Source organism: Thalassophryne amazonica, chromosome 13 (genome assembly GCF_902500255.1).
Source record: "Thalassophryne amazonica chromosome 13, fThaAma1.1, whole genome shotgun sequence".
Lineage (NCBI taxonomy): Eukaryota > Metazoa > Chordata > Actinopteri > Batrachoidiformes > Batrachoididae > Thalassophryne > Thalassophryne amazonica.
Window position 1 is genome coordinate 24,978,440 of NC_047115.1, and position 144,179 is coordinate 25,122,618.

Consider the following 144,179-nt stretch of genomic DNA (forward strand, 5'->3'; position numbering starts at 1 on the left):
GATGTTGTCATATCGCGGCCGGCACAATGTCTGATACAAATAACTTTTACCAAATTTTTTTTCTTCTTTTTTTAGATGAGCACACACCTCCTGCATATTCTCTCAGGCAATAGACACTGTAGCACACACATTATTTATTTATTTTTCAGAATTGCTCGCCATCAGCTGCACCTCCAAAGCACACATCCTGTTGAATGTTTTATGAAATGAATATTAAACCTACCGTGAGCTTTTCCTTTGGTCTAATCCAGAGCCTGAGCCTGAGAGTTTGGTCAGAGTCCAATTGCAAAAAAAACCCAGTGGCTACAATGAGTTTTCTTTATAGTATTGTTTTCACATTTACATATCTGGCTGTCGTAGGAAGTCCAGTAAAAGGTGTTAAATATTTAATGTTACCAGTATGATGTTAAATTTGTACAGATAGCTTCTCATTTAGCTGCTTCACGTGAATGAGCCCACACCCACACAACAGTGACAGTGTTCCCAGATGCAGGTGGTTTCCAGCTTAAAAGGTGTTCAAAACCCACCACAATGTACACAAAACTGCCCAGAATATTAGATTCCCCCACCCCGGTATTTTAAGTGTTCTTGGCGGTTATGGCTTTTGGCGAGCAGAGCATTGAACTGTCTGAGCCGACAGCCAGTGCTGTGTCATATTTTGACAAATCTCATTTCAGCAAGGAGTGAGAAATCGGCAAGAATGTCTGCTGCCAGTGTCGTGTTCAGGGTGATTAAAAGCCGCTGGTATGCTGACATGGAATATCTCGTTAGTATTCAGAGCTAAATACTTTGGCATGATAATGTCCCTTTTTAATAAATTCTTCCACATCTGCAGGAAAATTGGCTGAAGTGAGCTGAGACCACTTCTAATTTAAAAACCAGGATATTGGGAAATAATACATCAAGTTGGCCATATTTTTTTCAAATGCTTTGTGTGATTAACATGTTGAGTGTTAAATAAATTTGCTGCATTTATTTTGACTGGAATTTTTTTGGACTCATGATTTGGTCGGAACATTGTTTCATTAATAAAAATATCATTCCACAGAGACGGCTCTCACTAAAGTGGTGAATGATCTTCTCTTACAATGGATTCGGACACCACTGCGGTTCTGTTGCTGTTAGATCTCAGTGCTGCATTTGATACAGTGGATCATCATATTCTACTTGATAGGCTGGAAAATTATTTTGGGATTACTGGGAGTGCCCTTGCATGGCTGACGTCATACTTGACCAGTCGTTCTCACTGTGTTTTGTACAGTAACGCTACCTCTAACCTTAGTGACATGAAATTTGGGGTTCCACAGGGGTCTGTCTTAGGCCCCCTGCTTTTCTCCCTTTGTATAGCACCTCTTGGGCACATATTGCGGCGTTTTGGGATTACCTTTCACTGCTATGCAGATGATACTCAGTTATACATGCTGATAACTGCTGGTAATCTCGTTCACATAAAATCCTTAGAAGATTGCTTTGCAGCAGTGAGAAGTTGGATGTCTAGAAACTTCCTACTTTTAAACTCTGATAAGACTGAAATGATGGTTCTTGGTCCAGTGAGACATCGGCATCAATTTGACCAGTTAACACTCAGCCTCGGCTCGTGTGTCATACATCACACTGACAAAGTGAGGAACCTTGGGGTAATTTTTGATCCTTCATTTGTATCCCTAAGGTGAATAAGAAGCCTGCGGGTCACAGAGCTTTCTCTTATCGTGCCCCTGTTCTGTGGAATGATCTCTCTGCGTCAATAAAACAGTCAGATTCTGTGGAGACTTTCAAGTCCAGACTTAAGACGCACTTATTTTCCCTTTCATATGGCTAGCATACTGGTACAGTTTTGTTTTACACTTTTTACTCTTTTAATTCATTTATTAGTAATTGGAGGGGGCCGCAGCCTCAACTTTACCTAAATTCTGGATCTTTTAGTGAAATTTAGGGCTAGTGGCTGGCGATCACCTTAGTATTTCTCTGTTTTCTTATTGTTTAATTCTGGCAAGTTATACAGTATTTTTATGTCTTTCTGATGCCTGATTCTGTTTTTTTCTCTCTGTTTAAGGTGCAGCTCCATCCAGAGATGGGAGTTGTATTCGTGTTGGCGATCCTCCTGTCCTGTGCGCCAATAGCATTTCTTGTATATTCGTCCGTGAATTGTTCTGTGAATTGTTCTGTAATTTATGGTTGTAGCATGGCCCAAGCAGAGGGTCACCCCTTTGAGTCTGGTCTGCTTGAGGTTTCTTCCTCAGATGGAGTTTTTCCTTACCACTGTTGCTCTGGGGGTTGGTAAGGTTAGACCTTACCTGTGTGAAGCGCTTTGAGGCAGCTCTGTTGTGATTTGGCACTATATAAATCAAAATAAATTGAATTGAAATTAATTTGCCTAAATAATTTTTCAAACATTTTCAGAACTTCACTGGTTAAAAACAATTGCAGAAATATTATTGTATAAAAATAAACTGTGTATTGTATACATTTGGCAAAAGTGGCTGAGTGAGCATGACTCATTGCTGCATTACAAAGCTTATTTTTATGTATTTCGTGTCACCTCATTTATGGTGTTTGTTTGTTTTGTTTTCATATTTTTAAATAACCCTCCAAATCATGATTGGGAATATAGTGTTAATCCTCTGCCATTGACATCAAACACATAAAAAGTAAAAGGTAAAATAAAAAGTATGATTTTGGGTTTGTTTGTTTTTGAACAATATGGCCCTTTAATAATTATTTCCAGATGACCAAAGATAATTTTTGTTATAAAGTCTGATCTTTGAACATTAACACCTGGAGGAAAAACACAGATAATCAAACATTTTTCCATGTTTAAGAGATTTGTAGTTTTTCTAAATAACAATCATCAGTCTTAACCACACTTTCAGTACAAAAGTCTGCTATGTAGCACACACACACATTTTACATAGATGTGTTTTAGTTATTAAAGGACATTACTTCTGTAGGAAACGTAATTAACAGTGTTTGACTTGTTTGCAGCAGTAAAAATGAAGGGAGCTCTTTGTCCACCCTGTTTGAAAACAACCTTTAACAGCTGATCAGACATGATATGATTATTGATTTCCAGAATAATGTTATTTGGCCTTATCCATTTCTGCCCTGGTACTGATGTTTACAGTAGAAAGAATCAGCGTCTCGGAGAACTTCCAGAAGTGTGATTTATTGAGCTTTAAACTTTTTTGACACATTATCGGGTGCATAATGAATTAATTTGTGTTATTTTGACAGCCAAAATTTTAATGACTTTGTTTGGAGGGGAAAAAATTAACTTCAGTTGGAGAGATCTGCTGTAGCTTTTCTCATCCTCTTTATGTCCTGAAGGCCTGAAGGGGGATTATGTTGTGATATCATCCCAAAAAGGGGTTTAAGCCTTCTGAAATCAACTCCTCTCACATTTTAGGAGGAATTTTGTGAAACATGGTACAAGTCCTTGTTATAGGTTGGTAATACACATATTGTATCATTCGAGTTGGGCCCATTTTACCAGAGTTATGGCCTTTGATTAACAAATCTAGACTCCGTCAGTTTCATGAGTGGTTGCCTGCATTCTGAAATCAACTCCTCTCACATTTTTAGGAAGAATTTCGTGACACGTGGTACAAGTCCTTGTTATAGGTTTGTAATACACATATGTTAATATTGTACAAGATTGACATTTTGGCAGAGTTATGGCCCTTGATTAAAAACCTAGATGCTGCCAGTTTCATGAGTCTGTGTCTGCATTCTGAAATCAGCTGTCGCATACTTTGAAATATTATCAGAGTGTAGCAAGCACATACCAAAGCAGCATTTGCCAGCGGGGGATATTGTGCTCTCAGAGCACTCTGTTTTACTTTTTATCTGAGCTCATTCTCAAATCTCATTTTGTTTTTGTCAGGCAACAGCAGAAGCCAATAATCTGACTGCAGTGGCCGGAGCCAAAGACTTGTACAGCAAGAACATGGAGTCGGTAGGGATTCACAGTCATCGGGGAATAATCATTTCTTTTGGGATAGTGGATTTTATCACCTTTTGGTGTTTTTCCGGAGCAGCTAGCAGCACAGTAATAGAACGCAAACTCTCTTATCCTCTTGTGCTTGTCAGATCTGCGGCGGGGACAAGCCCTACATCGCCCCGGCCGACCTGCAGCGCTGCCACGAGGAGTTTCGGGAACATTCTGTGCATCATTTCCGCTCTGTGAAGAAAATGGGCGGCGAGGAGTTCTGCCAGCGCTACCAGAACCAGCTGGAAGCGGAGCTGGACGAGACCTACACCAGGTTCTCCAAAAACAACGACGGCAAGAACATCTTCTACGCAGCGCGCACGCCTGCCACTCTGTTCGTCGTCATGTTCGTCAACTACATAGTGTCTGGCGTGACGGGCTTCATTGGTCTGAGCACTTTAGCAACACTGGCTAACATGGTGATGGGCGTGGCTCTGCTGGCACTCTGCGTCTGGGCGTATGTGAAGTATTCCGGAGAGTTTCGTGAGGTGGGAACACTGATAGACCTGGTGGCAGAGATACTGTGGGAACAGGTGAGTGTAACTATCAACAGTTAGTTACACCAATCTGCAAACATTATCACATTCATTACTTATCTAAATACCAGCCTAAAAGTTTAACTTTCAGTCCTTTGCACTGACTGTCCAAAAGGACCAATGCTGTCAACATTTGTTCCGGGTGTCAAAAATGGTGAAGTGGAATTTCCTGAAATTTGGTAGGCACATTCCTTGTGCCCCGGTCCAGTTATGGAAGTTTGGAGTGGTGTATTTAATCTCTCTACAGAAAAGGCAAAAAAAAAAAAAAAAAAAAATGGCACTTTTCATACGTATTAATTAATTGTTAAGAAACTATTCAATAACTTATTTTGTAATTTTGCATGATTTTTTTTTGGAGGCTGTCTACAGACAGGAAAAAAAATTCATCATCCCTGACTTGTTATAAAGCCCCCCCCAAAAAAAGGGGGCAAAAAAGGTGCTGTTTATCACACTGTTTATTGCAGAAAATATTTCATAAGATTTCTGAAATTTGGTACAACCAATCCTTGGGGGAATGTCTGGCCATGGTAAATTGGTCTTCCCAGTTCCGTCCTTGTGCCACCCTTCCTCCTAATCAAAAGGATAAACATTTTAAGGCGAATCCATACAAATGAGCAGAGCAGGTAACTTAGAAGATAAGTTGGTGGCCTACCAATATGTGGGCCTGGGTTTGAATCCTGCTCGTGTTGTCTGTGTCCTTGGACAAGACCCTTAACCTGCATTGTCTCAGTCCACCCAGCTGTACATGGGTACCAACCATAGATATTGATTGAATCACTAGATGGAGGGCTGTCTGACAACTAGACATAAATAGAAATCAACGTGGACATGATCAATGTTTTCAAAAGAGTTTCATGATAAATCTGCATTTTCTGTGCTATTGCTGTGCTGTTACATTCATTCAAACTCAGTCCCACATTTGTACTGCCAATATTTGTCAAAACAAATACAGCTGAGGATCAGACTACTTATATAATAGACTTGAATTAATTTGGTAGTCCCAGTCCAGATGTTGTGAAGGGTTCACCTGGAGTTACGAATTTTGTTGATACTATCCTGACCATTGGAGTCATTATCTTTATCAAGATAATGATATCTTGATCTATCTTGATAGATAGAAAATAATACCATCAGCTTGTCAGAAACCTTTATAAACACATTATGTCTGCCACGACATGAGATACTAGTCTGATCCTTAATTAATTTCATTATGAAGTTAAAGTTGGGAAATAATCAGGGGTGAAAGTAAGAGCTTCGCCCGCTCGCATCATATTAAAGATATTAATGTTAAAGGCTGCTCTTAACCCACCTGCAGCGCCGCTTTTGCGGAGCACTCAAATATGAATTGGCTAAAACGAAAGTCATTTGTGTATATTCTTATATTAGCAGCAGAATATAGCGACTGTCATGTGACCCACCAAATTGAGAGAAAAAACATTTCCATTCTATGAAATTGCTTTTACAGAAAATCTCAGGATGGAAAACCTGATTTGAAGAAAAATCCAGAGGCTAATTAAAAAAGGGATAAACAGAGACTTATGAGACTTCTAATAGAGTCGCTAAAGGAATGGTGCGATATTTGTCACGACAAAGCATTCAGGCAGTAAAACTGAAGTCACTACTTTACAGAATGCAGATCGACACAAAAATAAATAATTTTCTAACCTTTATTCAACAATTTTAGTAATTTCCCCACTCAATAATATTACAAAGATCACTGCACAATCTGTTGTCAGTTTGTTGCAGCACCTGAACGCTGCGCAAAACAGTATTTTCATATCACTTTATCCCAAGTTTAAGTAAACAAATGATTTCTATTTAATCTACTGACTGATGGCGCATAATAATGCTAAGCAAGATGGAGGCTGTCTGGCAACAGTTCACAGGGTGCATCCGCCATCTAGTGGATTAAATAGAAATCGATGGTACCAGCCTATGGTTGGGAAGTAACCTTTGATGGACTAGTGTCCATCAAGGTCAGGAGAGTCATGGACTTATGTCTGCTTCATGCTATGGAAACTGAGATGAGCAGCAGCCCACAGGATCCTTGAGGCCTGTAAGGACTTACTTTTACTTGATATCCAAAAGACTTACTTGTTATGACTTCCTCATATTTGGTTTAAAAAAAACTAAAAAAAATTTTTTTTGATTCTTTGTCCGAAAGACTTCAGGGTTTGTTATATTGCACACAGAACATTTTTGATATTTACCTGATTCTAGTACTGATGGTGTTTTGGTAGAGGTGCATGACTTGCAGTGAAAAATCTGTGTAAAAAGAAAAACACCCAGAAACTAAGAAAATTTCTTGACTTGTTCAAATGAACTGTCATATGTAAACAAATGTTTTTGTGATAGTTTTACACATAAACCCAAAAGTTGGTGGTTGAAGTTTGATCAATAGGGGCCAGACTGTGGAGGGTTTTTTTTTTTTTTAAAGTTCAGTTTTGTTTTCTTCCATGAATCATAAATGTGTGTGTGCATGTTTCACTGTCATTCTTTGATATGATTTTCCTGCCCCCCCCCAGGAATCTCCTCTAGGATTGTTCATTCTGTCCTATACATGCTGCTCATGTGATCACGTCCCATCATACATAAAGTGGGGAAAAAATTATTTCAATTACTTTGACATAATTTTATCTCCTTAATGTGCTTTTAGTTTTTCCCAGCATTCCCAGGTCATGTTGTTCCCTCAGCACATGCTTTTTTTTTTATGTAAAAAGTGTTTGTTTTGCCTGTTTGAAGATGAAATTTGAGAATGAAATAAGAGGAAGCGCGACTGTATTGGATGTGAAACAAAACATCTGTAAAGCCTCAGCCACACTAGGAAACGTATAAGGAACTGATTCTATATGTCCGTGTACGTTTTTCCACTCTGCAAAATGCGCACCGTGTCAGCTGATGTCCATGTGAACGTTTTGACATGTTCAAAACTGTAAGCGGATATCAGGCGGAGCAGTTTGTGTTTTTTTTTTTTTGTTTTTTTTTTGTATGTTTTTTTTTTTTTCTTTTTCATCATCTCCATGTCATTTATTTTGCCTGCTGTTGTACGACTGTTCATTCTGGCCTTCAGAGAAACATCTGACACATTAAGTGCAGCTCCATGTCTGGAAGAAACGGCGCACTCTCTCGCTCTCTCTCTCAGTGAGGTGATGCGGTGGAGTTGTTCGAGTGAGGAAACATAACTTCATGCTGCCAGAGCTCAAATGCAGAGTATTTGTCTGTAAACCAGGAAAATATTTCTGCTCAGCGCAGAACTCCGTGGAAATATGACATCATCTGTCCATTAGCATTCCAACTCCACGGGCGACTGACGCATTTGCCAACAGACAAAATATTTAAATACATAACTAATCCTTTTGCTCTGTCCGTCATTAGTGTGGTTAGGTCTTAAAGTCTAAATCTGATTTGTCCCTCTGTCTGTCTCCCTCGTCCTCTCCCCCGTCATTTCCTCCCCCTGGCTTTACAGAGGACCGTAAGACAGGTGAGAGGTGTCGCTTCGAATTCAGACGTCCTTTTCCTGCCTGCTTTTCCTACTGGTCTTGCTGTTCTTTTCTGTGGTTCTCTGTTCCTCTTTTCCTTGTCTGTTCCTGCTTGGAAAAACAACACTGACCACATTAAACTGCTTCAGTTCCAAAATACAGCTAGCATGTTAAAACAATGTGCACCCACCACAACTTTCTCAATCCTAAAACACACCAACAGGAAAACTTCAAAGCTAACTCCATGCAGCACTCGTTGAACCAACTAGATTGTCAAAAAGACTGGGGGTGGGGGAGAGCTCTCATTTCCTAACCAAAAGAGAAAAGAAAACTATTTTAATTTTCAGTTCAGCAGCCACATCTGATGTGTTGATTGAGGTTACACCTCTAGAGGCATAACCTCAGTTAACGGACTCCTATTGTTTTCTTGAAACGGTTACAAATGGATCACAAGGATGATAATCTGACCTCGTATAATGCAACTCCTTCTGTTTCCGCCGCTTCTCGATCAGCATTTATCCACAGCTTGTATTATTTTTTTTATAAACTTTGTATGTTGATAAAGGCCTTAAATAGAAAATAAGTGATCAAGTGACAATGGCCGTAGAAAATATTTTGGAATGTATCACAATTGAAATATGTTTGGGAATAGGTAAAAATATAATTATTTGTTGTATTTATAGAGCTCCTGGCTCAAAAATGGAAGAATTTCAAAATTGGATTGAGAAATACTTTTCACAGATGGGTAATAAGCGAGTATTTGTCTGTGGAGATATAAAAATTGATCTTTTAAATCTTCATCAACATAGTGACAGATGATTTCATTAATATCTTGTACAGCTTAAATTTATATCCAAAAATTACTAGGCCTTCAAGAATAACTTCTCAGTCAGCTCCCCTTATTGATAATATACTTATAAATGATACCGATACCAAAACAATAAGCGGTTTATTGATCAATGATATCAGTGACCACTTTCCCATTTTTATAGTAATGGAGTTGAATTTGAATACTAAATGGAAGGAGAAAATACAATATCGAAAACGTTTGCAATCTGAAGAAGCTATTACCGCCCTAAAAAAATGATTTACGTCTGCAGGATTGGAATTCCATTTATACAGAGAATGATGCTAATTTAGCAAATGTCGAATTCGAAAAAAAAAAAAAAAATATATATATATATATATATATGTGTGTGTGTGTAAATAAGTATAAGGCCCATCCATGGATAACAAAGGGACTGCAAAAGACATGTAAGAAGAAAAATGTTATATAGAGAGTTTATTAGAAGTAAATCGAGAAGCAGAGATTAAATATTAGTACTATAAACATAAAATAACCATTATGTGCAATTGTAAGTAATCATACTTGGGAAAAATTCTAAACGCTAATAAAAATAACAAAGGAAACACGAAAATTACTGAATAGTATTTTAAGACATAAACCCAAATCAAAGAATTACCCAACTTACTTTACTTATAATAATAAAGATTATGACATGAACCAAGTAGTGAACAGATTTAATAAATTTTTTTGCTAATGTTGGGCCAGATTTAGCAACTGACATTCTACGCACTACATGGGTAAACCAGCAATTAATTGAGAGAAAACCATATACAATATTTCTTGGCCCAGTTGATAGGGAAATTATGTTAGTCAGCACATGTAAAAGTAAAAATCCAACTGATCAAAGTGATGTACATATGACCTTAGTAAAGCAGATAATTACAGAAATAGCTAAACCATTAGCATATATATTTAATAAATTGTTTCAAACGGGAATTGTTCCAAATGGTATGAAAGTGGTAAAGGTGATACCTTTATTTAAATCTGGTGACAAACATCTTTTTACTAACTGCAGGCCTGTCTTTATTGTCACAATTTTCCAAGATACTGGAAAAACATTACAATAACAGACTGGATAGATTCATTGAACTACACAACCTGTTTGATGACAGTCAATATGGGTTCAGAGCGAAAAGGTCCACTGCTTTGGCTTTATGCAATGCAGTCGAAGAGATCAGTAAACATGTGGACCAATGGAATTATTAATAGGTCTATTTATTGACTTAAGAAAGGCTTTCGACACAGTCAATCATAACTTATTTCAAAAGTTGGAACTATATGGGATTAGAGGAGTGGCTCTGAATTGGATTTTTTGAAGTTATTTGCAAAACCGGAAGCAGTTTGTTAAAATCGGGGACTGCTGTTCTGCATATCTGGACATCGTTTGCGGGGTTCCCCAGGGCTCTGTGCTGGGACCAAAATTATTTATTTTATATGTTAATGATTTATGTAAGTTTCCAATGTGTTTAAAGCAGTTCTCTTTGCTGATGACACAAACCTGTTTTGTTCTAGAGAGAATTTGCAGCAGTTTGATTTGATGATTTGAGAACTGAAATGTTAAAGTCGAAGAGTTGGTTTGACATGAACAAACTGTCATTAAATTGGTCTAAAAGTAAAATGATGTTACAACCCTAATTCGAATCAAGTTGGGACGTTGTGTAAAATGTAAATAAAAACAGAATACAATGGTTTTTAAACCCTCTTCAACCTATATTCAATTGAATACACCACAAAGACAAGATACTTAATGTTCAAACTGATAAACGTTATTGTTTTTGTGCAAATATTTGCTCATTTTGAAATGGATGCCTGCAACAAGTTTCAAAAAACCTTGGACAGTGGTATGTTTACATGTTGTTTACATGTATGTTACATCGCCTTTCCTTCTAACAACACTTAATAAGTGTTTGGGAACTGAGGACAGTAATTGTTGAAGCTTTGTAGGTGCAATTCTTTCCCATTCTTGCTTGATGTACGACTTCAGTTGTTCAACAGTCCGGGGTCTACATTGTCGTATTTTGCGCATCATAATGCACCACACATTTTCAACGGGTGACAGGTCTGGACTGCAGACATGCCAGTTTAGTACCTGCACTCTTTTACTACAAAGCCACGCTGCTGTAACACGCGCAGAATGTGGCTTGGCATTGTCTTGCTGAAATAAGCAGGGACGTCCTTGAAAAAGATGTTGCTTGGATGGCAGCATGTCTTGCTCCAAAACCTGGATGTACCTTTCAGCATTGATGGTGCCATCATAGATGTGTAAGTTGCCCGTCCTATGGGCACTAACACACCCCATACCATCACAGATGCTGGCTTTTGAACTTTGCGCTGGTAACAATCTGGATGGGCTTTTTCCTCTTTTGTCCGGAGGACATGACGCTTTGCATGGTAGAGTTTTAACTTGCACTTGTAGATGTAGCGACGAACTGTGTTAACTGACAATGGTTTTCTGAAGTGTTTCTGAGCCCACGCGGTAAGATGCTTTACACAATGATGTCGGTTTTTAATGCAGTGCCGCCTGAGGGATCAAAGGTCATGGGCATTCAGTGTTGGTTTTCGGCCTTGCCACTTACATGTAGAAAGTTCTCCAGATTCTCTGAAACTTCTGATTATATTATGGACTGTAGATGATGGAATCCCTAAATTCCTTGCAAATGTTGGACTTTTTTTTCACGCAGTTCACAAAGTGGTGATCCTCACCCCATCTTTGCTTGTGAACAGCTGAGCCTTTTAGGGATGCTCCTTTTATACCCAATCATGACACTTGCCTGTTTCTAAGCAGGTGTTCTTTGAGCATTCATCAACTTTACCAGTCTTTTGTTGCCCCACCCTTTTTTGAAACATGTTGCAGGCATCCATTTCAAAATGAGCAAATATTTGCACAAAAATAATAAAGTCTATCAGTTTGAACATGAAATATATTGTCTTTGTGGTGTGTTCAATTGAATATAGGTTGAAGAGGATTTGCAAATCATATTCTGTTTATATTTACATTTTACACAACGTCCCAACTTCATTGGAATTGGGGTTGTATTTGGAAATTATAAACAGGATGTACAAATACAGTTAAGTATACTTGGGGTAAATATAGACTGTCAAGGAGAATAAGTTGATAGGTGTGATTATTGATGATAGAATTAACTGTAAAGCGCATATTCAACATATCCAAAAGAAAGTTTCTAAAAGTATTAAATAAGGCAAAGTACATTCTAGATGGTAAATCACTACACACTCTGTATTGTGCATTGATTGCAACTTACTTGTGCTGACGTTCGGGGTAATAACTAAAACTACATTACAATCATTATTCATCCTTCAAAAAAGAGCATTAAGAATAATTCACAATTCAGGGTTTCAGGATCATACCAATCCGTTGTTTATTAAATCAAAGATATTAAAACTTTTTGATGATTTCATTTAAGACTGTTCAGTTGATGCATAAAGTGAAAAATAAACAATTACCTTTCAGAATTCAAAAATATTTTATACAGAGAAGGAATGTATAATTTAAGAGGTTTGTATTATTTTAAAATTGCTGTGTCTCCATTTGTGGCCCAAAAAATTGAATAATTAACCGGAGAAACTTAAGCAATGTCCACATATCAAACGGTTCAAATATTTATACAGAGAAATTATATTTTCTAGATATGCATTAGATGAGTGTGGTTAAGCTGTGGTATATGTAGATGCTGTGTGTGTGGGTTTTTTTTTTATTTTTTATTTTAAGTTTTGGGTGCTGTCTGGAGAAATATTTGACTTCTTTTATCTGTAGCTATGTGCTGCTGTTGTTCAGATTGTTTGGATATAAAAGTCTACGATCAGGCATATATGCCTGGTTTGATTTGACTTTATGCAGGGGTGTAGGCGTTAAGTGTTGCTTGTGTCTACGCCTTTAGGCACCATGTATTTTGTGTATTTTCTTATTTCTTTTCTCCTTTGACTTTTCTCTTACAAGTTTGGTTGTTTGTATACGCGTGAATTTCTGTTATGCATGGGTGTCTAATAAATTCAATTCAAAAAATTATGGAAAAAAATACTTAAAACTAATTCAGCTTTAAAGATAATTTTTTGAAACGAGTTTAATGTGGACTGTGTGACCACTCCCGTTTTACAGACGTGTCTGTGGCGCTTTCTGTCTGTCTCTAACTCGTCCCTGCTGTCCTCTCAGGTCTTCTCTAAACTCGTGGAGCCCATCAGGAGCCGCCTGCTCCTCTCGTCTCTCCCGTCCGGAGCCATATTTGGCCTCAGGGCTCTGTCCCCTCTCAACAACAACTACAAGAAGACTAACTAGCAGCTGCCGCCAACCCACTCGCCGGATGTTGAACTTTACTCTCATACACAAACTTCTGCACTGTGCTGCTACTTCCTCCTTAGTCCTAATCTGGCAGCGCTGGTTTTAGTACATTAATCCTCGGCAGCCGCCCTCCCCTCTTCACTGAAAGTCTGACCACTGGCAGGCCACGCCCACCTCAAGATGTCAACACCTCGCAGCCTGCCAAAACGGTTTTTCAAAACCATCAGATTATTTTTTTTTTTTTGCTATTGTTTTTCTTTTCAGTTGGTGGAATGGGAAACGTTTTACTTTTTGTTTTGTTCAAGGTCTGGTCAGTATGTTGGCCTTTTTTTTTTTGTTTTGTTTTTTTACAATTCTTTTGGTTTCGTTGTCCCTTAATAGAAAGTGTGTCGTTAAGTTTTTATAGGAAGTCTGACATTAACTGGTTGTCGCGTTTTGTCCTCTGCTGCAGGTCTTGAAGCCGCTAACTGAACATTATATGGAAGACGGCGTCCGGCAAACGGTGGTTAACTCTCTCAAAGCCAGCTTGGCAGAACAAGGCTCACAGCACACCAAGTTAAAGACACCCTGACGCACCTCTTCGTCGCCCCCTCATGTTCGTCACCGCCCTGTCCAATTATTTGACTTTAAGCCCGGGAAATGTTAAACACCAAAGCTGACCTTTAACAACCCCCCTTCTCAAAGAAGCCCCTCATGAGACCTGCTCCTTCTGTTTACTGTAGCGGACCTGCAGGCTTGCAGTCTGCCCTGTTCTTCATCGCCCTCCAGTGCCTCAACGCCAATACTACAGCAGAAGATCTGGCACGACTTGAAACCGGACCTGAAGGACTGCCCTGCTCCCCCAGCGTGCCAAGCTGCGAGCGATACTTCGTAACGCGCACACACACATCTTCACTTAAACACATCTGAACTCCTGCTGGTAGCTGACAGCGCCCTCTTCAGGAATGGGCTATAATTCAGGGATTAACTGATACAGCTGGGGGCAGCTCGTAGTAACGATGGAGGAAAACTGAAACACTTTGTGCACATTGGAACTGCTTATTGGCCGTGTTCAGTTTTCCCTCGTCAGCCTGTCTGAAAAACAAAGTATAAATGATTAGGTTGGAATAAGTAAATAGTGCTAAGATATTAGTGCAGCTTTTTTTTTCTTTCATTCTTGCCACAGTGAAATCTGTAAACCGTTTTCCTGATTATATTTGATGGTTAAATGAAGGCTTAACTGTAAGAGACATGCCGGACAGCTTCGCCATAGCCAGGCTTCCTAGCGCGATCATAAAATCCAGGTGTTTCCCAAAAGCTTCGGAATGTGACGGTATCGTAATTTAACGGGCGCCTGCAGACTCCTCATCCGCTAAAACCTTCATAAGCTCTGAAACCTGGAGACGAAGCTACAGACTGAATCTGTCGGTCAGATTTTACTGTTATGACTTTCCAAGTAACGAGTTATATTCAGGACTGATAGGAAAAAATACATAGAATTACATGGAGACACTTGATTATGTGTGATTATATTCTGACAGATTTATTGGCAATTTGTGGGGAGCGTCTTTTTGTTTTCAGTAAACTGGAAAATGGTCCCGCTGCACATGTTGAGGAAAGGGGTTTTTTTTGGGGGGGGGGGGGGGGCATATAACCATTTGTTTTTTTTTTTTTTAATTCTGACAGCAAATGTGAAAAATTCATACATGTAAAATATTTCAATATTCAGTTATCAAAGACAACACTAATTTGCAACGTGGTCCCGATAAAGACTCAAAATAAGCAAGAAGCAAAATAAAGCCCAGAAAACAAAATGATGAACACGAGTATATAAAAAGCACCCCCCCCCCCCCAAATAAAAAAGCCCCAACAGTTTAAACTCTACAAATACAAAAGGTCTTAAAACAAATGCATGTTTGCTAATTTCTAATTAATACAGACAATAAACACAAGACTGTAGGGATGATAAAAGACGACCATGGCTGCTAGCTTTGTATTCAGCATAGTCATGAAATTATTTTTAATTTGCGTAAATGAGAAACTTTGGCGTGTGCTGCAGCTAAATCAATCATCATTCAGCAGCATCATAAAGTCAGAAGGCCGGCTGATACGTAGTCCACGAATAATTGGAAATTTGAAAATAAACCACTTCAAATATATCATTTCCAAGTTAATGATTTGAAATTGATCTATTTTGAACTAAGTGTGTAAAGTATGTTTCCGGCTCCGTGGAGAGCTGACCTTAAGAGCTGCTTTGGGAAATACCTTGATTATTTTTTTTTAAATTTATTTTAATCGTTTGGAACATTTCAGACATTGGGAGGTTGGTTGGCCTCGTTCCACTAATGAGTGCAGAATAACAAAACACTCAAACTACAAACCGTATCTTCTGCTAAGGAAGTAAATGTTTTACAGTGAAACTCTGGGCTTTGGTTTGTTCCAGATCTTTTACCGACTGTCTCTTTATGATGTAATCATGAATAGAATTATAGGAACTTTTTCTTCCCCCACTTCTTTGTAAGCTGTTGTATGTTTTCTGACTTTAATCTTTACTTGCGGCCCTTTGCATGGCGTTAAAGCTACTGTGTTGTAGCAATAAGCTATCTAAGAGCTCTTGCTGTAGTCTGGAAACTACAGGTTATTGTGAATCTTTCCGCTTCCACCACTTTTGATTAAAGCCTCATGAGCTCCTCCCCAGCGGGAGTTCTTCAGGACCCACATGTCCTCATTATGCCGGCTGGTTTTTGGGTCACACAGCTTTACCGTAACTCACTGCTGTAGGTGTGTGATAACTGCCAAACTCTTCTCGTGAGGATTTGGTTTGTACGTCTGTCACAGCTGGTTTCCACAAAACGCTCGACACTATCGTAGCAGACTGAGGAAAAACAAAAATCTTTTGCACCGAATCATCCGTTATTTCTCACCTCAAGCGCCAGTCTTGTACAGTCGTTCATGTTGCAAATCAGGCAGGTATGTCAGATTACATATTTAATTGAAACTTTTGTTTTATAGCGGTTCTGTTGAAGAATGTGAAGTAGCTGCTCAGTTTTCTTTCAGGAAGATGGATGTTACGTTGAGTACTTGGAGTTCCTGTTTTGATGGGGAACCTCGTGATGAGTGCGTTGGACATAAATGTCTGTCTGCCTTTTAAAGATTTTCAGTAATTTATTTTTGAATAAAATGTTTAAATCATCCCTACATTTAAACTGGCTCTTTTGTGTTCTTTAAATTATGAAGTTTGTATCATGTCAAGTTTCAGCAGAAATAATTTATTCTGCAGAGGTGAAGAAGCTGATCAACTGGTGGCTTCTTGTCATGAGAAAGACACCGCTTTCCAAAATGTTGTACGCAGAAGTCTGGAGATTGTCAGTCACCCAGGTCATGGTATCTAAAGAGGTTATGCTCTTCATCCAGATCAAGTGCAGTTGACCTGCCTCAACCTATGTGGACTGTCCACGAAACTACCCAAAATGACCAAAAGGTGGAGACAAATTCTTAAAAAGAGTGTATATTTAAGTCAAATAACTGGTTTAAGCTGCAACAATGGGAAAAAAAATAAAATTTCAAAGGTTCATGTCGACCCAAAAAAAATAAAAAGACCAACATTGTTTCTTCAACAAAAACTTTCCTGCAGTAAACAGGAAATGCTGACCTTATAAAGGCATCAGAAGGCCACAAAATTACAAACAGTGACATGTAGGTTTACCTTCAACAACTCCCCCCCCAACAACTCAACTACCCCCCCCCCCCCCATTAATAAAACAAAAAATGGGTATGAAGCCTCCTAAATCAGAGCTGACCCTCCCCCAAGTCAACATGCAGTTCAGTTTTATATGTATGGAAAGTCTGGGGTTGCAGTCAGAGCTGTAAAAGGCATTCCGTGGCAGATCTTCTGTAGTAACGATGGGAATGTTTTAAAAAATATTCCTGCATCACCTCAATTTACTCCCCCCCGCTAACTGACTGTTTAAAAATTAGACTGTTAGGTTGAGGAGCCGAGCTGTACTACTGAGCCCTTCATTTTTAATTTATTTTATTTGTGGCCAAATCTTCCTCATTCCGTCAATAAGTACTTTTTATCTTGTGCAGCAGAGCACTGTGCAGTGACGGCACTGAGTGGCATTTGTTTTGGCAGAATTTTGCAATCAGTGAAAGGAGAGTTAGAAAATGCACCGAATCTCTCCCAGACCGCACTACGGTCATCCGTACCGACAGGTACAGCTTAATTAGAGTCCACCTGGGGTAAATTCAGTTGATTAGACATGATTTGGAAAGACACAGACCTGTCTACTTAAGTTTCCATAGTTGTCAGTGCATGTCAGAGCACAAATCAAGCATGAAGTCAAAGGAATTGTCTGTAGACCTCGGAGACAAGATTGTCTTGAGGCACATTTCTGGGGAAGGACAGAAACATTTCTGCTGCTTTGAAGGTCCTAATGAGCACAGTGGCCTCCATCATCTGTAAATGCAAGAAGTTCAGATCCAGATATGTGCTGAAATCTCTATCCAGGTCGAACAGCCTGAAAATGACCACGCCCTTTTTCATCCAAAGTGTTACTTCAAATACAGCTGTATTTTCTATTTTGGCACATATTGTTATCCTCTCCTAAATGATGTGCAAAAATGTTTCAGTTAGGTCCTCTACTACTCTCAAGATCTGAAAATGGCTGTGCACCGAAAAAAAAAATGAATTTACTCAATTTTGGAATAAAGCTGCAACATAAAATATCAAAAAAGTGCAGCACTGTGAATACTTTCCAGATGCAGAGTGTGTGTATGTTTGTGTATATACACACACACACACATATATATATATATATATATATATATATATATATATATATATATATATATATATATATATATATATATATATATATATATATATATATATATATATATATATATATATATATATATATATATATATATATATATATATATGTGTGTGTGTGTGTGTGTCAGGATTAAATCAGTTGTATTTAAATATAAAGCAAATTCAAAAACTGGGTTGTGCACAGCTGAGGTTGCTTTCTTTTGCAAGTTAACACAAAAATTAAACCTTTACAGTAACTATTTACATGTTAAATGTGCCATGATAACAACTGAGCCTGAACTCCAGCAGCATCTATGGCGGCACAGAAATCTGCTGCAGTCATAAGATTCCAAATGTATCCATTCAACTCCCGAGAGGCTCCGTGCTGCTCCACCACCTCAGCCGCATGTGATAAGATGCTTTACCCTCTTTTATGAACAAAGTCATCTTAGTGCAGCAGATAAGAATATTTAGAGCAGAATCCTGTAAAGGGCGATAAAAGCATCAGTCGGCGTTCAGGTCAATTGAAGAATTACACAGGAGTCAAAACTTAAAAGATGCTCCAATCATATTGAAACTTATGCCACGTTATTTGATCATAAAGATTCCAAAAAGGTATGGTTTGGACAGTCTGTAACTGAATTCTATGGAGTTATGGGATGAAACGGCAAGAATGGTGACAAAGGTCAGTGTCGGTTTGTACAGGGGTCAAAAGTAAAAGTTGCTCCAATTATGGTAAAAAGTGATGCAAATTACTAGTTGAGTTAACACGGTTTTAAAAAGGAATAGTTTGGACCATGTATCATCCTTACTTATCACCTTAGGTGTAACATACAGTAGTGTTCAGCATAATAGTAGTGCTATGTGACTAAAAAGATTAATCCAGGTTTGGAGTATATTTCTTATTGTTACATGGGAAACAAGGTACCAGTAGATTCAGTAGATCTCACAAATCCAGTAAGACCAAGCATTCATGATATGCACACTCTTAAGGCTATAAAATTGGGCTATTAATAAAAAAAAAAAAAAAGGTGGTGTACACAATAATAGCAGTGTGGCATTCAGTCAGTCAGTTCATCAATTTTGTGGAACAAACAGGTGTGAATCAGGTGTCCCCTATGTAAGGATGATGCCAGCACCTGTTGAACATGCTTTTCTCTTTGAAAGCCTGAGGAAAACGGGACGTTCAAGACATTGTTCAGAAGAACAGCGTAGTTTGATTAAAAAGTTGGAGAGAGGAAAACCTATACGCAGGTGCAAAAAATTATAGGCTGTTCATCTACAATGATCTCCAATGCTTTAAAATGGACAAAAAAAAAAAAAAGACATGTGGAAGAAAACGGAAAACAACCATCAAAATGGATAGAAGAATAACCAGAATGGCAAAGGCTCACGCATTGATCAGCTCCAGGATGATCAAAGACAGTCTTGAGTTACCTGTAAGTGCTGTGACAGAAGACGCCTGTGTGAAGCTAATTTATTTGCAAGAATCCCCTGCAAAGTCTCTCTGTTAAAAGACAGGTGCAGAAGAGGTTACAATTTGCCAAAGAACACATCAACTGGTCTAAAGAGAAATGGAGGAATATTTTGTGGACTGATGAGAGTAAAATTGTTCTTTTTGGGTCCAAGGGCCGCAGACAGCTTGTGAGACAACCCCCAAACTCTGAATTCAAGCCACAGTGAAGACAGTGAAGCATGGTGGTGCAAGCATCATGATATGGGCATGTTTCTCCTACTATGGTGTTGGGCCTATCACATACCAGGTACCATGGATCAGTTTGGATATGTCAAAATACTTGAAGAGGTCATGTTGCCTTATGCTGAAGAGGACATGCCCTTGAAATGGGTGTTTCAACAAGACAATGACCCCAAGCACACTAGTAAACAAGCAAAATCTTGGTTCCAAACCATCATTAATGCCTCGCAGATGTGAAGAAATCATGAAAAACTGTGGTTATACAACTAAATACTAGTTTAGTGATTCACAGGATTGCTAAAAAAAAAAAGCAGTTTGAACATAATAGTTTTGAGTTTGTAGCGTCAACAGCAGATGCTACTATTATTGTGAACACCCCCTTTTCTACTTTTTTTTTACTAATAGCCCAATTTCATAGACTTAAGAGTGTGCATACCATGAATGCTTGGTCTTGTTGGATTTGTGAGAACCTAAGGAATCTACTGGTCCCTTGTTTCCCATGTACCAATAAGAAATATACTCAAATCCTGGATTAATCTTTTTAGTCACATAGCACTACTATTATTCTGAACACTACTGTACGTCACATGCCATAGAATCCAATAGACATAGACCTTGTTCGACCTTTACTTTGGAGACCAAGCATTCAACACTGTCAAAACTATTCCATTTATTAATCCTATTAGCTCAACCAATAATTTGCATCACTTTTTACCAAAATTGGAGCAACTTTAACTTTTGACCCCTGTACAAAATGAAACTGACCATTCTTGCTGTTTTTAATCCCATAACTCAAGATAATTCAGTCACAGATAGTCCAAACTATACCTTTTTGGAATCTTTATGATCAGTCAAATAATGTGGAATATTTTTCAATATGATTGGAGCATCTTTTAATTTTAACCTCTGTGTAATTCTTCAATTGACCCCTACCTGACCACTGATTGAAAAGTCAAGTGGCCAATCGTTTTTTTCAAAAGAGGAGTGTCTAAGGAGTATTTCTGCCGAATTTGATGCTTTTATCACCATTTGCATAATTTTTTCAGTTATCTGCTGCACTATCTGGTGATGTGCTGCAAAACACACACACACACACACACACACACACACACACACACACACACACACACACGGGGAAAGCCAATGAAATACTGTCACAGGTGCAAAGCTATTCCAGAAAACTTTTCCCAACATGACCCTTGAGGGAGCACTTTAAAACCTGATAATGGAGAAAGAAAAAAAAAATGCATATGTACATCATTTGTAAAAAGGGAACAGATTCAAGAATGCGTAACCAAATGTGTGTACTTGGCTTTTCACTGCAACAGTAGACAGTGATGGTATAATTTTGTTTGTTGCTTATGCACAAACACTTTTTTTTTACATTTTGCCCCTCAGTGTCACACTGAGGGTCAGAAAGGCTTTAAAATGTACCAATTTAACATCAAAGAGCTTCATTTATAAATAATAAAAAGATGTATTATCTATCTTGACATCAAATAAAATCACATTTTTAAAACCTATTCTACTTTGCCTTAAAAAAAAAAAAAAAGGTGCTGAGAAAAACAGAACTAACAGCCTTCATTTACGTAGTTCTGCAACATGGAACAAAGTATGAGGTCATTTCAAAGCAAACATTCATAAGCGTTTTTTTAGGATTTTGGTTTTGGATGTTTTGACGTCATCGACTTTCGCTGGAAAAGAGGACAGAGCGAGCAGTGCCATGTTTGGAAAAGTAAACTGGTTCCACATGTTAATGGTACATCTGGTTGAGCGGCTCCTCACTTCATTTCTGGAAGACGGCGGTTTGGTTCTCTCGTGTTACGGGCTGTCCAGTCAGGTTTGCCGATGGTCTTAATTGGTGGTTGAAATGAGAGCTGCTAGTCTGCTTCTTCAAAGGGCTCACCCACAATGCATCATGGCAGAGACGGTGTTTGAAAAAGGAGACTAGAGTACATCGACTGTGGGTTCTACTGGACGTTTCAGACCAGAGCTCTGAAAGCAAAGGAGACTGCAGCACCCAACGCCAAGCCGAGGGCCAGGAAGAAGGCCATGATGGCCCCCGCTGTCTCTGCTTCATGCTGCGGCACTTTCCTGTATGGTGACATTAGAGAGACAAAAGACAGGAGATGGAACTGAGTTATGAAACTACCCTACAAAACAACACCCGGATCACAATCACTTAATCAATGCCCTTTTGTTTGGTTACTATGTTTGATGCAGAGATGAACAGCAGGATTGTGAAGACTGCAGCAGTTATATCAAGACTAAGCCACTGAGTTTGGAACCACTCCAGCCTCACTGAGAAGACAAAACTGCACGTCCACCAGACCTGCGTGCTCAGCACACTCCTCTACGGTAGCGAGGCGTGGACCACCTACACCAGATATGAGGAAAAGCTCAACAGCTACCATCTGAGGTGCCTTAGATGAATTCTGCACATCGGATGGCAGAACAAGGTGTCCAATACAGAGATCTTGGAATGCGCCAACATGAGCAGCATGTTCAGCATTCTTGGCGAAAGGCGCCTTCGTTGGCTTAGCCACGTCAGGAGAATTAATCTGGGCCGCATTCCTAAAGATCTACTGTACGGTGAGCTGGCAGAGGGCACTTGCTTGGCTGGTCAACACACGCCTACGCTTCAAGGATGCCTGCAAGAAGGATATGAATGTGCAGCATCACTGTCAACATGTGGGTGCAGTGTGCAGTGGACTGTGCAGCCTGGCGCCTTACTGTCAGAACAGGTGCACAGAGGGCTGAGCAGGAGAGGAACCAAGGTCTTGCTGAGCAACGAGCTAGGAGGAAGGAGCGACAGCGGCAGCCTCAGCAGGCATCACAGTACACGTGCAATAAATGCAGCAGAGATTGTCACTCGCGCATTGGACTGATGAGTCATTCGCACAAGTGCAGATAAAAACAAAAGACAAAGATTTCCTGTATATTCACATTGTCAATTGTGTCGGTAGCATGACCCAAGCAGAGGGTCATGCAGAGACCTTACTTGTGTGAAGCGCCTTGAGGCAGCTTTGTTGTGATTTGGCGCTATATAAATGAAATAAATTGAAATTGAATTGAAAAGGTGTATTTTAAAAAAAGAAGCAAAAAACAAACTGGACGCTACACTATCGTCTCCCGGATGCCAGGAGGAGGAATGTTTAATGTCGGTGGAGTTAATGACCAGTTAAACTTTGGAAGAATTCTGCCTGGATTGAGGATTCTGGTGGCTACACCTACAAGTAACTATTCAAAAATCAAATCAGTGTTTCTCCAAGCCCAGGACAACATCCTCAGATATTTTGTCCAGAACTCAGATATTCAGATTACTGTCAGCAGTAAAGACACCAGAAAATATTTACATGTAAGAAGATTCAATCTGAGAATTTGAATATTTAAAAGATTCAAGGCTGAGTATCAAAACAGCTGAAAATAATAATCTAGTTTTCAGACTTGAGTTGATTTTTTTTTTTTTTTAGTCTGATTGGTGAGTGTTCCTGAAGCACCAGAGCCAAAATTCTTCATACCTTGCTTTAAAAAAAAATCTCTAAGATGAACTGGACAATCCAGGATCTTTAAACCTTGTTTTACAAATCTGGTTATGCAGCCAGTCTGCTTTGTGCTGATCACATCATATCTCAGAAGCCAATTATGGTAGATGCTGGTTAGTACTTGGATGAGAGACCTCTTGGGAAGAACAAGAGCTGCGTTTATCTTCAGGAAGAAAACAAACACAAATCTGGTAGATTCAGTTCTTCAAACCCAAGCAAAGCTATGATTAGATAACCTGGAATCTAAAATGACGCTCCCCACCACCACCACCAAACAAAAGGTCAATGTAAGTAACAAAACCAGTTCTCACTTGGGTCCAAAGCACATGCAGAGGCTGGCCAGATATCCATTGGAAAAGGCAAAGAAGACCATGAAGATGATGTACCAGGCGTCGTGGCCGAACAGCACTGGGAGATAGTTACGAGGCTGAACGTTGGTCAGCATGAAGAGTGGAATGAAGACTATCCGCAGACCCACCAGGATAGGAAGCCACTTGCTGTCTTTACCCGGCTAAAGGAAACAACACAATGATAAGGGGTGATAAGGACTACACTTAATCACCTTTCATTATAATACCCTACAGTCTCCCCTGACACACACACACACACACACACACACACACACACACACACACAGCAGTTGCCTTTGAGGGTGGACGCTAAAGGAGTCAAATATGATGCATATGATGTAATTTCTCTACTTCCAGGGGACCAACCGTGGCATTTTCAATGGGTTTTTAGGCAAATTACACACAAAGTGAAAATGCAAAGAAAAAGTGATGACGTGGTGGAAAGTGGACACGTGTTGCGGTTTTATGACCGCAACACGTGCTCAAACGTGTCGAGGTGGTTTTGCAGGCGAGAGAACGAAGCTACTCTGATTAGCTGTGTAGGCTAACACTTACCAACACCACGTCTTCCATCTGCCTCACCTTTTCTTCTCTACTGGGAACCGAAAAAATAAAAACTTTTTGCGACTGCTTTGGTGATTGCAGCCAAAAACAAAACAGTACACCATTTTTCCGTGTGAAGTTTATGCTGTGTATATAGGGTGTCCCAAAAAAATATACAACATTTAAAACACTCAGCTTGACCCTTAAATGCTACAAACTTAATCACTTATGTTTCTTTTTTACTTGCAGAGACCCTGAAATTTATGTTGATGCAGAGCAAGACTCAGGAAAATGCCAAGATTAACCATACTACAGCGAACAAAAATTGAGTTTTGGTACCAGACCAAGAGTGTCAAACAGGTGCAGCGACTTTATGCTAGACTGACAAAATGCAGGGCCAATATTGACATTGGTATGAAAAACTTCAACCTTTCAGCTTTCTATCCAGCCATAAATTTATTTCCGAGACATATGCTTTGACCATTTTCTTTGCTGATAAAATGTTGCATATTTTTTTGGGACACCCGATATATTGCACAATGGAGCGAAGGTCCCCATAAGTGGTTAAATCCCGTGATATCACGCAGGGTTCAAAGGAGACTGTGGTGCTCTAGAGACAGACTCCAGATGTAGAGATGCTGACTTGGTCAGGGGCAGAGAAAGACACTAAATAAGCATGTTTTTGATAGTGGGAGGAAGTTGGAGCACTCAGAGGGAACCCATGCATCGGGAGAACAGGCAGGCAGAACAGACTGCTGGGAAAACGGCACTACAATGACGATACTGACCCACATGCAGACGGCCGTCAGGCTCCTGCCAGCCCAATCCATCAGATTGAAGAGGAGAAAACACGACACAGGGATGAAGTAAGTGTCTGCAGATGAAGTCAAACAGACACGACGACTTCAAAGTCCCTGATGGTTCCAGATGTTCATACAGGGTTAATATGATTACAAAGCCTTGCTGTGGCTTGCTGGTCATCCTGTGTGGATATTAGAAATCAGACTCACCCCAGGCTCCTCGGTCTGCTACCGTCGACTTGACGTCAACCGTCACAGCTGGGAATGTTCCAATGGTGACGGCAAAGATGAAGCACACAGACAGAGCCATGGCCCAGATCTAATGGTACAGAGCACAGAACAAAAACACTTCAGTAGTCTGCTGGTTCTATAATGACACAAAATAAGTAAAATCTGCCGGAAAAGCACAGAACCGTGGGTGCTGCGCGTGAAGCGGTTCATACATTTAACCACGACTGACTCAAGGCTTTAACATGTGATTAGTGACGCTCAAAATGCTCTACGCCAATCGACAGTGTGTTCTACGAGCTTTTTCTGAATAACACACAATTCTTAATTTTCTCCCAAACATTCACAGAGTACCATCAACAAGACAAGAAGTTCACTGAGTGCAAATATTGCAGAAAGGACACCTTAAGATTATCCACACAACACATATTATACCATGTATTTGTAATAAAACGCTCAAAATGAGACATAACCCTCCATGGCCGCTGAGCAGGCCAATGCCATGAGAGTTGGAGGTGCTCAGCTCAGCAGCTGTCACTCAAACATGATCACACCCCCAAACTGTACATAACTTTATGGCTCAAGACATCTTACGGTAAAAGTTAGAAGAAGAAAAAATTCACTCCTTGTACATTTATCACAGAGTGGACAACAATCAAGAGAGGCCAAAACAGTTTGTGTACCAGGCTGTAAACATGTTTATCTCTGCTCTAAAAATTTGGACATTTTAATATGGACTTGAACTGGAACCTGCTTGCTGCTTGGATCCAACCTCAAGTGGCCAGTCAAGGAACTGCAACTTCCGGGTGGGCCTCATGTGAGACCATCAAAGCTTATCGTTTCCCACTGTGCCCTGAGCAAACTTTGATAAGTTTACCACTGATGAGTGACACTTTTCTGCAGATGGTGCTTACAAAACAAATTTCCGTGATTTTGGTCACGATTTTAATCAGTAGGCGTCTTAGGGTCACCATGCCTAACACACCAAGGGAGGTGATGACCAGGCAATCGGGACAGAAGTTACTTTGTTCACAGGAATTTTACAAAGTACGCTCCAGTGACCTTTACCTGACCTTCTGACCCCAAACTCAAGTTTATTGGGGTCAATACGCCTAACACTCATGCCACGTTTGGTGACAATTGGGCCATTTAAAAAAAAGAAGTTGCTGTACGCAATATTTTTTACAAGGTACACAAAAGTGACCTTGATCTTTTGACCCTAAAATCAATAGGCTTCTTGGGGTCAATTGTGGCAATCCCTTGGTGATGAGGAAGACTGTCTCTCAGTAGACTTCTGGACAGGATGGTGGTACATTCACGGTCGAGCTAGAGACACCTGTGCCCGAGTTTGTTTCATGTGTTACAGATCCTTACATGGTCCTTTACAGATCCTTAACCTGGTCTAATGGCTGGGAAATCCCAGACGATCTGGGTTCAAGGACCTGCTGTAACCTTCTGCCTTCACAGCCGTTAGGTTAGAAGTCATCATCATCTCCGTGTGATTCGCTGTTCAGGACTTCTTGTTTAACCCGAGCCCCATTAGCGGTCTTGTATTCACAGTTCCTGTTGGGCCTTTTTGGCTGCCGTAGCACACATGGACCCCACTATCTTTCATCCCAACAGCCAATGCCCTACTTGATCTGATACCAAGGTGTCACGATGCAGACGAGGGGTTGGATTTTGACACTCCGTGTAACACATATGCCATGTCTGTTGACACTCGGACCAGAACGACCAAAACAAACTCACCCAGAGGTGTCACACAACTGAGAAATGTCACATGGCTGACTGCATGCCTGAGTGACTCCCTGCACATTCACGTCCACAGGCTGCACCATGGTTCAAAAAGAACACAAAATAACTAAAAATAAAAAAGGGGGGGCATCTGTAGTGTTAAACCACAAAGTAAAATCAGCACATGGGTTAATTTATTATGCTGTAAATAACAAGGTGTGTCATGGGCAATAATTCTCTTGTATGTGAATCCCAACCAGCTGTGGGGAGGTGATGGTCTAGTGGTTTAAGCGTCGGGCTTGAGACCAGAGGATCCTTGGTTCAAATCTCAGCCTGACCGGAAAAATCACTAAGGGCCGTTGGGCAAGGTCCTTAATCCCCTAGTTGCTCCCGGTGTGTAGTGAGCGCCTTGTATGGCAGCACCTTGACATCGGGGCATTAGTGTATAAAGCACTTTGAGCGTCTGATGCAGATGGAAAAGTGCTATATAAATGCAGTCCATTTAATGTTTTCTCTACGAGCCTGAGACTTCATGGGTGTGATGTCGCTGTGCTTTCAGAGTTCTCTCAACCTAGTTAATATTGCCGCTTTTCCTTTTCCACTAATTTCAACTGGTAATAAATAAAACAAAGTAGTAGCAGCAAATGACAATAACGATAACAAAAACAGCGTCCATAACAGAAATAGTGCCGACTGTATGCATTCACAGAGTCACAAGATATACAGAGCAAATGTAAGTTGCATGAAGATGTGTGTATGAAAGCGATAAATATGAGACGTGGTGGAAGTGAGTGAATGTGAGGAGGTGCATCAGCATCACACTGCTCCCACACTGCATGTAGGCCCGCCTCGACCAAAACATCCCACATGCAGGAGGAGATCAGGCCCATGAACACAAGGTATAGGACACAGACCGCCAAGCCCCCAACACCTAGAGTCTACACTATTTACTGTTAGCCAGCATACTATGAGAAAGTGACTTTGTTACCTGTTTAAAGATGGTAAACACAGACACGCTGGGTTTGGCCTCGTCCTCCATCATGTTCACCACAGGTCGCTTCTCTGCTGCACTGTCTGAGAAAACACCAACACCGCTCCACTGTTACACCACGCTGGCCAAATGGCATGTTTGGACTCTATCCAGGCTACATCTGCATCTTTGTGTGCAGAAGACTTGAATTATTATATAACACACACAGACTTGCAAGTAGCTTCTCTGTGGGTAATCTGTAGTTAAGAGGTCAAACACGACACAAGAACCAAAAATAATCCAGATGGTACCACATGTCTTATTTAGATTACATCAACACATGATCCTAGGTACTGTACAGTTTAAATGCAACTTTGACAAATATTACCTTCAACTGTAAATTTAACTCCTAAGCTGTGGATGTGTGTCCATAGATCCATCCTCTGTATCTGCAAAGGCTTTTGTGCAAACCCACCTTTTGACAGCAGGTCCATCTTGTTCTCCTCATCTCCAGGTGGTCCAGAACTATTACTTTCCATGTAGTACTGAAAAAACTCCTGTTAAAGAAAGCAGTAATCATCAGCAGATTCCACTCTGGGACACTGACATGCGATCACCCCAGGATGTCCCTGAGGATGCTAGGAACTTTTGTAGAGCATAAGTGACCTTACCATCCTGGGTAGTGCGAGGTAGGACATCATGGCCAGGACAATCACAATACAGGCCGTGATAAAGTAACCAAAAGCACTGTCCTGTAATGCCGACCCAGCTACAGAGAAGAGGACAGTCAACATCAGGTACATCAAACTGCAATAGTGTCTCATTCAGCCGCCTCATTATCCACATTTGTGCCTTCCTTCCAAACAAACCAAAATACCAGTGCAGCTTTGCATTTGCTGCAAAAATGCAAAAACTTACCACCTATATTTGACTACTTTCTAGGAAAGTATGTAATCTACTCTTGATACAAGACACAATCGTGCATGGACTTGTTTTAAGGCAAATGCATCTTAAAAATCTTATAAAAATAAAGTTTTGGAAAAATGTCATTAGATGACTCAATGTTTAGGGGTTTTTTTTTGGACACTAATTTTTCAGCTGCTGTTATCTGAAAGATGTAACAATTCCTGATAACAGTAGAATCAAGCTCAAAATTAGTTTTTGCTGATAATTTCAAAATTTTATTTCAAGAAATGTTAAGTGAATTTTTTTTAACTTGTTCAGCAGATTTTTTTAAACTAAAAATCTGCCAATGGAACGTGTAAAAATTCACTTCACATTTCTTGAAATAAGATCATGAAATTACCTGACAAAATTCAGCAAGTTTTATTGTAATAATAATAATAATAATAATACTGATAACACTGCAGCTTAAAAATCTTACAAGTCAAAAAAGTTTGTTTCTCATCACATATGATTTAAAACTAGATGTTTCCATAACTTTTTCACCTAAGATTTTTTTGACATGTATTACCTAAAAAAGAAGTCCTTATTTTAGTTTAAGTGATTTGCCTGATATTAAGTGTAATAGATTAGATATATTTTGTCTGCAAATTAGACATTTGGTAAGAATTTGCATTTTTACAGTGTTAAACTGAATTGTGATTTTTGCAAACTTGTTACTTTCTCTAATGGACGAGTCTGTCACTAAAGAAACAAATTGTAGTTACAATTAATGCAGTTTTGTATTAGCAGGGAACCGATGGCTATAAATGGGAATGTAACAGTCTCATATTAGTGAGACTGTAACGATTCATGCAGTGTACAATTACAACAATATGCACATGGTGTCGAGTGTTACTGTCCACAACATATGTCAGTCACCAGAAACTTTTTTATCCTAATTTTAAGGGTAAAGAGAGGGCTGGTAAAGAAATAGAAAAGTCTATTTCTTCTGTTATAAAAAGTCACATTTTTTAAATCAACCTTTATTGATTTAAACAGACTTTATTCATTTTGATTTATTTCACTCTTCTAAATGAGACTATACAAATAATATCATTAGTTACAATCTTTATTGACATGTTAAAACATAAAGGTGCAGATACAACATGTACAAGGTTATGCCAAATATAATGACCACAACTAAAGGCACCTTGACACTTGCACACATTTAACCCACGTACTGCCGTGTAATTTGTCGTGCCATTGCCACCCACTTTGTTCCGCTGGATGCTGCGTTATATAAAATAATTATTTCATAGCAGATTAATCATTTGTTCTCAGAACTTGGCTGATGAAACCACCTGTAATTGCTTTTTAACTGGGCAGTCCCAGCGCGTTAGGGTGAATGGGCAGCTGTCAGATGTTCTTTTCTCCTCCACCGGAGCACCACAGGGATGTGTTCCGTCTCCTCTTTTATTTGTTTTATACACCAACGACTGTCAGAGTAAATACATCAATCGTCACATTGTTAAATTTACTGACGACTGTCATTGTGTCACTTTTAAATCAGGAAGACCTCGAGCATGGTCCTGTTTTATCAGATTTTATTGACTGGTGCAACATATCCTTTTTAGATATCAATGTGCCCAAAACCAAAGAAATGGTTAATTTTGGCAGGTCACTTTCTGTTCTCCCTCCAGCTCTCATAAATGACCAGTGTTTAGAGCGGGTCCAGGAGTACAAATACTTGGGGATCATCATTGATGATCAACTGTGCTTTGAGCCAGTGCATGTTTTTTACGGAAGCTTCTGAACTTTCATGTGGACACTTCCTTTATGAAAATATTTTATTCATGTTTTATCGAATCTATTTTAACCTTTTCTTACATTTGCTGGTTTGATTGTTTGTCCATCACGCAGCGAAATCGTCTTATGGACATTGTGAAGGTGTGCCGTAAAATCACCAGAGGCTCACTTAACGATCTTAATGAAATTTTTAAGGTTAGATGTCTTAAAAAAAGCTAAGGCTATTATAGCTTACCCTTCTCATCCTCTTTGGCATGAGTTTTCACTGCTCCCATCCGGCCGGCGTTATGTTGTCCCTCTGTGTAGAACTAACAGGTTTAAAAAGTCCCTGATTCCAAATGCTATTCGCTGTCTCAATGCACATTTGTAAATGTTTTAGTTGTACTGTTGTTGTGTTTGTTTGAGTTTGTAACTGCTGCTGCAAACAAATTGCCCCACGGGGACAATAAAGAAGCTTGAACCTTGAACCAGAATCACAGGAATTGTCCACAGCTGCAGCTTTTTTCCCTCCTCTGTCTTGTGCATTTCATGACATGGAGAACACATTTGGAATCATCTCAAAGGTAATTATTTGTAATATGTGTATTGTATGGCTTGATAAAACAGTTGCATTTTCATTTCTTCTTATAAGTATCTGTAAAATTATGTTTATTATAAATTTAACATCTCGTCATAATCGTTCAGATGAACTGCACTGTGATGTGCTGACACAATGACACAGTGTTTTTGGAATTGTTTGCACAATGTTCCTGTGTAGTTCACAAAAATGAATGCATGCCAGAGATTTTGAACATTTCAAAATTTTCTTTGCGCATGCAGCCTGACACTCCGTGTAACGTATATTCCGTGTCTGGTGACACTCGGGCCAGAATGACCAAAAGAAGCTCACTCAGAAGTGTCACACAACTGAGAAATGTCACATGGCTGACTGCATGCCTGAGTGACTCCCTGCACATAGTGACATCCACTGGCTGCACCGTAGTTCAAAAAGAACACAAGTCAGCTTGCAAACTGGTGGTTATTATGACTTGAGACTTCACTTGGGACTTGCTGATTCATGACTTGAGAGTGACTTGATGGTGACTTTGTCCCACCTCTGTGTGCAAGTACCCATAATTACCATTACTTAAATCATACTGATTTCATATTTCGGTGATGTTTTAAGTGCTGATTTCTAAATAAATCATTTTTGATGATTTTTTTTTAACAGTGATTAAAAATCAGCTGATTTAAATCATACCAGCCCTGGATAAAAATCGACTGAAGTAGCGTGCTGCAGTTGGGAGAGGCAATAATATCAAGCACACAGGATTTTTTAAATTACTTCCATCTGATCAAGTCCACGAGTCTGAATCATGTCTTGAAAACAAAGATCTTCTCAGTGCTCAGGAAATGTAACATCAAGACCTCTTATGGGGTCTTAATTTTGCACTAGCAGTCATTCCATTGACAAGAAACTAAAGGGTGGCTAATGTAATAAGCGAGTACTTGGCCGAACTTTCACCATACTATGAATTATCCCCTGAGAATGTTTACTACTGCACAACATATGTCTGACTGATAAAATTCAGAAAATAAAATTATTAACCGCAAAGCTTTAATGGCATTTTTAAAATTCTGTCATTATCAAAATTAAGAGTCACATATGAAAATCATTTTGCTCTAACAATCAAAGAATCTGCAGGTCGTCGAGCACCAGTGAAACAGTGAACGTACAATCTGGTGGGTTGGTGAGGTGTTTGCCTTTTTTATCCACCCCTGTACATGTGGCATTGGTATGACGGAGGAAGTGTGTGTGTTTTTTTTATGTGCAACATACAGGCCAGTGCGCAGATCATTGACAATGCAGCGAATGTCCCGGCGAGGCCTTGACCGCTCATGACTGGAGTGGTGTAGGAGGCTGGAAGCATCCCAGCCAGCCCAAAGAGACTGCTCTGAAGAATCGCCCCAAATGCTGATGAGAAAGAAAATAAGACGAAAATGTGCAACAATTAGTGCAAAAGGTCTGTCATATGGACAAATAAACACATTAACCACCAGAGAAACTCCAGCAGATAAAGAGAGGAGGAAAAACTAACTGAGAAATGAAAGAATTATGGAACTTATTTTAAAGGGTTTCACACATGCAAACCTGGATATACAGAACACCTCTGAAACTTAACTAACTGCAATATTTGTCAACATCCTTACAAAAGGAATTCACAGACAGTGAACAAAGTGTCCAAGCCACAATGTTCTCCACTTTTAACCAAAGACGACAGGCTGCTCCTCAAGTGGACCTCAGGGAGAGATAAAAGCAGCAGAGATAAAAGCAGGGGAGGGGTTTGAGCTTAACCCTCCTGCGTGACAAGTCTTTGTAAATAAACAGAGTGGCTGTATAGACGGGATTTTCTCAACGTAAAGAATGTCAATGATATCAAAGATTCAGAAAAAAAAGCCTTTTTTCCTTGTGTTTAATGTGGAAATTGAAATTGAAATTCAAAAAGACAACCAGTAGGGAACATTTTTTTCTTTTTAATATTGGTCTCATTATTGTTGGTCTACACAAGTTTTTTTCCACTTTCCCCTCAGCCTAGAAGGCCAAAGAGGAGAATGGTAATGAGAGGGGGTTACATGTCACCAATATGACCTGAAAATTGGTTTAAATAAAGCACTATATTTTCTGAATTACACAGTGGCTTCTGTTACTTGTTCAGTGTGTCCTGCGAGTTGTATTCCGAAGCGTCGTCAAAAATATCCTGCTTTATCATGTAGAATAGAATAGAATAGAATAGAATTCTATTCTATTCTAAATATACTGCATTATCATGTATGGCCATACGATGGCACCATCTACAAACATTACAACTCAAAGCTGGTCCTGATCTGAGAAAGGTATTGTCTGATCCACACTCCACCCTGCCGAGGACACTGAGTCTTCAAGACTGAGCAAAATTAGCAAATCTTGTTCTCAAACTGAGCGACCACACTCCTGAACAGAGAGAGGGAATAACCTTAAAATGATGGGGGAATAAACTTCATACTCTTCAGGAATGCCACTTTTGGTTTATTCTAATTTATGAAAAAAGTTCACACTAAAAGAATGGTATCAGATCACATCGTATCACAACAAATTGAACTGTGCCATAATAAATGGTAAATAGACTACATTTATATAGGTCTTTACAGTTATACCTCATATTCACCCATTCCGAAACAACATCGGGTGCTGCTCTGCAAGGTGCTCAAAACACACAGTGGCCAACCCGGGGATTAAGGACCTTGCCCAAAGGCTCAGTGATTTTTTTGGTCTAACAGGGATTTGAACAGAGAATCCTCTGGTCACAAGCCCAACACTTGAACCACTTAACCAACCCCTTGTCCACCTAAAAACCTTTGTCTCCGAACTGTATCTTAGCCCATGTATTTAGGTACAGTATGTAGTATGCAGTACACCATCCACCACTCACAGTTGATACAGACGATTTTGATCATTGTGAGAGAGAAAAACAGCACTGGAGCCATGTCCAATTTCACGAGCACAGCCGTCAACAGGAAAACCACCAGGATGGCCGCCAGACTTCCAGAGATTCTCAGCTTCTGAGGAATCCTGAAAAACGGAGTCAAACAACAGAGAACAACTGCCTTTAACATGTCAGCAAAACAATCAGAAAATTAATGTTTTCATACAAACTGAAGTGTTAAAATCACAAGATGCAATGATCTAATCAGAAAAGTTATGTTTTCATACAAACAACTGAAGTGTTAAAATCACAAGATGATGCAATGATCTAATCAGAAAAGTTATGTTTTCATACAAACAACTGAAGTGTCAAAATCACAAGATGATGCAATGATCTAATCAGAAAAGTTATGTTTTCATACAAACAACTGAAGTGTTAAAATCACAAGATGATGCAATGATCTATTTCAGTAAAAAAAAAAAATCTGAAGTATAAACAACAAAAAGAAAAGACTAACATGAATTCTGAAATTCCAACCTCTTGTAACCACTATGTAATAAAGAAGGGTATTAAAAACAAAACGGAAAATAAAAGATAAAGTGGAGCAGCAGGCAGGAATACTTTCAGGGCAAGTTAAAGGGACTGAAATATGAAAAAGTTGCAGTTACTCATTGTTAAAACAGGAAAATTAAGTTTTCCAAGGGTGTGTGTTTGGAGGGGTTTCATGGCATCATGTTGCCATTTTTCAGAGGAAGAGGACATCCTTCTGCAGCTGGAGAAGTCGTGCTCAGCCTGCAAACAAACTGAACAAATAAAACCCACGCCAGAGATATTTCCTACAATCCAAATGACTGATGACATTCTGGCAGCTGAAGCAAAACAAATGAGCTACATGTTAGAAAAATGTAGAGTTAAAAAATAAATATGAAGACTAAGTGCAACAAGGCTCAAATGAAAGCAGGAAAAAGTAGACCGAATAACAGATGGCTGATGGGAAAATAGGATGCTTCAAAAGGTTGGAGGAGCAACTGTGGAGGTGAAGAATACAGAGTGAGGCCAATTAGTATCAAGAGCATTCCTGAGAGTGTTTGTGCACGGGAAGACTCGATCACGGTTGGATCTGACTCAAAATCCCTTTCAGTCCATTTGTAATTAAAGCAAACATGCTGAACGTGCACACTGAGGTCTGGCCCCAGAGGCACCAAGACGGAGGAGAGAAGACGAAAGATTTACTATACACCCCAGATCAAAAGGGATCCATTTTACAACCTTTCACCAAGAAGGTCACCAGGTGTCTTGAAAACATTTACTTTTTGTCTTAAGACAGCACCAACACTGAAATCAGCATCTTAAAAAATAAATAAATAAATGAAATATGTTCATTTAGCAACCTATTTGTTGGGAAGGTGTCGTAGCACGGACCCACAACAGGGGGCGCAAATGAACGGACAATGAGTAAGCCAAAAGGTAACAATTTAATGTTGTGACAATACACAACTAAATATACAGAAATTGCAAAGTCAATTAACACCAGGTGACGTGTGGGCAGGCTCGAAGATAGAAGACCCCGACGAGAGAGAGGCCGCGTCCCACACGGCCTCCACCACCAACGGTCTGAAGAACACCGGAGCCGCCAAGTCCTGAGTCCCCAGGTGACCTCTGTCTTCGGCTGTCGAACCTGGTACTGCTGGCAAAAAGCAGAGACAAGATGAATGAGTGTAAGTCCTTACACTCAGTGGTCTACAGTCTGTACACAGTCAGGAGGAGGACCTCCACCTCCGAATCACACACTCGTGCAGCTCCTTGTGTAACCACTTATCTGTAGCGCAGTCGTCGTCGTCACGCCACACGCCAATTCCCCAGATAAGGGCGAACACCATAGGATACCGGCTGCAACAGAAGTTCAGAATTCACTCAACGATATGAGTCAGCAGAGAAGTTACCTCTCGGTAGTCGATTTCTCGGCGGGGAGGTGGAGTTGCAGTCCGGCTTAAGTACTGGTGTAGATGAGTGACAGCTGGTGTGATGAGTGACAGCTGTCACTTCCTCTGGGTCTGGCGCCCTCTCGTGCTTGGAGCCCGCACTCCAAGCAGGGCGCCCTCTAGTGGTGGTGGGCCAGCAGTACCTCCTCTTCAGCGGCCCACACAACAGGACCCCCCCCCTCAACGGGCGCCTCCTGGCGCCCGACCGGGCTTGTCCGGGTGACGTCTGTAGAAATCGGCCAGGAGGGCCGGGTCCAGGATGAAGCTCCTCTTCACCCAGGAGCGTTCTTCAGGTCCATACCCCTCCCAGTCCACCAGATATTGGAACCCCCGGCCCTTACGATGGACGTCCAGGAGCCTGCGGACCGTCCAAGCAGGTTCCCCGTCGATGAGCCGGGCAGGAGGCGGCGTGGGTCCAGGTGTACAGAGGGGCGAGGTGTGGTGCGGTTTGAGACGGGACACGTGGAAGACAGGGTGGATCCGCAGCGAAGCCGGAGCTTCACTGCGGCCGGGTTGATGATCTTGAGGATAGGGAATGGTCCAATGTATCTGTCCTTCAACTTGGTTGAGTCCACACAGAGGGGGATATCCTTTGTTGACAGCCACACCTCCTGCCCGGGCTGGTACGTGGGGGCCGGGGACCGTCGGCGGTCCGCATGGGACTTGGCCCTCGTCCGGGCCTTCAACAGGGCAGAGCGGGCGGTCCGCCACACCCGGCGACATCTCCTGAGGTGGGCCTGGACCGAGGGCACACCGACCTCTCCCTCCACCAGCGGGAACAATGGGGGCTGGTACCCCAAACACACCTCAAAAGGGGAGAGGCCGGTAGCAGACGAAACTTGGCTGTTGTGGGCATACTCGATCCAGGCCAGATGGTGACTCCAGGCCGCCGGATGTGCGGAGGTGACACACCGAAGGGCCTGCTCCAACTCCTGGTTGGCCCGCTCTGCCTGGCCGTTGGTCTGGTGGTGGTACCCGGACGAGAGACTCACGGTGGCCCCCAGCTCCTTGCAGAAACTCTTCCACACCTGTGAAGAGAACTGGGGACCACGATCTGAGACAATGTCCGAAGGTATCCCATGCAGCCGCAAGACGTGGTGAACCAGGAGGTCTGCTGTCTCCTGGGCCGTCGGGAGCTTCGGGAGGGCCACGAAGTGGGCCGCCTTGGAGAACCGGTCCACTATCGTGAGGATTACGGTGTTGCCCTGGGACGGCGGGAGGCCCGTGATGAAATCCAGGCCGATGTGAGACCAGGGGCGATGAGGCACTGGCAGGGGTTGGAGGAGGCCCGTCGTCCTCCGATGGTCTGCCTTGCCCCTGGCGCAGATGGTACAGGCCTGGATGTAGTCCCGGACGTCGGTTTCCAGGGACGCCCACCAGAAGCGCTGCTGGACTACTGCCACGGTCCTACGCACTCCGGGATGACAGGAGAGCTTGGACCCGTGACAGAAGTCCAATACGGCAGCTCTTGCCTCTGGTGGGACGTACAGTCTGTCCTTGGGGCCAGTCCCCGGGTCCGGGCTCCTGGTCAGGGCCTCCCGGACGGTCTTCTCCACGTCCCAGGTAAGGGCAGCCACGACAGTGGACTCGGGGATGATGGTCTCGGTGGGGTTCGACAGCCCCGCTTTGGCTTCTTCTTCGTGCACCCGGGACAATGCATCTGATTTTTGGTTCTTGGTCCCGGGGCGATATGTAATCCGGAAGTCAAAGCGCCCGAAGAACAGAGACCAGCGGGCTTGCCTGGGGTTCAGCCGCTTGGCGGTCCGGATGTACTCCAGGTTCCGATGGTCAGTGAAAACCGTGAAGGGCAACGACGCCCCCTCCAGCAGGTGTCTCCACTCTTCAAGAGCCTCCTTCACCGCAAGAAGTTCCCGATTGCCAACGTCATAGTTCCGTTCAGCTGGGGTCAACCTGCGGGAATAAAAGGCACAAGGATGGAGAACTTTATCAGCCTCCACGCTCTGGGACAGCACGGCTCCTATCCCTGAGTCAGAGGCGTCCACTTCCACTACGTACTGGCGATCAGGATCAGGCTGCACCAGAACTGGTGCAGTCGAGAACCGGCGTTTCAACTCCTGGAACGCGGCTTCGCACCGATCCGACCAGGTGAAGGGGACTTTTGTGGAGGTCAGGGCAGTCAGGGGGCTAACTACCTGACTGTAACCTTTGATGAACCTCCTGTAAAAATTTGCAAAGCCGAGGAACTGCTGTAGTTTCCTGCGGCTTGTTGGTTGGGGCCAGTCTCTCACCGCCGCAACCTTAGCCGGATCAGGGGCGACGGAGTTGGAGGAGATGATGAACCCCAGGAAGGACAAAGAAGTGCGGTGGAACTCGCACTTCTCGCCCTTCACAAACAGCCGGTTCTCCAACAACCGCTGTAGGACCTGACGTACATGCTGGACATGGGTCTCAGGGTCCGGGGAAAAGATGAGTATATCGTCCAGATATACGAAGACGAACCGATGCAGGAAGTCCCGCAAGACGTCATTTACCAAAGCTTGGAACGCCGCGGGGGCGTTAGTGAGGCCGAACGGCATGACCAGGTACTCGAAATGACCTAACGGGGTGTTGAATGCCATCTTCCATTCGTCTCCCTTCCGGATCCAAACCAGGTGGTACGCATTTCTAAGATCCAATTTCGTAAAGATTTGGGCTCCATGCAGGGGCGTGAACACTGAATCCAACAGAGGTAACGGGTATCGGTTGCGAACCGTGATCTCGTTCAGCCCTCTGTAATCAATGCATGGACGGAGTCCGCCGTCCTTCTTGCCCACAAAAAAGAAACCAGCACCCATCGGGGAGGTGGAGTTCCGGATCAGCCCGGCAGCTAAGGAGTCCCGGATGTAGGTCTCCATTGATTCGCGTTCCGGACGTGAGAGGTTGTACAACCTACTGGACGGGTACTCAACGCCCGTGACTAAATCGATGGCACAATCATACGGTCGGTGCGGAGGAAGAGTGAGCGCCAGATCTCTGCTGAAAACGTCAGCAAGATCATGGTACTCCTCTGGCACCGCCGATAGATTGGGGGGGACTTTGACCTCCTCATTAGCTGTAGTGCCGGGGGGAACCGAGGATCCTAAACACTCCCGGTGGCAGGTTTCGCTCCACTGCGTCACAACCCCGGACGGCCAATCGACCCGGGGATTGTGCTTCACCATCCATGGAAAACCCAAGATCACTCGGGAGGTAGACGGTGTTACATGGAACACTATCTCCTCCCTGTGATTCCCAGACACAACCAAGGTCACTGGTTGTGTCTGATGTGTGATTAATGGAAGCAGGGTGCCATCTAGTGCTCGCACCTGCACTGGTGCCGGCAGAGCCACCAGAGGGAGCCCTACTTCCTTTGCCCATTTGCTGTCCAGCAGATTCCCTTCTGACCCCGTGTCTATCAGTGCTGGGGCGTGAAGGGTTAACTCCTCACAAAGGATTGTTACTGGGATTCGTGCCGATCTGCGGGGTCTTTCCGCATGTGTGTTATGGCCCACCCTTAGCCCAGTTTCTAAGGACGGGCATTGTAGTTTGACCGTTCAGGGCAGTCCCTCTGCATGTGCTCACAAGAGCCGCAGACAAAACACTCCCCGCGGGCCAGTCTCCTTTGTCTGACATTTAATCTTACTTTGGCCCTGCTCGTGTCCATAGCCTCCTCAGCAGGGGGAGCTGTAGCCCCACGGGGCTCTCTGGCAGTGAAGCGTGGGGACGACGTCACCTTGTTGGAACCGGAAGGGGGAGGGACGGCTCGTGCCCGGTCACGCCCCCCGGCCTGCTCCCGACGATGCTCATTCAAACGGTTGTCTAAGCGTATAACCAAATCGACAAGCCCGTCAAAATCCCGCGGTTCCTCCTTAGCCAGTAGGTGCTCCTTGAGGACCGGTGACAGTCCATTTACAAAGGCGGCGCGGAGCGCAACGTTATTCCAGCCGGACCTCGCTGCCGCGATGCGGAAGTCGACTGCATACTCGGCTGCGCTACGGCGCCCCTGTCTCATCGACAGCAGCACGTTCGAAGCGGTCTCGCCTCTGTTGGGATGATCAAACACTTGTTTGAACTCCCGTACAAACCCAGTATAAGACGTTAGGAGCCGTGAGTTCTGCTCCCAAAGCGCCGTAGCCCATGCGCGTGCCTCTCCTCGAAGCAGATTAATAACATAAGCTACCCGGCTAGCGTCTGATGCGTACATGACAGGGCGCTGTGAAAAGACGAGCGAACACTGCATGAGGAAGTCCGCGCACGTCTCGACACAGCCCCCGTACGGTTCCGGAGGGCTTATGTATGCTTCAGGGGATGGTGGGGGGGTTCGTTGAACGACCAGTGGTACGTCTGATTCAGGCCCAGGACCAGCCAGAGGAGGAGCTGCAGCAGCGCCCTGATCGTGCGCTTCCACCCTGGCGGCGAGAGCCTCCACTCTCCGATTAAGGAGGACATTCTGCTCGGTCACTAAATCCAACCGAGCCGTGAAGGCGGTTAAGATCTGTTGCAGCTCACTCAACACGCCTCCCGCTGACGCCTGCGCCCCCGGCTCTTCCATTGGCCGTTCACGCTCGAGCTGACACCCCTCGGAATCCATGACGATGGCCGAGAAATCCTGTTGGGAAGGTGTCGTAGCACGGACCCACAACAGGGGGCGCAAATGAACGGACAATGAGTAAGCCAAAAGGTAACAATTTAATGTTGTGACAATACACAACTAAATATACAGAAATTGCAAAGTCAATTAACACCAGGTGACGTGTGGGCAGGCTCGAAGATAGAAGACCCCGACGAGAGAGAGGCCGCGTCCCACACGGCCTCCACCACCAACGGTCTGAAGAACACCGGAGCCGCCAAGTCCCGAGTCCCCAGGTGACCTCTGTCTTCGGCTGTCGAACCTGGTACTGCTGGCAAAAAGCAGAGACAAGATGAATGAGTGTAAGTCCTTACACTCAGTGGTCTACAGTCTGTACACAGTCAGGAGGAGGACCTCCACCTCCGAATCACACACTCGTGCAGCTCCTTGTGTAACCACTTATCTGTAGCGCAGTCGTCGTCGTCACGCCACACGCCAATTCCCCAGATAAGGGCGAACACCACAGGATACCGGCTGCAACAGAAGTTCAGAATTCACTCAACGATATGAGTCAGCAGAGAAGTTACCTCTCGGTAGTCGATTTCTCGGCGGGGAGGTGGAGTTGCAGTCCGGCTTAAGTACTGGTGTAGATGAGTGACAGCTGGTGCGATGAGTGACAGCTGTCACTTCCTCTGGGTCTGGCGCCCTCTCGTGCTTGGAGCCCGCACTCCAAGCAGGGCGCCCTCTGGTGGTGGTGGGCCAGCAGTACCTCCTCTTCAGCGGCCCACACAACACTATTCCTACGCATGTAGCTTTAAATGGAAAGGAATTGCAACTTGCCACGCCTACTCAACGGATGTGTCTTTGAGTAAACAGTCGGGCTGCAGCCAAGGTTTATCATGATAATCGAGCTGTTAATTTTCTCAATTAATCAGTTAGTTATTAGGTCCAATATCAGAAAATGGTGAAAAATGTTTATGAGCATCTTTCAGAGCTCAAGATAATTCCTTCAAATGTCTTGTTTTGTCCACAACTCAGATATTCAGTTTACTTCCAAAGAGGTGTAAAGAAACTAGTGAAATAAATCACAGAAAAATTCACATTAAAGTAGCTAAACTCAGAGATGTTTTTTTTTAAAGCCACAAAGATTCATCAATTATCAAAATAGTTGTTGATTAATTTAATGCTCGATTATTAACTGATTAATCATTGCATTTTTAAGAACCAGATGATCAGATGTAGAAGTCTATCATTTTGGTAACACAGCAGAGTCATTTAGTCAATCAAAGATCTCTGGGACTCTATTTAATGTGAGCGAACTGGTTTAACTAAACTTTGGCCCAGAAACTCACGATGTGGCAAATAAATCTTACACAATATGACCCCTTTAATTACAACATGCAGAAGAATACAAAGACTAATACTTTGTTACGTTACAAATATCAGGCTTTGCATCACAAACTAAGCTACTGTCTACAAACGTGCCTGAAAGTCTTACAGTGCATCCAGAAAGTATTCACAGCACTGCACTTTTTCCACATTTCATTACACCTTATTCCAAAATGGATGACATTTATTTTTTCCTCAACATTCTATACACAATACCCCATAATGATTTTTGCAAATATATTAAAAATTAAAAAAAAAAAAAAAAAAAAAAAAATCACATGAAGCTCAAAATTGAGCTCAGGTGCATCCTGTTTCCACTGATCATCCTTGAGATGTTTCTACAGCTTAATTGGAGTCGACCTGTGGTAAATTCAGTTGATTGGACATGATTTGGAAAGACACACCCATCAACATATAAGGTCCTACAGTTAAAGTAGACCTGCATTGAAATAAATGTGGTCAGATTTCAGAAAGAAATAGCTGATATGTATTTATAAGACCCTTGTGAATGCAGTAACGTAAATCTGTAAGCCCAAATTTGTAATTCAGCGGAGAAATCTTCATTTAAAAATGACAAATTTGCAGCTAAAATTTAGCCCTCTGTGAAAACAGTTTGTACAGCCGTATCATTTCCATGATGTCAGGGACAAGACGACGCGCTCCCGCCTTCAGTCCGATCCCGCATTGAAATTGATTTTATCTGTTAGTAATGTTACTTATACACGTCCTGGTTTCAACATCCAAAAGTAAGCTGCAATGAATGTGAGATACAGATCTGTGTGCTCAGATCAGCAACGACATCGACAGCGGGCGCCATTCTTCCTCTCCCACTCTCTGCCTCCGCTGCGCTTATTAAGTCTGCGGGCTCGTTAACCGCCGACGCGGACCACTCACGCCGCCCGTGTCTGCTTTGCAGCCGGTGTTGTGCCAGATTCAGCGCACAACACCGGCATCACCTCTCTGTCTACTGAATGGAGCTGCAGCACACTTGGCACAAGTCCTGAGATTACGCTCGCTGTTTTAATGCGAAGCAGCCAGTACACCTGTTGCTGCAAGGACAGCCTTCTTGCGGCAAAATCCACAGCACCACACGTCTCGGCAATCGGAGCCCCAGAGCTCCATGGACACTGAGAGAGGTTTATATATTTTTAATGACTGGGATTCTTTGCGGGTCTCGCCTCCATATCCCGCGATGGTACCGGAGGCGAAAGACAGTAGATTTTCATTGCGACACCACTCAATCAAACGGGCGTATGAAAAAGTCCCCCAAAATAATTTTCAAGCACAAATAAAAGAAATGTGTACTCACCAAACGTGCCGCAAGACAATATGAAGTTTTAAAAAAAGTAGATCCTTCCGTATAAGACAAGAAAAAGGTGCAGATGCAAACTGACGTAAATCCACAAATTACAATTGGCGCAATGCATGCTGGGAGAGGGTCTTGTCTGTGACGTCTCGGCAGCGTCCATGATGAGACGGACAATTTGCGGAGGGCTAAATGTTAGCTGTAAATTTGTCATTTTCAAATGAAGATTTCTCCGTTGAATGACAGATCTGGGCTTGCAGATTTACTTTACTACATTCAGAAGGATCTCATGTGTAAATGTAAGTCATTTTTTGTTCAAAAAATCTGACTGCATTTTTTTCAATGCAGGTGTCCTTTAACAGTGTATGTCAGAGCACAAACCAAGCATGAGGTCAAAGGAATTGTCTGTAGACCTCCGAGACAAGATTGTCTTGGGCACAAATCTGGGGAAAGGTACAGAAATATTTCTGCTGCTTTGACAGTCCGAATAAGCACAGTGACCTCCATCATCCGTAAATGGAAGAAGTTTGGATCTACCATGATTCTTCCTAGAGCTGGCTGCCCGTCTAAACTGAGTGATCGGGGGAGAAGGGCCTTAGTCATGGAGGTGATTATGAACCCGATGGTCACTCTATCAGAGCTCCAGCATTCCTCTGTTTTTCATGTTGTCATTATGGGGTATTGTGAGCAGAATTTTGAGGGAAAAATGGATTTACTCCATTTTGGAATAAGGCTGTAGGATGAAATGTGGAAAAAGTGAAATGCTGTGAATACTTTCTGGATGCACTGTACATGAGTTATTGTATCATTAGTTGTCCTTTACACTTTATTACCTGAGTATTAAAATAAAAACTCAGCATCTTCAGACACAGATGGACTGACCACTTTGTCTCAAAAAGCAGAACTGTTACTCTGATGTTTTCTCTGTAAAATATGCTCACTTTGCCATTTGCAGTTTAATGCCAAGTGTTAACCAATGTGTACAGTGAATAACTGAGAAAACTGTCAATCTGACTGACTGTGCATACATACCTCTGATGTATGAAGGAATTCAAGCAGGTGAAAATGAGCAGAGGCACCATGGCGCACAGTGTCATCACATTGCTGAATGTTGACTCCAAAACATTACGCACTTCTTCGTCCCCAGAAGTCCCATTAGTGGTCTGATTGGATGAAATCACTATAGGTGGGTCCTTCAGCCGACTGGTGAAGTACTGAGGAGAGAGGATGCAGGTGCACGGCAGAGATGGTTTTCAGTTCCTTAGTTTAAATAATAACACAACAATAAACTTCATTTATATGAACATTAGGTTTGGGCTCAATGGTAAATCTGTCAAATGTTGACAGAACTCAAAAAGTGGGTGACCATGCAAGAAGGAGACTCGTGAAGAAACCACCAAGACAGACCTATATTTGCCCTACGCACACTGCCGCCAATCACAGCCACAAACATTAATAATTCCACCTCTACTGGTGGTTGGCTCTCACTGCGGTATTGTATCACTTCCTGTTCCGGAGCACAGCGGTGTTTTTCTGTATCTGTTAGCTGTTTAATCTGCGCAGTTAGATTGATCTAGTTATCTAGATTACGATTTGTTTCCCAGTGTAATCTTTACGTGCCTTAACTAAAGCACTCCTTCTGCTGAATCACCTCTAAATTATTTACACATTATTCACTTTGCGTGTTTTTAGGAATCCGCTAGCTTAGCGTAGCTACTAGCTCTTAGCCGATTTAGCATGGCGGCTTCTCCTGTCTCTCCCGCACTTTTCTGCTCTGGGTGTGAAATGTTTAGTTATTCCTCGGCCTCCTTTAGCAGTAACGGCACTTGTAATAAGTGTAGCTTATTCGTAGCTTTGGAGGCCAGGCTGGGCGAATTGGAGACTCGGCTCCGCACCGTGGAAAATTCTACAGCTAGCCAGGCCCCTGTAGTCGGTGCGGACCAAGGTAGCTTAGCCGCCGTTAGTTCCCCCCTGGCAGATCCCGAGCAGCCGGGAAAGCAGGCTGACTGGGTGACTGTGAGGAGGAAGCGTAGCCCTAAACAGAAGCCCTGTGTACACCGCCAACCCGTTCACATCTCTAAGCGTTTTTCCCCACTCGACGACACACCCGCCGAGGATCAAACTCTGGTTATTGGCGACTCTGTTTTGAGAAATGTGAAGTTAGCGACACCAGCAACCATAGTCAGTTGTCTTCCGGGGGCCAGAGCAGGCGACATTGAAGGAAATTTGAAACTGCTGGCTAAGGCTAAGCGTAAATTTGGTAAGATTGTAATTCACGTCGGCAGTAATGACACCCGGTTACGCCAATCGGAGGTCACTAAAATTAACATTAAATCGGTGTGTAACTTTGCAAAAACAATGTCGGACTCTGTAGTTTTCTCTGGGCCCCTCCCCAATCGGACCGGGAGTGACATGTTTAGCCGCATGTTCTCCTTGAATTGCTGGCTGTCTGAGTGGTGTCCAAAAAACGAGGTGGGCTTCATAGATAATTGGCAAAGCTTCTGGGGAAAACCTGGTCTTGTTAGGAGAGACGGCATCCATCCCACTCTGGATGGAGCAGCTCTCATTTCTAGAAATCTGGCCAATTTTCTTAAATCCTTCAAACTGTGACTATCCAGGGTTGGGACCAGGAAGCAGAATTGTAGTCTTACACACCTCTCTGCAGCTTCTCTCCCCCTGCCATCCCCTCATTACCCCATCCCCGTAGAGACGGTGCCTGCTCCCAGACTACCAATAACCAGCAAAAATCTATTTAAGCATAAAAATTCAAAAAGAAAAAATAATACAGCACCTTCAACTGCACCACAGACTAAAACAGTTAAATGTGGTCTATTAAACATTAGGTCTCTCTCTTCTAAGTCCCTGTTGGTAAATGATATAATAATTGATCAACATATTGATTTATTCTGCCTAACAGAAACCTGGTTACAGCAGGATGAATATGTTAGTTTAAATGAGTCAACACCCCCGAGTCACACTAACTGTCAGAATGCTCGTAGCACGGGCCGGGGCGAAGGATTAGCAGCAATCTTCCATTCCAGCTTATTAATTAATCAAAAACCCAGACAGAGCTTTAATTGATTTGAAAGCTTGTCTCTTAGTCTTGTCCATCCAAATTGGAAGTCCCAAAAACCAGTTTTATTTGTTGTTATCTATCATCCACCTGGTCGTTACTGTGAGTTTCTCTGTGAATTTTCAGACCTTTTGTCTGACTTAGTGCTTAGCTCAGATAAGATAATTATAGTGGGCGATTTTAACATCCACACAGATGCTGAGAATGACAGCCTCAATACTGCATTTAATCTATTATTAGACTCTATTGGCTTTGCTCAAAAAGTAAATGAGTCCACCCACCACTTTAATCATATCTTAGATCTTGTTCTGACTTATGGTATGGAAATAGAAGACTTAACAGTATTCCCTGAAAACTCCCTTCTGTCTGATCATTTCTTAATAACATTTACATTTACTCTGATGGACTACCCAGCAGTGGGGAATAAGTTTCATTACACTAGAAGTCTTTCAGAAAGCGCTGTAACTAGGTTTAAGGATATGATTCCTTCTTTATGTTCTCTAATGCCATATACCAACACAGTGCAGAGTAGCTACCTAAACTCTGTAAGGGAGATAGAGTATCAATCAATCAATCAACTTTTTTCTTATATAGCGCCAAATCACAACAAACAGTTGCCCCAAGGCGCTCCATATTGTAAGGCAAGGCCATACAATAATTATGAAAAACCCCAACGGTCAAAACGACCCCCTATGAGCAAGCACTTGGCAACAGTGGGAAGGAAAAACTCCCTTTTAACAGGAAGAAACCTCCAGCAGAACCAGGCTCAGGGAGGGGCAGTCTTCTGCTGAGACTGGTTGGGGCTGAGGGAAAAATCCAGGAAAAAGACATGCCGTGAAGGGGGGCAGAGATCGATCACTAATGATTAAATGCAGAGTGATGCATACGGAGCAAAAAGAGAAAGAAACAGTGCATCATGGGAACCCCCCACAATCTACGTCTAAAGCAGCATAACCAAGGGATGGTCCAGGGTCACCCGATCCAGCCCTAACTATAAGCCTTAGCGAAAAGGAAAGTTTTAAGCCTAATCTTAAAAGTAGAGAGGGTATCTGTCTCCCTGATCTGAATTGGGAGCTGGTTCCACAGGAGAGGAGCCTGAAAGCTGAAGGCTCTGCCTCCCATTCTACTCTTACAAACCCTAGGAACTACAAGTAAGCCCGCAGTCTGAGAGCGAAGCGCTCTAATGGGGTAATATGGTACTACGAGGTCCCTAAGATAAGATGGGACCTGATTATTCAAAACCTTATAAGTAAGAAGAAGAATTTTAAATTCTATTCTAGAATTAACAGGAAGCCAATGAAGAGAGGCCAACACGGGTGAGATATGCTCTCTCCTGCCAGTCCCCGTCAGTACTCTAGCTGCAGCATTCTGAACCAACTGAAGGCTTTTTAGGGAACTTTTAGGACAACCTGATAATAATGAATTACAATAGTCCAGCCTAGAGGAAATAAATGCATGAATTAGTTTTTCAGCATCACTCTGAGACAAGACCTTTCTGATTTTAGAGATATTGCGTAAATGCAAAAAGGCAGTCCTACATATTTGTTTAATATGCGCCTTGAATGACATATCCTGATCAAAAATGACTCCAAGATTTCTCACAGTATTACTAGAGATCAGGGAAATGCCATCCAGAGTAACGATCTGGTTAGACACCATGCTTCTAAGATTTGTGGGGCCAAGTACAATAACTTCAGTTTTATCTGAGTTTAAAAGCAGGAAATTAGAGGTCATCCATGTCTTTATGTCTGTAAGACAATCCTGCAGTTTAGCTAATTGGTGTGTATCCTCTGGCTTCATGGATAGATAAAGCTGGGTATCATCTGCGTAACAATGAAAATTTAAGCAATACCGTCTAATAATCCTGCCTAAGGGAAGCATGTATAAAGTGAATAAAATTGGTCCTAGCACAGAACCTTGTGGAACTCCATAATTAACTTTAGTCTGTGAAGAAGATTCCCCATTTACATGAACAAACTGTAATCTATTAGACAAATATGATTCAAACCACCGCAGCGCAGTGCCTTTAATACCTTGACAGTATCTCGTCAATAGTTTTACAGCCTCATTGAAGACAACTTTGGATGCTGTAGCTCCTCTGAAAAAGAGAGCTTTAAATCAGAAGTGTCTGACTCCGTGGTATAACTCACAAACTCGTAGCTTAAAGCAGATAACCCGTAAGTTGGAGAGGAAATGGCGTCTCACTAATTTAGAAGATCTTCACTTAGCCTGGAAAAAGAGTCTGTTGCTCTATAAAAAAGCCCTCCGTAAAGCTAGGACATCATTCTACTCATCACTAATTGAAGAAAATAAGAACAACCCCAGGTTTCTTTTCAGCACTGTAGCCAGGCTGACAAAGAGTCAGAGCTCTATTGAGCTGAGTATTCCATTAACTTTAACTAGTAATGACTTCATGACTTTCTTTGCTAACAAAATTTTAACTATTAGAGAAAAAATTACTCATAACCATCCCAAAGACGTATCGTTATCTTTGTCTGCTTTCAGTGACGCCGGTATTTGGTTAGACTCTTTCTCTCCGATTGTTCTGAGTTATTTTCATTAGTTACTTCATCCAAACCATCAACATGTTTATTAGACCCCATTCCTACCAGGCTGCTCAAGGAAGCCCTACCATTATTTAATGCTTCGATCTTAAATATGATCAATCTATCTTTGTTAGTTGGCTATGTACCACAGGCTTTTAAGGTGGCAGTAATTAAACCATTACTTAAAAAGCCATCACTTGACCCAGCTATCTTAGCTAATTATAGGCCAATCTCCAACCTTCCTTTTCTCTCAAAAATTCTTGAAAGGGTAGTTGTAAAACAGCTAACTGATCATCTGCAGAGGAATGGTCTATTTGAAGAGTTTCAGTCAGGTTTTAGAATTCATCATAGTACAGAAACAGCATTAGTGAAGGTTACAAATGATCTTCTTATGGCCTCGGACAGTGGACTCATCTCTGTGCTTGTTCTGTTAGACCTCAGTGCTGCTTTTGATACTGTTGACCATAAAATTTTATTACAGAGATTAGAGCATGCCATAGGTATTAAAGGCACTGCGCTGCGGTGGTTTGAATCATATTTGTCTAATAGATTACAATTTGTTCATGTAAATGGGGAATCATCTTCACAGACTAAAGTTAATTATGGAGTTCCACAAGGTTCTGTGCTAGGACCAATTTTATTCACTTTATACATGCTTCCCTTAGGCAGTATTATTAGACGGTATTGCTTAAATTTTCATTGTTACGCAGATGATACCCAGCTTTATCTATCCATGAAGCCAGAGGACACACACCAATTAGCTAAACTGCAGGATTGTCTTACAGACATAAAGACATGGATGACCTCTAATTTCCTGCTTTTAAACTCAGATAAAACTGAAGTTATTGTACTTGGCCCCACAAATCTTAGAAACATGGTGTCTAACCAGATCCTTACTCTGGATGGCATTACCCTGACCTCTAGTAATACTGTGAGAAATCTTGGAGTCATTTTTGATCAGGATATGTCATTCAAAGCGCATATTAAACAAATATGTAGGACTGCTTTTTTGCATTTACGCAATATCTCTAAAATCAGAAAGGTCTTGTCTCAGAGTGATGCTGAAAAACTAATTCATGCATTTATTTCCTCTAGGCTGGACTATTGTAATTCATTATTATCAGGTTGTCCTAAAAGTTCCCTAAAAAGCCTTCAGTTAATTCAAAATGATGCAGTTAGAGTACTGACGGGGACTAGAAGGAGAGAGCATATCTCACCCATATTGGCCTCTCTTCATTGGCTTCCTGTTAATTCTAGAATAGAATTTAAAATTCTTCTTCTTACTTATAAGGTTGTGAATAATCAGGTCCCATCTTATCTTAGGGACCTCGTAGTACCATATCACCCCAATAGAGCGCTTCGCTCTCAGACTGCAGGCTTACTTGTAGTTCCTAGGGTTTGTAAGAGTAGAATGGGAGGCAGAGCCTTCAGCTTTCAGGCTCCTCTCCTGTGGAACCAGCTCCCAATTCAGATCAGGGAGACAGACACCCTCTCTACTTTTAAGATTAGGCTTAAAACTTTCCTTTTTGCTAAAGCTTATAGTTAGGGCTGGATCAGGTGACCCTGAACCATCCCTTAGTTATGCTGCTATAGACGTAGACTGCTGGGGGGTTCCCATGATGCACTGTTTCTTTCTCTTTTTGCTCTGTATGCACCACTCTGCATTTAATCATTAGTGATCGATCTCTGCTCCCCTCCACAGCATGTCTTTTTCCTGGTTCTCTCCCTCAGCCCCAACCAGTCCCAGCAGAAGACTGCCCCTCCCTGAGCCTGGTTCTGCTGGAGGTTTCTTCCTGTTAAAAGGGAGTTTTTCCTTCCCACTGTAGCCAAGTGCTTGCTCACAGGGGGTCGTTTTGACCGTTGGGGTTTTACATAATTATTGTATGGCCTTGCCTTACAATATAAAGCGCCTTGGGGCAACTGTTTGTTGTGATTTGGCGCTATATAAAAAAATTGATTGATTGATTGATTGATTGAAAGAAAGGCTGGCAGGAAAATGCTGATCAACTAAATGCTTAAGTAGCCTACAGCGAAAGTTAAACTGCCATTATCGACAGGAGTCTCCCGATTTGGAGAGTTATCTCCCAACCTCCCGATTCATATTTAAAATTTCCCGATATCAAAGTTAACAAGCGAGAACTGCTGATAGACGAACAGCAGAAAGTGTCAAGACCCTCTGTGGGGCCGCTGAGTCTGTAAAACGGAGATGTTCATCTAGTTGGTTAATTGCGACTACAACGGCTCAAACAAAACAAAAAAATAAAATAAATGGCATATTGTGTGGTAAAAAGTGGTGGCAGGCGGGCGGACGTCACTGTTATCTCCATTCGGCTGCACATTCATAAGTTTATGGCAAAAAAAAAAAAAAACTCCCTCTCTGATAATTCCCAGAGTTGACAGGTAGAAACAGGTGTTACCTCTTTTCATTATTAGATGTTTAAATTCCTCATAGGTCTCCATTATAAGTGCCTGCTCTGAGGCAGGGAACATTGCTGCTCGCTCTTTGGTATGACATTTTGCCATTGTGAATCCAGTTGATCTGTGTTCGACCTCATGGGCTGCCTATGAATGGCGTGTACACTCAAGTAGTCTGGCTGGCTGAACCAGTCTTGAATTAGTTTGGTTGCGTGGCCTTTACGGATCCACTTTAGCCTCATCTCATTTGTCAGGTTTATTCAAGTCAGGTGTTTCACATTAAGCGCTGCTTTTCTGAGCTTCCTTTCTGGAGCAGACCCCTGGTCAGAGTTAGAGCAAATATCCTGTGTAAAACCAGGTGGTTTTGGGAGGAAGCCTAAATAATCTTTATACAAGCACAGATTTTAGTCACGTCGACTCTAAACAGCAGATTCTTTGTATCATGTAGATTTCTTTGCTGTTACAAGGATTAAGTGTGTTTATCTGCACACGTTCTTACACTGAAGGGAATACAGTTGCCAAAAGTGTTACTCGACTCACCATTGTTGCTGTTATAAAGAAATTCCATGGTAGAAGTGTTCCCAAACCCAGGATGAAAAAAATGATCCACACGGCCTTGTATCTGGGAAAAGAGACAAAATTCACACAAAGGTCCTTCAATAAAGTACAGTAATTCAACTTTAAACAACAATTTAGAACTTCATCCTAATTTTTTCATGCAAAAAAGGCACTAAAAATAATAAACACTTTTTCCATCAGTAGGCTATCAGTGTAATTTTTTCTGTCTTCCTAGGAGTTTTGTCTTACTGGTCCCGAGGTGCGTTGATGGCAGTCATGATTCCTACTCGACTGTCTGAAGCACACGTTCAGTCAGGGTTCGATCAGGGCGGCACCAGATCTGAAATAAGCAGATAAGAAATACACGTCAAGTGCTGTAAACACTCACGAGCAACAGCACCGCCAGCACATCATCACCTCTCCTGTTTGTGTTTGTCTTAGTACAAGAATTAAGTAATAAGCTGCACAGAAAACAAGACATGTTAGCAACTTCTTTTGATGTTCAGTTCTGCATGTCACCGCGCAGACGTCATCGTCATACCCTAACAGCTGTGTGGTGAACAACATTAATCTTCTGACAACACAGGATCTGCAGCATAAAACAATAGTGTTTGCTGCTGGTTGGTAAAGCTGCACAACAGTCATGAAGCATGAGTTCACAGCATACTGAACTCGAAAGTCACGTAAACTTACAGACAAATGACTCCTAGTTCTTCACAAGCAGTGTGCCTACTTCATAATACACCTTGCAGAGGTTTTGTAGTTTGATGCCCCAAGATCTGCTGTCCATCAGAACAGCCCCTCTTTAGATTTCGGTGACTATCCCTCCCTCTTCCTTCTCCTCAGTAGAACCCTCTCTTACTCATGTGTACATGCCTTCACTTAGAGATTTTAAACAACTGCAAAATACAATCAATTCCTTGAGGTTTTATTTTCTTCATACTCCGTATTTGGAATCTTTGTTCTCTTATCACTTGGTTTTGCCTTCTATACGTCACTTCTCACTTCATCAGCCCAGCAATTTTTACTTATTTTCTTTGCTATGTTAATTTCTCCCTTGAGCTTTCTTTTTTGCCCCCCCAATCTAGTTCCTCTTAAGTTATCTTGCTCTTCTTCCTCTTTTCTAATATCCCTTTCCCTTGATCTGATGGAAAACATGTGCTTAGATAGCTGTGCGACAACTTCCACGGACAAAATATTTCTACAAAACCCATCCTCTTTAAAAAACAAATGGACAACTTGTACACATTGTGCAAATACACAAATGGATGCACTCAGCTGTTTGGCATCCAATCAGGCTAAACAACACTTGGCAAAGGGTTTTATTTGATTTTTTTCCCTCTTTACTTGTAGATCAGGAGCAACTTAGCCCCTTCCAAGCCTGTATATCCCATCAATGGGAAACTTCACTTTTTATTTGTGAGATGCTGACAATGAGGCAGGTGGTAGGGGGTTAAAAAAGCTCTAAAGTGACCAAATTAATTATTTTAAGGATAAGTAACTGCTTATAACGTAGTGAGGAGTATTCCAAGCCCAACATGGGATTTTCAAATCACTATCTTTGGATACCGAACACCCAAAAACAAATATTTTAATTTACTATGAGTGTTGAGGACCCCAATAGTTGGAGAAGGCTATGGGATTCCCAGTGTTTCACCTAATGACAGATTATTATTTTAGAGACGTGGGAATTGGGCGGACAGGTTGTCTGCCTGGGTGGGTGCCATCCAGGACCAGGACCCAATGTTCCGTGGTGTTGCAAAGTGTACCACAGCACATGATCCCAGACTTGACTGATGTTCAGTTGTAGGCTTTGACATGAACTGTGTGGACAGTAAATCAGTCCTTCCAGGATTTTGTATTCATTTTCTTGGGATGCTAGGGACTAAATGCTTCATTTTAGGGTAGATTTTATTTAAATAAATAAATAAAATTAATAAATAATAAATTGCAAATGATTTTTGGGGTGTTTGGGGTTTTTTTTGGGGGGGGGGGCAATAAGTAACAATTGCACAAACAAATGTTTAATTTAACCTTTATTTAACCAGGTTAGTCCCATTGAGATTGAGACCTCTTTTGCAAGGGAGACCTGGACAATTATATGAGCAAAGCGTTGCGCAGCAGCCCGAAGCTCACTCATGGTACAGGGCGTCCTAAACAGGAAGTGCCAATTTTCAAATCCATAGTAAAACAGGAAATGTTCAAATGTCAAACACTTCCTGGCATGGGCGGAGCTAGAGCGGAGGCCGGCATTTCACTGGACTCTCCTGAAGTCTGATTGGACACAGATGATTGACATGTCACAGCACCACACGTCTGGTTGAAAGAGCTGCATTTTTAAATCAGTGAGTCACATTGACTGCTAGGTTCTTCCTGTCCAGTAGTTTGTGTTGTGTACCACAAAAAGTTCTAATCCAATTTAGCAGAAGAAAAAAAAAATGTTTGCTCCAGATTTGAACTGAACACATCGTTTGAAGTATGGACTTCTAATTGCACCAAACTTATATTAGTGAATAAACAACCGTATTTTATGCCAGAAATGAGGTCCAAGTTGTTAAAAGCAGCAGTTCTCCTTTCATTTGGGTGGCTTATTGTTGTTGGCTTATTAGTGCAGCAGATAACTGAAACAATCCTTCAAATGGTGATACGAGCATCAAATTCAGCACAAATACAGCTGGAGCAAAATTAATGGAACAACTTTAACTTTTGACCCCTGTACAAACTGATACTGACCTTTGTCACCATTCTTGCTGCTTTTACCTCATAACTCCATAACATTGAGTCACAGATTATCCAAACTATACCTTTTTTGGAATCATTATGATCAGGTAAATAATGTAGTGTAGTTCTCTATATGATTGGAGCATCTTTTAATTTAGACCAGGGGTGGGCAACTTGTTCCAGAAAGGGCCAAGAGGGTGCAGGTTTTTTTTTTTTTTTTTTTGCAGCCACTGATCCCACCCGGTGATTTCACTGATTAACTGATTCCATCTGCTCAAAGTGATATTAATCATTGAAATCACCTGGTGGCGTCAGTGGCTGCAAGGAAAACCTGCACCCTCTTGGCCCGTTCTGGAACAAGTTGCCCACCTGATTTAGACCCCTGTGTAATTATTCAATTGACCCCTACCTGGCTGCCTGTTGAAAATTCAAGTGGCCAATCAGTTTTTTTAAGAATTAATGTCTATGGATTATTTATGCCAAATTTAATGCTTGTATCACCATTTGCAGGATTCCACTCTAAATATTCTCTTATCTGCTGCACTATATAAGAGATGTAAGATGTTGCTCTTCAGTGTTTCTCAGTTGCCCTCAAAAGTATTGAAACACTTGGTATTTCACACATTTTAATTTGTTTATTCCATTTCAAATACATTTTTTTCTAAAATTATCTTTCTTAACTCAAACTGAAAGCAAATCTCTACAACTTGATATAAATGAATTAAAAATATAAAATCCAGCTTCCTGATGAAGTGGTGTAGAGGAGGATTTTCTTAAAAAGAAGACCTGAAAGTTCAGCTACAATTTGACAGAAAGTACATTTGAGATGGAAGCCTAGATTTGATGTTTTGGTGAAAGAAACGTTTGTATTTCTTCATAATTTATGTAAATAAAGTCCAAGACATATTTCAGTGACTTGGAAATGTTCATGTTTCCATCCCCTGACTTGTCTAAAGAAAACTGGCAATAAAACTGATTATTTTTTCAGGTTTTATCAAGTTTTAGAAATTTGCTTTCAGTTTAAGTTTGAGGAAGATAATTTTAGAAATTTTAATTATTTTTTGTATTTAAAATGACATAAACAAATTAAAATGTGTGAAATTCCAAGTGTTCCAATACTTTTGGAGGGCACAATATCATAACCTTATGATGAGTGCAAAATGAGTGTGGTATTATTACTGTTTTGTTTAAGAATGTTTAATTTTCACTGTTGCTGCACTTTGTGTGAAATCATAGTCATATCGTATATCATATTGATATGAAAATTCAGTAAGGTATACAATCCAAATCTAAGGTGGAACTCTACTGGTGTTTACTAAGGTACAAATAAATATCTTAAAAAAAAAAAAAAAGAAGAAGAGAGAGTGAGTAAAGCCACTTAGGTGCCTGCCAAGGATGGTAGGTTGAAAAGTTTTTTAATCCCATGGGAACTCTCCCTAAGTACCTAAGTGGCTCAAGAATATGGACAACATGTATATAAGTGACATTTACATGACAATGTTGAGATATGGAATTTGGCCATATTGTGCAGCCCTACTGTCAACTAGCTGAAAACTTTGAATATTAATTTACATCTACATTAAAAAATGCTTAAAGTGGCAGGGGGTTAAGAGGGCTGTAATGAGGGGGGCGTCAGCTGAAAAGCAAAAAAAGAAAAATGCTTAAAAAGGTGGAGAGTATGGGGGCAGAGCCCCTCCAGAAGCTGAAAGGCAAAATAAGGAAAATGCTTAAAAAGGCAGGGGAATGGGGGGGCAGAAGCTGAAAGGTTTCAGTCGTGCTCATGCTCCCAACAGCCTTTACTGAAAAAAGTCTGAAAGACCTAAAGGACATGGTTAGATGGCGAGGAGCTTTTCCAAGTATGTAAGAGGCAAATAAATAAAAATGCTTAAAAAGGTGGGGGGTCTGCTGAAAGGTTTTGCCATACTAATGCTCCCCTGAAGAATTTATTCAAAATAAAGTCTGAAGAACCTAAACGACATGGTAAGATGCTGACGAGCTTCGCTCATTCATGTCCACAACATATGCAGCATGTCTTTTAAATTTGGGAGGAAACCCACGCAAACATGGGGAGAACATGCAAACTCCACACAGAAAGGCCACAGGTGGGACTCGAGCCCATAACCTTCTTGCTGTGAGGCAACAGTGCAAACCACCAATCCACCGTGCTGCCAGCTTTTAGTACTTGTAATAGTTCAAAGCGCAGCAGCCTCCATCACGCTGATTTATCGGTTTTGTCAGTTATTATCTAGGTTTGTTTTGCAGTAGCACAGTGTTTGTCCATATCAGCGATTGTTTTTGTTCAACAACATTGTACGTGGTGCATGTGTTTTTGCACCACGTACAATGTTGTCAATTTCATGCACATTATCATCTTTTTTTTTTTTTGGCAAATAGACATTTCTTCTCACGTCTGTGTCTCTTCACAAACCAAAACAAGGAAGTGCGTTTAGGCTTGCATGACTGAACTTACTGCAGATTATCGTGCTTGGTACCGATTGGTACAAAGGAAATAACAATGACTGGTCAAACTTGCAGAAACACTCCAGTGACTGGACAAAATTGCATTAATTGTTGCGATCTTGACATCAAAATTTCTTGGAACTGGTATATCACAGAATGGCATTCTCGTAATCCCAAACAGCCAAGAGACAAACCTGGTCAAACAGGCAACTTCAGTGCTATTTCAGATGTTTTATGGGAGAAAGCTTTAGGTGGGATTAAAGCATGTTCAATTAATGCCAGACTGCAGCTTATAGTTTAAAAGTTGTCCACTAAGCGAAACAGACATTTTCCTTATGTTTCACCAAAAATGTGACAAATGTCAAGTGTGTGATGGTACTGGGACATTTATATATTTTTTGCCCTGTGCTTAAAAACTGTTGGTTTGAGATTTTTCGATTGTATAGTAGTGTATATAAGAAAACAATAACGCCTAATGTTTTAACTGTGATACTTAGGTGTTCCAATCAGACATTCTCCTGCTCTCATTCAGTTCAACTAGCGATCATGTTTTTGCATGGCTATTGCAAAGAGAATGCTAAGAGAATGGAAATCTATAGCACCTACCTGTTTTCATAAATAGTTGGAAAATATGGTGCCTTGCTTGTACCTTGAAGAGATACGTTATAAACTGTCAGACAATCACAACACGTTTGTAAAGATTTGGGGGCCTTTTATAGACTTCACTAAAAGGAGGACTCAGCCTGATGCCTTGCAGCATTGTGCATTTGTATGAATGCCTTTCTGCTTCTGTTATTATAAAATGGAAATGTTAATAAATAAAACTGAGAAAAAAATGGGCAACTTCAACAATCATCATACAAGACTTTCATCTGGTGGTGCTGCCAATAAGAACTTATCAAACCAAACTCATACTAATGAGTGTAAGTCTCAACTTGTAGATGGCGGGGCTCTCCCCAAAAATATAGAACATAATGGTGCTAGAGGTCAGGTGCGGGGGGTGGTCCAGCATTTTGCCTTTTTCAAATATCAATGAAAGCCATTTTCTGCAACTTCAGCTTTACATTTTATCTAAAACTACAAATTAAAGCCTTGCCCCCATGAAAACGGATAGGATCTTTTTAATCATTTTCAAGAAGTGTTTTTAATCATTTTCAAGAAGTGTTCTTTAAACACGCCGCACCATTTCAAAACGCATTTGCTTAGACATGAATCCACTGAAAACGCTATAGTATATACACCAGAGATGTATGTGGCATTGAATCGCCGCCACAAAAAAAACAGATGACATGTAGCATGCACATAACCAGTGTAAGAAGCCAATCAATGTAGCAGCAGAATATGAGAACTTTACAAAGCAGCACACCTTTTAAGAGAAAGGGGGTTCGCTGGCTACTCTTACAGCCTCTGTGCGATCAAACAGCGAGACAGACACCCACTGCGGATTGTTTAAAATAGTTTTATTGTGTATTTAAATTGAACCAATGTGTTTGTGTATTTTTAAAAAACACACAGTGCTGTTTCCTGATTCATGGGCTGCTCTCCATCTCGCAGGCGAAATGAAAGGATGCGCACTTTATTTGAACCAAGTTTAACTATTCAAAAAAATGCCTTTTGTCAGGCTGATTCTTATCAGATTCAAGCAGAATTTTCATCTATTCATCAACAGGGTGCACAGCTGATTTATCAATGCGGCTTTTTGGAAAAGCTGCACTCCACAGTCCAGTTTTTATAGGCTGTGGTGACATGCAGGCACAGCCCCTCTACTCACCCCCAGTGCTTATAATCTGGGAAAGCTTTGAAACTCACAACATGAAAAATAAATAATTACTGGGGAAAACAGAGAGGAAACACCCTAAATCTGATCATCTGCATGATGGAAGTAAGACCCCAACATGATGGCGCAGCACCATTATTCCATTGCTTAAGGAGATCCCTGGACTAAAACCTCCTATGGGCCAAAACGTTTAAACACAGCAAGCCTTTGAGCAATAAAGACATATTGTATGTTATTTTATACACTAACTTGTCAACCTTCATGTCTTTCAAACAAGTCATAAGGTGAAAAACAATTAAATAAAAAATACAGTGTATAATTTAATTCTCTCAACGGTGCGTGCACACACACACACACACACAGTGTGTGATCTGCACAGTGATACACAACCTGTTTGGCATCAATCCGACACTTCTACCACTTGGCATCTCTGCAACTTCCAACTAACAACCAGCAGGGCAACAAAAAAAGCTTCAACTGTGTTCATGGAATTTATTGTTTCCTCTGTTTTATTCACAAGAGACGATTCTACCATTCAGTAAGAGAAACAGCTGACAGTGGTTCCATTTGTGATGCACATTTTAATTAAACTTGTAACCCTCTCTGTGCTGTCCAAGTAACCAATCCCAAACAACACCTTACTTTTCTCAAAGTGAAACTGTCTAAAACTAAATTTAACCTCCTCAACTTTCTTGATCTCAAACACACAAATAAAGCTTTCTTTTTCCCTGAGGCTTGTACCTTCATGAATGACTGGAGAAATTGTGCACAGTGCAAGCTGATGAAGTGGTACAGAGGAGGATTTTCTTAAAAGGAAGACCTGAAAGTTTAGCTACAAATTGTGCCAGAAGGTGCATCTGAGATGCAAGCCTACATTTGACCTGTTTTGGTGAAAGCCTTCTCCGTTCTACTCCACAAGTAACTGTAACATGTGTATTGGTTTTTACAAATAAATCTGTATTTGTAAATATGTCTTTTTTTTCAAAAGTTTAAAAAAAGGCAATCTGAAAACTGAAAATTCTGTTTGTTAAGTGTGATTCATTCAGCACGTATCAAAGCTAACTTTTTGGTTAGCTGTGCCCACCACTGATTAACAGGAAAAAAGGGTTTAGTTCTTCTGAACACTGTTGAGGTCTAAGGTTCTAAAACCATTCTGGACTTGCACGCCATTCCAACTCATTATAGAAACTGCACAATTTATTACCACTTGAAAAATGTCGGCTACCTATTTTATAAACACTACTCATCTACAGCTGGTGGATCCCTACGGGCAACACGATCTCTTAATGTCTAAGGTGCTTTGTGACCAACTTTCATCTTACCAAGGGAAAATTCTAAGAAATGTCTAAGAATTTGAGGAATTCTAGGATTTTTCTTAGACTAAAGTCACTGGGAGCTGCTTTAAGCCTTAGGCTGCTTCATGGATATGGGCCCTGTGTATAAAAGCTGTTGGTTTCCCTTTCCAATAAAAGGTGTGGCATGTAGATAATCACAGGTCAAAACTCCATGTTCTAGAGAAATAGCATTAGCAAAACAACTCTTTCCCCTGGACCATGACCAGAGTACATGTCAACAGTAATAATGATAACATCTATGTTTGCCCAGTAGACAAGGAAAATATGTACATGACAGTCACTGTTTGGATCAAGGGTTTTTTTAATTGTGTTTTTACAATTTAACATAGGTCCAACAGAAGTCACCATTTTTAATGATAAGGAGAAGAAAGGAATAATGTCACTGTACATACAACAAAATTTTATTCTGCATTTAACCCATCCTAATTACTTAGGCACAATCCAATAGAGCCCCACCAATATGAATTTTTTGGGGTCCACTATGATATCGATATTAGGGAGTAAAAAATTTACAATTCTGGTGTGAGGTTAGACATTAAAAATGGCAATGATTACTAACATCTTAATTATCACATTCTTACGACAAAGAAATGCAACTGAGGCTTGATGTTTCCCAGATTCAACATGGACTTTATCTAATAACTATAAATCAAGAACCAACCAATGTATGTAATGCTGCCACCACACTGTCTTCACTTTGACTGGCAGGCATCATTTTGCATTTGCATAAAATAGCTGGCAGCATAGTGACAACTTGTCACAGTAAAACGCACACTTTGATAGTAAATGAATGACAGGTAGGCGCTTTGCCAATGTCTGTTGTATCTAATGGGATCAAGGGGTGCTGGGCTTCCAGACATGCTTGACGGCACTGTAAACGGTGCTATCAGAGTGCCCTCTGCTTTGCTACATACATGATGACACCACTTCCAACAACCAAAGTGTTTTCTCCATCATTTATTAGATAAAATAAAAGTTTTCATATTGGCAAAAACCACAAGGTTATTAGAAGCGTCTTGGAAGTATGACCAACCAGTTTACATGCGTTTTGTGGACTTGGAAAAGGCACACGACCGGGACCCTCGAGGTATATTGTGGGGAGTGCTGAAGGAGTATGGGGTACCGGTGTCTCAGACCAAAAGCACAGTAGCACACCTGAGACGGACTATCTACACCCAAAGCGATCAAAGGGATTAATTTGATTATTAACCATCAGGTGACAAAGTCAAACCTCTTAAATCGTTCTAAAGTCAGTTTTAAGCAGAAACAAGGCTGTTTCAAGCAGAAACAAGGTGATAATCAGGGAGTTGTTACTGACGCTCTGAAATGACGAAGGCACTGCAGCAGCTGTGGCGCTCTGATTGGTCCGCTGTCTTTATTACAAAATAATACTGAATTTATGTGGAAATGATTGTTGTACAAAAGCTTGTTCATGGATGGGATTTTAAGGTGCAGTCAGGGACTGGAGGGTGTCCAGTTTGGTGACAGACGTACATCTCTGTTTTTTGCAGATGATGTGGTTCTGTTGGCTTCATCAAGCAGTGACCTCTGAAGAGCACTTAGGTTTTAGGTAGAGTGTGGAGTGACTGGGATGAGAATCAGCACCTCCAAATCTGAGACCAATGTCCTCTCTCAGGAGGACATATTGAAAAAGGTGGATTGTCCCCTCTGGGTCAGGAGAGAGTTACTGCCACAAGCAGAGAAGTTTAAATATCATGGCATTTTGTACACAAGTGAAGGAAGTTTTTAGCATGAGATTGATGGATGGATTGGGGTGTCGTCTGATGTTTCACAGACGCTGTACCGAACCATCCTGGTGAAGGAGCGGCTCTCAATTTACAAGTCAATTTTTGCTCCTATACACTGTAAAAAAGAAAACTACAATCTATTCAGCAGAACTGGTATTCTGATTTGTTTGAACATGAAAATTAAAATAGCTATACTTAACTACATATCAGACCAATCGTGTACCTCATGTCTAAATTTGTAATTGTGTATAAGCTGAAATTGTAATTTGTTTGGCATCATATTGTCACCTTTTAACATTGCTCTGGTGTTACAAGAGTCTGATACCAAATATTAGTACACCAAGGGAGTGTCTGTGGACATAGTCTTTATTTTATAGTACTGTGTTGCAACAACTTCATCTGCTGTGATGCAGAACATTGCTGTGGTTTTGGAAGTAACTATTGTTCTGGAGGACATCCCAGATCTTTCAACTGCACTGGCATATCTTTTTAGCCTTCTCTATTCTCTCAGTATCTCCTACCCAAAAGCTCTCAAGTACAATTTTGAGACATTTCAACATGTCTTCATGGAAATTGGCTCTGATTGCAGACAGCGTATGCGGTCACTGAAGAACAAAATCTTACTTTAGGCCTATGCAATGCACTTGGTTGTGTGGGCAACTTGTTTCTGTTCTTTTGAACAGAGGTTTGACAACTGTAAATGCCGATAACTGCGGGAAATCTCACTCCCATAAAATCCCTGGAGGACTGTCTTCTATCAGTGAGAAGTTGGATGTCTAGTAACTTCCTACTTTTAAACTTTGATAAGACTGAAATGATGGTTCTTGGTCCAGTGAGACATCGGCATCAGTTTGACCAGCTGGCGCTCAGCCTGGGTTAGTGTGTCATACATCATGAGGAACCTTGGGGTAATTTTTGATCCCACATTGTCTTTTGACCTCCACATCACTGCGGTATTGTATCACTTCCTGTTCCGGAGCACAGCGGTGTTTTGCTGTATCTGTTAGCTGTTTAATCTGCGCAGTTAGATTGATCTAGTTAACTAGATAACGATTTGTTTCACAGTGTTATCTTCACATGCCTTAACTAAAGCACTCCCTCTGCTGAATCACCTCTAAATTATTTACACATTATTCACTTTGTGTGTTTTTAGGAATCCGCTAGCTTAGCGCAGCTACTAGCTCTTAGCCGGTTTAGCATGGCGGCTTCTCCTGTCTCTCCCGCACTTTTCTGCTCTGGGTGTGAAATGTTTAGTTATTCCTCGGCCTCCTTTAGCAGTAATGGTACTTGTAATAAGTGTAGCTTATTCGTAGCTTTGGAGGCCAGGCAGGGCGAATTGGAGACTCGGCTCCACACCGTGGAAAATTCTACAGCTAGCCAGGCCCCTGTAGTTGGTGCGGACCAAGGTAGCTTAGCCGACGTTAGTTTCCCTCTGGCAGATCCCGAGCAGCCGGGAAAGCAGGCCGACTGGGTGACTGTGAGGAGGAAGCGTAGCCCTAAACAGAAGCCCCGTGTACACCGCCAACCCGTTCACATTTCTAACCGTTTTTTCCCCACTCGGCGACACACCCGCCGAGGAACAAACTCTGGTTATTGGCGACTCTGTTTTGAGAAATGTGAAGTTAGCGACACCAGCAACCATAGTCAATTGTCTTCCGGGGGGCCAGAGCAGGCGACACTGAAGGAAATTTGAAACTGCTGGCTAAGGCTAAGCGTAAATTTGGTAAGATTGTAATTCACGTCGGCAGTAATGACACCCGGTTACGCCAATCGGAGGTCACTAAAATTAACATTGAATCGGTGTGTAACTTTGCAAAAACAATGTCGGACTCTGTAGTTTTCTCTGGACCCCTCCCCAATCGGACCGGGAGTGACATGTTTAGCCGCATGTTCTCCTTGAATTGCTGGCTGTGTGAGTGGTGTCCAAAAAATGAGGTGGGCTTCATAGATAATTGGCAAAGCTTCTGGGGAAAACCTGGTCTTGTTAGAAGAGACGGCATCCATCCCACTTTGGATGGAGCAGCTCTCATTTCTAGAAATCTGGCCAATTCTTAAATCCTCCAAACAGTGACTATCCAGGGTTGGGACCAGGAAGCAGAGTTGTAGTCTTACACACCTCTCTGCAGCTTCTCTCCCCCTGCCATCCCCTCATTACCCCATCCCCGTAGAGACGGTGCCTGCTCCCAGACCACCAATAACCAACAAAAATCTATTTAAGCATAAAAATTCAAAAAGAAAAAATAATATAGCACCTTCAACTGCACCACAGACTAAAACAGTTAAATGTGGTCTATTAAACATTAGGTCTCTCTCTTCTAAGTCCCTGTTAGTAAATGATATAATAATTGATCAACATATTGATTTATTCTGCCTTACAGAAACCTGGTTACAGCAGGATGAATATGTTAGTTTAAATGAGTCAACACCCCCGAGTCACACTAACTGCCAGAACGCTCGTAGCACGGGCCGAGGCGGAGGATTAGCAGCAATCTTCCATTCCAGCTTATTAATTAATCAAAAACCCAGACAGAGCTTTAATTCATTTGAAAGCTTGACTCTTAGTCTTGTCCATCCAAATTGGATGTCCCAAAAACCAGTTTTATTTGTTGTTATCTATCATCCTCCTGGTCGTTACTGTGAGTTTCTCTGTGAATTTTCAGAACTTTTGTCTGACTTAGTGCTTAGCTCAGATAAGATAATTATAGTGGGCGATTTTAACATCCACACAGATGCTGAGAATGACAGCCTCAACACTGCATTTAATCTATTATTAGACTCAATTGGCTTTGCTCAAAATGTAAATGAGTCCACCCACCATTTTAATCATATCTTAGATCTTGTTCTGACTTATGGTATGGAAATTGAAGACTTAACAGTATTCCCTGAAAACTCCCTTCTGTCTGATAATTTCTTAATAACATTTACATTTACTCTGATGGACTACCCAGCAGTGGGGAATAAGTTTCATTACACTAGAAGTCTTTCAGAAAGCGCTGTAACTAGGTTTAAGGATATGATTCCTTCTTTATGTTCTCTAATGCCATATACCAACACAGTGCAGAGTAGCTACCTAAACTCTGTAAGTGAGATAGAGTATCTTGTCAATAGTTTTACATCCTCATTGAAGACAACTTTGGATGCTGTAGCTCCTCTGAAAAAGAGAGCTTTAAATCAGAAGTGCCTGACTCCGTGGTATAACTCACAAACTCGCATCTTAAAGCAGATAACCCGTAAGTTGGAGAGGAAATGGCGTCTCACTAATTTAGAAGATCTTCACTTAGCCTGGAAAAAGAGTCTGTTGCTCTATTAAAAAGCCCTCCGTAAAGCTAGGACATCCTACTACTCATCACTAATTGAAGAAAATAAGAACAACCCCAGGTTTCTTTTCAGCACTGTAGCCAGGCTGACAAAGAGTCAGAGCTCTATTGAGCCGAGTATTCCTTTAACTTTAACTAGTAATGACTTCATGACTTTCTTTGCTAATAAAATTTTAACTATTAGAGAAAAAATTACTCATAACCATCCCAAAGACGTATCGTTATCTTTGGCTGCTTTCAGTGATGCCGGTATTTGGTTAGACTCTTTCTCTCAGATTGTTCTGTCTGAGTTATTTTCATTAGTTACTTCATCCAAACCATCAACATGTCTATTAGACCCCATTCCTACCAGGCTGCTCAAGGAAGCCCTACCATTATTTAATGCTTCGATCTTAAATATGATCAATCTATCTTTATTAGTTGGCTATGTACCACAGGCTTTTAAGGTGGCAGTAATTAAACCATTACTTAAAAAGCCATCACTTGACCCAGCTATCTTAGCTAATTATAGGCCAATCTCCAACCTTCCTTTTCTCTCAAAAATTCTTGAAAGGGTAGTTGTAAAACAGCTAACTGATCATCTGCAGAGGAATGGTCTATTTGAAGAGTTTCAGTCAGGTTTTCCAATTCATCATAGTACAGAAACAGCATTAGTGAAGGTTACAAATGATCTTCTTATGGCCTCAGACAGTGGACTCATCTCTGTGCTTGTTCTGTTAGACCTCAGTGCTGCTTTTGATACTGTTGACCATAAAATTATTATTACAGAGATTAGAGCATGCCATAGGTATTAAAGGCACTGCGCTGCGGTGGTTTGAATCATATTTATCTAATAGATTACAATTTGTTCATGTAAATGGGGAATCTTCTTCACAGACTAAGGTTAATTATGGAGTTCCACAAGGTTCTGTGCTAGGACCAATTTTATTCACTTTATACATGCTTCCCTTAGGCAGTATTATTAGACGGCATTGCTTAAATTTTCATTGTTACGCAGATGATACCCAGCTTTATCTATCCATGAAGCCAGAGGACACACACCAATTAGCTAAACTGCAGGATTGTCTTACAGACATAAGGACATGGATGACCTCTAATTTCCTCCTTTTAAACTCAGATAAAACTGAAGTTATTGCCCCACAAATCTTAGAAACATGGTGTCTAACCAGATCCTTACTCTGGATGGCATTACCCTGACCTCTAGTAATACGGTGAGAAATCTTGGAGTCCTTTTTGATCAGGATATGTCATTCAAAGCGCATATTAAACAAATATGTAAGACTGCTTTTTTGCATTTACGCAATATCTCTAAAATTAGAAAGGTCTTGTCTCAGAGTGATGCTGAAAAACTAATTCATGCATTTATTTCCTCTAGGCTGGACTATTGTAATTCATTATTATCAGGTTGTCCTAAAAGTTCCCTGAAAAGCCTTCAGTTAATTCAAAATGCTGCAGCTAGAGTACTGACGGGGACTAGAAGGAGAGAGCATATCTCACCCATATTGGCCTCTCTTCATTGGCTTCCTGTTAATTCTAGAATAGAATTTAAAATTCTTCTTCTTACTTATAAGGTTTTGAATAATCAGGTCCCTTCTTATCTTAGGGACCTCATAGTACCATATCACCCCAATAGAGCGCTTCGCTCTCAGACTGCAGGCTTACTTGTAGTTCCTAGGGTTTGTAAGAGTAGAATGGGAGGCAGAGCCTTCAGCTTTCAGGCTCCTCTCCTGTGGAACCAGCTCCCAATTCGGATCAGGGAGACAGACACCCTCTCTACTTTTAAGATTAGGCTTAAAACTTTCCTTTTTGCTAAAGCTTATAGTTAGGGCTGGATCAGGTGACCCTGAACCATCCCTTAGTTATGCTGCTATAGACTTAGACTGCTGGGGGGTTCCCATGATGCACTGAGTGTTTCTTTCTCTTTTTGCTCTGTATGCACCACTCTGCATTTAATCATTAGTGATTGATCTCTGCTCCCCTCCACAGCATGTCTTTTTCCTGGTTCTCTCCCTCAGCCCCAACCAGTCCCAGCAGAAGACTGCCCCTCCCTGAGCCTGGTTCTGCTGGAGGTTTCTTCCTGTTAAAAGGGAGTTTTTCCTTCCCGCTGTCGCCAAGTGCTTGCTCACAGGGGGTTGTTTTGACCATTGGGGTTTTTACGTAATTATTGTATGGCCTTGCCTTACAATATAAAGCGCCTTGGGGCAACTGTTTGTTGTGATTTGGCGCTATATAAATAAAATTGATTGATTGATTGACATCAGGGATGTTATTAGGACTGCTTTTTTCCATCTGCAAAATATAGCGAGGATCCGCCCCATCCTTTCTATGGCTGATGCTGAGACCCTGATTCATGCTTTTGTTTCTTCTAGACTAGATTATTGTAATGTTCTATTTTAAGGGTTACCGCAGTCCAGCATCAAGGGTCTTCAGTCGGTTCAGAACGCTGCCGCCAGACTTCTGACACGTAGCAGAAGGTCTGAACATATCACACCCCTTTTGGCATCTTTGCACTGGCTCCCTGTCTCTGTGAGAGCAGATGTTAAGGTTTTGCTATTGACTTATAAGGTTGTTCATGGACTGGTGCCATCTTATCTTGCTGATCTGGTGGAACTCTACGTGTCAGCCCGGGCGTTGCTGTCGCAGAATGCAGGAGTTCTCTGTGTTCCCAGGGTGAAGAAGTCAGCAGGTCAAAGAGCCTTTTCATATCATGCACCCACCCTGTGGAACAGTCTTCCTGCGACCGTGAGGCAGTCGGAGTCCGTGGACATTTTTAAGTCAAGACTGAAAACCTATTTTTATTCTCTTTCTTATGAATAGTTTTTATTTTTATCTGTTTTATTCTTTTACTTCTGTTTTTATTTATGTATTTGATTTTTTTATTCATTTTTAATTATTTATTACATTTTATGTTGAATTTTTTATGTAAGGCACATTGAGACTGCTTTTGCTGTGATTTGGCGCATTATAAGCTAATTAAATTTAATTAATTAAAATAACTGTGGTTTTATGTCGCATTTTAAACAATGGATCATTCCTGTGGTGGTGTGTTTTTCTGTTTGAGCAGAGGTGTTCTCATTCCTGGCAGTGGTGCCATATTCAGAATTATCCTGTATGAGTCCTAGTTCTAATGTTGGTGGCTGTACTTTGTTGCATGTCTCATTAACAGTTACTGTACAAGTTGTGGTGAATAGAATTAATTTAACTAACTCATCTGACCTTGTCAGAAAGCACAGACAAAATTATGGCGAAAATGCAATTGAGAACTATGTCTTTATTAAAATGCAATTATTTATTATTTATTGACAGTTAAAAATGATTGTGGGGTTGATTAGCTATTGGTAGTTCTGTGAATCACACTATTCAAAATGAAGAATTAATAGTAGTGACTATTCACGGAACAATGTCAATGTAACTGGTACAACAATTAAATATGACTTAGAACAATGAAATAGCAAGTAGTTGAGACAATTCAAAAATTTCACTCCATAAGTTTACCTTAAAATTTTAAGTTTTCTCAATTATATATATATATATATATTACGGTATACTCACCTATGCGCATGAACTTTGGGTAATGATCAAAAGCATAAGATCGCGGATACAAGTTGGGTAATGATGAAAAGCATAAGATCGCGGATACAAGTTGGGTAATGATGAAAAGCATAAGATCGCGGATACAAGTTGGGTAATGATGAAAAGCATAAGATCGCGGATACAAGTGGCAGAAATGAGATTTCTCCGTCGGGTATCTGGGCTTACACTCCTGGACAGGTTGACAAGCTCAACTATCCAGGAGAAACTTATTAGGGTAGTGCCCCTGTTTCTTCACATAGAAAGGAGCCAGCTGGATTGGTTTGGGCATCTGGTGAGAATGCCCCTCTGGTTGTCTACCTAGGAAGGTCTTCCAGGAATGTCCAACTGCCGGAATGTGCATGTTTTTGATGGTAGGAGAAAGGTCAAGTTGCTTCTGAGAAAGTTCCACAAGTGCTTTCACATTTCATTCAAGATAGTGCAGAGGAAAACGTAGCCTTTACTGAAGAATAGCTGGCAAAATCCACAACTTAAGATGACCTTTTGGAATCCTCAAAAAAAAAAAGAAAAAAAAAAAAAGATACCTTTAGGCAGACATGAAAAAGTCAGATGAGATTAGCGTTAGATGTAATACATATGGAGCAGTCACATTCTCATCTAATCAGTGAGGAACATGTACTTGCCGTCCTTGTCAACTATGCAAACAATGAGATGTCATCATTACTAAGTCTGGTCATGGTCCAAGAGACAGATTTGTCCCAGTGTATGTAAAGAAAGCATATGTTTATGAAACACACCACGACACTGCTAGTGACTGAACAAGCAGTGAACAACAGTGGCAGCCATCAGTTCAGGCAATACATCACTTCTGAGACTAACCACAAACCCTTCTATGTGGGATTTCTACTTATTGTACTTAGGACTACTATTGTACTTAGTTTGTAGGACTGAATTTCTTCAGCGCATCAACATATTGGTGGTTTCCCTCACTAGTCACCTTCCAGCATGGTCACTCAATTTAACAAAAAATGCCTACTAGGGACACATTTACCACACAATATACCATAATGTTTGCATTTGTTGACTGTTGTAAATGAAGTCCATGACATAATCATTGACTTGGAAATGTTTGTGTTATCCATCCCCAGACTTGTCTCAAGAGAACTGGCTGTAAATGTGATAATTTAATCCATATATTCATATTTAGGATAAATTGTTCCATCCTTTTTTTCTTTTTTGGAATGGGTTGTGTTGTGGGCTGGGGTGTTTGGCTGGCTTTGTTTTTGTTTTCTGTTTCTCCCACCAGGTGGTATCCGTTCAGGACTGAGTGGCTGAGTATTAGGGCCTCACCCTGAACACCTGAGGCTTGTTATCACGTGCAGGTCATCAGGACTCACAGCTGTGGTGTATCTGTCTTGATCAGAGCTTGCTGCACTTAAACCTTGAATGCACAGTGTGTGATTGCCAGAGACTCGACCTTGTGAGCAGACGTGTGAGATCGACGTCAGGAGAACAATCTCACCATTACGGACGCAGAGACCGCTCCAGGTTTGACGCCACAGTCTGTGAAGGAGGATTGGGTGAGGTCTCACGCTCTTCAGCACACTTCCTGAGGTAATTTGGTTTTGGTGACTTTCATTAAGTAATGACAGTGGATGTGGTGTCCCTCACACCTTGTTATATTGAGCTGTTACGCTATGCTAATCGCCTAATCAGCTTCTGCTGCAGTGGAGATTTGAACTGAGTTGTTCCGTGCCTGCAGTGTGAGAAGCTGAGTTATATTAAAGCCAGGAAGTGTTTGCTGATTGTGTGCACCTTTGAGCTGTGTCTCTCTGTGTGGAGAGTGTTGAACTCACCTCATGATTTCTTCCTTCGCAGACTCGGTTTGTCGCGGCCGCCTGGGGGGTGTCGGCGGGGTCCCTGGGTCCGAACTGCTGTGGCTCCGGACCGTTTGCGCTGCTGAGAGCGCGCCGTGTTTCCACCTCACCAGACCGCGGACCTTTTGGGTTGTTTATCACTCCACTTACTATTATGTTTATTAAATTCTGTTACCTTTTGAACCGTGCTCTGCTTATTTTATGCTGGGTCCTGTCAAACGCTGGGTCGGTGCTCCGACTGCGTCCGACACATAACAGGTTGCAGACCTCAAATGCAAGACTGGATGTACAGGGTTCTCCCCAGACAATCAATCAATCAATTTTTTTTATATAGCGCCAAATCACAACAAACAGTTGCCCCAAGGCGCTTTATATTGTAAGGCAAGGCCATACAATAATTATGTAAAACCCCAACGGTCAAAACGACCCCCTGTGAGCAAGCACTTGGCTACAGTGGGAAGGAGTAACTATAGTCTCATCACAGAGCTGTTACACTCTGGCATCAGAGATTTTTTTAAATTGGAAAGGGCTTGATGTTGCCATTTGCCCGCTGGCCTGGCAGCGATTTGGCCCGTTATCAGGCGGCTACAATTTATAAAATGATGGTGTGCTCGGGCCGCGACAAATATTCGCACAATTCTGTCTATTTTACCATTTTTTTTCTGGCAGAAAAGTCAAATTTCTTCATATCTCCGTGTCATCAAAGTTCAGCAGTTTTTGCACAGGGGAGAGATAGCTCCCACAACTCGCCATGCCGATTTACCCAGACCGACAAGAAATATAAGTAAATTAAGCACTTTTTTATTTTTGGTGGTTTGTTGAGGCATTTTGTAAATGCGGAAATGCGCGCTGACCTCAACATGCACCCCTGTGAAATAAAACAAGGGCACCCTCTCTTCTTCTATGGCATCTAACAGCAGCCAGCATCCTTATTGTTGCATTGCTGCCACCTTCTGGATCAGTCTGTTATAGCAGAACTAAATGCTCTCAATGAGTCCAGTGTCTTTTCTAAAATACTTCCTACAGAAACTTCTTTCAGGCTTATTCTTCTCAATTCTGAGAGAAGCTCTTGCCTTTCACTGGAATATTTATTACAATACATGAGGACATCCCTAATCGCCAAAAGAAATGCAAGTATGTCCCAAATTGATAGCTGGCACAGAGTCAATTCAACGTGCACCATATTTTATTGAATACATTAAGTAATATCACTGTATGAAGTTACTGCCTGAGCATTCTTTAATCAAACCTATGGTAGAAATCTACATGTAACCATTTTAGCTTCAATAAATGTTGTTGTGAGCTCATGATTTGGGTGCAATTGTGAGCTTAAGTACATGGTTGTTCAATATTTTGGAAACATGGCAAAAACGCACCGCCTTGGGTGACAATTGCCAACAACACTAAGGTATGTCCTTTCGGCTGCTCCCTTGTTTGCACTCAGGGTCGCCACAGCAAATCCAAGGTGGACCTGCATGTTGAATTGGCACAGGTTTTATGCCGGATGCCCTTCCTGACGCAACTCCACATTGCATGGAGAAATGCGGCAGGGCTGGGATTTAAACCCGGAACCTTCTGCACTGAAACCAAGCGCATTAACCACTTGGCCACCACCCCTGCACAATTGCCAACAACACTGCTATACTAAAAATTTTGAGAACCCTGATGTATATTAGCAGATGAAATAAAGTTGACCACACAAAACATGAAATATCTGTTTCATACTGTCTACAAGAAAATATAAATCAAAGTATATCACAGGATCAAAGCAGTTTTTTTTTTTGTGCATTTTTCCATGCCGTTCCAACTTTTTCTGACTTGGAGTTGAATAGTTTCCATCACGAAACATTCATCCAATGCAAGCACGTCTTAAATTATCAGAAAAAAAGGTACTTGCCACTAACAAAGCAAAAAAGGAAATAAATGGTTTGTCCTGCCTGGATGACTGCTAGCAAAGAAATACCAACTAACCAGTTAGATGTCACAGCATCCATGATAACTGTTTAGATTAAGCAACAGATGAGAAAAAAGACTAATGTTCCATTGGTCATAACTCATAACTCATTCACACCCACTGGATGAGCAATGGCGTCCCATCAGATGTTCAGTGCAAAACAAAGCCACCATTCTGCTGCACTCTTCTGCATGCCTCAAGGTCAGACTGATCACAAACACATGCAATCAGCAGGAAAGCCAGCAAACAATTTCACTCACAGAAAGCATCCCTGTCATTTAGAAGGGTACAGAGCTAAAATGTACCTGGAAAATATAATGCATAACTGCTCAACACTCTTCACCTTAATGCAAATGTTAAAAGCTGCCATCTCAGAGCATGAAAAAAGACCATTTTAAATGTAGTCGTAGTTTTCCGACTATCCGTATGTTGCAGTTTTTTTTTTTTTGTTTTTTTTACTTTGTTTCAGAGGTCCTGTGGCTTACATTCTGAACACACACACACACACACACACACACATACATACATACAGGGTGGGCCAATAAAATGTTACCACTTTTTGATCGGACGCAAGTTTTTGAAATGAGAACTTAATCAAAAATTTTATTTACAGACTTGTAACAGAAGCATCAAATTAACATTTGATACCAAAGGTTTCCCACGTTGTCTCTTGTTTTCCGCACAGTTCATTAATTGATGACATATTCAATCCACGCTCCTCTTCTTTGGATTACAGCTGCAACACGCACATTGAAGTTTGTGATGACATTGTCACACATTTCTTTTTCATCCCTCTTAATTTGATGCTTCTGTTACAAGTCTGCAAATAAAATTTTCGAATAAGTTCTCATTTCAAAAACTTGTGTACAATCAAAAAGTGGTAACATTTTTTTGGCCCACCCTGTATATAAAAATAAATAAGTAGCACGGCATTGTCTTCTATGGCCACAAGATGGGACCATCTATACACTTGACAAGCAGCACCTGTACATTGAAAGGGGTACTGTAATTCATACTACCAATGGCAAGGTGGTGCCATTAAGCTTGATGCCAACCCACGCAAAACAAAAATACATTCTGTGTCTTAGAGAAGGAGCAAATTTAAGAAATCATGTTCTCAAACTGAAAGATCATATTCAGGAATAAAAAGAGCGAATATAACTTTCATACTACATACATGGCAGACCACTTGTTTGAACTGTGTAAGAACAAGTCATCTGCCATGTATGTAGTATGAAAGAACAGCAACAGCAGGTCAGTAAGCCCAATGTAATGTTAAATGTTTATGTTATAAATAAGTAATGCACCAATTTTTCAAATGTTTAATTTAATTACACGTTTACCTCACCTATAATCATCTTTTCAGTGGTGACAAGAAGTAGTTAACTGTGTTTTATGTCTCATACGATATTAATTACCTTGTTAGCATCTTCTTGCTAACCTAGGATTTGCATTATAAATAAATGATAAAAAAAAATCTTGTTTCGTGTTGCATGAAGTAACAGCACAACATTTAATGATAAATCCAACTTATAGACTGGTGCCACGTATGTTTTTTTTTTTATTCTAGTCATGATGCATTGTTGGACAGATGCAACTACGACAGTGCAACTTACAGTGCATCCAGAAAGTGTTCACAAAGTATTCAGCACATCTAAACTGCGCAATTAGTGTTCTCCCCTAATTGCTCAGTTTAGAGCCTTAGTCAGAGAGGTGACCAAGAACCCGATGGTCACTGTGTCAGAACTCCAGCATTCCTCTATGAAGAGAGAATCTTCCAGAAGGACAACCATCTCTGCAGTAGGGCTGCAACTATTGATTATTTTAGTAATCGAGTATTCTATCAATTATTCTGGCGATTTTAATCGAGTAATCCGATAAAAAGTACATTTGTGTTTTTAAACAACATCAACAGTCCAGGGCTCTCCCTAAGCAATGGCACAATGTTGCTGCACCGTCAGGCAGAATGTCAAATTTAGTGTATCCCTTTCTGTTTTCCTGGGTAATTATTTTTTCACATCTTTACAAGTTTTGGCCTGAAGGACATCATAGGACCCCTGCTCGACACCCTGTAGTTTGCCTACCGGGCAGGTCAGTTGAGGATGCAGTCAACATGGGACTGCAGTACATCCTGCAGCACCTGAACTCTGCAGGGATATACACGAGAATCCTGTTTGTGGACTTCAGCACCGTCATCCCTGACATTCTTCACAAAAAAGTCTCTGTGACATCTCCCACCTGCCAGTGGATCTCTAACTTCCTGATGGACAGGACACAGCAGTTGAGGCTGGGGAGCATCACATCCAGTACACGGACAATCAGCACTGGTGGCCCTCAGGGGTGTGTGCTCTCCCCACTGCTCTTCTCCCTCTATACAAACAGCTGCACCTCAGGGAACCCCTCCGTTAAACTCCTGGGCCCGATTTCAAAGCAGTCTAATCTTTTAGTCTATTAAACTTAGAGAGTACAGTTCAAACCAGCGTCCTTGTATTCTTGTAGATACTTGATGAATAAAGGATTCTGACTGCCATCCCATTCAATAAACTTGCTTCAGTCTTAAACTTTGTGTGTGGAGCTGGAAAAAGGTTTGAGATGGTGCTAGAGAGAGTTCAGTCAATTTGAAATTTCTTGGGGCTCATGGGCCAAAAAAGGAATCAAATTTGAAATTCACAATAATGATTTAAATTTTTCATGAGACACAACTGCAGAAACGACTCAGTCATCTGCTTGGAAAGCTTTCAAACCACACTTATTCCTCTTTCTTAGCTCTTTAGTGTCAGGAAGTTCTCAAGTAGCAAGCTGACAAACGTGTTTTGTGCGGGCAGCGGTTCTGTGCCACATGATTCGAAGGCTTCAACAGGACGTCGACACGTGAAGTTGAACTTGAGACTTTTTTCCGTTCGAAAAAAGCTTCGTGAACCTTAAGAATTAAACCAAAACGCACCAAAATATAACAAGGCTTCTTGGAACAATCAAAGCCATAACCATGATACGAACAGAAGAAACCCATCATTTTATTTTCAAAGTTTGAGACTGCACTAATATTTGGGATCTTATTTAGCTGCTTCGCTCTGAAGCACCACGCGATTAATTGGCGCTAAATTGAAATCGCTGTCGCACTAAAGAAAAGGACCCACGATGTTCTCTGGGTGGGAAAACCCATGCTTTTTTTATTATTTACCAGTATGTTACACTAATAACGTTAAAATATCGTGGCGGGAAAAAATAAGATGCGCCTCATCACCAAAAACAAACTTTATTCCGCGAAGTTCAACCGGCTATTTTGTGGTTCAAAATAAATAAGCACATACAAAACCACAAGTCTTCATAAACCGTTGTAATAAGTCACGTGTAAGCGCTTTAAAACAGATATCCTACCTTACTCTCCACCGCGGAGCGTTTTGTGTAACTGACCGACCCCCGCAACAAATTCACTCTTGTCCAGTGCTCGCGTTGCGTTCAAGTACTGCTCGTACAAATACATATCTCCTGAGAAATATGAGCAGTGTGGGTCTGTCTTGTGCGTAGCTTTATCTGAAAATAAAATAAGACCAAACGCTGTGATACAATTTGTAATCTATAGCAACATATAATTGTGCCACAATGTAAACAAGTGCATCTGTCGCTTTTTTGTGTTACCCTGCATTATTATACAAATAAAATTAAATAATAAAATATGTCATTTATAGGAAAGAAATAAGATTATAACAAAAAATTCATCCAGGTCTCGATGCTAAACTGGATAAACAATGGTAGCATGTAGTATTTTTTTTTTTTTTTTTGGAAATGCAACATCACCCCGTTTTATGACTTAACTGCCTGAAAATGGTAATTTCCCACTGTACATGAAGCTAGCAAGTTTCGTCACTGCAGTGGGCGGAGAGATTTTGTGACTAATGTAAATGCAATGTGCTACTCATGAAGTAACAATCCGCCAATTCTATGGTAATTTGTGACTCATCTGTATAGATATTTAATCGTTTTTACTCACACATGAATCCTCAGGAAAACACCAACTGATTTATATATGCAGCTACAAAAGTGTAATTGTTTAATCACTAACCAGCAGTGGCAGAAATGTTTCAAAGAAAACAAAATATTTTAATATATACATATTTATCAAAAATACATTCAGTTTCCTGTTGATTTTCTCCTGTTTGCGCTTATGGACACTACTGATAATCACATCATCATCATGACAGCACAGATAAAACAAATGATTGCAAACAGCCGGAGTCTGACTTAATGGAATGGAAGTGATGTGTAAACAAAAAGGCAGCTTTGATGTTGGAAACAATGATGTTACAGCACTTTTAGCATTAAATGTCTTGCCCTTTTATTGATATAGCGGGATGAAGGTCCCGGGTCCCGATTGAAAAGACATTCCTGCTAGCTTGACTAACGGGTAATTTTCCTTTGGCTGACCTGATAACGGAATGGTCTTTAGTGCAAGCCGTCTGGGTTCGATCCCACCGCTGTCCCGCCACGAAGGTCCTGCGGTCACATTGATTTAAGGAATGCTTTAGGCACGCTATCATCTTCAATAGAGGTGGGCGATACCGGGAATTTTGGTATTGATCCGATACCAAGGAAATACAGGCCCAGTATCGCAGATATCGATAAAGATACTGATACTTTTTCATATTTTTAGCTTCATAGATCCAAAGGATCCAAAAGACCTAGGATTTTGCCAAACATTGTACATGACAACAAAATACTTTATTATCACAATCAACATTTTTGTTTCAAAAAATATCACTCAACACAACTTTAGGGTGACCATATTTTGATTACCAAAAACCAGGACACTCGGCCCGGCAATGAGATACTCAGAGATGCTCAAAGATGAAAAACAATCAAAACCAGGACATTGTCATCACTTTCCTAAAAAAAAAACAAAACAAAACAAAAAAAAACAAAACAAGGACAACCAGGACAGGACATGTCCTGGGAAAACAGGACGTTTGGTCACCCTACACAACTTAAAACAAAATCTCCCGAGGTAGTGGCCTGACAAACCACAATACAAGGGTGCACTGCTCACTGTTGTGTGACACAGCACAGCGCTGCTCTTACAGAGAGTAGACTTTGATGAATCTGAGTGCGCAGCAGTCAGTGCGTGCGGGAGAGAAAAAAAGCTTGAGTATCAATCTTTTTATACGAGGATCGTTCAATATCAATACCAGCGTTGGTATCGATATTATCAATATTAGGATCGATCTGCCCACCTCTAATCTTCAACACAAATTTATCTTCTGTGGCTTCTTAGCTTTTTGGGAGAAGGGGGTGTAGGTTTGAATGGCAAAGAAGCTGACTTTTTTTTATGTCAGTATCACAAAGTCACTTCCTGAAATTCCAAATCTTCTTATTTGGATGTTGTTTAGGGTAACAGTTTTTTTGGCAACCAGTTTTGGATTAGGAAATTCCATGGTTGGGTATGTCTAATTACTCAGTAAATACTGTTCAGATAGTAAATCCAATCAGGGAGCTTCATTTAAAAAGGTCAATTTCCTCCAGTTCTGGGAACAAATTAATTAGCTGTGATGGGAGTTCCTCTTCTTCTTCTTTTCCAACTAGAGTTCATGCTTTATTGCAAAATTTTAATTCATTTTTAAGACAGAACTGTAGCAAGAATGGAAGCAATTAGATAGCAGATTAAACTTTTCAAAGGGGATTAAATTTGAGAAACATTCTAAGTAGCCCCTGCTGGATTCATGTCATGTTGGATCATTCTGTCACAATGTTAATGATGAGTCAAATGTTTGAATGCTTGCAGGTGAAACTGTCACTTTTGGTTCACACACAACACATATAGTATGGAGAGTGAAACAATGGCAATACACAAATTTGGTGGCATGATGATACCAGGGTGATAAATCTGATAGGCAAAAGCAACACGGGGAAAAAGCATGTGTGAGGAACACCACAGAACTCCAACACTGATCAATGGCAATCCAATGAAGATCCCCCATGACAAATATACAGACACTGGTGAATAGGGTATGTGAGACAGGTGTGTGATTACCTATTAATTTACAAAATAGATTCACCAAAAGAGAAAGTAAATATGAATTGAAAGGAACTTGTTGTGAAAGTGTAGGAACACGGACCCACAACAGGGGGCGCAATGAACGGACAATGGAGAGAGTAAATAACAAGATTTACTACTGAAACAAGCACGAGTAATACAACAAACACAATTTGGGGTCGAATCCGCTGGTGTCGTGTGGGCAGGCTCGAAGGTAGGAGACGTCTGTCTCAGTTGAACCGGAACCACCCAGATCTCCTCTGCCACCGAACCCTGGAAATACTGGAACCGCCAAGTCCCGAATTCCCAGGTGGCCACTGCCTCCGCTCGTCGGATCCGGTACTGCTGGCAGGAGAGAGCAACAACACACAGGAGTGGATGAACGCACCCAGTAACAGAGAGGGGAGAAGCCGCCTCCACCTCTTGGCAAAGTTTAGCAGGAAGGTGAGTACTTATCCAAAGAATGAGGTTTTCAGTAGTCACCAGTCCTGAAAAAGGTTTTAACAGTCTTAGCTGATGATGCAATGTATAACTGCAGAGAATACTACCTTGGTCTTAGGCGATATCTCGGCACTGAGGTGGAGACGCCGTCCTCCTGATATACCTCGGTGCTGAGTAGAACAGCTGAGTCTGGTGATGGGTGACAGCTGTCACCCAGGCTACTCCCATGATGCGGCAGTGCCCTCTGGTGCCTGGAGCCCGCACTTCAGGCAGGGCGCCCTCTGGTGGTGGTGGGCCAGCAGTACCTCCTCTTCAGCGGCCCACACAACAGGACCCCCCCCTCAACGGGCGCCACCTGGCGCACGACCGGGCTTGACCGGATGGCGTCGGTAGAAGTCGGCCAGGAGGGCCGGGTCCAGGATGAAGCCCTTCTTCACCCAGGAGCGCTCCTCGGGGCCGTACCCCTCCCAGTCCACCAGATACTGAAAACCCCGGCCCATCCGACGGACGTCAAGGAGCCGGCGGACAGTCCAAGCCGGTGCTCCGTCGATGATCCGGGCAGGAGGCGGCGCCGGACCCGGGGTGCAGAGGGGTGAGGTGTGAAGAGGCTTGATCCGGGAAACATGGAAGACTGGATGGATCCGCAGTGAGGTCGGAAGCTGGAGCCTCACTGCGGCGGGGTTGATGACCTTGAGGATCTTATAAGGTCCGATGTACCGTTCTTGCAGTTTTGGAGAATCAACCTGTAGGGGAATGTCCTTCGTGGACAACCAGACCTCCTGCCCAGGACGATACTTGGGGGCCGGGGCTCGCCGCCGGTCTGCATGTTTCTTCGCCCTCGTCCGGGCCTGCAACAAGGCAGAGCGGGCGGCCCGCCACACCCGACGGCACTTCCGTAGGTGGGCCTGGACCGAGGGCACACCGACCTCTCCCTCAACCACCGGAAACAAGGGGGGCTGATACCCCAAGCACACCTCAAACGGGGAGAGGCCGGTGGCTGATGACACTTGGCTGTTGTGGGCGTACTCGATCCAGGCCAGGTGGGTACTCCAGGCCGTCGGGTGCGCGGCCGTCACACAGCGAAGTGTCTGCTCCAGTTCTTGATTCGCCCGCTCTGCCTGCCCGTTGGTCTGGGGGTGGTACCCAGACGAGAGGCTGACCGTGGCCCCCAGTTCCCGGCAGAAGCTCCTCCAGACATGTGAGGTGAACTGGGGACCGCGATCGGAGACGATGTCTGATGGTATGCCATGCAGACGGACGACGTGGTGGACCAGGAGGTCCGCTGTCTCCTGGGCCGTAGGGAGCTTCGGGAGGGCCACGAAGTGGGCCGCCTTGGAGAAACGGTCCACTATCGTGAAGACGACGGTGTCTCCCTGGGACGGCGGGAGACCCGTGACGAAGTCCAGGCCGATGTGGGACCAGGGGCGATGAGGCACGGGCAATGGCTGTAGCTGCCCTGAGGTCTTCCTATGGTCGGCCTTGCCCCTGGCGCAGGTGGTACAGGCCTGGACGTAGTCCCGGACGTCGGTCTCCAGGGATGCCCACCAGAAGCGTTGCCGGACGACTGCCACGGTCCTTCGCACCCCTGGGTGACAGGAGAGCTTAGAACCGTGACAGAAGTCCAGGACTGCAGCTCTAGCCTCTGGTGGGACGTATAGTCTGTTTTTTGGTCCGTTTCCGGGGTCCGGGACACGGGTCAGGGCCTCCCGGACGGTCTTCTCCACGTCCCAGGTGAGGGCGGCCACGATAGCGGACTCCGGGATGATGGGATCCGGGGGATCCGACGGTTCCGTTTTGACCTCATCTTCGTGCACCCGGGACAATGCATCCGATCTCTGATTCTTGGTCCCGGGACGGTAGGTAATCCGGAAGTCAAAACGGCCAAAGAACAGTGACCAGCGGGCTTGCCTGGGGTTCAGACGCTTGGCGGTTCTGATGTACTCCAGGTTCCGATGGTCAGTGAAAACCGTGAATGGCACGGCTGTTCCCTCCAACAGATGTCTCCACTCTTCGAGGGCCTCTTTCACAGCAAGGAGTTCCCGATTGCCGACGTCATAATTCCGTTCAGCGGGGGTCAACCTGCGAGAAAAATAGGCACACGGGTGAAGGACCTTATCGGTCTTCCCGCTCTGGGAGAGCACCGCTCCTATCCCTGAGTCCGAGGCATCCACTTCAACCACTAACTGGCGGCTAGGATCGGGCTGCACCAGAACTGGTGCAGACGAGAAGCGCCGTTTCAACTCCTTGAACGCGGCCTCGCACCGGTCCGACCAGGTGAAGGGAACTTTTGGAGAGGTCAGGGCTGTCAGGGGGCTAACTACCTGACTGTAGCCCTTAATGAACCTCCTATAAAAATTAGCAAAACCGAGGAACTGTTGCAGCTTCCTACGGCTTGTAGGTTGGGGCCAATCTCTCACCGCCGCAACCTTGGCCGGGTCCGGGGCGACGGAGTTAGAGGAGATGATAAACCCCAGGAAGGACAAAGAAGTGCGGTGGAACTCACACTTCTCGCCCTTCACAAACAGGCGGTTCTCCAACAACCGCTGCAGGACCTGACGGACATGCCGGACATGAGTCTCAGGATCCGGGGAAAAGATGAGTATATCGTCCAGATACACGAAGACGAACCGGTGCAGGAAGTCCCGCAGGACATCGTTTACCAACGCTTGGAAGGTCGCGGGAGCGTTAGTGAGACCGAACGGCATGACCAGGTACTCAAAATGGCCCAACGGGGTGTTAAATGCCGTCTTCCATTCGTCTCCCTTCCGGATCCGAACCAAATGATAGGCATTCCTAAGATCAAGTTTGGTGAAGATATTGGCTCCATGCAAGGGGGTGAACACCGAATCCAACAGGGGCAACGGGTATCGATTGCGAACCGTGATTTCGTTCAACCCCCTATAGTCAATGCATGGACGAAGCCCGCCATCCTTTTTACCCACAAAAAAGAAACCAGCACCCATCGGAGAGGTGGAATTCCGGATCAACCCGGCAGCTAATGAGTCCCGGATGTAGGTCTCCATTGATTCACGCTCCGGCCGTGAGAGGTTGTACAGCCTACTGGACGGAAACTCACTGCCTGGAACCAAATCAATGGCACAATCGTACGGGCGGTGAGGAGGAAGCGTGAGAGCCAGATCCTTGCTGAACACATCAGCGAGGTCATGGTACTCCGCTGGCACCGCCTTCAGATTGGGCGGGACTCGGACCTCCTCCTTAGCTTGGGAGCCGGGAGGAACCGAGGAACCTAGACACTCCCGATGGCAGGTTTCGCTCCACTGAACCACTACCCCGGACGGCCAATCAATCCGGGGATTGTGCTTTAGCATCCATGGAAACCCTAAAACCACACGGGAGGTGGCCTGAGTCACGAAGAACTCGATCACCTCCCGGTGGTTACCTGACACCACCAGAGTTACTGGAGGTGTCTTATGTGTGATTGGTGGGAGTAGGGAGCCATCTAGCGCCCGAACCTGCACAGGCGAGGTAAGAGCCACCAGAGGGAGCCCTATCTCCCTGGCCCATCTACTGTCAAGCAGATTCCCCTCAGAGCCCGTGTCCACCAGTGCTGGGGCCTTCAGGGTTGAATCCTCATAAAGGATCGTGACTGGGAGTCGTGTAGCAATGTGGGTGTGTCCCACGTGAATGTTTTGGCCCACCCCTGGCCCAGTCTCTAGGGGCGGGCGTTGGAGTTTAACCGCTCGGGGCAGTCGTTTGCCATATGCTCACTCGAGCCACAAACATAACAAGCTCCGTGGGCCCGCCTCCTTTGTGCTCCAGGTGCCCTAAATGTTGCCCTGCTCGTGTCCATAGCTTCGTCAGCAGGGGGAGCCATAGGCGCACGGAGCGCAGGAACAGAGGAGCGTGGGGAGGGCGGAGCTCGATCGGACCCGGAAGGGAGAGGGACGACGCGTGCCTGGCCACGCCCTTCGCCTCGTTCCCGACGGCGTTCTTCTAACCGGTTGTCGAGTCGTATGACTAGATCGATGAGCCCATCTAAATCCCGCGGTTCGTCCTTAGCCACCAGGTGCTCTTTTAGGACCAGAGACAGTCCGTTTACAAAGGCAGCGCGGAGGGCAGTGCTATTCCAGCCGGATCTCGCCGCCGCGATACGGAAGGCGACTGCATAGGCAGCTGCGCTCCGACGTCCCTGTCGTATGGACAGTAGTGCGGTTGAAGCGGACTCTCCTCTGTTGGGATGATCGAACACCGTTCTGAGCTCCCGTACAAACCCATCGTATGTATGAAGGAGCCGTGAGTTCTGCTCCCAGAGCGCTGTAGCCCAAGCGCGTGCCTCCCCGCGAAGCAGATTTATCACATAAGCTACTTTGCTAGCATCAGTCGCGTACATCACGGGACGCTGAGCGAAGACGAGCGAACACTGCATAAGAAAGTCCGCGCACGTCTCCACACAGCCTCCGTACGGTTCTGGAGGGCTTATGTATGCTTCTGGGGACGGAGGGAGGGACCGTTGAACGACCAGTGGAACGTTACTTTCGCACGCAGGGTCCTCGGGAGGGAGAGCCGCAGCGGCGCCCGAAGGGCGCGCCTCCACTTGTGTATAATGGGGGCAGATGTTATAAGTTATTACTTCTTTGTGCTCCTTTTCATTCATAGTAACTTGGTAATTGTATTTACTCTTGTGTTTTTGTTTTATTTTATGAATTAAATAAATAAAGAGAATGAGAATGACTGTAAGTAGGATTCAGGTGTGTGAAGAGAGGAACACGAGACAAAGTGCATAGAGAAACCAGGCAGGAACACTGCAAGGGAAGTTGAAGTAAAGCAGCAACCAGCTGAGTGCCAATAAGGAAACAATGATCAGAACTAAGAATGCATCAAAGTAAACACAGACAGACCCAGAGAGATAACCACCCTGACCCCGGAAGAAACACAAACAGGTTATGAGTCAACTAGAATATAACTCAAGGTAGAAGTCAGGAAACCATGGTGATCAGACAGCCCAGTCTCATGGGGTTTTTTTTTTTTTTTTTTCGTGCTCCCGTCACCACATGAGTCAAATTTTTGTGACAGGGTTTTTTTTTAACTCACTATTACTAACCCTACTCCAATCCTTAACACTAACCTTAACCATAGCCTAATCCTACTCCTTCCCCCCCCCCACCCTAACCATAACCACCCCCCCAACTTCACTTTTAATTTCATGAATGAATTTGTTCTGCCGTGACAAAAATGAGGCGCTTTTTGTCACAATATCACAAACCAATAGATTAATGTATATTTCATGCTGTTGAATCACGACTTGCCGTGAGCCCAGGTTGGATCAGAACACCCAAAACACCCCAGAGAACAATGACAGTGACCCGCAAAGCCGCTCCGCATAAGAGAAGATGCACATTTCTATTCCTACAAAACAAACAAGAAAGTTTATTATTCCTGAATGTTAATGTCAAATTCTTTCCTTTTAAATAAGTTAAAATGTATATTATAGAAAACGTACAGAGAAAGTAAAAGAAGCTGCCACTTCACATGACAGCCCTCTATTTGACTGTTTTTAGAGTGCAGGATGTTTTCTTAAGTGTCTCATTAAATGACTCCAGCGTATTATTGGGTTTGCGGTGCGTGAGTCTGGATGCACCAAGTGTTGGTGTTTGCTCGCAGTAGGTACACAGTCATCCACACCCTGTCTCCTCTGTCTATAAAAAGCTGGCGGTGGTTTTTGGACAGAAACCATGTGTAAAGGAACGTCAGTCTGGCTGTGTCCTCACTGGTCCAACCCAAACCAAACTGAATCATTGCAGTGAACACTGCTGCTTTAAGGACACAAACAAGTCTTTCCTATCACTGCCAGATGTTTGAAAATTTACCCGTGATCTCCTTCTGCTCTGTTATATGACTTTTGCAGCCAAATAATTCCATCGATCCTCAGCGCAGCCTTGATGGCCTTTTTCCACAGACAGAGGAAACATAGAGAGAAGGAGTGGGGGTTAGTCGATTGCTCTGCAGCCTGTTTGTACAGCACCTCAGAACTGAACTTCCACACCGAAATGTGGCATTTGCATGCCAGTGCAAGAAGGAAGACACTTATGTACTGACTCTAAATTGACTGTAGGTGTGCGTGCGTGTGTGAATGTGCTTGTCTGTATGTGGCCCTGCGATAGACTGGTGTCCTGTCCAGGATGCACCCTGCCTCAGGCCCTATGGCTGCTGGGATAGGCTCAAGCCCTCCCCATGACCCTTGATTGGAGAAAGTGGGTATAGAAAATGAATGACTGAATGAATGAATCTCTGCAAAATTCCAATGAAATCTAAACATTGTGAACCTGCCTATATTTGATTTTAGGGAGGTGCCCCGTGCCCGTATAACAATATTATGCTTATATAAAGTACTCACACCTTTTGTACTTATTTTTTCCTAGACCAAGGATCTTATTGTATTTTTATGATATTTTCATTGTTTTTGTGTCTGTCAGCAGCATTATACAAAAACTATCAGGCTGATTGTCATGAATCCTGGTGAAGAGGTGGAACATGGGTCAAGAAGGAATCTTCAACACTGAGATAGTTTTTTTTCTTTAATATTTGCATTAATTTCTCCAGAAACACACGGATCCTAATTAATATTTATAGTTACTAGATAATGAAGACAGTCAGGATGCTCGTAATCTGGCATTTAACAGCAATGACCTTGACATCCACCCAAATGACTGAGCTCTGGATGACATTACCTATGTGTGTGTGCCACATTTGGTCCACATCAGGTTGAGAATCAAATTCCTTGACTTTTGCCTAAAATAATACTTTAAGGGCAATTTCGAGGTGACCCATCACATATTACATGTCATGTTTGGTAGAAATCATCAAAAAACTACCTGGGAGGAGCAGGCCAACAAACAGGCAGACATGACCTTGGCCCCAATGATTAATATTTGGCAAACGTGACCTTGTTTGGCATTTATTGAATCCAACTCTCTATGTGTGCCAAGCTGGATGCCAACTTAAGTGATAAAACTTAAATTTTGGCCTTTGATGCAATAATTGCCCTTTGGAAAACTGGTGTTGCCTTGGCAAATCCAGAACTAACCTACTAATGTCAAAATCAAATCAAATCAAATCAATTTTATTTATATAGCGCCAAATCACAACAAACAGTTGCCCCAAGGCGCTTTATATTGCAAGGCAAAGCCATACAATAATTACGGAAAAACCCCAACGGTCAAAACGACCCCCTGTGAGCAAGCACTTGGCGACAGTGGGAAGGAAAAACTCCCTTTTAACAGGAAGAAACCTCCAGCAGAACCAGGCTCAGGGAGGGGCAGTCTTCTGCTGGGACTGGTTGGGGCTGAGGGAGAGAATCAGGAAAAAGACATGCTGTGGAGGGGAGCAGAGATGTTCAAGTTTAGTTGACAATGGAGTGGGGTGAGGAGTTAATTTGACCTTAATCCTTTTGACCATTTGCCAAAACAAACCCTTTAAGGGCAATTTTGGGATAGACTGCCATCCACATATCAAGTTTTGTAGAAATTGGTCAAAGGACCTGAAGGAATATATCCTAAATGTGCTTAAATATGCATTAACCATTTGTGCTTCCCCCCCCCCCCCCCCATTTGAGCCAAGAATATATTGTCACATATATGAGTGTGTTCTAATGTTTGTAAGTGATCATTTATATACAAGTATTAATAGAGCCTGTTGCTGTTGAAGAATATATTATTCATATGCTCACAGTAATCAATATTTATCAATGCTTATTAAACACATAATCAATAGCTAAGGTTAATTACATGATATCTAAATTCCATTATTATCAATATATATTTGTTTCAATTGGACTTTGACACATAGAGCTGTGACTCCCTGCAAATTGACAACTGTAATATATTTTAGATGTATATGTTTTATCTTATGGTTGTTTTTAACTGTGTGCAGCACTTTGATCAACTTTGGTTGTTGTAAAGCGCTTTAGAAATAAAACTTGATTGATTGATTGATTGAAATGTTTAAATATCTTTTGAAACATATGTTTGAATGCTTTTGAATTGTGTATTGTGTGTACCAAATTAAAGGTATGTTATATTTATGATTACATTTGCTTTTCTTTTAAGATTTACTTATGCTTCAAGTAGGGGGCAGCACGGTGGCTTAGTGGTTAGCACTGTTGCCTCACAGCAAGAAGGTCATGGGTTCAATTTCTGTGTGGAGTTTGCATGTTCTCCCCGTGTTTGCGTGGGTTTCCTCCCACATCCAAAGACACGCGGGTTAGGTGGATTGGACTCTTTAAAATTGTCCGTAAGTGTGTGTGTGTGTGTGTGGGTGTGTCTGTGTTTGTTTGTCTATTTGTGGCCCTGCGACAGACTGGCGTCCTGTCCTGGGTGTACTCCGCCTCACGCTGTATGATTGCTGGGATAGGCTCCAGCCTCCGCGACCCTTAATTGGACTAAGCAGTAGAAGATGAATGAATTATGCTTCAGTTATTAGTTTAGCTGTTATAAAGATCATTTATCTCGTATATAATCATTTTCAAAGTATTATAAATGTGATGTGTCCCTTTTTCAGTGAGGCCCAGAAAGATACATTGACAAACATCCACATGTTGCAAACAGCATATGGAACAGGATGCCAGTACTGACCGCAAACAGTCAGATAAGGAGACTAAACTTGATACACGGGTATGACTAGACTTGTTTGTTAGAATATTGTGTAATTTTGAAATGTGCTAATATTCTTGTGGTATAACCGTGTGAAGAGACTTGCTGACAGTCTTTCAGTTTGCAGTTTTCTGGCCCAAAACAATTTCCTATCAGTTTAGGCACAAGTGTCACTTCAGGAGAAAGAGGAAACAAGAACACTCCACGGTGCTGGTGGGCAGGACCAATGCCACGAAGAAGAGGGATGAAGACCACTAAGATGAAGGACAACGCCTAAGATTAGCATGAATCATTAGCATAGGAAGACAGAGGAGTATAAAAAGAGTCCAGCCCACTGTTCGGGGTTCCTCTTTGCTGAGAGTTTGCTGGAACACCAGACGCCTGGTTGGAAGCTCTCAGCTCCTGGGACCCTCAGAACTTCTGGGTATGATCTCACTCATTCTGTAAAACTTGCATTCTGTTAAATTCTGTGACATTTAAATTCTGTTTAATAAATCTCTGAGTGGTGGTCTAGCCCTCAGAGTAATTATGTTCAAACTTAAATAACTGGTCAAAACCTTCTTTCAAATCAACGGACGCACGGGATAAGAGAGACAGGGGAGAGCGAGGTCACTGGAGACCCCAGAATTATCCCAAGAGACCTTGACAAAGTAGTGAGAGAAATGACCACACAAACACAAACACAAGGTTTCCCAAATTATAGTATGAAATTGTAAATATTAAAGCTAATAACAAATAACAATACTAAAAGTAAAGCAGTAACTAATTTTTGGATGCGTATCTGCTGTACAACCACAGTGGATTATGCCTCTTATAATAACCAATAGTTCACCAATTCATAGTTTTTGATTAAATCTGATCACAGGTAAGAAGCAGAATGACACAACCTAATGAATGCAGAAACTTGTAGTTCAGTTTAAATTTTCTTCTGAGGGCTCCGGCGAATATTGGATGCCTCATGTGACTGTCCGATGGTGTCATGTGTCACGCTCACACTATTCTATTGTCTGGCCAGAATCTCGTCAACCTCTTCTGCTTTTCCTGATCACCCCCAGCAGTTCTCTTTTGTAGAATTTAAGACAAGTTTACGTTCAAAAGAAAAAATACATATGTCTAATTTAAGAATAGGGCACGAGGTGAATGGGCTGGAAGTGACTTTCTGACCACATACTGAGACTTAAGAGGACAGAGAAGCAAAAAGGAATTCAAGTGCATGACCTCTTCAAACCCTATAGGACTCCAAAGAGATGGAAGTTAATCCCTTTTGGGATTAAGATGTTTTTGAGGGACCAAGAGCTCTGGTACCCGTTTGCATTTATAAGGACAAAGACACAAAGAAAAAAACCCAAGTCGGCCTGTGAGAAACTGCCTCAACTTTACCTTATAGACCAATAAGATATTAAAGGACTTCTTAGGCCACAAAGAAATCAAATCAAATCAAATCAATTTTATTTATATAGCGCCAAATCACAACAAACAGTTGCCCCAAGGCGCTTTATATTGTAAGGCAAAAGCCATACAATAATTACAGAAAAACCCCAATGGTCAAAACGACCCCCTGTGAGCAAGCACTTGGTGACAGTGGGAAGGAAAAACTCCCTTTTAACAGGAAGAAACCTCCAGCAGAACCAAGCTCAGGGAGGGGCAGTCTTCTGCTGGGACTGGTTGGGGCTGAGGGGAGAGAACAGCAAAGACATGCTGTGGAAGAGAGCAGAGATCAATCACTAATGATTAAATGCAGAGTGGTGCATACAGAGCAAAAAGACAAAGAAACACTGTGCAGCAGTGCATGCAGAAATATGAAAACCCTGTGATTTACAAAGTCATAGTAATCATTCATTTATTTATGCTACAGCCTTATGTATTTTTTCCCTCAAAATTCTGCCCACAACACCCCATAATGACAACATGAAAAAAGTTTTTATTTTTTTTATTTTTTTTTTTGCAAATTTATAAAACAACAACAACAACAACAACAAAAACAACGAAGAAATCACGTATGGGTGATTCTTAGACTACGGGCACTCATTATGTCCTTTGATCATATTATATGAAAAACAGAAAAAAGGGGAAATTTCACACTTTTATAGTTATCTTTACAATGAAAGTGTGTTAAGAAATTTGTTCTAGTAGTCTATGATGACTTTTTCACCTTTTTTCAGTATCATTATATGCAAATATTGCTGTTTTGTGCTTGTCCCACACCCAGACTTTTGATCTTCAATGATAAAAATGAATGGTAAAGAAATGTTTTTTCTAATGTTTTAAAATATCTCTGAATAAAATATCAGTAAAATAATCAAAACATAATTGGGGTATTCAATGTCATACAACTGTTGTGATTTTTTTAAACAAAATGTAGTTGTCCCACACTATTGCCGTAATTTCCACCACAACACTGTAATGTCCCTTTAAACAGTTTGTATGAAAGATTGTTTGGGTAGTTTCTATGGAGATAAACAGTGACATCAGAGAATGTATATACATGTATATAGCGCCAAATCACAACAAACAGTTGCCCCAAGGCGTTTTATATTGTAAGGCAATGGTGTGATCGAAATTACATTTACAAGGCCAATAGTGCCTGTAGTTAAAGAATCACCCGTATATACGTGCACAATACTTTGCTGATGCACCTTTGGCAGCAATTACAGCCTCAAGTCTTCTTCAATATGATGCCACAAGCTTGTCGCACTCACCTTTGGGCAGTTTTGCCCATTCCTCTTTGCAGCACCCCTCAAGCTCCATCAAGTTGGATGGGGAGCGTCGGTGCAATGTCTCTGTACATTGTTGCATTCACCTTTACCTCAATCCTGACTAGTGTCCCAGTTCCTGCTGCTGAAAAAACATCCCCACAGCATGATGCTGCCACCACCATGCTTCACTGTAGAGATGGCACCTGGTTTCCTCCAAACATGATGCCTGGCATTCACACCAAAGAGCTCAACCTTTGTCTCATGAGACCACACTTTCTTTCATTTCAAAAGCCTTGGTCGGGTGGCCACCAATGCTTTTCAGCAAATGCAAAGCCGACAAATCCCTGCAAAATGCAACAATGCCTTTGGAAACAACAATCCACACAGATGCAGGTATTTTTGAAAGAAGCATTTTTTATTACTGTCTAAACACAGATTGTTTTAAAATATCTCTATCCATATGAAAATGTAAAACACATTGTCAAGCACTATCAGCAACATGCCAATGCAATCAATGGTGATATGACCATAAGCGAACAGCCATGGTGGTCAGTCAGCAGCCTGAAAAAAAAAATAACAACTAGAGCCCCGCGTTCCTCCGCCAACACTAGTTTCCAATTCCAAAAAAAATTTATTTAGGAAAACATTTTCAAGTTCAAAGTCCTGTTAAAAGTAGCTTTTCATAAGCTAAATCAGATGTGATAAAATGTCAGCAGTATGTATTTAGTTCATGAACTTGAATCAAAGTTTTTTTTTTTTGTGGTGTTGTCAGGTTTTGTTTTGTTTTTTCACCTTTTTTGGTTTCTTAATTCTTTTTCAGATAATTTCCACAGAACCGTGGTTATCTCTGCTATGCACAATATGTCATTGCTTTTTGGCATTTGGTTTATGATTGATAACTGGAAGACAGACAAAGAGGCACAAAATTGGAACCTCCAATTTTGGTGATGTAGGTAAATCCATAACAGAAAAATGAGAGTGATTGAGGCACTTTTGATTTAAATATAATGCAAAATATACACCTAATGGGCTTTTCAATATTAAATTCAAATGTCCACAAAATCCCCAATCCAGATCAGATCCAGATCAAATTCTTTCAGGTGATAGTGAGTGCCAGTCTGCACCTCACTTTCAAATGTGAGAGTGATTGGGGCACATTTAATTAAGCTATAATGTAAATAGAATATACATTAAATGGGGTTTTCTGTTGTGAAAGTGTCGTGACACGGACCCACAACAGGGGGCAGTAATGAACGGACAATGGATAAGCCAAAAGTAACAATTTAATGTTGTGAATCGCACAACGACGTACAGACAATAACAATATGGAGACTGTCAATCATACACCAGGTGACGTGTGGGCAGGCTCGACGATAGAAGACGCCTGGCGAGAGAAGAGCTGGATCCCACACAGCTTCCACCACCAACGGAGCTGAAGAACACCGGAGCCGCCAAGCCCTGCGCCCCAGGTGGCCGCTGTCTTCAGCAGTCAGACCCGGTACTGCTGGCAGAAAACAGAGACAGTCCTGATGAGTGTGAGTTCGCACACTCAGTAATCCCACAGTCAGTGCTCAGCAAAGGAGGGAGAACCTCCACCTCCAATCACACACTCGTGCAGCTCCTGTCTAACCACTTATCTGATTGGAGTGTGAAGCGAAGCCGTCGCTGATCACACCGAACGCCAATCCCACAGATAAGGAAAAACACCACAGGATAACGGCTGCAAAAGAAGTTCAGATTATTACTCAACGTTTTTGAGTCAGCAGAGAAAAGTACCTGAATGGTAGCTGATTTCTCGGCGAGGAGGTGGAGTTGCAGTCCGGCTTTTATGGTGATGGTGATGATGATGAATGAGTGACAGCTGGTCCTGAGGATGAGTGACAGCTGTCACTCCCAGTGGCTCTGGCGCCCTCTCGTGCTTGAAGCCCGCACTCCAAGCAGGGCGCCATCTGGTGGTGGTGGGCCAGCAGTACCTCCTCTTCAGCGGCCCACACAACAGTTTTCAATGTTAAATTTAAATGGCTACAAAATCTGTAATTTGAATCAGATCCAAATCAAACTTTGTCAGTTGATAAATGATACCATCCTACACAGTGCTGTCAAATATGAAAGAAATTTGGTCTTTTTTGACAGCATCGTGAATTTCTGAAAATTTGTTCAGTGTTAAGGATAGGGATTTTTACAATTTTCCAAGATTTTTCCTGACTTTGACCTTTGACCACATAAACTGAAACAGTTCTTGCCTGTCAGGATATGAAGCTTTAGGAAAAATTCCATAATTATATGTGAAAAATTGTAGGCTCTGGCTGTTCACAAACAAACAAATAAACAGGGGCAAAAACATAACCTCCTCCCAACTTCGTTGGTGGAGATGAAAAAACTCCCACAAAACCCAATTTTTCTTTAAACATATAAACACTGAAATGGAGTTTCTGAAAAGCCTCACTTTGGAAGGATTTTTGTAAAAGTTCCATTTTTGTGTGGACAAAAGGCCAAAACACATACAAAATGTTACATTTTCCAAAATAGCCAGCTAAGTACCAGGACAATCACCCGAAGTCCTCAAAAACACTGTGGACCCTAATTTGGCAAGTGCATCCTTCAGTCAGTAATATGTTCTGTTTAATGTGTAAACAAGGAGCAGACATATCAATTTTAAAAAAGCACGCTCACCAAATGTGACTGAGTGCTTTGTGATCACTGAAAAGTTTTCTGTGACTTTGAGATCTTCTTGTCTGTTTTTATGGTACAGCACAGTAAATGTCAATGGTTTTTCTTATCAATAGTCTCTTTATTTATTGGACTTCTGAAAAAAAATTCAGTCACATGAATTTGAGGAACTGAAACAGATCGTGAGAACATGGCAGGTATTCTGGACAATAATGTGAACGTCTCTTTCTGTGACTATAAAATGTGGATACATTTAGATCGTTACATTTTGTTTGAAAAACAATTGTTTCTAAAAAGTGAAAGTCATACATTGCGAGAAAACCGCTATGAAAATATGATTCCACGTGGCTACAAGAAACAATGAGAGATGATTGTTGTTCTGCAATTATCAATGAAGGTGCCACATGAAGATAATTGTATCTTGGGTACATTTTGTGTTATTTTGCTATCATAAATGTTTTGTATTTTTACACCTGTGTGCAGCCATAGATCATGTGGAGGTATTCTTTTAGGTTCTGTGGATCTGTCTGTCTGAAGTTTCATCTAGACCAGCAGTTCCCAAATGGATGAACACCAGGGCCCACTTTGAAATCCCAACCCACATATGTATGCACATATACATATACACAACAACGGTTGGTAAGGTTAGTCCTTATCCATGTGAAGCGCCCTGGGACAACTTTGTTATGATTTGGTGCCATACACACACACACACACACACACACACACACACACACACACACACACACACACACACACACACACACACACACACACACACACACACACACACACACACACACACACACACACACACACACACACACACACACACACACTACTATTATTCGACAGTGGCTCCAAAGCAATTTCACAGTAATACCATAATAGTACCATATTACCACCACATTACCATAATACCACCACAAGTAAGATCTAACCTTACCAACCCCTAGAGCAAGCACATAGGCAACAGTGGTAAGGAAAAACTCCCTATGATGATTTGAGGAAGAAATCTCAAGCAGACCAGACTCAAAGGGGTGACTCTCTGCTTGAGCCATGCTATCAACACACTTGACAAAACGATTATACAGGAAATTTTGGGAGTCTGTGCTGGTGCACAGGATGGGAGGCCTGCAGAAAAAGACACCCACTCCCACCTCTGCATGGAGCCGCACTTCAAACAGAGAGAAAAAACAGAATCAGGCGGCAGAAAGACAACAAATGCAGTATAATTTGTCAGCATTAAGCAACAAGAAAAACAGAAGAAATACTAAGGTGATCACCGGCCACTAGCCCTATGCTTCACTAAAAGACCCAGACTTTAGATAAAGTTGAGGCCATGCCCCGCTTCGTTTCCTAATAAAATGAATTTAAAAGGGTAGAAAGCATAGTCACATACTATGCCAGTATGTTAATCATACATAAGGGCGTCTTAAGTCTGGACTTGAAAGTCTCTACACAATCTGACTGTTTTATTGATGCAGGGAGATCATTCCACAAAGCAGGGGTACGATAAGAGAAAGCTCTGTGACCCGCAGACTTTTTATACACCTTAGGGACAGAAAGTAGTCCTGCACCCTGAGAACGCAGATCCCGGCCCGGTACATAGGGTTTAATTAGGTCAGCTATAGGGAGGTGCCAGTCTGTAAATAATTTTATAGGTTAATAGCAGAACCTTAAAATCTGACACAAAAATGGGTGTAATGTGGTCAAACTATCTGCTTCCTGTCAAAAGTCTGGCAGCAGCATTTTGAACTAATTGGAGACCCCTAATGCTAGACTGCAGTAAACCAGAAAACAGAACATTGCAGTAATCCAATCTAGAAGAGACGAATGCATGAATCAGGGTCTCAGCATCAGCCATAGACAGGATGGGTCAAATCTTCGCTATATTTCATAGGTGGAAGAAAGCGGTCCTTGTAATATCTGTAATGTGAAGGTCAAAGAACAACGTAGAATTAAAAATTAGCCCAAGTTTCCTCACTTTGTCAGCGTGATGTATGACACACGAGCCTAGCCTAAGTGTTAGCTGGTCAAATTGATGTTGATGTCTCACTGGACCAAGAACCATCATTTCAGTCTTGTCAGAGTTTAAAAGTAGGAAATTGGTAGACATCTAGCTTTTCACTGATGCAAGGCAATCTGCTAAGGATTTTATGTGGATGAGATTACCAGCAGTTATCGGCATGTACAGTAGTGTTCAGAATAATAGTAGTACTATGTGACTAAAAAGATTAATCCAGGTTTTGAGTATATTTCTTATTGTTACATGGGAAACAAGGTACCAGTAGATTCAGTAGATTCTCACAAATCCAACAAGACCAAGCATTCATGATATGCACACTCTTAAGGCTATAAAATTGGGCTATTAGTAAAAAAAAAAAAAAGTAGAAAAGGGGGTGTTCACAATAATAGTAGTGTGGCATTCAGTCAGTGAGTTCGTCAATTTTGTGGAACAAACAGGTGTGAATCAGGTGTCCCCTATTTAAGGATGAAGCAAGCACCTGTTGAACATGCTTTTCTCTTTGAAAGCCTGAGGAAAATGGGATGTTCAAGACATTGTTCAGAAGAACAGCGTAGTTTGATTAAAAAGTTGATTGGAGAGGGGAAAACTTATATGCAGGTGCAAAAAATTATACGCTGTTCATCTACAATGATCTCCAATGCTTTAAAATGGACAAAAAAACAGAGACGCGTGGAAGAAAACAGAAAACAACCATCAAAATGGATAGAAGAATAACCAGAATGGCAAAGGCTCACCCACTGATCAGCTCCAGGATGATCAAAAACAGTCTGGAGTTACCTGTAAGTGTTGTGACAGTTAGAAGACACCTGTGTGAAGCTAATTTATTTGCAAGAATCCCCCGCAAAGTCCCTCTGTTAAATAAAAGACATGTGCAGGAGAGGTTACAATTTGCCAAAGAACACATCAACTGGCCCAAAGAGAAATGGAGGAATATTTTGTGGACTGATGAGAGTAAAATTGTTCTTTTTGGGTCCAAGGGCCGCAGACAGTTTGTGAGATGACCCCCAAACTCTGAATTCAAGCCACAGTTCACAGTGAAGACAGTGAAGCATGGTGGTGCAAGCATCATGATATGGGCATGTTTCTCCTACTATGGTATTGGGTCTATATATCGCATACCAGGTATCATGGATCAGTTTGGATATGTCAAAATACTTGAAGAGGTCATGTTGCTTTATGCTGAAGAGGACATGCCCTTGAAATTTGTGTTTCAACAAGACAATGACCCCAAGCTAGTAAACAAGCAAAATCTTGGTTCCAAACCAACAAAATTAATGCCTCACATATGTGAAGAAATTTCATAATTTTTTTCATAATTTCATAGCCTTAAGAGTGTGCATATCATCAATGCTTGGTCTTGTTGGATTTGTGAGAATCTATTGAATCTACTGGTACCTTGTTTCCCATGTACCAATAAGAAATATACTCAAAACCTGGATTAATCTTTTTAGTCACATAGCACTACTATTATTCTGAACACTACTGTATAAATAACAGAGTATCATCAGCATAGCAATGAAAAGTAATCCCAAAATGCTGCAATGTGTGCCCAAGGGGTGTATATAGGGAGAAAAGCAGGGGGCCTAAGACAGACCCCTGTGGAACCCCAAATTTCATGTCACTAAGGTTAGAGGTAGTGTTATTGTACAAAACACAGTGAGAACAACTGGTCAGGTATGATGTCAACCATGCAAGAACATTCTCAGTAATCCAAAATGATACTCCAGCCTATCGAGTAGAATATGATGATCCATGGTATCAAATGCAGCACTAAGATCTAACAGCACCAGAACTGTAGTGGTGTCCGAGTCCATTGCAAGCAGAAGATCATTCACCACTGTAGTGAGAGCCGTCTCTGTGGAATGATATTTTCTAAAAGCAGACTGCAGTGGCTCAAAGAGATTATTCTCAATAAGGTGGTCCACGAGCTGTCGTGAAACCACCTTTTCCAGAATTTTTGAGCAAAATAATACATTTGATATCGGCCTCTAATTTTTCAATATACTCGGGTCAAAATTAGAATCACTGATCTAAATCACTGCAAGCTGGTACGAATGGGTCTTATGGGTTTTGATGATACTGACTGCTGATTTTGTACAGTACCGCTGTATTCATGGACAAGAGAAGACTGAAGTACTCCTACTTGGAGAACATCTACAAGTGAACAAAATAACTCCAAGAATTTTAATACAATTTGGCACAATCATGGTGGTTTCAGTGCAGAAGGTTCCTGGTTCAATCCACACCCCTGCCCATTTGTCCACGTTGCATCATGAAGGGCACCCGGTGTAAAACTTGTGCCAAATCAACATGCAGATCCACCTTGGATCTGCTGTGGTGATCCCGAGTGAAACCAAGGGAGCAGTCGAAGGGACTTGACTATGGTGCAGTGCTTGAGAGTCAGGCATTGGCAAAGTTGTGATTTTGGGAAAAAAAAAATCACTTTAAGGCCTATAGGTCACAGGTCAAGGTTAAACTTTGGGCCCAGTGCTTGTACTGTATATACTGTAGGGGATATTTAGAATGGCTATTTCGAGTAGTTCATGAGAGACACCTCTATAGTTATTACAAAACATGAATATGAATATATTGGTCATATGACTGCTAATGTTGCGTGACTTTAAAAAGAAAAAATCAAGGTCATAAGTGTTTAACTCAAACAGTTCAGAGCCAAAATAAATTAAACACGGTCAAAGGGTTGTGTTTGGAGAGAATTGATCAAATGTCAAAGTTTCACAAAAACATATATTATGGTATAACTGAATCACAAAGAGGGTGGCTTGGTGGTGAGCACTGTTGCCTGATAAGAAGAAGGTCCTGGGACTGGTTCCCACCTGGTCCTCTCAGTGTGAAGTTTGCAAGTTCTCCACATTTGCATGGGTTCCCTCAGGGCACTCTGCTTTCCTCCCACTTCTAAAGACAGTAGGTACTCGTAGGTAGGTTAGGTGAAATGGACACTTTAAATTGGCTGTAGGTGTGTGTGTGTGTGTCTTGATTATTTTATGGTAATGGTCCCTCCATTAATCTTACCAGACACCAGCCATTCTAATCTTTCCTGAAACAGACAGTAATTAACCTGAGTTAACTGAGGGCCATATTTAATTTGCACGGACGTTGGCTTGGTTACATGTCGTGAACATCCTGTTTGTTCATTTCAAACTTAACTGATTGTTCTGTCTTTATCACCGCATAAGACAATTCGTGTCACAATATGACAATATGAACTTGTTTGCTTCACACACGTGATCCTGGAAACCATCTGTTGGTGCCATCAGATCCATGAAAGACGTTCTCATCATAAAAGTCAAATCAAACAAAAGTAAGCAAACAATGATTTGGCAATTAAAGGACTTTGCCAAATTCTGGTTCATGAAAATGAACACTGAAGGATTGGTGGACAAAATATTTGTTTGATTTGGTGTTACAGTAGTCATCAGATACATTTGTAGTCAGATGTTCTTTCTTATTTATAAAGGTTGGGATTAAATAATGTTGAAGGTTGTCATTTGTTCTAGGTCATGTCTGGGATCATGTGCTATTGCTGTGTGTAGTCACATCCACAACACCACGGAATCACCGTGGGTCCTGCATGGCAACCACCCAGGCAGTCAACCAGTCTATACCCATCTCTCTGTCATGATTCACAGGGAAACTGGGCACAGAAGGTGGTAGGGTGCAAAATGCAGACTCACAGACAGGTGGTGGAATAAAAAGGCTTAATCAGATCATTAGGATGTGATGTGAAGCAGGTGTGGACAGATGAAACAGAGATGAGAGACAACTGTGAGACAAGAGAGTGCTGTGACAAGTGGGCGAGGAGATGCCAAACAAAATGGAGTGTGGCCAAACAGAGATGAGGGAGTACAGTTGAAGGACAAGAGAGTGCAGTGATCAGAGGGAGAGACAGCGATACAAATGAAACTGGGCGTGAACACATGAGAACCAAGATGAGAAGGGACAGACAGGGAAGTGCAGTGACAGCATGGACATGACTAAGAACCATCAACAAACAATACTGACATAACAAGACAGAGAAGAAGAAAACAAACCAAAGACTGCATGGAATATTAACATGAAAAGATTAATACTAGACAATAAAGAGAAAAGACAGAAAAGAAAACAACAAGAAAATCAAAGGCTGAAACTAGAATGGAACTGATATGTGGCGACTGGCGAGGGTGTAAAACACAAATAATTCAACCAACGGCTGCAATGACAAACGTGGCAAATAAAACCTGTGACAAAAAGCAATCATAAATAAAGATCAAAGACAGTGGATCGAAGACTAAACTAAACAAGAATGGAACTCAACATGTGGCAATAGTGAGTGGAGAACAGAAACACCAAGCTGTGACAAAAGCAAAATAAACAGATGATCAAAAAAATCAGACAATAAAGACAGACTGACAGAAAAACATAATGATCAAGGACTGAGCAGGGGCAAATCATGACAATGTCAAAAGTGTAACCATCTATCTGCTGCAGACAGCCTCCAGATCCAGATCCTCCCAGATCCCTCCCAGTACAAGTCATACGTCTCATATTAGTCTCACTAAGTAACCATTCTTTGGACACAAAATCATTTGAGTGGTACCCAAGGATCCTCAGAACAGACAGAGTACCAAAGAGAGACAGTCATGGTCTTACATCACTGGTTCATGTTCAAGTGTCACAACCATGCTGTAAGACAGGAAGCATCAAGATCATAAAGACTTGGACTTTGGCTCTCCTGCAATAGTATTGCATTGCCCAAACACCTCTGTCCAACGACTTTCCGACTCCATGAGCTCTTCCCAGTTATCACCTGATCCTACAGTGGCTTTAAAACTACAGTGTGTCATGTTATTAAGTGAAATGCAGCTGTTATTAACTACTGCGGAACCCAACAAAGACACAAAGCATTACTGAATAACACCACTCTGAAATTATAACAGAAGGCTCAGTTCCACATTTCATAATAAGAAGGTGAAATGGACTGCTTTTCCATCCAATTCAGATGGTCAAAGTTTACACTAACGCTTCACATTCACCTAAACCAACAGCATCATGGTGCCATGAACAGCACTCAACTCACCGCATAAGGTCCTTGCTGAAGGGACCTGAAGCACTGGAATTATTATTGAGACCACCGCTTTAACCAGACTAGACCATCACCTGCTTGATGGTCCATTAGAAACCATGCAGTGTTACTGTTAATGTGCACAAACACCATTTCACATATTAATTTGTCTGTATATTTCCAAGTGGGTTGAGTCAGGTGAACAGGACTTGATTAGTTCCGAGTTGGACTGACTCAGCCTACTTGGATACCATGACCTGCATGAATGAGAAGCTTCACAAACACACCTGTGAATTGTTAGTCTGTGTTTGTGTCCACAAACTGATATTTTGAAGTTGGCGATTGACTGATTGTCTGATTGTCACAGGTCTGTAAATTTACATTTGATCTGCTTGTCTGAGTGTCATTGTCCTCCTAAGCCTTATTGTGCCACAATGCTGTTTATATTTGTCTGACTTTGCACAGGTCATTATGAACGGTGAAACCTTAAACTCCAGACACATCCTGGGCAGAGCTCAGTATGAGAGGATAAATATAGAGTCACAGTGTGACTCAACACGGGTGCATGCAGTTTTTCTTGAACAAATTTTGCACTCACATGCAAATATTACATTTCTATTTGCGTTTAAAAGGTCTTTCCATCGTGAATAACACACGGAGGACAGAAACAGAAAAAAGTATCCACTGGCAAAAAGGCAAAAATCATTACACTCTGATGTCATTCAAAAGTTTGAAAATGCAAACACATGTTTTCACTTAGTTTCAGGAGTTTCTTGAAATTATGTTACGAAAGATGTGTGCTCTCATCCTCCCAAAGAACACCACGTTTCCTGCCATTTAAACCTTTGCACAGAAACAGGCTGATGTTATTTCAATGTGAAACATATTGATTTCATTCCAAACATAATAATTTACACAGACAAACATTACACAAGCATGTCTCCTAATGGCAAAATGATTGTACAAGCAAATTGTAAAAACAAATCTAAGATAAATAAAAAATGTTCAGCTCATAAACCCACAAGCCAAAGTATTTAAACTGGACCAGCCTTGGAGTCCACATTTAAAAACACACCTTTCACACAACTACAGCTTTCCATTGAAAGGCACTCTCTGGTGTTGAAAAATGAAGCCAGTGCAGAAGTGATAAAAGCTGTAGTTCTTCCAATGGCCACATGAGGCTGGCTCAAAAAACAAAAATCTCCACTGACCCCACCCCCATATTAAAATATCCAGTGCACAGTAGAAATTAAAACGTTGACAGCCTGGTACAAAAATTAGCTTTGGTCTCTCTAGTTACCCAGCAAACATGGCAGTCAGATGATGTGAGGATTTGGTCAGGATTTAGTCGTGTCATGTAATGACATCATCTAAAAGTCACATAAATGTTACAAAATGATGTGAAATCATGATATCCTAGGGACATTACAATAAGACATCATTTGGGTGTCACATAGTTTCCCCCTGTCATGGCAACTATTTGCAGGTGGGACAGAGTGGGAGTTGAATTCATTAATCTCATTAGTTTAAGCAATTTTAAGTTGTGCATCTTTAGGGGTGTGGTTAATTTGAATGACAGCTACAGCTAACAGGCTTCTAGCAGCCCACTGTTAGCAGGCCGTTAGGTCCTTTCTGAGTGTTTTAAAACTACTTGCTGCACAGTTAACGGAACTCACGAATTATCAAAGAAGTCTGTGCTGCAGTATTTTTGGTGTGTGAAATTTTAATATGATTAAATGCTAGTGCTGTTATCACTATTTGATGTTGATAGCTGGTTAACTTTAGCAACACTGACAGCGCCATGATTATTGTGAGTGTGGTAGGTTTGAGATGGTAGGCGTGTTCAGGCTTCCTTTGTCCCACCCATGTCACAACCATCTTGTCTACTATCCACCCCTTTACCATTTATTGGTTGGCCTGGAGTTAGGAGGAGTCAAGCACTCTCAAGCAGACCCGGCGTCATGCTTGGGCCTTAGGGGGCCTTGCCTGCCCTCGGATTCAGTTGAACCCGAACTGGACGGATGAGCTTGTCAGTCACCCGTCAACCACAAAAAAAAATCAAGCAGACACACTCAATCCAAAATTCTTCAGTTTTGGATATATAATTACACCCAGTTTGAACAATGGAGCTTCTGCAAATTTGTCTGTAGTGAGTGAGTAATCTGAAAATAAAACATGATGTTAGTGCACCACTGGTTTTTCAGCTAATGTTAGCTTAGCCTTTAGCTGCAGGATGCTGAATAAATCACTGTCAAACTGAGTGAACATCCTGAAGTGTTCTGAAGTTGCCAGCACAGACACTGTCTTTTGAGTAACCCCAAAGTAAAAAGGTACACGGGTTGAGGTCTGGAGAATGAGGATTGTCCGTTCTTCGAGAAATCACTCAATCACCAATTGCACATTTCCACTTGAGCCCGTTGAACTTGTACAGTCAATTTTTGTTTAACTTGAATGTGATACGGGAAAAGATTCAAGTCCAGTTTCAATATATGGACTGTGGTAATCCGACTCAGACCCAAGTCTTGGGAGCGTCGTCTACAAGACTTTTTCGGACTTTGAGCAGCAGACAAGCGGATAGCATCAATGTTCTCTGGAGTTCTGGCTCCCGTGGTTTGGCCAGATCTCCCTTTGTTAACACTGTGAACAGTTCTATCAGTTTGAAACGTCTTTACAATCCTCCATATTGTGTTTCAGTCTGGAGCTTTTCTAACTGCAAAATCACATTGATATTGTCGTTTGGTTTGGACGATCAATTTGATCTCAAAGTAGAATTCCAGCGTTTCCCTTTTTGCTCCACTGTAAGTGGCATCCCCATTGGATCAGTCTCAAACTGCATCAGAAGAAATTCCTCACATATATCTTGATGTTGGGGAAAAAAACAAAACAGAATTCAGATTAGCTGTTGCAGAATTACAGTTAAGTGATTTTGTGGCACTTTTTTTGGGACACCCTGTATTTGTCTAAAAATAAATGTCCAAGGTTCATTATCATGTTAATCAAGAAAACATCTCATCTGAAACAACCACAACAGATAAGTTATGGTTTTAATTTACAGATGAACAAAGATTTCTAAAGAATCTTATGTTGTTTGTTTTACTAAAAACTATTTTAATTACAAGTTTTGTAATGTAAGAATTTTTAAAACTTTTTTTAACAGTAATCAGAAATTAATCTTGTTTAAAAAAATAAAGTGTACGGATTTTCTTCAGAAAACTGTAGTGTATAAACATTTCTGCACTCTGTCGTCTTCCGTGTTTGGCCTGATGCCTCGTTTCTATTGGATGGGCAAAGCTAGGTCACAGCGCGCAGTGGTGAAAATTGGATTGGGTTGAACTTTGACAGTGGCGGCTGGGTCAAGGCTTGACGGCAAGCAGTGGTGCGCACTCCTGGGAGAGCGACACGCTAGCTTGGTTTTTGTCGTGTTGCGCCATTACGCTTCTTACTGAAAATGGATTTTAGAGCAACGTGCAACGCATTTAGCACCCTGAATGCGTTCAGCGTGAAAGGTCCTAAACACAGCACACACACACATTGTGGTTGCGGCCAGTCAGCGGGAGCGGAGCAGGCAGAAGCGGCTGCGGGATGAAGAAAATAGTCCCGCGCAGGGATCTACTTCACACTTCTGTCCTAAACAAAAACAAAGTGCCCCCTCATAGCAATGCAAGTCCCCTCTGCAAATCTGTGTCTGGTGCCGAGGCTGCTATCAAAATGGCACGCTCCAAAATCAACACAACCTACATGAGCTTCAAACCCGCTCTTCAGAAAACCTACGAGTGACATCGTGGAGGATCGAGGTGTGAGGAGTGAGCTTAATGACGCTTTCATTAACCACCTATTTGACCTCAAATGCAGCTTATCCTGTTCCGGCTGTGCTGTCTGTTGCCTCGTCCTGGTTTTCAGCTGCAACTTTCTAATTATAGTTATCTCAAGACACACAGCGTTCTGGTTTAGGATCAGGTTTTTGAGACAGCTGCAAAAAAGTGCTGATGGCTGAGATGATTTGCAGCAGTTTAATGACTTGTTCAGCTGCAAGCTACAAGTCATGCTGTTAAAACACTGCACATAGAAGACTGCAACACAAGACTTTATAAATCTGAAGCAGAACATGTCAACTTTTCTCCATTTACAGACAAAACAATTCCTACTACAAGTGAAATCTGGCAACAGAGCAGCAGCCAGATGCAACTCTGTAGAAACCAGCAGATAAGCACTCAGCTCCAGACATTATCACACACACGCATTACCGCGGGGGATAGGTCTGGAAGAGCTGTGTGTATGTGTGCACGCTGAGCACAGTAAACCAAATGTTTACATGATACGGTTAGTGGTTTGACTCCAGCAGGGGTCTATTCTTGGAGCTCTTTCATAGTGTCTCCTGCAGTGCAGAGTGTGCGCGCATGTGTGAGTGATGAGGATCTATATTCTCACACTGTCAGCTGCTGAGAAGCCTCAACTTGGGCCGTGTAGGAGTCTCAACCTCTGGCCCAAAGCAACAGTTGGGCCAAAGCAAGGTCAGCTTTCAACTTCCACTGCAGCTATCACAACATGCAGACTGAAGGCGAGAAAGACAGAGAGACAGAGAGCATTAATGCAGCACGAATATGGAGGATTAGCACAAAGCAGGGTGCAGCTCGAGGAAGTCTCACTATCATGGCAATGATGCAACTATGCTTGCCTCTACTGGTGGTTGGCTCTCACTGCGGTATTGTATCACTTCCTGTTCCGGAGCACAGTGGTGTTTTTCTGTATCTGTTAGCTGTTTAATCTGCGCAGTTAGATTGATCTAGTTATCTAGGTTACGATTTGTTTCCCAGTGTAATCTTTACATGCCTTAACTAAAGCACTCCTTCTGCTGAATCACCTCTAAATTATTTACACATTATTCACTTTGCGTGTTTTTAGGAATCCGCTAGGTTAGCGTAGCTACTAGCTCTTAGCCGATTTAGCATGGCGGCTTCTCCTGTCTCTCCCGCACTTTTCTGCTCTGGGTGTGAAATGTTTAGTTATTCCTCGGCCTCCTTTAGCAGTAACGGTACTTGTAATAAGTGTAGCTTATTCGTAGCTTTGGAGGCCAGGCTGGGCGAATTGGAGACTCGGCTCCGCACCGTGGAAAATTCTACAGCTAGCCAGGCCCCTGTAGTCGGTGCGGACCAAGGTAGCTTAGCCGCCGTTAGTTCCCTCCTGGCAGATCCCGAGCAGTCGGGAAAGCAGGCCGACTGGGTGACTGTGAGGAGGAAGCGTAGCCCTAAACAGAAGCCCCGTGTACACCGCCAACCCGTAAACATCTCTAACCGTTTTTCCCCACTCGACGACACACCCGCCGAGGATCAAACTCTGGTTATTGGCGACTCTGTTTTGAGAAATGTGAAGTTAGCGACACCAGCAACCATAGTCAATTGTCTTCCGGGGGCCAGAGCAGGCGACATTGAAGGAAATTTGAAACTGCTGGCTAAGGCTAAGCGTAAATTTGGTAAGATTGTAATTCACGTCGGCAGTAATGACACTCGGTTACGCCAATCGGAGGTCACTAAAATTAACATTAAATCGGTGTGTAACTTTGCAAAAACAATGTCGGACTCTGTAGTTTTCTCTGGGCCCCTCCCCAATCGGACCGGGAGTGACATGTTTAGCCGCATGTTCTCCTTGAATTGCTGGCTGTCTGAGTGGTGTCCAAAAAATGAGGTGGGCTTCATAGATAATTGGCAAAGCTTCTGGGGAAAACCTGGTCTTGTTAGGAGAGACGGCATCCATCCCACTTTGGATGGAGCAGCTCTCATTTCTAGAAATCTGGCCAATTTTCTTAAATCCTCCAAACTGTGACTATCCAGGGTTGGGACCAGGAAGCAGAGTTGTAGTCTTACACACCTCTCTGCAGCTTCTCTCCCCCTGCCATCCCCTCATTACCCCATCCCTGTAGAGACGGTGTCTGCTCCCAGACCACCAATAACCAGCAAAAATCTATTTAAGCATAAAAATTCAAAAGAAAAAATAATATAGCACCTTCAACTGCACCACAGACTAAAACAGTTAAATGTGGTCTATTAAACATTAGGTCTCTCTCTTCTAAGTCCCTGTTGGTAAATGATATAATAATTGATCAACATATTGATTTATTCTGCCTAACAGAAACCTGGTTACAGCAGGATGAATATGTTAGTTTAAATGAGTCAACACCCCCGAGTCACACTAACTGTCAGAATGCTCGTAGCACGGGCCGGGGCGGAGGATTAGCAGCAATCTTCCATTCCAGCTTATTAATTAATCAAAAACCCAGACAGAGCTTTAATTCATTTGAAAGCTTGTCTCTTAGTCTTGTCCATCCAAATTGGAAGTCCCAAAAACCAGTTTTATTTGTTATTATCTATCGTCCACCTGGTCGTTACTGTGAGTTTCTCTGTGAATTTTCAGACCTTTTGTCTGACTTAGTGCTTAGCTCAGATAAGATAATTATAGTGGGCGATTTTAACATCCACACAGATGCTGAGAATGACAGCCTCAACACTGCATTTAATCTATTATTAGACTCTATTGGCTTTGCTCAAAAAGTAAATGAGTCCACCCACCACTTTAATCATATCTTAGATCTTGTTCTGACTTATGGTATGGAAATAGAAGACTTAACAGTATTCCCTGAAAACTCCCTTCTGTCTGATCATTTCTTAATAACATTTACATTTACTCTGATGGACTACCCAGCAGTGGGGAATAAGTTTCATTACACTAGAAGTCTTTCAGAAAGCGCTGTAACTAGGTTTAAGGATATGATTCCTTCTTTATGTTCTCTAATGCCATATACCAACACAGTGCAGAGTAGCTACCTAAACTCTGTAAGGGAGATAGAGTATCTCGTCAGTAGTTTTACATCCTCATTGAAGACAACTTTGGATGCTGTAGCTCCTCTGAAAAGAGAGCTTTAAATCAGAAGTGTCTGACTCCGTGGTATAACTCACAAACTCGTAGCTTAAAGCAGATAACCCGTAAGTTGGAGAGGAAATGGCGTCTCACTAATTTAGAAGATCTTCACTTAGCCTGGAAAAAGAGTCTGTTGCTCTATAAAAAAAAGCCCTCCGTAAAGCTAGGACATCTTTCTACTCATCACTAATTGAAGAAAATAAGAACAACCCCAGGTTTCTTTTCAGCACTGTAGCCAGGCTGACAAAGAGTCAGAGCTCTATTGAGCTGAATATTCCATTAACTTTAACTAGTAATGACTTCATGACTTTCTTTGCTAACAAAATTTTAACTATTAGAGAAACAATTACTCATAACCATCCCAAAGACGTATCATTATCTTTGGCTGCTTTCAGTGATGCCTGTATTTGGTTAGACTCTTTCTCTCCGATTGTTCTGTCTGAGTTATTTTCATTAGTTACTTCATCCAAACCATCAACATGTTTATTAGACCCCATTCCTACCAGGCTGCTCAAGGAAGCCCTACCATTATTTAATGCTTCGATCTTAAATATGATCAGTCTATCTTTGTTAGTTGGCTATGTACCACAGGCTTTTAAGGTGGCAGTAATTAAACCATTACTTAAAAAGCCATCACTTGACCCAACTATCTTAGCTAATTATAGGCCAATCTCCAACCTTCCTTTTCTCTCAAAAATTCTTGAAAGGGTAGTTGTAAAACAGCTAACTGATCATCTGCAGAGGAATGGTCTATTTGAAGAGTTTCAGTCAGGTTTTAGAATTCATCATAGTACAGAAACAGCATTAGTGAAGGTTACAAATGATCTTCTCATGGCCTCGGACAGTGGACTCATCTCTGTGCTTGTTCTGTTAGACCTCAGTGCTGCTTTTGATACTGTTGACCATAAAATTTTATTACAGAGATTAGAGCATGCCATAGGTATTAAAGGCACTGCGCTGCGGTGGTTTGAATCATATTTGTCTAATAGATTACAATTTGTTCATGTAAGTGGGGAATCTTCTTCACAGACTAAAGTTAATTATGGAGTTCCACAAGGTTCTGTGCTAGGACCAATTTTATTCACTTTATACATGCTTCCCTTAGGCAGTATTATTAGACGGCATTGCTTAAATTTTCATTGTTACGCAGATGATACCCAGCTTTATCTATCCATGAAGCCAGAGGACACACACCAATTAGCTAAACTGCAGGATTGTCTTACAGACATAAAGACATGGATGACCTCTAATTTCCTGCTTTTAAACTCAGATAAAACTGAAGTTATTGTACTTGGCCCCACAAATCTTAGAAACATGGTGTCTAACCAGATCCTTACTCTGGATGGCATTACCCTGACCTCTAGTAATACTGTGAGAAATCTTGGAGTCATTTTTGATCAGGATATGTCATTCAAAGCGCATATTAAACAAATATGTAGGACTGCTTTTTTGCATTTACGCAATATCTCTAAAATCAGAAAGGTCTTGTCTCAGAGTGATGCTGAAAAACTAATTCATGCATTTATTTCCTCTAGGCTGGACTATTGTAATTCATTATTATCAGGTTGTCCTAAAAGTTCCCTAAAAAGCCTTCAGTTAATTCAAAATGCTGCAGCTAGAGTACTGACGGGGACTAGAAGGAGAGAGCATATCTCACCCATATTGGCCTCTCTTCATTGGCTTCCTGTTAATTCTAGAATAGAATTTAAAATTCTTCTTCTTACTTATAAGGTTTTGAATAATCAGGTCCCATCTTATCTTAGGGACCTCGTAGTACCATATCACCCCAATAGAGCGCTTCGCTCTCAGACTGCAGGCTTACTTGTAGTTCCTAGGGTTTGTAAGAGTAGAATGGGAGGCAGAGCCTTCAGCTTTCAGGCTCCTCTCCTGTGGAACCAGCTCCCAATTCAGATCAGGGAGACAGACACCCTCTCTACTTTTAAGATTAGGCTTAAAACTTTCCTTTTTGCTAAAGCTTATAGTTAGGGCTGGATCAGGTGACCCTAAACCATCCCTTAGTTATGCTGCTATAGACGTAGACTGCTGGGGGGTTCCCATGATGCACTGTTTCTTTCTCTTTTTGCTCTGTATGCACCACTCTGCATTTAATCATTAGTGATCGATCTCTGCTCCCCTCCACAGCATGTCTTTTTCCTGGTTCTCTCCCTCAGCCCCAACCAGTCCCAGCAGAAGACTGCCCCTCCCTGAGCCTGGTTCTGCTGGAGGTTTCTTCCTGTTAAAAGGGAGTTTTTCCTTCCCACTGTAGCCAAGTGCTTGCTCACAGGGGGTCGTTTTGACCGTTGGGGTTTTACATAATTATTGTATGGCCTTGCCTTACAATATAAAGCGCCTTGGGGCAACTGTTTGTTGTGATTTGGCGCTATATAAAAAAAAATTGATTGATTGATTGATTGACTATTATTCCTGCGTATTTTGCAAGAAAATTCTTTTATATATTCAGTAACTAAGTAACCGCACCTATGTGCATGAACTCGCTAAGGCAGTTATGTAGGCTCAGTATAGCATCAACAAGGATCTAGGCACCCCAGTGACCTTGACCTTCACTCAAATAACTGACCTTTGGTTGATCTTACCTGGGAAATTCTGGAAACCACCAACATACAAGGTCTGTTAGAAAAGTATCCGACCTTATTTTTTTTTCAAAAACCTGATGGATTTGAATCACGTGTGCTTGCATGAGCAAACCTTGAACCTTCGTGCGCATGCGTGAGTTTTTTCATGCCTGTCGATTGCGTCATTTGCTTGTAAGCAGCCTTTGTGTGAGGATGAGTGGAGTCTCTTGTCGGATTTTCTTTGCAAGGAAAATGGCGGAACGACTGGAGCAACGCGACTGCATCAAATTTTGCCAGAAACTGGGCGACAGCCAGGTGGAAACCATTCGGATGATTCAGACGGCTTTCGGTGACGATCCTATGGACATCACACAGATTAAGGAGCGGTACAACCGCTTTAAAGACGGCCACACAATGGTGGAGAGCGAGCCGCGCTCCGGTCGGCGATCAACACGCTGAAATGACCAGATCATTTCCAAAGTGAACGCTGTGGTGATGTGGGACCATCGTGTGACTGTCCGAAAAATTGCATAAGAGGTGGACATCAGCACTTTTTCGGCACATTCCACTGTGACAGAAGATTTGGTCATGAAAAGGAGTGGCGGCGAAATTCATGCCGATGGCTTCAGCACGAAGCTGATGGTGCAGCAAAAGCGCCTTCGTGTTGAAGTCTCACAGGACATGTTGTGACATGCCCACCTCTTCCACCATTTCTCGGATAGTTACACGACTGAAAAGCCACCGAAAGCCATCTCAATCTTCCGAATGGTGGAAGAGGTGGGCATCATTTTTCGGAGTCCAGCATGTCCTGTGAGAATTCAACACGGTGGCGCTTTTACTCCTTCAGCAGCAGCACGAATTTCGCCACCACTCCTTTTCATGGCCAAATCTTCTGTCACAGTGGAATGTGCCGAAAACGTGCTGATGTCCACCTCTTCCGCAATTTCTCGGATAGTCACACGACAGTCCTGCATCACCACAGCGTTCACTTTGGAAATTATTTGGTCAGTTCAGCATGTGGATGGGCGACCGGAGCGCGGCTCGCTCTCCACCGTTGTGCGTCCGTCTTTAAACCGGTTGTACCGCTCCTTAATCTGTGTGATGCTCATAGCATCGTCACCGAAATGTTGGGAAAGTGTAGTGACACGGACCCACAACAGGGGGCGTAAATGATCGGACAATGAAAGAGTCGAATATGAACACTTTACTGTTGTGAAAGAGCACAACAAAAACACAGAGGATTACAGAATTTGAGCAAACAGTCAATCCACAAAGGTGACGTGTGGGCAGGCTTGAGGATAGAAGACGTCTGTCCTGAGAAGAACCGGAACCACACGATTTCCTCCACCACCGAACCTGGAGAATACTGGAGCCACCAAGTTCCGAGTCCCCAGGTGGCCACCGTCTCCGAGTGTCGGATCTGGTACTGCTGGCGAGGAGCAAAAACAGTCAGATGTGGGTGCGTGCACACCCAGAAACAACAATGGTGGGAATTCCACCTCCACCTCCAATACACACTCGTGCAGCTCCTGTCTAACCACTTATCTGGTTGGGGTGTGAAGCGAAGCCGTCGCTGATCACACCAAACGCCAATCTCTCAGATAAGGAACACCACAGGAAAGTGCTGCAAAAAGAGTTCAGACTAAGACACAGTTTAGTGTTAAGGCTGAGAATATTACCTTCACAGGTAGATGATATCTCGGCAACGAGGTGGAGATGACGTCCGGTTTTTATGGAGTGGAAAGATGAAGTGTAGATGGATGACAGCTGTCATGAGATAATGAGTGACAGCTGTCACCCCTGGCTGTGTCCGTGGCGGCAGTGCCCTCTCGTGCCTGAAGCCCGCACTTCAGGCAGGGCGCCCTCTGGTGGTGGGCCAGCAGTACCTCCTCTTCTGGTGGCCCACACAACAGGACCCCCCCCTCAACGGGCGCCTCCTGGCACCCGACCAGGCTTGTCCGGGTGACGGCGGTAGAAATCGGCCAGGAGGGCCGGGTCCAGGATGAAGCTCCTCTTTACCCAGGAGCGTTCTTCGGGTCCATACCCCTCCCAGGCCAACAAATACTGGAACCCCCAGCCCATTCGACGGACGTCCAGGAGCCGGCGCACTGTCCAAGCCGGCTCCCCGTCGATGATCTGGGCAGGAGGCGGTGCCGGACCGGGAGCACAGAGGGGTGAGGTGAGGTGTGGTTTAATCCGGGAGACATGAAAAACAGGGTGGATCCGCAGTGAAGCCGGGAGTTGGAGCTTCACTGCAGCAGGACTGAGGATTTTGATGATCTTGAAGGGTCCGATGAATCTGTCCATCAGTTTGGGTGAGTCCACCTGCAGGGGAATGTCCTTAGTTGATAACCACACCTCCTGCCCGGGCTGGTATGCAGGGGCCGGGGACCGCCGGCGGTCTGCATGGGCCTTAGCCCTCATCCGGGCCTTCAATAAGGCAGAACGGGCGATGCGCCACACCCGACGGCACCTCCGCAGGTGGGCCTGGACCGAGGGCACACCGACCTCTCCCTCCACCACGGGAAACAACGGGGGCTGGTACCCCAGACACACCTCAAACGGGGAGAGGCCGGTGGCAGAAGACACCTGACTGTTGTGTGCATACTCGATCCAGGCCAGATGGTTACTCCAGGCCGTCGGGTGCACGGATGTCACACAGCGGAGGGTCTGTTCCAACTCTTGGTTGGCCCGTTCTGCCTGTCCGTTCGTCTGTGGGTGGTACCCGGATGAGAGGCTCACGGTGGCCCCCAGTTCCCTGCAGAAACTCCTCCAGACTTGAGAGGAAAACTGGGGACCATGATCCGAGACTACGTCAGCTGGTATCCCATGCAGACGAACGACGTGGTGGACCAGGAGGTCAGCAGTCTCCTGGGCCGTTGGGAGCTTCGGGAGGGCCACGAAGTGGGCTGCCTTGGAGAATCGGTCCACTATCGTGAAGATGGTCGTCATGCGCTGGGACGGCGGGAGGCCTGTGACGAAATCCAGGCAGATATGGGACCAGGGGCGATGAGGCACCGGGAGCGGCTGGAGAAGTCCTTGGGTCCTCTTATGGTCTGCCTTGCTCCTGGCACAGGTGGTGCAGGCCTGGATATACTCCCGGACGTCGGCTTCCATAGACGCCCACCAGAAGCGCTGCCGGACAACTGCCACAGTTCTTCGCACCCCTGGATGACAGGAGAGCTTGGAACCGTGACAGAAATCCAAGACTGCAGCTCTGGCCTCTGGTGGGACATACAGATGATTTTTTGGTCCAGTTCCGGGGTCCGGGTTCCGTGCCAGAGCCTCCCGGACGGTCTTCTCCACGTCCCAGGTGAGGGTAGCCACGATAGTGGACTCCGGAATGATGAGCTCCAGTGGATCCGACAGCTCAGTTTTGACTTCGTCTTCGTGTACCTGGGACAAGGCATCTGATCTTTGGTTCTTGGTCCCGGGGCGATAGGTGATCCGGAAGTCAAAACGCCCGAAGAACAGTGACCAGCGGGCTTGCCTGGGGTTCAGCCGCTTGGCAGTCCTGATATACTCCAGGTTCCGATGGTCAGTGAAAACCGTGAATGGCACAGACGCTCCCTCCAACAGGTGTCTCCACTCCTCTAGAGCCTCTTTCACCACAAGGAGTTCTCGGTTGTCGACGTATAGTTCCATTCAGCCGGGGTCAACCTGCGAGAAAAGTAGGCACACGGGTGAAGAACCTTATCGGTCTCTCCGCTCTGGGATAGCACGGCTCCTATCCCTGAGTCAGAGGCGTCCACTTCAACCACAACCTGGCGGCCAGGGTCGGGCTGCACCAGAACTGGTGCAGTCGAGAACCGTCATTTCAACTCCCTGAACGCGGCTTCGCACTGATCCGACCAGGTGAAGGGGACTTTTGGAGAGGTCAGGGCTGTCAGGGGGCTAACTACCTGACTGTAGCCCTTAATGAACCTCCTGTAGAAATTTGCAAAGCCGAGGAACTGTTGCAGCTTCCTACGGCTTGTTGGTTGGGGCCAATCTCTCACCGCCACAACCTTGGCCGGATCAGGGGCGACGGAGTTGGAGGAGATGATAAACCCCAGGAAGGACAAAGAGGTGTGGTGAAACTCACACTTCTCGCCCTTCACGAACAGCTGGTTCTCCAACAACTGCTGCAGGACCTGACATACATGCTGGACATGAGTCTCAGGATCCGGAGAAAAGATGAGTATATCGTCCAGATATACGAAGACGAATCGGTGCAGGAAGTCCCGCAAGACGTCATTAACCAAAGCTTGGAACGTTGCGGGGGCGTTAGTGAGGCCGAACGGCATGACCAGGTACTCAAAATGACCTAACTGGGTGTTAAATGCCGTCTTCCACTCGTCTCCCTTCCATATCCGAACCAGGTGGTATGCATTTCTAAGATCCAACTTGGTGAAGATTTTGGCTCCATGCAGGGGCGTGAACACTGAATCTAACAGGGGCAACGGGTATCGATTGCGAACCGTAATCTCATTCAGCCCCCTGTAATCAATGCATGAATGGAGTCCGCTGTCTTTCTTGCCCACAAAAAAGAAACCTGCACCCATCGGGGAGGTTGGAATTCAGGATCAGCCCGGCAGCTAATGAGTCCCGGATGTAGGTCTCCATTGATTCGCGCTGAGAGGTTGTACAGCTTGCTGGACGGAAACTCAACGCCCGGAATCAAATCAATGGCACAATCGTACGGACGGTGCGGGGGAAGGGTGAGTGCCAGATCCTTGCTGAAGACGTCAGCAAGATCGTGATACTCAACCGGCACTGCTATCAGATTGGGAGGGACTTTGACCTCCTCCTTAGCCTGTAAACCGGGAGGAACCGAGGATCCTAAACACACCCGATGGCAGGTTTCGCTCCACTGAACCACCACCCCAGACGACCAATCAATCTGGGGATTGTGTTTCAACATCCAAGGGAAGCCCAAAATCACGCGGGAGGTAGAAGGAGTCACAAAAAACTCGATCTCCTCCCGATGATTTCCAGACACCACCAGAGTTACAGGTTGTGTCTTGTGTGTGATTAAAGGGAGAAGGGTGCCATCTAGTGCCCGCACCTGCAATGGCGAAGGGAGCGCCACCAGAGGGAGCCCTACCTCCCTAGCCCATCTGCTGTCTAGCAGATTCCCTTCTGACCCCGTGTCCACCAGTGCTGGGGCTTGAAGGGTTAAATCCCCGCTCAAGATTGTAACTGGGAGTCGTGTGGAAATATGTGTATGTCCCACGTGAATGTCTTGGCCCACCCTAAGCCCAGTTTCTAGGGGCGGGCGTTGGTATTTAACCGCTTGGGGCAGTCTCTCTGCAGATGCTCACTTGAGCCGCAGACAAAGCACTCCCCGCGGGCCAGCCTCCTCTGTCTGTTAGGTGGTCTAAATGTGGCCCTGCTCGTGTCCATAGCTTCGTCAGCAGGGGGAGCTGTAGCCACACGGAGCATTGAGGCTGTGGAGCGTGGGGAGGGCGGAACCTTTTCAAACCCGGAAGGGAGAGGGACGGCGCGTGCCCGGCCACGTCCTTTGTCTCGCTCCCGACGGCGTTCCTCTAACTGATTGTCCAACCATATAACGAGATCAATAAGCCCATCTAAATCCCGCGGTTCTTCCTTGGCTACCAGATGCTCCTTCAGGACCGACGACAGTCTGTTTATGAAGGCGGCGCGGAGCGCAATGTTATTCCAGCCGGACCTCGCAGCCGCGATGCGGAAGTCCACTGCATATTCGGCATATGTCTCATTGACAGCAGCACAGTTGAAGCAGTCTCTCCTCTATTAGGGTGATCAAAAACCGTTTTGAACTCCCTCACAAACCCAGTATAAGTGGTAAGGAGCTGTGAATTTTGCTCCCAAAGCGCTGTAGCCCAAGCGCGTGCCTCACCACGAAGCAACTTAATTACATAAGCCACCTTACTGGCGTCAGACGCGTACATTACGGGACGTTGTGCAAAGACGAGCGAACACTGCATAAGAAAGTCCGCGCACGTCTCCACACAACCTCTGTACGGCTCTGGGGGACTTATGTATGCTTCAGGGAATGGTGGGGGGGGTCGTTGAATGACCAGTGGAACGTCTATATTCTGCACCGGGTCGGCAGGAGGAGGAGCTGCAGCAGCGCCCTGAGTGCGCGCTAAAACCTGCATGGTGAAAGCCTCCATCCTGTGTTTAAGGATGACGTTTTGCTCGGTCATCAAATCCAACCGAGCGGTAAAGGCGGTGAGGATTTGCTGCAACTCACCAATCACGCCTCCTGCAGACGCCTGTGCACCCTGCTCTTCCATTGGTTGTCCAACAGATGGTTGACGCCCCTCGGGATCCATGACGCTGGCCGAGATATCCTGTTGGGAAAGTGTAGTGACACGGACCCACAACAGGGGGCGTAAATGACTCCACCCATCCTCACACAAAGGCTGCTTACAAGCCAATGACGCAATCGACAGTCGTGAAAAAACTCACGCATGCGCACGAAGGTTCAAGGTTGGCTCATGCAAGCACACGTGATTCAAATCCATCAGGTTTTTGCAAAAAATAAAAAGGTCGGATACTTTTCTAACAGATTTATGTGTCTAATTCTGGAACCCTCCAACGTGTGTGTCACGTTTGGTGCAAATTGGAAGGTAAAATCAAAAATTTGACCATTAACACACATAACCTTTACCACAATAATTACAGTATTCAACATGACCTGACTGATTCCCTGACTGACTCGCTAACTGACATACAGTGAGGAAAATAAGTATTTGAACACCCTGCGGTTTTGCAAGTTCTCCCACTTAGAAATCATGGAGGGGTCTGAAAGTTTCATCTTAGGTGCATGTCCACTGTGAGAGACAATCTAAAAAAAAAAAATCCGGAAATCACAATGTATGATTTTTTAATAATTTATTTGTATATTACTACTGCAAATAAGTATTTGAACACCTACAACCAGCAAGAATTCTGGCTCACACAGACCTGTTAATTTTTCTTTAAGAAGCCCTCTTATTCTGCACTCTTTACCTGTATTAATTGCACCTGTTTGAACTTGTTGCCTGTATAAAAGACACCTGTTCACACACTCAATCAATCACACTCCAACCTGTCCACCATAGCAAGACCAAAGCTGTCTAAGGACACCAGGGACAAAACTGTAGACCTGCACAAGGCTGGGATGGACTACAGGACAACAGGTAAGCAGCTTGGTAGAAGACAACAACTGTTATGATTATTTATTAGAAATGGAAGAAACACAAGATGACTGTCAGTCTCCCTCAGTCTGGGATTCCATGCAAGATCTCACTTTGTGGGGTAAGGATGATTCTGAGAAAGCTCAGAACTACACAGGAGGACCTAGTCAATGACCTGAAGAGAGCTGGGACCACAGTAACAAAGATTACATTAGTAACACATGATGCTGTTATTGTTTAAAATCCTGCAGGGCAGCAAGGTCCCCCTGCTCAAGCCAGCACATGTCCAGGCCTGTTTGAAGTTCACCAGTGACCATCTGGATGATCCAGAGGAGGCATGGGAGAAGGTCATGTGGTCAGATGAGACCAGAATAGACCTGTTTGGAATCAACTCCACTTACCATGTTTAGAGGATGAGAACAACCCCAAGAAAACCATCCCAACCGTGAAGCATGGGGGTGGAAACATTATACTCTGGGGGTGCTCTTCTGCAAAGGGGACAGGACGACTGCACCGTATTGAAGGGAGGATGGATGGGGTCATGTATTGTGAGATTTTGGCAAACAACCTCCTTCCCTCAGTAAAAGCATTGAAGATGGGTCATGGCTGGGTCTTCCAGGATGACAATGACCCCAAACACACAGCCAGGGCAACTAAGGAGGGGCTCCGTAAGAAGCATTTCAAGGTCCTGGAGTGGTCTGGCCAGTCTCCAGACCCGAACTCAATAGAAAATCTTTGGAGGGAGCTGAAACTCCAAACCTGAAAGATCTAGAGAAGATCTGTATGGAGGAGTGGACCAAAATCCCTGTTGCAGTGTGTGAAAACCTGGTGAAAAACTGCAAACAGAGTCTACTGTACCAAATATTAACATTGATTTTCACAGGTGTTCAAATACTTATCTGCAGCAGTAACATACAAATAAATTATTAAAAAATCATACATTGTGATTCCGGATTTTTTTTTTTTTTTTTTTAGATTATGTCTCTCACAGTGGACATGCACCTAAGATGAAAATTTCAGACCCCTCCATGATTTCTAAGTGAGAGAACTTGCAAAATCGCAGGGTGTTCAAATACTTATTTTCCTCATTGTATTTAGTGTATCAAAGTTTCATATATCCCCCAGGAAGAGTTAGAGGTCTTGGCCAAGGACAGGGTAGTATGGACTGAGTTGCTTGGTCTGCAACCAGCATGACCTGGACCTGGATAAGCGTCAGAAAATGAACAAAATGAATGAAGCCTTATATAACTTATAACACTACAGTATTAAATATGTACTATGAAAGACATACTCACTGATTCAGTCACTGTTCCACTGTCTCACTGATTCACCCACTCACTCACATTTTATATGTCAAAGCCTTATATAATTTAGAATATTACATTATTCAATATGACCTGTGCCAACCTCACTCACTGACTCGCTGACTCACTCACTCAGTCACTCACTCAAATTTTATGTATTTAAGCCTTATATAACTCATAATATTACAGTATTCTATATGTACTGTGCCAGATTCACACACCGAGTCACTCACTGACTCACTCACATTTTATGTAGCTTATAATATTGCAGCATTCAATATGTATTGCATCAAACTCACTCACTGACTGACTCACTCCCTCACATTTTATGTATCTAAGCCTTCTATAACTCATAATATTGCAGTACTGAATACATACTGTGCCAGATTCAAACACCAACTCACTCACTGATTCACTGACTAACTCACTCCCTCACATTTTATGTATCTAATTTTTATGTAGCTTATATTACTGCACTGTAGCAAACTCACTCACTCACTCACTCACTCACTCACTCACTCACTCACTCACTCACTCACTCACTCACATTTTATGTATTTAAGCCTTATATAACTCATAATATTACAGTATTCAATATGTACTGTGCCAGATTCACACACCGGCTCATTCGCTGACTCACTGACTCCCTCACATTTTATGTATCTAAGCCTTATTTATGTATCTTATAATCTTGCAGTATTCAATATGTATTGCATCAAACTCACTCACTGACTCACTGACTGACTCACTCCCTCACATTTTATGTATCTAAGCCTTATTTATGTAGCTTATAATCTTGCAGTATTCAATATGTATTGCATCAAACTCACTCACTGACTCACTGACTGACTCACTCCCTCACATTTGATGTATCTAAGACTTATGTAGCTTATAATAGGACAGTATTCAATATGTATTGCATCAAACTCACTCACTGACTCACTCACTGATTCACTCACTAACATATTCCCTCACATTTTATGCATCTAATCTTTATATAGTTTATATTACTGCACTGTAGCAAACTGCACAGACTCACTCACTGATTCACTCACTAACTCACTCATTCACAGTTTATATATCTAAGCCTAGCTTGTAATATTACAGTATTCAGTGTGACCTGTGGCAGATTCTCACTGACTGAGTCACTTGGTGACACACTCACTAACACATTTAGTGTATCAAAGCCATATATGTCCTCCAAGAAGAGTTAGAGGACTTTTAGCTGAGTAGAGGAAAGTATGGACTGAGCTGCTTGGTCTGCTGCCAACATGACCTGCCCGGACACACGTCAAAAAAGGATTCAGTGTAGCCTTATTTAACTTATATATTACAGTATTCAATATATACTGTCCCAGACTCACTCACTCACTTGCATTTTGGATATCTAAGCATCATAATATTACATTATTCAATATGTACTGTGCCAGACTCACTCACTCACTTGCATTTTGGATATCTAAGCATCATAATATTAAATTATTAATTGCATACAGTGAAGGCAAAGAGCAATAAAAATAAACAGCACTTATATAATTTACACAAATGCACATTTTGCCACATATTTTTTTAAAAGGATATAATCAGCCAGTCAGTCGCCCTTTAGAAAAATAAAGTCTGCCCACTAACCCGGATGCCTTCTGACGCGCTTTCAGCTGGAGACGTACTGCAGTCACGTTATTAACGCGGCGCAATGCGACTTCTGTGACCCGTTTGACCTTCAGCTTCTTCCCACTCTCTCCTGGAGCTCCACCGAACCTCCTGCACTGATTTGCTGAACCAAACATCTGCAGCGCAACATCCGCGCGGAGAGACGCGGCGCATCCCCTCACGCGCTCCCCGTCAGCGCCAAAAGCTGTCTGTCAGCGCGCTGCGCGTCATCTCTGAGGATGACTCACCTGACAGGGGAAACGCCTTCACATTTTAGCTGCACGTCGCTTTGGAGTAAACGTGGTGTGCGCTTTTGTCTGTTTGTTCCAGTCGTCTGGCTGAGCAGCAAAAACTCTGCGCAGTGCGCTCATGCAGCCAGCACAGGGGATCGGCAAGGGGGTGGGTGGGGGGTGCAGACTGGTCCAAATTCTGACCAAAAAAAAAAAAAAGTTCAGCAGGATATGTCAGTCCGTGTGGGCATTTGCCGTTTCCACTGCCAGAAAAACAGCGCACCAGACACATTCTCAGCATTACATAAGAGCTGTTTCTGGTGTCACCCATCCTGTGGACAGGATTTCAAGGTGCAGTCAGGGACCAGAGGGTGTCCAGTTTGGTGACCTCAGAGTTGCATCTCTGCTTTTTGCAGATGATGTGGTTCTGTTGGCATCATCAGGTGATGACCTCCGAAGCGCACTAAGCAGATTTGAGGCCAGGTGTGAAGTGGTTGGGATGAGAATCAGCACCTCCAACTCTGAGACCATGCCCCTGTGTCAGAAAACTGTGGCTTGTGGAGAGAGTTACTGCCCCAAGTGGAGGAGTTTAAGTATCTCAGGGTCTTGTTCACGAGTGGGGGTAAGTTGATATCGAGAGACAGATAGAGACAGTGTTGGACCATCATGGTGAAGAACGAGCCAAGCCGGAAGGCGAGGCTCTCAATTTACCAGTCGATTTACACTCCTATCTTCACATATGGTCATGAGCTTTGGGTAATGACTGAAAGAATATGATTGTGGATACAAACAGCTTACACTCATGGACAGGGTGAGAAGTTAGACAATTCGGGTGGGACTCTGAGTAGAGCTGCTGCTTCTTCGCATTGAAAGGAGCCAGTTGAGGTGCTTTGGCCATCTGGTGAGGATGCCCCCTGGTCATCTCCATAGGGAGGTCTTCCAGTCACGTCCAACCAGGAGGAGGCCCCGGGGAAGACCTAAGGCACGCTGGAGAGATGATATTTTTCCAGCTGGCTTGGGAAGGTCTTGGGATCCCCCGGGAAGAGGTAGGAAATTTGGCCGAGGACAGGGAAGTGTGGACTGAGCTGCTTGCTTTGTTTAATCCAGAACCGCATAAGCAGTAGAAAATGAATAAATTGATGCTCTGGATTAATGTCATATAACTGCAAAAATATTAAATATATAGTGCATTTTCTCCCCTACATTTAGCTATAATACAGAAAAATTGCTAAACAAACAATTAATGAAATATGCTTACATATTTTTTGCTCACTTTTCATTGTATTTAAAATCTATGGATTACCATGGTTTTTTCAGTTCATTCAATATATGAATTCAGGTCTTTATTTCTCCTTTTAAACAACATTTTAAAATATATATTTAAATTCCATTATTTATTTATAAATCAATTAATGTATTTGAAATGATGCTATCATTCAGTGTTTAATGTTTTCATTGTAATTATATCTACATGCATAGAATAGATAAGTTGTGCTTGTCAAGAGAAATTGCCGTCCTTCCATTCATCCTTCCAGCTGTCCACACGTACATACAACACAACCTTTTGCGTCATAAAACTCAAGAACCATGAAGCTCTTAAAATCTACATTTTTATACATTAACACTGGGAGGTCAAAGATCTGCCAGAAAAAAATCATGCATTTCTGTTTTTAAAATTATTATTATTATTATTATTATTATTATTATTATTATTATTATTATTATTATTATTATTATTTTACTGAATTTTGGGTTTCAAGTAGAAAACGTACAGAAACCCTGAAATGCTTACATCACCTGCTAGATGGCAACAAAGGCTGCTCAAATGTGTGTCAAGGCTTCAATTGTTTAATTATTTAAGTTAACTTTTGTTAATATTAAGATGAGTTGACAAACAAAATTGTGTTCCTTCCCCTTATGAGTAATTTACTTGTATATTAGCGATTTTTATAACTTAGTGTATTTATTTTGAGGCCAATAAATACATGTGGTAAACACATTTTTTAAATCCCAAATTTATTTTGAATGTAAAATTAGTTACTAATTAATAAAAAGTAAAAAGTATTTAAACTGGATTGGCTTCAAGATCCAGATTTCTGAAAAAAAAAAATGTAAACACACAAACACACACGTTTGTTAAATATACAAATAACGTGCAAATTAGCATTTTGGGTCAAGGATGAACTCCTCCCAAATTGTAATGTTGATAGGACTAATATTTTTGGAGAAATTAGGGATGTTACATAACAACCGTGAACAATGGACACTGATAATTCCATTCCATTCCAAATCATTATAGAAATTTTGCATAATTTATTACCACCCTTGAAAAATGTCAGCTACCTCTTTTATAAACACTACCCAATCTAGAGCACATGGATCCCCACAGGTAACGCACTAGTGTGTAATTTATTTCCAAAAGTTTCAAAAAGGCTGGCCAGTGAGCAATATACAGCTGAAGCAACCCAACAAATTGCATATTGCACACATTTATAAATCTTGCTTTGAAATATTTTCTTGACAGAAAAAGAGAATTATTTAAGACTTCTCAATCTACACTGCGGGGCAGCACGGTTAGTGGTTAGCACTGTTGCCTCACAGCGAGAAGGTTGTGGGTTCAATTCCCGTGGCCTTTCTTTGCATGTTCTCCTTGTGTTTGCGTGGGTTTCCTCTGGGTGCTCCGGTTTCCTCCCACATCCAAAGACATGCGGGTTAGGTGGATTGGACTCTTTAAAATTGTCCGTAGGTGTGTGTGTGGGTGTGTCTGTGTTTGTTTGTCTATTTGTGGCCCTGCGACAGACTGGCGTCCTGTCCTGGGTGTACCCCGCCTCACGCTCTATGACTGCTGGGACAGGCTCCAGCCCCCCGCGACCCTTAATTGGACTAAGCGGTAGAAGATGAATGAATGAATGAATGAATCTACACTGCAGGAACCCCATTAGAACATTAACATATCAATGCCTTTACCCAGTATTTTGACATACATTTGTTCTTGTGTTACACATTTTGCTCAGTATACTACAGGAGAAAACATTTCTGGGAGGAAACGTGATGCAAAAGGAAAAACTGAAGAAAACAAAATTCCTCAGAAAAAAAACACCTCTCTTTCCATTGGCTCTCATGTTATACATACATTCCCCCCGCAGAACAAAACAGAAAACTTCCAACATTTCTCATCTCCAGCAGCTTTTATATTTATTTTTTAACTTGGTTCCAATGGTTCCTTTTTTCCTTCAGATGATGTTCTCCAGATGTTTGCAGTCCTCCTCCAAATCAAACCCACCAGGGCATTCCTGTCAGATCTACTCTTCCATCCATCTTCTCAGCGCAAATCCCTCTTGTCCATCCCTCCCAAACCTGGATGTGAATGTTGAATCTTCTCACATACTTTGAGTTTGTCCTGCATGGAGACATCTTTGCATGTGTAGGAGTAACTCAATAAATCGACTGTGCGGCTTAGGGCTGGCAAAAGCAGTTTGCCGAGTGCCACTGAAATTCTTCACTTTGTGGATTCTACGACATTTCGCACACTGAAAACTGCACCTAATCCCTTTTCTGCCAAAATGCACAGTTCCCTGCTTGGCCCACATGCATTCTTCCAGCTCCCCTGAGTTTGTTTTATATAATTTAACATTTTTGCCTTCTTTTGGCATTTCAGTTTGATGAAATCGTCACAGTTTGCACTCTTACAGAAACCACACTGCATAATGCAGCATCACCCAAATGTTTTTGGATATTTATTTATTTATTTATTTATAAGGTTAAAGGATCAAGGATTATTTTTTAACTTGGTTCCAATGGTTCCTTTTTTCCTTCAGATGATGTTCACTTAACCTTTATAATCTAAAACCAAAATCTGAAGAAGCTTCCCAACAACAGACATTGAACAAGTTGGGATTGAGCCAAACTGTGAGTCTTTTTGCTTAAACCTAAATACTACAGATGAATGTCTGACCCTGAACAATTCTGAGCTTGAGCCAGGACAACAAACAAACATGGCAAAAACCCGTCGGTTCAGGGGCGTAACCAGGATAATTTAGGTTGGTGGGGTGCACTGCAAAAAACAAACAAACAAACAAACAAACAAACAAAAACAGCCCTACTAAAAATAAACCAAACATTCTTAAACTTTTTTGTTCTGAGAAACAAAAGTAAGCAAATTCTGTTTGGCTAGAATTTTCAAAATAGGATTAGAAATAGAGTCACAGACATTTGATGGCTCCAGGGGTGGGCAATCATGTGTCATGAAGGGCCAAGACACTGCAGGTTTTCCTTGCTACCAGTCTCCAGAGCAGATGATTTCATTAGTGATCAGGTGTTTAAGATCAGGGGAGAAGCTCATCAGCAAGCCCATCTGCTGAGGTGATTGGTTGCAAGGAAAACCTGCAGTGTCTTGGCCCCCGTTGCCCACCCCTGCATGCGGTGGGGAAGGGTCAGGTCAGAGTCCTTCAAAAAGGCAAATGTATCCCTTTCTTTTATATATGTTGCACGTATATATTTCCAAGGAGTAATTTCCTATATTTCAAAAGCTGGGTTGGGCAAACATCAGATGTACACATTACTGGAAACAGCAAATTTCTTAAAAATGTGGCACCGGGTGACCTTGTTTTGGTTGACTGAGGTATTACAGTGGAAGACCAAGTTGGTCTTTATTATGCAAAGTATACTTGCATTCACTAATGGTAAAACAACAACAAAAAAACAACTATCATCAGTTGATTTACAGCAAAGCATCTGTACGTGGATTGTGTTGGTGAAGCACACAGAAGTCTGTTGCAGTGCACGATTCCAATAATGTTGCATCAGAAAGACCTTAAAATAAACATGAGCTCCTTGGACACTTGTGGCTTGTGCAATGGTTAATGTATGTGTCAGTAGCTGCATTTAACTGACACAATTAAACTAGTCTTTTTTCCTTTTCTTCAAAAGTACCATCTCAGTAATTGAAGTGAGCTAACAATTTATGAGCTGCTTTTGCGACGCATGTAATCGTATATGGATGGCATGTTTGTCTTTTCAGTTGTGTCGCTGTATCCACCAGTATTCATGTGACTTTATTATAACATATTTCCAACAGACTATGTTTTCAAGACATCAGCAATATGTGTCAACAGGCAGAAATTCAACCTTGCACAGAAGATCAACATTTACATTTATTACGTCCACCAACGAAGTTAGAGGAGGTTATATTTTCACACCTGTTTGTTTGTTTGTGAACAGCCTGGAGCCCACAGTTTTTCATATATCTTTATGAAAGTTTTACTGAAGATTCATATCCTGATAGGCAAGAACAGGTCATGGGTCAAAGTCCGGAAAATCTTGGAAAATTAGAAAAATCCCCATCTTTAACATTGAACAAATTTTCAAAAATTCATAACTCTGACAAAAAGGATTGAATTTCCTTCATATTTGAGAGCATTATGTAGGATGGTATAATTTATCGACTGACAAAGTTTGATCTGGATCTGATCCAGATTACAGATTTTTTTTGGCCATTTAAATTTCACATTCCAAACCCCATTTAATGTATATTTTACATCATATCTTAATCAAACGTTCTCCAATCACTCTCATATTTGAAACTGAGGTGCAGACTGCCACTCACTATCACAAGACAAAGTTTGATCTGGATCTGATCCAGATTGTGGATTTTGTGGACATTTGAATTTAATATTGAAAAGCCCCATTTGGTATACATTTTGCATTATACGTATCTCAATCAAAAGTGCTTCAATCACTCTTATTTTTCTGTTATGGATTTACCTGCACCAACAAAATTCAATGGAGATTCATCTTCCAGGTATCAGTTGGAAACTAAGTACCAATAAGCAATGACAAATTGTGCATAGCAGAGATTGCACTTGTAACTGTAAAAAACGTTTTACACATTTGTATAATGCACATCATTGCTGGACTTTTATCACAATTCTGCCAGCCTTGTCAGGTTACACATGAAGTGCACAAGTCCTGAGATCTGATTTTCATCCAGTTTACTTAAATAATGACAAAAATATGGAGAGTGATGGGTATTTTTCCTCTTTTAACAGTGAAAGACCGACACGTTGATTTTGTATGTATGATGTCCTTATATGTGGACAACAGGGTCTCAGGGGGTTAAATATTCATTGCATCACTTCAAATTCATGATATTTGTGTCATTTTATCCCATTGTAAATTCAGAATGATCAGCAAATTTCATGGAATGATGTATTTTGTCTCGCAGCTACAATTGAATTTGCTTTTAAAAATATTACACCAGTTAGTTTTACACTGGTGATTTTACTGTGTAGGATTTTCCAAAGTTGATGGGATTAATCATGTGCTTTTAAAGATTTCCCCCTAGTGACATTCTCCTGACCTCTTGTTGGCTCCTTGGACATGGTCAGTTTTTCCATTGGTGGATTTTTCACTCCCGTAGCTAATTTAGTCAGTAAATGCAATAAGCATATTAGCCTGCTATTGAACCTGCTTTAATGTTTTAATCCTTTGTTTGATGAAGCTGATTTACTTTAAGCAGCATGTTCCTTACACGCTGCTACCACCTGGTGGCCATTATGTGTAACTGCAGAAGTATAAGAAAATCATATATCAGAGACTGTTGTCACTTGGGAATGAGTGAAAGCTGAGGTACGGCTCTGCTTGTGAGTTTAAGGTGCAGAGAGGCACGCAACAGTGACACCATGAAGTCGCTTCAGCCATTTGCTGGTGAAAATTTCATATCAATAGCACCTTGAAAAATATATTTACTGAGGAAAAAATGGTGGCATGTCCAATACTTATTTTACCTGCTGTACGTGTTGTGTAGTTTGTGTAATACAATTTGGAGTAATAGGATAACACACAATTATTAAAAAGAACATCCAGATTGTAGATACTTTTATCTGCCCCTTCTCATCTTCCTGCACTCCAATTAGTAACATTAGGATTAAACATTTTTGGATTAGTAATGATAAATATTGGCACTACATTAAAACTTGCAATAAAATATGCAGGTACTTCAATCCACACAATCGCATTAATAAAACCTTTGCAAATTGTCAAAAACTACAGGACATTTTCTGAAGAATGCACAATTTATGAGTTTATTTTTCTTCTTCTTGCTAAGCCTGCAACAGAGTAAACTGCAGGACCACCCCCCTCCAAAAAAATGCTTTATTATATAAGATACAACTTTGAATAATTTATATTCTGCTGCATATTCTTGGGAAGGGCTGGTCTAATGCACCACAAAATCATGTCCTTCTTGAGACATAGAACAAATTTAAAAGTAATGTAAGACAACAGTCACTTTACAGTCTCTCTCCAAGTTTTTGTTATATGCAGCTGTGTTCAAGTAGGTTCAGTCAAGTCAACTGGACTTGTGTAAATCCTTGAAAGTGTTTGTCTTTTCATCCCGAAAGCTTAATCAGTTGTTTTTGGATAGACAGAGCGAAACATCTTCAAGGAAGTAAAGAAGTTCCAGTTGACCTGTCTCATGACCTGTCTCAACCTACTTGAATACCATGACCTGGATGACTGAGAACCTCCAGACATACAGGTGTGTTACCACTCATAGCAGTGACACATATTCCTCCAGAGAGTAAAGGACTTAACATTTCTGTGTATGAGTCCTTAGGTGATATCTGAGATGTGTGCTTTGTAGAAATCCTCTGCCACAAATGTCACATCGGTATGGTCTCTCTCCAGTGTGACTTCTCAAATGTTTCCTCAGATGGCCGCTGTGGGTGAAACCTTTCCGGCAGTAAGAGCAAGAGTATGGTTTCTCGCCAGTGTGAATCCTCATGTGTATCTTCAGATCTCCTTTCCGGCTGCACTCTTTCCCACAGATGTGGCAGCGATGCAGCTTTATGCCCGTGTGGCTGGTCATGTGGCCGCTCAGAGCAGTAACACTGCTATAATGTTTACCACACACAGGACAAATTTTGGAACCTTTGTGTGACTTCAGGTGCATTTCGAGACTGTCCATAGAATTCAGGCTCTTGCCGCACACAACGCAGAGGACGCCTGCATCTTTTGAATGTGTGCTATAAGCATGACTGATGAGGTGCTGATGGGAGGGAAACAATTTGTCACACAAATAGCAACGATGCATGTCTGAGAAATCCCTTTCAGCCATAAGGGAACCCTGACTCTGGTCTGTTGACATGCGGTTCAATGTAGTAAAACTTGCTGCAGGTCTTTTATTGTGGCTGCCATCTGGAATACTTATGTCATTTTGGATTGGAGGTTCTGAAGACAGGGTCTGGGGAAGAGGAAAGTGTACCGTTTTATCTTCCTGTAACACCTGAAACTGCTCTTCATTGTCAATTATCTGAATATGAGCTTGCAAAGGCTCTTTTGTGGGCTCCCGCTCATTTCCCGCCCACCAAGCAGTGCCATGAGATAAGTAGAGGTGATTTTCTTCTTTGATCTCGTGAAGTTGCTCTACTTCGTGCTGCTTGTCCCACTCTTCCTGAACTTCCTGTTTGATGCCTGTGGGCTCTGGGTCGGTCTGATCCCCAACGTAGCTTAGTTCCTTTTCACTAGGAGGCCGCTCAGAGAGTAGTTCCTCCTTACAGACAGAACTCTGAGGAAGATCTGAGGAAAAAAAGAGCAAATTATGGTACCGGTTAGAGAGCTAGCCTCCAAAAGAGGTAATTTCTCAACCCATTAACCTTCACTAGGAACCAAATAGGACCTCCACAGTAAAAATGTAGCGTGCGCACAGAGCACCACACTGTCACCAAAATGATTGCATATGACAACATGTGGGGAGGTGATGGTCTAGTGGTTAAGGTGTTGGGCTTGAGTCCAGAAGATCATGGGTTCAAATACCCACCTGACTGGAAAATCACTAAGGGCCCTTGGGCAAGGCCTTTAATCCCCTACTGCTCCCGGTGTGTAGTGAGCGCCTTGTATGGCAGCACCCTGACATCGGGGTGAATGTGAGGCATAATTGTAAAGCGCTTTGAGCGTCTGATGCAGATGGAAAAGCGCTATATAAATGCAGTCCATTTACTGAGAGTGTAATTTAACATTTCACCTGATCACAAGAACATTTTGTTTTGTTGGCAGCTACCTGTGAGGGTACTTCACAAAATACAAGAGTAACTTTTAATTTTAATTTAAAGTAATATACAGGCAGTTGTGAGCAGAGGAATAAAGAATACTGGACCTGTGACCTAATTTTATACATGAAAGTGACGTTCAATGACATCACATTTGATGATATTATGATGAGGTCATTATACTGTATTGAGTGTAGTCTGTTTAAATTTGCTGAAATGGATCAGTTTTTGTTGCCCAAATATCCACGAGTGGAAATGGAAACAAGTGAAGTCTGCGTCACCTAAAGAACTACCTGAGGAACAGCAGTGACCTGGCACTCCTGGAAATTAGCCCCCAGAGAACAGGGGCCCTGGACAGGAACCAAATTATTGATGCTTTTGCTCTTAACCTCAACAATAGGCACACTGTGCTGTTATGAAGACATCAACGGTAGGTGAAAGATTTTTTTCCCTTAGGCTATAAACTACATGTGTAGGTCTGTGAATATTTGCATTGAACAGTACCCTAGTTCTGTGTGTGATATTGTTCACTGAGCATTCCTCAGTGACTGTTGCAGATGAAAACACAGCTATGTGTGTACACAGGCCCGTGATTATGACAGAGGCATCATGACACACAAGCCCTTATTTCATAGCACCCTCATAAAAATGCCAATCTCTCCCATTGCACCTGCAGGAAAAAAAATCTCTGGAGCCAACACTGGAAGGAAACTAACTATGGAGTCCTAATCCAGTTTTTGTTTCAGGCTGTAAACATGTTTATTTCTCCTCTAAAGGTGGACACTTTAAAGTGGGCTTCAGTGGGAATGTGCTCTGTTTTGGAGCCAGATTCAAGGGGCCATTCAATGAACTGCATGTCCGGACTGGGGCCACAAAAAAAAAAAAAAAAAAAAAAAAACTACCTGTGTTGTGTTGCCACTTAGTACTGAATTTGGCACTCGTGCAAGTTGGCAAAAGCCACCTTGAGTGGGACTCAGTGCTGGGCATTATTTGTAAAGCGCTTTGAGCGTCTGATGCAGATGGAAAAGCACTACATAAATGCTTTACCATTTGGGCCTTGGGACTCACTCAATACCAAGTGTGTCTCAGGATTCAACAGCCAAAAATTATAATGTAAACTCCATTGCACTGAGAGGTGGGTTGAGCCCAGATCTGAGGATGATAGAAAGCAATCCATCTTAAATCTGATTTGCGCCGTTCCGATTCAGAAAAAACAATCTAACTCGAGCTGAATCCCACTTAAGCCGGCAGACCCTGACACCGGATTGTCAAATCTTGGTGGTTCGTAATGATTAATGTGAATGACTTCTAAGACATGTTCAGTGACTTGAAAATGTGCGTGTCACCATTCCCTGGCTTAAGGCCCTGTCACACAATTTAGCCTATGTATGCTGACTGTACTAAAAACACTGGCATACATCTAATAAATTAATTGCAGTTGTCACACCTTAACGATTAACCAGCATATATCGACAGCCCGTTTCCACTGAGTGGACTGAAACAAAAGGTCAGTACTGCACGGTGTGGGGCGGGTCAGAAACAAGAGTAATTGAACATTATTTATTTTTTTTTATATATATATCTTGGTGGACCATTTACATAGCATACAGAATGCTGATGAGTCAATTGATGGCTGTGGTAAATACTGCCCTGAATGAATAAAGCACTGTGACTCCTTAAACTTTTAAAGCCCCAGTCGCTTTAAAAGTTTAACAGCGCTTCATTATTCAAGTCTGATCAGACCAATCAGCGACCAACAGAGCTTTAAAAGTCTAAAGAGCCACGGGGCTTCAATCAGGTCTGATCACGGTCAATGGCGCTTTAAAAGTTTAAATCATCACAGTGCCTCTGTGTGATGCTGGTGTCATGGTTTCTCTGCACCTGGAGCAGAAAAACCAGAGGGGCTTGCTTTAAGGACAAGGAATTAAAGTATTTTCAGACATTTCTGTCGAAAATCAGGCTTTATGTGGATATGTGTTCATCAGATTGTGATGATGAATCTGACTGAAATGAACAGGTAAGACTTTATTTACTCTGTGTGTGAATGAAACAGTCTGTCTGCATGAGGACACAGCTTTTTCAGCAAATCAATGGCCAGCATTAATGGACGTATTTAGACTTATGAGTAAATTATGCCCACATGTGCAGGATGTATGAGTCATACACTAGCATATGTTGAAAATTTTCAGCATGCCCAAAATTTTTCAAGGAGCTCAGCGTATTAGGACGCATATTAGTGTGCTTCAACATGCTCTTAACTTATTAAACAAACAAACAAACAAACAACAAAAAAACTTACCCATAACTTATTACACGTATTGCCACGTGTGTGGCATACGCTGGCTAAATCGTCAAGGTGTGACAGGGCCTTGAACGACATAAAACCAGCTCGAAAAGTCCAATTACCCATGACCGATGAAAACAAAGGAACTGTAAATAGAAATGGCTGTAATTCCTAAATGGTAAATGTGACATTCTTGTTCAACCCCTTAAAGCTGTAACTCTACACTACAGGAACAACATGACTCTTTCAACTCCCCCGTGGAAGTGTACAGAAGCAAAAATGTCAAAAACCGAACTGATGTCCAAATACTTCTGGACCTGACTATGTATGCTTAAAAAACTGAAAAGCCTGCCTGTGGTGGTTTAGGAGCATAAACAGACCTGTTTTTCGGTTTGAGGTGAAGTCGAGCAGCAGTCCCCTCAGTCGTTCGATCTCTTGCTGAGAAGTGTTCGCCGCTTCCTCATATTCTGCGATAGTTTTCTCCAAAACCTGAAATATTTCTTCAACAGCAGCAGTGAGTCGCTCGTTTACAAACGCCTTAAGAAGTAGCGGTGTGGACATTTTCAGCTAAACGTCAAGAAGCGAGTGGGGAAAAAGACTTTATACAGTTTTGTTTTATTTTTTTAATAGTAGTAAATCACTGTAGCGTTAGCGCACACGCTACGGAAGTAACGCCAAACACAAAGAGCCTTGTTTGCCTGTTTTTTTGAAAAGCGTGTCAGGCGTGTGCTGCCCTCTGCAGGAAGCATGTCTGAAATACAATTTGGAAGAGGCTGGTGAAAACGATCAATTTATTTACACCAAGTCACAATGTAAGTTGCAACCGGGCATTACACAAGAAATTTAAAGGGCATATCGCATTCCAATCAGCATTATCTCTTAAAAAATTATATACCAGATTACGAATCATTACCGCCAACTCTTTAACTTGTGCGAGTATCTGATAACAATAAAATTAGCCATACAGCCTCTGAAAAATGCACACAGATTCAGAGCTATTTTTAGCCATAACAGTGACGTAACCTAAGTAGTCCATGGGCCAAGCAGGTTTTCAGTACCACTTAAAGGGATAAAACAACACTTATAATCCAGGCTCAGTGTATCATGGCCTACACAAAAATGTATGATAGCCATCCCAGGGCGGTAGCTGTAGCCAGGTAGGGGTCAATGAATAATTATACAGAGGTCAAACTGTAAAAATGCTGTAATCATGTTGAAAACTATATTAGATTACTTGTCTGATCATAACGATTCCAAAAAAGTATAGTTTGGACGATCTATGACGGAATATTCTGGAGTTACAGGGTCAAAACAGCAAAAATGGTGAGAAAGGTCAATTTCAGTTTGTACAGGGGTCAAAAATTAAAGTTGCTCCAATTTCAGTAAAAACATATGCAAATTATTGTTTGGGTTAATAGGGCTCTAAAAAGGAATAGTTTGCACCATCTGTCATGCTTAGTTATTCTGTTACAGGGTAACATATGTCACATGTCGTAGAATTCAATGGATGTTGACCTTGTTTGACCTTTACTTTGGAGAAAAGTATTCAACACAGTCAAAACTATTCCATTTATTGAACCTGTTATTTCAACCAATAATTTGCATAATTTTTGCTGAAACTGGAGCAACTTTAACTTTTGACCCCTGTACAAACTGAAATTGACCTTTGTCACCATTTTTGCTGTTTTGACCCCATAACTCCAGAACATTCCATCATAGATAGTCCAAACTATACCTTTTTGGAATTGTTATGATCAGACAAATAATGTGATATAGTTTTCAACATGATTGGAGCATTTTTAAAGTTTGACCTCTGTGTAATTCTTCATTGACCCCTACCTGGCTACAGCTACCACCCTGGGATGGCTATTATACATTTTTTTGTAGGCCATGATACACTTAGGCTGGATTCTAAGTGTCATTTTTTTCCCCTTAAGTGGTACCGATTAGGTCAAAATTCATGACTGGCTCGTGGACTAAAGGTGCTGACTGTTAGCTAGCTGAAGCTCCACCTGTGTCCACTTCATGACTTACGCCAGTACACCCACAGTTAATCTAGTTTATCAGAGGCAGGTGAAATCATGTGTATTTCCCCATGTTTATGACTTAATTTATCTGGGCATATGCACCAAAAATAAAATGAAATACATCAATACATCAGTATTTTCATACTTTTTACTTATTTAGAATATTCAGCTCATTTGACTTTTTATTTACTAGTGATACTGTTGGGTAAAATAACCTTTTCTCAAAACAGAAAGTTTCAGGTTCCCCCAGTGAATCCGAAGGCAGTGGAAGATAGAATACACAGATATCTATAATATTATTGTATGGCCTTGCCTTACAATATAAAGTGCCTTGGGGCAACTGTTTGTTGTGATTTGGCGCTATATAAATAAAATTGATTGATTGATTGATATCAGTAATTTGAATTTAGGTTTTTTTAGGTTTATTAAAACAGAAGAGCAGATCAATCACTCATCTTTGCGCAAAAATGGGTTCAGAATGCATACACATTTTTTAACAATGCCACGAAACCGATACCCACAGCAATGTGCAGCAAATGAACACTCTTATTTTCAAACTCAGAGCTCTTATCCTTTCAGTCCAGAAATCTGTTTGGGAGGGGTATCCAGTCTCACATGTCCTTGGTCTTGAGTGCAAAAAAATGCAATAAATGTAACTCCATGATAGAAATGGAGAGAATAAATTAGTCCATAAAGCAGGGCATTGTTGTTAATCCTTAATCGCCCAACGTTGTGATGGAAACTGATCTGATAATCACCCTGGGTGCAGAGAACACCAATACATATGCCCTCACATTGCCTTTGTGACAATGTGTAACTCATTAATTAACGTAGATCAATGTTCAATCAACCATCAATCAACTTTTTTCTTATATAGCGCCAAATCACAACAAACAGTTGCCCCAAGGCGCTCCATATTGTAAGGCAAGGCCATACAATAATTATAAAAACCCCAACGGTCAAAACGACCCCCTATGAGCAAGCACTTGGCAACAGTGGGAAGGAAAAACTCCCTTTTAACAGGAAGAAACCTCCAGCAGAACCAGGCTCAGGGAGGGGCAGTCTTCTGCTGAGACTGGTTGGGGCTGAGGGAAAAATCCAGGAAAAAGACATGCCGTGAAGGGGGGCAGAGATCGATCACTAATGATTAAATGCAGAGTGATGCATACGGAGCAAAAATAGAAAGAAACAGTGCATCATGGGAACCCCCCCACAATCTACGTCTAAAGCAGCATAACCAAGGGATGGTCCAGGGTCACCCGATCCAGCCCTAACTATAAGCCTTAGCGAAAAGGAAAGTTTTAAGCCTAATCTTAAAAGTAGAGAGGGTATCTGTCTCCCTGATCTGAATTGGGAGCTGGTTCCACAGGAGAGGAGCCTGAAAGCTGAAGGCTCTGCCTCCCATTCTACTCTTACAAACCCTAGGAACTACAAGTAAGCCTGCAGTCTGAGAGCAAAGCGCTCTAATGGGGTAATATGGTACTACGAGGTCCCTAAGATAAGATGGGACCTGATTATTCAAAACCTTATAAGTAAGAAGAAGAATTTTAAATTCTATTCTAGAATTAACAGGAAGCCAATGAAGAGAGGCCAACACGGGTGAGATATGCTCTCTCCTGCTAGTCCCCGTCAGTACTCTAGCTGCAGCATTCTGAACCAACTGAAGGCTTTTTAGGGAACTTTTAGGACAACCTGATAATAATGAATTACAATAGTCCAGCCTAGAGGAAATAAATGCATGAATTAGTTTTTCAGTATCACTCTGAGACAAGACCTTTCTGATTTTAGAGATATTGCGTAAATGCAAAAAGGCAGTCCTACATATTTGTTTAATATGCGCTTTGAATGACATATCCTGATCAAAAATGACTCCAAGATTTCTCACAGTATTACTAGAGATCAGGGAAATGCCATCCAGAGTAATGATCTGGTTAGACACCATGCTTCTAAGATTTGTGGGGCCAAGTACAATAACTTCAGTTTTATCTGAGTTTAAAAGCAGGAAATTAGAGGTCATCCATGTCTTTAAGTCTGTAAGACAATCCTGCAGTTTAGCTAATTGGTGTGTATCCTCTGGCTTCATGGATAGATAAAGCTGGGTATCATCTGCGTAACAATGAAAATTTAAGCAATACCGTCTAATAATACTGCCTAAGGGAAGCATGTATAAAGTGAATAAAATTGGGCCTAGCACAGAACCTTGTGGAACTCCATAATTAACTTTAGTCTGTGAAGAAGATTCCCCATTTACATGAACAAACTGTAATCTATTAGACAAATATGATTCAAACCACCGCAGCGCAGTGCCTTTAATACCTATGACATGCTCTAATCTCTGTAATAAAATTTTATGGTCAACAGTATCAAAAGCAGCACTGAGGTCCAACAGAACAAGCACAGAGATAAGTCCACTGTCCGAAGCCATAAGAAGATCATTTGTAACCTTCACTAATGCTGTTTCTGTACTATGATGAATTCTAAAACCTGACTGAAACTCTTCAAATAGACCATTCCTCTGCAGGTGATCAGTTAGCTGTTTTACAACTACCCTCTCAAGAATCTTTGAGAGAAAAGGAAGGTTGGAAATTGGCATATAATTAGCTAAGATAGCTGGGTCAAGTGATGGCTTTTTAAGTAATGGTTTAATTACTGCCACCTTAAAGGCCTGTGGTACATAACCAACTAACAAAGATAGATTGATCATATTTAAGATTGAAGCATTAAATAATGGTAGGACTTCCTTGAGCAGCCTGGCAGGAATGGGGTCCAATAAACATGCCGATGGTTTGGACGAAGCAACCAATGAAAATAACTCAGACAGAACAACCGGAGAGAAAGAGTCTAACCAAATACCGGCATCACTGAAAGCAGCCAAAGATAACGATACATCTTTGGGATGGTTATGAGTAATTTTTTCTCTAATAGTCAAAATTTTGTTAGCAAAGAAAGTCATGAAGTCATTACTAGTTAAAGTTAATGGAATACTCAGCTCAATAGAGCTCTGACTCTTTGTCAGCTTAGCTACAGTGCTGAAAAGAAACCTGAGGTTATTCTTATTTTCTTCAATTAGTGATGAGTAGAAAGATGTCCTAGCTTTACGGAGGGCTTTTTTATAGAGCAACAAACTCTTTTTCCAGGCTAAGTGAAGATCTTCTAAATTAGTGAGACGCCATTTCCTCTCCAACTTACGGGTTATCTGCTTTAAGCTACGAGTTTGTGAGTTATACCACGGAGTCAGACACTTCTGATTTAAAGCTCTCTTTTTCAGAGGAGCTACAGCATCCAAAGTTGTCTTCAAAGAGGATGTAAAACTATTGACGAGATACTCTAACTCCCTTACAGAGTTTAGGTAGCTACTCTGCTCTGTGTTGGTATATGACATTAGAGAAGGAATCATATCCTTAAACCTAGTTGCAGCGCTTTCTGAAAGACTTCTAGTGTAATGAAACTTATTCCCCACTGCAGGGTAGTCCATCAGGGTAAATGTAAATGTTATTAAAAAATGATCAGGCAGAAGGGAGTTTTCAGGGAATACTGTTAAGTCTTCTATTTCCATACCATAAGTCAGAACAATATCTAAGATATGATTAAAGTGGTGGGTGGACTCATTTACTTTTTGAGCAAAGCCGATAGAGTCTAATAATAGATTAAATGCAGTGTTGAGGCTGTCATTCTCAGCATCTGTGTGGATGTTAAAATCACCCACTATAATTATCTTATCTGAGCTAAGCACTAAGTCAGACAAAAGGTCTGAAAATTCACAGAGAAACTCACAGTAACGACCAGGTGGACGATAGATAATAACAAATAAAACTGGTTTTTGAGACTTCCAATTTGGATGGACAAGACTAAGAGACAAGCTTTCAAATGAATTAAAGCTCTGTCTAGGTTTTTGATTAATTAATAAGCTGGAATGGAAGATTGCTGCTAATCCTCCGCCCCGGCCCGTGCTACGAGCATTCTGACAGTTAGTGTGACTCGGGGGTGTTGACTCATTTAAACTAACATATTCATCCTGCTGTAACCAGGTTTCTGTTAGGCAGAATAAATCAATACGTTGATCAATTATTATATCATTTACCAACAGGGACTTAGAAGAGAGAGACCTAATGTTTAATAGACCACATTTAACTGTTTTAGTCTGTGGTGCAATTGAAGGTGCTATATTATTTTTTCTTTTTGAATTTTTATGCTTAAATAGATTTTTGCTGTTAAGGAGTCACTCTCTTCAGCTTATTGTTACAGCTCTGTATGAGAGGAAAGGTCCACAAGTTCAGTTCACAGCGACGTTATTGTATTTCTCCAGACACTCTCAAGGTTGGCTCAGATAAGAAATAACCCAGCCATTGTTTTCCCTCTGGAAGCAAAACTCTTTCACACCGTCAAAGTATGAGATCACTCACAGTTTACAGAATACAGCAAGCAGCAATTAGTTTAGAACAGTACAATCATTTAACTGCACATTATTGATCAGCATAGTTCAAACATGAATGTAATAAACCATATAAACCATTTGATTATAAACAGAGGCAACAATAATATTATTTGCAGTACACATCTTGACCTCATGACCTTTGAAGATATCATGGAACAACATCATGTCAGGCATTGGTCATGACTTTATTCAAATGGTCAAATGCCCGACATGTTTAAACCAACATGTTACATGCTACTTCTAAGTATATGTTATTTTATGAAAACCTTAGACCAAAACACTTTTAGTGATTTGAGAGTCAGCACACCTGTCAGCAGTTCCACAATACAATTGTTCAATACAATTCATCATAAGCACATATTTCAATCATTAATAAGACAGTATAATATTGTATCATTTCAAAACCATCACAAATGAATTGAACACCCATCAAAACATAGGCATACACATTTTCATTCATTTGACATCATGATAAAACCCTTAAACACATCATGGCACAAGTATACACTCTATTCAATTTTATTAATTCCATACAATACCTAGTTCATTGGACCCAGCATGGTGTACATACTTCTAAACATTTGTTACTTTTTGAAAATAATGAACACAAAAACTTTTATTCAGTTTGGTAACTTTTAGCATTGTTAGCATGCAAAGCTAATTATGAGTAAAATAGCATATATTTACATTTATTCTTTACAGTTCCCCCTGTGGACAACAACTTACATTCATCAACTTCTAACAGTTCTTCTTCCCCAGGATTAATTCCCAATACAAGTAGCTGACTAGCAACAGTACTATCAATGAACTTGGTGATCAGAGTTCTAAGGCACGGAACAACACAACATCCAATCAGTGTCATTACCAAGAAAACAAACAAAAATATCATAGCCATCTTGATCATCCATTGTTTCCAACCTCCTGAAAATAACCAGTTAAAAAAAAAATCCCCCTTCGTCTAGCACATATCCCTTTTCAACTGCATCCCATATTCGAGTCAGATTAGCTATGGCTTGAACAATGACACCACTGTCACCTGAATTGTCTGGAATGAATGTACAACAGTCAGGTCCCACAACTGAGCAGACACCACCCTGTGCAGCAGTTAACTGATCTAACACCAATCTATCTTGCATTTCCATTAACCGGAGGGCATGTAATTCCTGCCTATTCCCTTCCAATGCTGTGATAGTGCTATTCGTGAACAATGAAAATTGGTAATTTAAGGTCTCTACTCTAAACATTATTTTTCTGACTCCCAGCCAAGGGAATAGGGATAATAGAACTTTTTTTTTTATCTGTAGTCCACAGCTTATGGGTAGATGGGTCATCAGAACTCCAAATGCTGTCATGCAGCTTTACCTCCCTCCTGCTTCTGTGGGGAGCATGTTCGGTCGAAATGATAAATGAGTGATGGGCTGTGGAAATAGGAGCACATCTGCCAGTCCAACTCGGTGGGAGGGACATGTAGACATCATGACCACAAAGCCACATCAATCCCTTCCAGGGTAAGTACCCAGGGCATCGGTGGCCTTAAAATAATCTACACATCGTCCCCCTGTTGGTTTTTGAGTATTATTGAATGACCCATTACTTAGTCTGGTGCATGGGGCTAGTATAGAGCTGCACAGTAAGGCCACTATTTTACCCAGATTAGTGAGTGGAGTTCCCATTTGTGGTATGCTGTTTTCATAGCATGGCAATTTGGTGCAAGAAGGTAGAAATAAACTGGATAGCAGCGGGCCTTTTTGGGTGGTGATAAACCTAAGGAGTCCTGTCAGTTGAATGCGGCCGGGTCCCCTTGAAATTCCTGTTCCAGTGGCTATTTGTAGTGAGGCATTAAAGGTAGGCGTGAAGACCGCTGACTTCAGAATGTGGGGAAAATATCCACTTACATTTGATACTGCTATTAGATTTACACATGGATCACGCACAGAAATGGGCATAGCCGAGCACACGTAGCAGTTGGTGCTATTTTTCAGCTCAGCTTAGAATTTAGCATACATGTACCACAAGTTTGATTAGTAGGGATTTTGAGAGGTCTCACAGGACCATTTAAAGGTGTCTAAATTACAACCCAAATTCCACTGAAGTTGGGACGTTGTGTAAAATTTAAATAAAAACAGAATACAATGATTTGCAAATCCTCTTGAACCTATATTTAATTGAATACATGACAAAGACAAGATATTTAATGTTCAAATTGATAAACTTTATTGTTTTTGTGCAAATATTTGCTCGTTTTGAAATGGATGCCTGCAACACGTTTCAAAAAAGCTGAGACAGTGGTATGTTTACCACTGTGTTACATCTATTATCATAAGACCTGCTTGGTTCATTTTTGGATTTGTAGTCTGATCTTCCTGGGTTGTAATCTATAATTGGGTGCTCGTCCAACTCCCTTTCAATTAGCTCATCTAATGGTTTGTCAAATCTTTGGTCAGCTAGAGTGTTTCTAATTGTGTTCAATGTTCTGTCAGGTGTTCTTCCTGGAGCACACTGAGACAGATGATACCAAGTACCTTCCTTGGTTTCCACCTGTACTGAGTGTGAGTTTGCCTTTATCACTTTGTGTGGATCAGTCCACCTTGGTTCTGTCCACTTGTTCTTAGTGACCTTCAACCACATCCAATCTCTTGGATCTACTTTATTCCCCGCAGGCCCCTGTGGAGAATTGCCTTCTCGTTGCTGCACCTGGAACAAGAGCGAGGCTACCAATGCAGTTAGCAGCAAATAATAGGTAGTGTGTTGTATTTGGCTGACATCTAGGGGCATCCCCCTTATGCCAGTGGCAGCTGGGTTGGGAAAAGTCCAATACAAAGCCCTGTGGCAGAGAAGTGTATGTGTATTGCTTTCCCAAATATGTGAATGCAAAAAATCTTTGGAGTTGAACCGACAGAGGAACACAAAAGAACACATTTGCCAGATCAATTACTGTGAAGAACTTATGTTTTGGTGTCAGTAATGACAAAGCTGTGTACGGATTAGGAACAGGTAGGCACTTTGTCTGAATGATGTCATTAATACGTCTCAAATCGTGCACCATGCGGTATTTGTCTGTGTTTGGAACAGGTAAAATAGGAGTGTTGTAGTCAGATTCGGTCTCGATCAAAACACCAGAGTCAATTAGCCCTTCACTGGTGGTCTTCATGCCTTGTGCAGCCACATCTGAAATGGGATCCTGTGGAATCTAAACAGGTGGACCATGTTGGACCTCACAGGAAATGTGGTAATTTTAGCTGCTTCTTCCAGTACCACACTTTCATTTCTGGTGGCACAGGCTGCCACCACAGTGCACGCATCACCCAATGCTAAATACATACCTCCTGTGAGGTCTTCCAATTGCCTGATCTAGGGGCTAGCACCACCAGACAGGGGCGGTAGCCTGTCTTTGATTGCAAACATGTCACATGTTCTCCAGGCTTGATAGACCTGGCGTCCTCTTACTCCTTCAAACAATGGTGCATTCAGAGGATTTTTGTAAATCAAATTCACTTAATGCAGTGTTTTAGCCTTTTGTCTAGTCACCATGGGATGGCTTACAGCTCTCAGGCTGTGATGGAAATTTTGCTGGACTCTAATGCCTCATGGGTGTGTTTATCACTATTTACCACTAGGGATCAGCAGTTGGCCATTTAAGATCTAACGTCAATGTTTTGAGACTCCAGTCGTCATTTTGATCAGCTTCCTCCCCCTCTTTGTCCTCATCTGTTAGATGTATGAGATCTAACTCCTCCTGTCTTTGTGGTTTGTATAATCTGTACACCTTTGGACCCTTTATTTTAACCACTCCAGAAATAGGGGGTGGACTTCCACATTGGTCAACGTCCTCTCTGTCTGAGTCAGTTTTGTATTGTTTCATGTGTTTGAGACATTGCTTCTCTAATTTATGATACATGTACTTTCTCCTCATGTTTATGCTTGTTGTGTCATCTTACTTGTCTGAGAAATTTATGCAAGTCAGGGTCAAGCAAGTCTCCCCCATAAGTTCCACCTTCCCATCCTGTCAAGTCATATCTGTCATCATCACTTTCTGAATCCTCCTTCCTGCTTGTTTTTTCTTTCTGTTTCCCTTGGGCTGATGGACCCTGCAGAGTAGAGGATCTTATTGGGCCTCTAGCAGAACCCGAGATGCCCCTCAGGCAGTGGCGGCTGGCCCATAGGGGGATGTCTATCTCGGCTTTCAGTGCTTACCAGTCGAGTGAGTATAAAAGAACTTGTGGAGAGCTGGACATGTCCCAACTTGTCCTCTAACACTCCGAAACGGAGGTGTTCCTTTGTCTCGCTTCATCAGCGAATCGGTCGTGACACGCGAAGCCTCCGCGCGGCTTTCCATGACAAAATCTCTTGTTAAAAGTGAAATCTGCCGGAAAATGGCTGATGTCCAGCTCTTGTGATAACAAGAGAAAGAGCACACGACGGTCTCGTATCCACAGAGCCATCATCTTAGAAATGGTCCAGTGGTTTGTGCCGCATCGTCGCAGCTCACAGCGTGGCGCACCGACCGTCCTTAAAGGGGTCCTTAAACCTGTAGTTAAAGTCCTTATTCTCTGTGAAGCCTGTAAAATTTTCACTGAAAGCCAGATAAATTTGTTGAATGGTTTCTAGGTGCCAGTCTCTAACAGCTTCTGAAAAAATTCTGATGGAAAAAAGTCCTTTTCATTCCGCCATTTCCAGACAATGAAAATCCGACGAGGGGGCGGGACCACTCCTTCCACAAGGCGTGCTCACAGGCGAATGACGTCACCGACAGGCGTGGAAAAACTCACGCATGCGCACGAGGGTTCAAGCATGTCTGACGTAAAAACATATGAATGAAATCCATATAGTTTTTGAAAAAATAAAAAGGTACGATACTTTATGGACAGACCTCGTACGTGACGCTGCAGCTGTCAGTCAGTCAGGAAGAGATGATGGTGACGACGACGTTTGGGTTATATTTAAGTTGAAGAACTCTTCGGAGGTTTAAAACGGGACAAAACTAATCAAATCAATGACTCCAAAGTTTGGCGGGGATCCTTTTGGAGGCGCACATCAGATCGTTCTCGTGGTTTAATGACAATTGCACATCCCGGTTGGAGGAGAGACGTTTGTCTGACTCGTTATAAACCCTGTCAGGCTTCATTCACACTGTCAGCGCGCACACGTCACGGAGGCTGCTGATCTGCGCGGACGGAAAGTAGCGCATCCACCTCTTCAGCTCAGGTGAGCTGACGAGATGCTCGGATTTATTCCTGAATGTTGCTCCTGGTGTGGAAACGAGGGTGAAAATTTAAGATAAAACGAATGAGTGATTTTTTTTTTTTTTTTTTTTTTTTTTTTTTTTTTAGGGGATCAAAGCTGTGATCTTTATTGGGACAGCAGACCAGTTAGAATGGTAATAGGGGAGGCCGGGCTGTTTGTAACTGTGTTCAAAGCTGCTGGTATTTTGATTTCACTTTACACGTTATGAGGATCAGTCCACAGAAGTGAAATATTCTTTGGAGTATTCCACACTCTAAAACAAATTATTTGCTCAGTTTAAAAACAAAACAAAACAAAACCCTAAAATAGCAATTTGCATGTTTTTTTTTTAAAGAAATTCTAACTCAGCCACTGAGTTCACACAAGACACTTATAGTCAGACAAACCCAAGTTTAGCAACGCGTTTAATTAAGTAGTTTTGTATACTTCATTTGCTTTGTCCTCTACACTGTTAATTAATTTTAACCAATTTAATTTAAAGGTTTTGGTGTTATTAGTTAGTCAAGTTATTTAATTTAAGTTTTTCAAGCTTCTTTAGTTTGCCTCCATTCCACTCAGTAATGTTCATGCAAAATATTACCTTAATTTTCTCTCTCTCACACTCTCACTGTCTCACACACACACTCTCTCTCTCTCACTCTCACACACCTCTCTCTCACTCACTCACACACACACACACACACACAAACATTTTGTCTCTCTCTCTCTCACTCACGCACTTTCTCTCTCTCTCTCTCTCTCTCTCTCTCTCTCTCTCTCTCTCTCTCTCTCTCTCTCTCGGAAGGTGATGTGAACATTGTCGTATGTACATAATGTTCTTCTGTCAATTGAAGAATTTTTCCATATTTTGAAAGAGTGTAAATTTGGTGATATTTTCTATTTTGTTAAGGTCGGTGTCATTGTGAACCCCAGGATCTGTTTGTCTGAAGATAATGGCAGTGCAGTGCAGTTTGGTGTACTATGTGTGTAATTGGTGTCAAATGGTGAAATGTTCTTTGCTCAAGAACTTGAGTGTTGTATTTGATACTGTTCCTTTCCAAAGTAGAAATGGGGCCTAATATAGCTGTAAATGTATCAGCAGGACAGCGTCTCCACCTCAGTGCCGAGATATCACCTTGAGTTTCAGGTAATCACCTCTACAACATATATCTGTGTTCAGATAAGTACTCACCTTTCCTGCTTCAGTGTGACAAGAGGTGGAGGCGGCTTTGCCCCTCTCATCTACCGGGTGCGGTCGCATCCCACCCTGTGTGTTTGTGTTCTTTCCCGCCAGCAGTACCGGATCCGACGAGCGGAGGC

At 42.1% G+C, this 144,179-nt stretch overlaps 3 protein-coding genes across 6 annotated transcripts in view; 1 reads left to right on the top strand and 2 right to left on the bottom strand.

Annotated features, from left to right (window-relative positions):
* The window catches only part of LOC117523072 (atlastin-2-like), a 45,473-nt gene extending 29,144 nt beyond the window's left edge, over positions 1-16,329 (top strand). For 2 of the 4 annotated variants that reach the window (XM_034184488.1, XM_034184490.1), the window contains exons 12-16: positions 3,881-3,952; positions 4,087-4,518; positions 7,988-8,002; positions 13,019-13,353; positions 13,596-13,734. In XM_034184488.1, the coding sequence (XP_034040379.1) occupies positions 3,881-3,952; positions 4,087-4,518; positions 7,988-8,002; positions 13,019-13,141 (642 nt within the window). In that variant the 3' untranslated portion in view covers positions 13,142-13,353; positions 13,596-13,734. Of the gene's footprint in view, positions 1-3,880; positions 3,953-4,086; positions 4,519-7,987; positions 8,003-13,018; positions 13,354-13,595 lie in introns of all 4 variants that reach the window. The other 2 variants (XM_034184489.1, XM_034184492.1) reach the window with 2 other exon arrangements.
* A 4,609-nt stretch (positions 16,330-20,938) lies between these two features.
* LOC117523524 (equilibrative nucleoside transporter 1-like) lies at positions 20,939-75,944 on the bottom strand. The gene is made up of 13 exons (XM_034185079.1): positions 75,876-75,944; positions 52,007-52,097; positions 51,740-51,821; positions 44,198-44,379; positions 33,946-34,085; positions 32,316-32,450; positions 28,477-28,574; positions 28,281-28,362; positions 27,824-27,909; positions 25,084-25,192; positions 24,862-24,947; positions 23,492-23,691; positions 20,939-21,729 (listed from the first exon to the last, which is right to left on the bottom strand). The coding sequence occupies exons 2-13, from the start codon at positions 52,033-52,035 to the stop codon at positions 21,618-21,620; spliced, it is 1,341 nt and encodes a 446-aa protein (XP_034040970.1). The 5' UTR covers positions 52,036-52,097; positions 75,876-75,944; the 3' UTR covers positions 20,939-21,617.
* A 51,134-nt stretch (positions 75,945-127,078) lies between these two features.
* Positions 127,079-131,869, bottom strand: LOC117523761 (zinc finger protein 287-like). The gene is made up of 2 exons (XM_034185375.1): positions 131,555-131,869; positions 127,079-128,420 (listed from the first exon to the last, which is right to left on the bottom strand). The coding sequence occupies exons 1-2, from the start codon at positions 131,733-131,735 to the stop codon at positions 127,432-127,434; spliced, it is 1,170 nt and encodes a 389-aa protein (XP_034041266.1). The 5' UTR covers positions 131,736-131,869; the 3' UTR covers positions 127,079-127,431.
* Positions 131,870-144,179: the final 12,310 nt, after the last annotated feature.

What these genes read in the sequence shown, in the direction of transcription:
- LOC117523524 (XM_034185079.1), bottom strand. Translation starts at nt 52,035, where the DNA reads ATGACTGCCATCAACGCACCTCGGGACCA. An exon ending in AGCAGACCGAGGAGCCTGGG is followed by an intron (nt 24,948 to 25,083) that starts GTGAGTCTGATT and finishes CTTCATCTGCAG; the next exon opens with ACACTTACTTCATCCCTGTG. An exon ending in TGCATGTGCTTTGGACCCAA is followed by an intron (nt 21,730 to 23,491) that starts GTGAGAACTGGT and finishes GTCACCATACAG; the next exon opens with GAAAGTGCCGCAGCATGAAG.
- LOC117523761 (XM_034185375.1), bottom strand. Translation starts at nt 131,735, where the DNA reads ATGTCCACACCGCTACTTCTTAAGGCGTTTGTAAACGAGCGACTCACT. An exon ending in CACCTCAAACCGAAAAACAG is followed by an intron (nt 128,421 to 131,554) that starts GTCTGTTTATGC and finishes TTTTTTCCTCAG; the next exon opens with ATCTTCCTCAGAGTTCTGTC.